The 142,496-nt window shown below is 53.2% G+C and overlaps 1 protein-coding gene across 1 annotated transcript; it reads right to left on the reverse strand.

The window, feature by feature from the left end:
• Window positions 1-19,535: 19,535 nt before the first annotated feature.
• On the reverse strand, window positions 19,536-104,789 carry NKD1 (NKD inhibitor of WNT signaling pathway 1). Its single transcript, XM_045989480.1, has 10 exons — window positions 104,575-104,789; window positions 104,414-104,446; window positions 103,562-103,695; window positions 48,061-48,127; window positions 34,019-34,125; window positions 31,016-31,111; window positions 25,760-25,907; window positions 25,217-25,301; window positions 23,718-23,845; window positions 19,536-22,978 (listed from the first exon to the last, which is right to left on the reverse strand). The coding sequence occupies exons 1-10, from the start codon at window positions 104,597-104,599 to the stop codon at window positions 22,389-22,391; spliced, it is 1,413 nt and encodes a 470-aa protein (XP_045845436.1). The 5' UTR covers window positions 104,600-104,789; the 3' UTR covers window positions 19,536-22,388.
• Between the last annotated feature and the right edge of the window lie 37,707 nt (window positions 104,790-142,496).

The raw sequence follows: 142,496 nt of genomic DNA on the forward strand, positions 1-142,496 counted from the left end.
CTCACTCCCTCTGCAGGGCACAGCCAGATGACCATGCTGCGCATGTGCGACCAGCAGTAGGCGGGGCCTCCCGCTCCTGGGTCCAGTTCATCCCAGACCCGGGTGCAGCCCACCCAGTGAGCTCATTCTTTAAACCACCTGAACCCCAGGCTGAGATGTCAGCCCTTTCCCCTCCTTCCAGACATGGCCAGGAGAAAGCCTCCTCCCGAAACCCACTTCCCTCTTGCCGATCCCGGATTTTTACGAAGGGAGCAGCTGTCTGTCTGTTCTCTCGGGGCGGCTTTCCAGTGGGCTAGGGTTTGATGACATGCTCTTTCCTTGGTTATTTTTCTTTGTGTGGACCAGATATTGTTTCATTCCCACCCCCCATTTATTTGGGTGACAGAAATATTCCTTATTCAATTAAAAGCATTACAGCAAAGGGAATCTTTGTAAATCATAGTAAGATGTGATGGATATGGGGGGCACTTGGGGGGATCCTGAGGGAAAGGGGGCATTTCTGAACTCTGGTCCCAGCCCTCATACACAGTGGACACTGGGGCTCAGAGCAGGGAGGGGACCGACTGGAGTCCCATACAGGGCCTGTGGTGATGCCAGTGCTCTCTTCCAGCTGACAATTCAGCCTTAACATCTGTGGTTCATGACGAATCAAAGCCTGCGCTGCCATTTTGCTTCCAGAAACCCACTTCCACCAAGTCCGACCCCCCTCCCTTGACTTCTGGGCTCTTTGGCCCATTTAAAAACCCAGGTGGCAGGCAAATCCTCTTTAGCAGTCTTCAGACAAGCAAGTCTAGAGACTGGAAATCATGTTCTGCTTTGAAAACTGCCACTGATTGCCTTTCCCACCTTCTGCTCAGCAAATCTTCACAGGCCGTGTTTTAAATACTCTTTCTCCTTTTGCTGTGATCAAAGGACTTGCTTGTTCCCCTGATAGGTGACAAAAGATGTCAGAAAGACTAATGAGAGAATGTGGTTGCCGCCACCCCCCGCCCTTCCTTTCTCCTGGAAGAAGGAGGATCAGAGGGCAGAGCTTCTTGGGCTGGGTGGCATTTAAGATTTAAGCATGGGAGAGATAAGGGTAGGGTTGGAGCAGGGATGGAGGAGGGGGCCTCAGGCAGGCTGATAATTTGGTGCCAGTGGCTGACATCAGTTGGTGGGCTTCCCAGCATGCATTTCTCTCTCTGGGCACAGCATCCCAATTTCTTTTTGGAATAAACCACCATGCCTCCAGCATCATTTGGTTCGGGAGGCATGGCCCCAGCCCCAGCTGTGGGCTGTGTATGTGACTGAGACTGGCCCCAGTGTAGGTATATGACCCAATCAGAACCATGGAGAAGGAATCTTGGGGCTCTAATTGGACCGAGTGCTAGGAGAGAGGACAGCACTTTCAACTGATCCTGGGGGGATGGGGATGCAAGCCTGGAGCTGTTGGGGAGCTTGCCCAAGAGGGACTAAGGAAATAGAGCCAAAAAAAAATGGAGGGAGAAATGGGCCACTGAGTCCTGATGATCTTAAGCACCTAGATCAAACCACACCTGCATACGGACGCAGAAAACACCCTTTTTTTGCTTCAATTCCTGAGGTTTTTCTTTCATTCTGACAAAAGATAGCCATTTCATGATCATCTTTTTTTTGTTTTATTTAATTAATTTATTTATTTGAGAGAGAGAGAGCACAAGCTGGGGGAGAGGCAGAGGGAGAGAGAACCAGGCTCCCATTGAGGAGGGAGCCCAATGTGGGGCTCAATCCCAGGATCCTAAGATCATGACTTGAGCTGAAGGCAGGTGCTTAACCAACTGAGCCACCCAGATGCCCCACTATCATCTTTTTAACACCTGAACATGTGATTTTAGGTGCCTCACTCCCTACTATGATCCCTCCTTAACCCCAAGGATTTGACAAATACAATTTCTTCCATCACATTTCTGGGCACAATTTCAGTTCCTTTCAGGCTCATCACACACCAATACTGCAAGAGTCTCTGTTGGATGGCACAAGTTCAGATGGGGAAACTGAGGCTCACTCAAGTGCATACCACATAGAGAGTTCCTAAGGTAAGTCACGCCTCTGGAGTTCTCTCTGCCTGGGTATCTTCCCACCCAAGAGACAGTCTAGAGGAATGGATCAAAAGTCCTCACAGCTCTATGACTCCCACAACCTCTATCACTTTCCCTGACTTAACTGTCCCATTTTATAGGTTCAGGGTCTGAGGCAGCAGCAACAAGGAATATGTGATACTCCAACTCTCATCTTCTTATCCTGACATGCACTCAGTACTTAATCTAGAAGCTAGGGGAGAGGGAGACTGAGCACTGACAACATTGATTGTGCTCCTGGATCCAGCCATGCCTAAAGGCCCTAGAACTATCTCTTGGATCTTTCAAGAGCTGATAATTCCTCCTTCAAGATTTATTTCAGGATTTTGTTACTTACAACCAAAAGTGTCCTGATTATATAGCTGCATTCAAATCTCTGACGGGCCGTATGTCTAGAACAAAGGGAAAAACTCTAGTCAGCCTGCCCCAGAGTTCAGGAAGAAGACCTGTCTTAGAAAGTTCAGGCATTCCATGGACTTCCCCAGTTATCTAGGTGGATTAGAGCCCCTGGAAGCAGTGGGAGGGGAGGCTGGCAATGTGGAGACTTGGTGGGAACAAGAGTTCATGGGATGGACAAAAATGCCAGGGCAAGGTGCCCCTGGGAGAGGGCCTGGTCTTCGCGAACCAGGGCCATAGATGCCCAGACCAGTGGTTCTCAAAGCGTGGTCTCTGGACCAGCATCAGGGTCACCTGGGAACTTATTAGAAATGTAACCTCTCAGGTTCAGCCTCAGACCTACTGGACCAAAAACTGGGTGTTGGGCCAGCATGTTGTGATTTTCACAAGCCTTCTGGGTGATTCTGATGCTGCATAAAGTTTAAACACTACTGGCTTAGACAGATAAATTATGCAGTGAGGAGAGGAAAGCAATGCTATTAAGAAGAGATGTAGGGACCCCAGAGCCCAGCGATTGATCTTTCCTGTTCACACGTGTCTCAGGGACCTTCAGCAGCTCCGGAAGGTGGTACAGCGACCTCTATGCCTCTCCCATGGGCCCGCACCAAGCCAGCTAGCAAGGCCAGGGACAGCCACCACCTCCACGTCCCTCCGGCTCATCTGTCTCAGCCCCCTTCTGGGCATCCCACGCAGCAGCCTACAGGGTGTGAGTGAGGGCAGACGTTGACCAGATGAACTTTAACCTGACACCCTAGGGTCATACGCCAATCAGCTCTCTGACTGCACCCCTGCCCTAACTCAAGTTCAGTAACTGTCTTGAGGTAGTAAGGATAAGGTTGCATTTTGCAGCAGTAACAAACTCATCTGACATCTCAGTGGCTTAACACATGACGTGTTACTTTCCTGTTCTCACAAACCCCAGAGCAAGTCGGGAGACTTTCTAGGACAACGCAATGTCTCTGCAGACCAGGCTGCTTGGCTGTCACGGCTCTGCTATCTCAGGGCAGAGAGAACTGCAAAGACATGCACAGACTCTTAGCATTTCCACCCATGTCACTCCCACTGGTAGTTCCCTGGCCAAAACTAGCCTTGTGACTCCAGCTAGCTTCAAGGGGGCTGGGACACTCCAGAAGCATGTGGAGAGTTGGCGATTGATAGAAATCTCCGCTACCTACCTGTGGAACACCCCAGCAGCTGACCATTCTGCCACTGCCCGTGGGATCCCTCGTTTCTTCAAAAACACCTACTAAGGATTGACAGAATCAGACACTGTAAGCAGCATGGATGTGGATAAACAGACACGGTTCCAGTCCTTCAGGAGCTGGTGGGTAGAGGGTGGCGTGCTGGAAAATCAAGCAGATCCTCCCAAACTTTCCCCATACCCATATTTCTATGCCCCCATCCTTCCTGACTTATCAACCAAGTTTAGTCAGGTTTCAACCCTTGATGGAGGCTCAGTTTTGCCATCTGTACAACGAGCATAATCAATGAACAGAAATCATCCAATAATAACGAGAAAAATGAGTCTCAGACTGATGATACCTCACAACCCTGGGCAGTGGGGCCGGGATTCAAATGCCATCTGTCTGATTCCCACCTTCAGTCCCCTGAGGGGTCCTTCCTCTTCCTCCCTGGGTGAGGGGCCCCTGCAGAGTGTCCCTTGAACTTTTTTCTTCTTTTTAAGTAGGCTCCAGGCCCAGTGTGGGGGCCCATCCTGGGGCCCAAACTCATAATCCTGAGATCAAGACCTGAGCTAAAATCAAGAGGCAAGCGCTTAACTGGCTGAGTCACCCAGGCGCCTCTAAACCTTTTAAGCTTTCTATAAGAATGAGGGGATCCCACAGCCCAGCCTCCCTGCCACAGCCAACATTAACCAGGCCTGGTCCCCTGAACATAACTTGAGCCAGCCCAGCCTGATCCCCGAGGCATCCTTGGAACTGGTTCCTGGCTCGGGTCATCCCAGGAGGACCAGAGTGGCCCGCCTGACACCCAGGATTCGGACAGGGCCCGCTCCAAGACCCTCATCCCCCACCCCCTCCAGACTTAGATGTCGTTCAAAAGCTTACCACGGGACCCAGCGAGGCCACCACTACCACCATTAGAAACCTGATCCCGAGTCGCTGATTAAAACCAGGAGGGGGTTTTAATCAGCTGGGGCCATATGCTATTTAACTGAAGATGAAAGTACCAATGATAAGCATCATCTCGGAAAGGATGTCGTTAAAGGAAGAGCAGAACAGCGAGTGGTATCTTTTATCATTACAGCAGCCCCGCACCAAGCTCTCGTTAGGGGCTTTGAGGACCATCTGGGTCCTGTCTTTATTATGCAGCGTACAGAGTCATTGTGTTTGAGACAGCTCCGGAGCCCACGCCACGCTCAACTTCTAAATATACAATTAATGCCTATTAATTATAGTTTTCAAACCAGCAAAATGATCCTTCATTAACTTAATCGCCTCTTCTATTTTATCAGGAAATTGTATTCTCGCTTTCCATCATCCTTGCATCTGAAGCACCCCGGGGGCGGGCGGTACGTGATGCTTGTCTGACTGGCGAGGGGAAGACCTGCCTGTCCTCCAGCCAGCTTGACACCCCTCCCTGCCCCATGCTACCATCCGCCATGAGATGGGAAGCCATGGAGCCTGGTCTGGCTGGATCCCAGGTCATCAAGAATCAGATTGCACTCAATGTGTGTGTGTGGCGGGGCAGGGCGAGGGGGGCGGGATACAGAGGCTCACCTTCCTCATCTGTAAAATGGGCATGATGGAAAGCCTACCGCGCAAAGTTGGCAGGAGGATCACATGTGCAGGACTTTGCCTACAAGGGGATTTTCACACCGTGGCTTTGCAGAGTGCCCAGAGCAACGAACAGGCTGCTTCCGCACCCCAGCTCTGTGAGTCCTCAAGCCTGTCTAGACTCTCCTAAAACCCAATTCCATACATTTGAAGCAGCTCCACGCTTCTCTCACTCTGTTGTGACTTCATATCCACAGCTTTAAGTCCTGTCACCTCATCTCATTTGTGCCTTAAAGTGGTTTAGAGCTAAGCAGAAAAGACAAGTAGTTGCACTCCGAGGGATGTGTAGGGAAGCCTGAGAGGGACATCTGCCCCAGGCTTGGGGGTCAGGGAGGACTTCCGGGAGGATCTGGTCTCGAAGGAGGCAGCATAGACCCACAGCCCCTGCTGTTTCGGCCTGCGGTCAGGGACAGCCCCTCAAGCACAGACTCGCCTTGCCCCCCTGCAGAATTGCTTCCCATGCTGTGCCCAGTCTTCCTGCAAGGACCTCGGGCCTTCTCCCCGCATGTAGGGGCCTGCTTGCAAGCACACAGCCTGCCAGTGGGCGGGGTTGGGGAGCATCAGCACCCATCTGATGGCTTCTCGGGGAGAAGCCCCCAAGACCCAGATCAGGAGGCTAGATCGTCCTGCAGGTGGACACTCTGAGAGTGCTGGGCTCTGTACACATCTGTAGAGTTCTGTGCCTCCTCGTGTCAGCTTGTCACCTTGCAGCTCACTCTCCTGTCCCCTCACTGCTCCTGCTGGCATCCCTCTGCCAAAACGTCATCTGCCCTCAAGTCCTTGTCTCAGGCTCCGAGGTGGGGAAGCCAGGCTAAGAGCAGGGGCAAAAGGCTCAGCAGGGAAAGGAGCAGCAGTTCCCAGGACAGAAGGGGAGCAGAGGCCTTGGTTGTTCGAGGACAAGGAGGTACAGTGGGGCAGGGCGGGGAAGGAAGTGAGGGTGTGAGGGAAGGTGAGGCCTGAAGCAGGCAGGAGCGCCTCACGGAGGCCTGGTCGGCTGAGGTGGGAGATAGCTGGCCCCTTGACATTTACTAAGCGTGAAACAATTTTGGGGGTAGGATGGCGAGTTTGTTTGGGGGCACACAGTTGGGATTCCTTGTTAACAGCCTAGAGATGGTCATCAAGGCCATGGCTGCGGATGAGATCCCGGGAAGTGAGGCCATGGAGAAGAAAGGGGGCCAGGATCAAGACTGCAACAATACCGCCATTTTAGAAACTTTTTATTTTGCCAATACTTACAGATTCTTCAGAGACAGTACAGGGAGGTCCCACATACCCAGTTTCAATGCAGCATTTTTAAAGGAGGATTCAGCAAAGCCTCCTGCTAAATGTGGTCTAGAGGGGGCTAGAGAATGTCCAATAGGGCTTGATGTCCAGAAAGTCATCTCACTGAGGACTCAGATTGGTTGCAAGAGAAAGTGGCTTAAACAAGTGAAAAGTTGATTTCTTCCTCACTGAATAGTCTAAATGTAGGTGTCCAGGTCTGCCGGAGAAGTCCTGTTCCTCGGGAACACAGGCTTCTTCCAGCCACTCCACCCTGTCTACGGCATTGTCCTTGTCCTCCTGGTCCAAAGTGTTGGCTTTCCAGGCAGCAGAATGGAAGAGGGGATGGAGGAGCAAAGGGACAATGGGAATAAACAAGCAGCTCTTCAGAAAGATTCCCAGGGCTGTCATATGACTCCTCCTTCTGACTAGAATTTAGTGGGGAAAAAATGAGTTGTTTAAGAGCCTGAGAACCATAACCTGTTTTCTTAGAACTCAAAACCAGAGGTTCTACTACCAAGAAGAAAGGGAGAATGTGTACAGGGGAGCAACAAGCAGCCGGTGCACAGAGTCCACGAGTGGAGGGAGAATATGAAAGGGAGAGAATGTGGTCACCATCATGAAACACAGCCAAGAAGTCAAGAAAGGTTTCTACTGAAATACCCATTGGGCTTAGGAATAGAAAAGTCAATGGCAACCTGGTGAGGATAATGACAGTTGTCCCTCTGACTCCAGAGCCTTGATCCTGAGTTCTCTACTTCTCCCAGAGTTGGCTCTCGTCAGGTGGGTGGGGCCGAAAGTCAGAGGTGATGGCGTTAAGGTCTTGTAGAGAGAGTGGTAGCAGTCCAGACCCAGGGGCTACTCTAGAGCAAGCAGGAAGTGGAGACAAAGGCCAGAAAAGACACTGGTGTATTGGGAAGAACCAAGAGGGACTGTGAGAGGGACAGGAGGGAGGACAGAGGGAGGTGGCTGTTTTTGTGGCTTCTGAGGTGGGGCACTTCTGAGCCCACAAGGAGGCCGGGGAGGGGGGTGGCTAAAGAAGGGAGGGGGAAGTCTTTGGGGAGAGGGCTGGAGGTTACAAAATGGAGGACGTGGGTGTCCACTTCAGTGCTGAAATCCCCCAACGATGCTGCAAGATGTCAGATGAAGGCAGACACTGAGTTTCCTTGGCGCAAACCCAGGCGCCTCCAAAGCCACCCCAACACTTTCACATATTTAGGGCCACTGTGGACACCTGCCCCGAACCTTGAAAGTTTGCCCGTGGATCCCTAGGAGAAGGTCCCAACCCCTCTCCTCTTCCTCAAAGGCCCTTTGTGACCACCCGGCACGGGCCAAACAACCCTGAGGAACAGACGATGCCAGCGCCCTCAGTGCCCTCATGCAAAGCATTTCTGTGTCTGCCAGTCCATTTCCCACCTGCGGCACCTCCCAGGCTTTGCAGAAGGTCGGTCTGCGCGCCGGAGCCTGCTCTGCCTGCCGGCGGGGGCGGCACACGAACTGCGGACAGCAGTGGGTGGATAAACACCCCAGCGCCTTTGCTGCGGGCGTGTGGAACTCTGGGGCGTGTTCTACGTGGGCTCCCGGGGTCCCCAGCAGGATTAAGCCCCCACCGTCCACACGGCTCGGCGTCCCTGCCTCACTTCCTCACTGCCCTACTGGCATTTTCCAGGATCACTTCGGAAGAAACGACATGATTTCAAATCTTCATATCAAGGAACTTCTCCTGAGAAAAGCCAAGTAGCTGGAGTGTCCATGCTGAGCAGCTGCCAGGTACTGTAGGAGTGATACTCAGTGACGTCCTCCGGGGCCGGGGCTCTCTGTCTCTGCTCTGTGGTCTTCAGTCACCTCGCAAGATGGCTGCCACCATGACATCTCGCAAGCCCGCCCACAGACTTCCCTTCAGATCCCATTGGCCAGAGTAGGGTCACATGACGTGTCGTGAGCCAATCACTGGCAAAGAGGATGGCTTTGCCAAGGTGGCTTGGACAAATAGGAAAATTAATACAGAAGTTCTCCTACTTCTGTGGAAGTGCTGAAGAAGGAGGAGAAGGAGGAAGAGAGGAGGAGAGGGAGAAGGAAAAGAGAGCAAGAAAGAACCAAAATTCGTAATGCCCAAAGAACAACTTTAGAAGCTCAGATATTCATATTTGGCTATGTTATAAATATTAAAATGTGAAATAGTGAACAGAGCTGGGTGATCCTTCATGCCCTCCTTCCCTCCCTCCCTCCCTTCTTTCCTTGCTTCCTTCTTTCCTTCCAGCATATATTGAGTGTTTACTATGCCCTTGGCCTCAAGGAGCTCACAGCCTACTTGCTGGGGTCGGGGTAGGCAGACAAGAAAAGCACAGAGTGTGCAAATGACAGGGTGACAGAGTCATAACCTACAGACCCCCTGATTCAGCTGTTTCATCACCTGGTACGCACCTGCCACCCTCTGAGCCATCCAGGATCATGCCTGCTCTACATAGCCACTCTCCTCCAGGAAGCCTCCCCCAATTTCTCCGGGGTGTCCAGGATCTACCCTGTCCCTGTGCCCCCTCGGAACTTGGATGGACCAGGTGCTGGGCTGACACTGCCTTGGCTGCCTCTGAAGTGTCCTTATGTCCATTTGTCCTGTCTTCCCCACTAAGGATGAGGGCTCCAAGACTGAGGAGGTTGTGTCCCCAGAGCTGACCCACAGCCTAGGCTGACCTGCCCTGCCTAGAACCCGCCCTCACACCTGCCTCTGGCCTCCTCCTCTCCCTGTCTCTCCCATCAATTTCTTATTTCATAAAAATCAATTTCTGTCCCGTTTTTGCCATGTACATAAAAGACTGTGGCATCAATTAGCCTTAGTTCTCTCTCTCTCCCCCTCTCTTTTTCCTCCTTGTCTTTTTTGGAAACCTCTTTGTAGGGAAAATCTCATATTTCAGCAATTTGCATTATCCACACACTCAGCTTTGAAGTTCTAAGTTATGGTAAGAAAAGGACCCACTTATCTGCCCATAAAAAATGTTCAAAGCTTATAAATTCCCTGAAACAGATGTACATTATCATTGGATTTGCCTTTCTTTTTGCTAGAGCATGCCTAATAGAGTTTCGGCCGCCCCCTGGCCCCCTTCCCCCGCCCCTGTTAGCATCTTGTCTCCACAGAAGCGCGCTCCCCACTGGGCCAGACTGACTTCAAAGGTCCCAGGCTGTCTGTTAGAAGCAAAGCACAAAGTGGGAACATAGGGGCCTTTTAAATCCCCCGCATTTAAGTCAATATCATGCCTCCCTTCTTTCCCCTCTTCTGGTGGAGGGACATAAGTCAGCCATTCTTTTTCTGCCTTCACGAGCACCAATTCAGCAATTACCCCAGAGAGAGGAAAATTGAGGCTTCTTTCTCTCTCAGCCTCCGTCTTTACCGTCTTGTTTTTCCCAACTTTACTTTCTGTTCCTTCACCCACTTAAGAAGATATTGTTCAAAAGCAAGGAAGGTATCGCTGATCCCCGGTGTAGACCAACAAGGGGATCCTTAGTACTTTTGTGGGTAAGAGTGTCACAAGCAGCTTCTGTCCGACAGGCTGCCAAAGTGTCCTATGATGAGAGCCCCCTCTCCAAGCGACTGTTTACAATCTCCACTAAGTGACCAAACAGTCACACCCTAACTGCCCTCCCTGCCCTTGATCTCCCAACTTTTTGATGGGTCCTCACAGTAATGAGCAAACTCTCCATGGTGACCCCCCCAGGCCCTGCCCTCCCTGGGCCTCCATCTTGCTGTCTGTGTTCAGCCTCGCTGGCTTCCATCCCTTCATCCAATGGCCCACACTCTCTCCCACCCCAGGACCTTTGCCCAAGGTGTTTCCTCTAGCTTTTCACCTGGCTATTTCCTCCTTATCCTTGAGGGTCTCCATTTGAACGTGGTTTCCTGGAGAGTCCCTCTCCAACCCTGATCTCAATTGTGTCTCCTCTGTTATTCCCTTATATGTCTCCCCCAGAAATTGATAACAATGTAATTTTTGTGTGACGGTTGTTCCCCTACTAGATTGAAAGCTCTGTGAAGGGAGTGAGGGAGGATGTCTATCCTATTTGGAGCTGAGCATGGCTTCTGGCACATAAGAGTTGATCAGTAAATATTTGAGAGTACAGATGAAAAGAGGAATCTAGAGATGAATTTGGGACAGGTGTGGTCCAGGAAAAGGCCAGCCTCATCTGACAGGAACCTCTCTCTGTGAGTACCAAGTCTGGGTCACCCTTTGCTCTGACCAGGCTCAATTTTGGAGTGGTCAGCTCCTAGAGACAGACCTGCAGTAATTAAGTCACATGGCAAGGCTGAGTGAGATACTTGAACACCAAATTCTCCACAATGAAGGAGGGAAGGAAGGAAAGAAGAAACAAGGGAGAGAGGGAGGAAATAAGGTCACGTGGACCGTACTAGACTATTCTGGTTAGGAATTTCTGAACAAATTACAATCAGACGTTGCTTTTTGAGGCTAAGTTCAGAGGAAATGAAATTAGGTGACCATGGCCATCTGGGGAGGATTTGGCCAGGGGACAGAGCCACCCTAAGTCACCCAGGTCCCATGTACCTGGACTATCCTGGGAGCCGACAGGCCAAGGCCAGAGGTGTTACCCCTCTCTCCCATGTTACCCAAAGCATTCCCAGTACATTACTGGTTTTGAGTCTATCCAAATGCCACTACCCATCTCCGAGGGCAGAGTTGACATGGTTTTTTGCTTTTTTGTTTTTAAAGATTTTATTTGACAGAGAGAGAGAGATCACAAAAGCAGAGAGGTGGGGGGGGGGGGGGTGGGAAGCAAGCTGCCCGCTGAGCAGAGAACCCGATGCAGGGCTCGATCCCAGGACCCTGAGATCATGACCTGAGCTGAAGGCAGAGGCTTAATCCACTGATCCACCCAGGTGCCCCAGAGTCAACATGTTAATGAACCTGAGCACAATGCTATGAGCGGGGAGGCTCCCTGCCCACTTGTCCTTTTGAATACCATCAGCAGAGAATCCTGGAGCACTAGAGAGGGCCCTATGTCAATCCTAGCCCAGGCCACGGGCCACGGGGGAGGCCAGGAGGCACTGTCCTTCAGTCGCTCTAACAAGTATCTATCTCTGCAGGGCCTTTGGGATTACAAAATAATCTTTGGTGAATAAGAGCGTGCTTTGGTGGCCATGGATGTTAACTAAATAATCAGAAGCACAAACAAGTATGTAGAGCCGATTCTGATTATTCACAGAGTCTTTATTTATGAGTTTGCCTACTGTCTAAAATGCAGAGATTCGTAACCCCCAAATTGATACTCACGGCACTTTCACAGTCAGTCGTATTTATGTGTGGAACAGGAAGAAATTTAAGCCACTTAGATGTGCGGGTTTCGGCTGAAGTCAAACAAGGCAATGTTCTGCCTTCTTGTTTCAGCTCTTGTGCTACGAACAAGTGTCCTTGCTGTAGTCTGTTTCATGCCCCACTTGTTGTATTTGCGTGCCCTGTGTTGGTGATTTCACCCTTTAAAATGCACCCAAATGTGATGCTGACATGCTGTCTAGCGTTCTGAGGCACCAGAAAGCTGTGATGTGTCTTACAGAGAAAATGCATGTTCGATCAGTGTCGTTTCAGGCAGCACGTTCAGAATCACACTGCTATTGGCCATGAGCTTGATGTTAACAAATCAACAATATATCATCAATCAAATGTCTTCAAACAGAAACGCACACACAAGGTGAGGTATTGACTGGTGGATGAAAATGTTGCAACCAGAGGCTCACAGGAACCTAACCCTTTACGTCCCCTAGGAGCGATGTTTCAGTATGTGCTAATTCAGTGTTAGCAATGACTTTACAGAACATAACACGACTCAACTGTAATTGTGAATGTGATCCGTGCCATGAGGAGGGGGACCAGCAGGGCACCATCTTGCTGCAGCTGGGGCCTCAGGCTTGGCCAGCAGGCCCACCTCCCAGAGCTTCCCCTTCACTCACATTTGCCCAGACTTGGCTGGGGTGATGGTAGAGGAGAGGGTAGGACTGGCCTTTGCTCATCTTTGCCAGTGTCCGAAGGCTCCTGGAAAGGGAGAGTCAGGTGGCTAACAGCTTACCCTCTCCTCAGGTGTCACTCTGTGTGTAACCCTACCACACATTAACTGTGACCTTGGTATAAGTCAGTTAGCAGAAGAATCACATGGTTGCTTCACAACGGTTTCCTAAGGTTGTCAGCAAATGCAGGCTGAGCATACAAGAGGGGCTCTATAAATGATAGGTGTGATGATTTAGACTCCTCAGTGATCCCTGGGCTCAAGGCCTGAGGACAAGGAGAGTCCCAGATGCAAAGCAGCTAAGAACGGTCCCAGAGACGCCCTGTGTCCCCCACAGGTGAGGGGGAAGGAACTGCTGGGCATGGCTCTTAGGGTACCAGTCCTACCGCTGCCACATCTGGTTAGGGTCCAGAGCTGCCATTCCAAGGGCCAGTTTGTCTGAACCACAGGAAGCCTCATTATGCAAATGAGATTTAAGGCCTGGTCGCTGGGGGGAGGGGGGGTCTTGCCCAAGTTCACTCTGCAGGTCAGGTCTGGAAGGAATGGAGTAACCCCACCGATTGTGGAAAGGAAAAGTAATAGGGCAGGTGGGACAGCCCTCAAGCGTGCAGCTGATCTGTGGGGGCTCTGCAGTGGACCTGGGGGCAGGGCAGTGCTCGAGACTACACCTCCTTCCCCGGGAGTCCCGGGGGGCCAGATTCTCATAACAGTGGCTGCCATTTCTTGAGGACCTACTGTGTGCCAGGCTCTGAGCCGAGCATTTTGTACCCACTGGATCATTTACTCTGATCCTTACAATGCCCCAGGGAAGTGGGTTCTCTGATCAACCCCATGTTACAGAGAAGGCAACTGAGGCACAGAGCAGTTGGGCCACTGGGCCCACAGTGGTCCCACTGGTCACACAGCTGGGAAGTGGCAGAACCAGGTCTCAGTTAGGGCCTGCCTGATGCCAAAGCCCATACCCTCAACCACCGGAGCTGAGCTCCTGAGCCTGCATTCGGGGGCCTGGCTGCTGGATCCCGTCACCTCCTCAAAGCTCATCCACCAAACCAGAGGTGCAGGATCCGGGATGTCCCACCGAGAGGCTCTGGAGCCACATCCTCCTGGGACTGCAGATGGGGAAGGGCCGAGCGCCTAATCTGAATGGTAAGATGCAGCCCAGAGAAGCAGGAGTCACGGCTGGTGCCAGGCCTGGACAGGGCAGTGCTGGGCTTCCCCAAGGCCCACCCTGAGAACCCATCACCAGTCAACAGCCTTTCTGCCGCCCCCTCCAAGAGAGCTGAGCCATGCGGGGATTTGCTCAGGGAATGTCATGTGTAAGAATCTCCCCTTGTATTTCTCCCCTTGCTTACACTTCCCAAGACCCTGAGCTACAGCGAAGCGGATCTAATTGGGCCCATTTTACAGAAAAGCAAACCGAGTCTCTGAGCAGTGAAATCACACGCCCATGGCCAACAGCTCAAAATAGCCCCGCCTGATGGAATCCAGACAGAGTCTTTTGAGTTGGGGTTCTTCCCACCCACTCTGCCTCTTCTCACAGTGACGGGCAGGGTCTCGCGCAGGCTGGCCCACTCTGCGGGGGGGCCCCAGCCAACCCTGCCCCAGCAAAAGGGGTTCGGAACGGGGCCACGTGCTCAGAGTGGATGTCTAGAACTGGCCCCAAAGATCTTCCCCATGAAAATTCCCCCGTGCCTGAAGCACCCCCATTAGCATCTAAAACTCTGCCTCGAACAGGCCCAGGTTTTCATGGGCATCGCTGGCCCCCAAAGGTGCTTGAGCATCTTTGGGGACATAAGCTGAGATGCTGCAGGGGCCAGCCGGGGAAGGAGCACGAGCCCCCGGCTGCCGGGGCTCCGGGACAGTGACGGGCATGCGCACCATGGAAGGGGCGTCACTGTAGCTCCCGGGGATCGCTGCCATGTTGGGAAGGTGGGCCTGGTGGAATGGCTTTTTTTTTTTTTTTAATCCTTATGAGAAAAGCTCAAAATCCAGATATTTAGATGACATCTTCAGATTTGGGAAATTAATTCAAAAATTTTGAAACCCCAGATGGGTCAAATCATGCCATGTTGAGGGGCGTGTGTCGGGTACAGCCCAGGGGATCAGAGGGTAGAGGAGGAAGCCCGGGGAGGCTCAGACTAGGCGGGGGATGGGAAGGATGGGAGAGTGACAAGCTCTCGGGGAGGGTGGCTCTGAGTCCCGTACCATGTCCCCCGAGGCACTGCAGATGGCTGACCATTGGACCTGCAGTGACAGGTCTCCATCAGTCTGGCTACAGCCAAGCCTTGTCTATGCAAGCAGGATCACCACAACGGCCCCTGCAGAGTCCCTAGCCCATGACTGAGGCCGCGGAAACCTTCTCCCCAGACATCACAGAGGTCAGTCCCATCCCCACGTCCCCCAGCAGGCAGCTGAGGCCACAGACTGGAAGGGGGGTCCGAGAGCTGGCCTGGGACTCAGCTGAAGGAAGGAGAGTCCGTATGGACTGCATCTGCCTTCTCCAGACTCAGTTCTCCCATCTTTAAAATGGGGACACTAACTCCTGCCCAACCACTGTGTTGTTAACCGGCTTTTCAGAAACAGTGAATATTCGGCCAAATGTTCACTGGTTTGCAGTGGTGGCGGAGGGGGGTGGGACACCAACACAGTGAGGGGAGGAGTCGTTCTTTTCCAATAAAGCTCAATTTTTTTCTTTAAACAGTGAAAGACTGCAGTTTTCTTTTCTTTTCTTTTCTTTTCCATTCTTACTTAACAAAATTAGAAGTCGCTGATGCTGTGTTGCTTTCCCGGACTCTTATCTGAACTGTGACTGCTTTGTCCAACTCCACAGTCAAGGATTCTGTGGCAGCAGAACACCTATAAACCCTCCAGCCACTAAAGGATGCGCAATTCCCTCCTTCCTGCCCTCCTTTCTCTGACATTCCTTCTTTTCCCTTTAGTGACCACCTACTGTGTGCATGCTCTGGGAAAGGGCAGTTACAGAAGTCCTTTCTCTGGGCACCGGCTAACTTGGTTCCAAGAAGAGAGGTCTCATTGTTCAAGAAAAAACTAGAGCCAGCTTTGATGAACTTATCCAGAATTTTGTGATGAGAACTATCTAGAAAAGAGTTATTTTAGTGGAGCCGGTGGGGGGAGGGGGTAGTCAAAGCTTGGGGTGAAGTAGAGAGTTGGGGGTGGTAATCCTATTGTAGTGCTCACAGTCCCTTAGGGCCGTCGTCGTCCCGCTCTGCCTCCCTGAGATCTGAGCGGTGGCCTGGGGGTTCTGGGACTGCTCACCTCCTCCAGGAACTCCTCAGACCCTGGCAGTTACTCTGTGGCTGGCTTCTCATACCCAGGTCCTTCTAAATCTCTAACGCCTCTCTCTGCATACTTCTTGTCCCCAGACATGGGGGATCAGGAAGGGCTCTCCAAAGGGTCAGCCCAGACATGGCCCCCAGTGCAGACCCTTGGAGGGGCTGGGCAGGGCACTGTAACCTTGACCATAACCAAGCCTGGGGCTACATGATGCAAAGAGGATCAGCTGATAGTTGCACCAAGTCCCCACTCCCGAAGGCTGGCCTTGACCAAGAACACCCGTGCCTCTCACAGGGAGCAAGGAAACCAAAAGGAAGTGGGAAGATGCAGAAGAGGCCCCTTGCGTCTCCCTGAAGAGCTAAGGGAGGAAGGTGTGTGGTCCACACACCAGGGGTCACTGTGGACTCATCCCCGCCAGAAGACACTCCTGGGACTCTCAGTAGAGCTGGCTGTCCTTGGGGGCCTGTGGTTTTACCAGGGGAGGGGCGGGCCGTTATTGATGTCTAGGTGGCAGGGCAATGAGGATAAGAACTTGGCCTGCACCAGGAGATCTGTTACTGGATTATCCGTTTTTGCCCTCTGGTGTGGCCATGGCCACTTGCTCCAACATCAGGAGGCTTTTTGGAGGCTGACGGCTCAGTGCACTCACTCCTGAAGGTAGGGGAGGCGAGGGTTCCACCCTGCTTGCTCCAAGGCATAGGCCACTGGGTTTCTCACACTGCGGTCCCTGGGTCCAAGTGCAACAGCACTCCCTGGATGGGAGGCAGTCAAGGGCACTCATGCCTGCTGCCATCACATTCCAGACCCATATGATCTCACTCTCTAGGTGGGGAGGGGGGGCTGGGTATGTGCATCTAACATGTTCCCTGGGAGAGGCTTATGGTGCATTGAGGTTAGGGATTTCCCTCGAATGAGGTCATCTGGGGAAAATGCAAGGCTCAGGGTTCTCAGTCTGGCTCACCGGAAGGACACTGGGAGCAGAAACCTATCCACCCCCCCAAGACCAGCATCATGGGAGGCAGGTGGGCCCTGGAACTGGGATTTTTAAAACTCTCCCCGGGTGACTGTGAAACATTCGGGATGAGAGTTAGAGGCTGTGAACATTCCGCTCTGCCTTCCCCACGGCCCCACTCCCCGCTGCATGGTCCATGCCCGAGTCATGTCTGGAGGGTCTCCTGTTGAGGTAGAGGCCCTTTTGTTCCCACCAGGCTCACAGGCTGAAAGCACCAGGATTCTTCCCCTTGGGGAGAGAAAGTGGAGGGGAAGAAAGCCCAGACGAGGGTCAGCAGGAGCTGGGGGAATCAAGGCCAGACTCTGAGTGTCATTTCCTCCCCGGGGTCAGCTTCTGCTACTAGAAATGGGTCTCACACTCATTCCCTGCCTCACTTTAAAGGAAGATGTTGAGGCCAGAAAATCTTTTGCGGAGACAAAAGATCTGTCTTGATCTGTAAAGTCATTCAAGGGCACAAATCTCCTGAGAAGAGGGTGAGGTTCAGCGGCCTGCGGGGTTGGGAGAAGGTGACAAGTCAAAAACCAGATCGGAGCCCCCAACAAGGCAGTGATGAAACTTTAATGAATGGGGAAGGGTGCCCTCCACACCGCTTTTAGGAGTTGCTAAAGCGATTAGCTCTGCAAAACAGCAGGTGCCTATGGGAAGCCTGGCCACGCCCACGGAATGGGGGTAGAGCCAAGGCAGGGCTGGGAGGGAGGATGGCTGGGCCTGGACTGGACAAGGGCAAGGCTGCTGTGGGGTCTTTTGGGGTATGCCACCCTAGCATGTCTGCTGGGTGCGGCCCTGTTTCAATGAGCAGTTGAAGGCATCAGAGGGTGTCATCATCCCCTGACACTGAGCACCTCTCAGGATTCCCCTTTCATTCCCGCGAGGGCTGACCGGCCTCACAGAAGCTGGGGTCATTAGTGGCTGCGATGGACAGAAACAGTATTTGATATTCAGGCAGCCTTCCCCTCCTCCTGCCACCTCCAAGGGTGCCTTCCCTCCGGCCCTATAATGATTTGACATCTAAACGCTGAGCACAAGGAAGGGGAAGCAAAAGAAACTGCTCCCGGCTGTTTCCTTTGCCAGAAAGTGTAATTGGCACAGCTGCGTGGGAAGTGCACGAGACCACCCCCCCAGGCTCCCCGACCCCCCAGTGCTCCCCAGGAGATGAGAGCAGGGCCTGGCAACTGCAAGCCTCACGTCTCAGCCCGGCAGGCTTCCTGACACCCCAGACATCCTTGGGACCCAGTGACAGATGAGCAGAAACAAGGCATCCTAGCCCCCACCTAGTGTTTGTGCTCCTGTGAGCCCACAAAGCTGCCCAAGCTGAGTCCTGTCCCCGCTACACCTTCTCCAGGCCCCAGAGGAGCTCAGAGCTCAGGATTCTGGAGAAGCAGCAGCGGTTTCTCTGGAAAGGATGTCAGGAGATTTGCAAACAAGACAAAACCCACCCATAGCAGCCCTCAGGAAAGTGTGCTTAAAGCCTCACCAAGAAGTTGGTTGACCCCTTCTAGTTTTCTTTTCCCTCCCTGCTTCTTTTTCTTCCTCCCTTCCTCCCTCCTTTCCTTCTCTCTTTCATCCCTCCCTCCGTCCCTTGCTCCTCTTCCTTTTTCTCTCTCTTCTTCCTTCAACTTCTATTTGATACGACTTTTAGAGGTCATTTATAATCTACCAACATTGAAATCACACATGCCCTTGAACTCGGCAGTTCCGTGCTGGCTCTGTCCTCTTGCTCCTGCTGGTGGGCACCGGGACAATTGTGCTCAAGGACCCTACATGCCACTGGGATGAGAGACCCACAGGCCTGGTAGGAGGGGATGGGGCAAGTCCATGACAGCACCTCCGAGCAAGAGAAGGCTGAGCAGCTGTTGGAGAAGGGGGCCAAGCTCTCCAAACACATGAGGTCACAGAGGAAAGGCCTGAGTATGAATACTATGTTACTCCTTGGGTAAAAATAAAAAAGTGGGGGTGGGAAAGGGATTAAGCGGCATGGCAGTGTTTTCTTTCTTAAAAATAGATCTGAAATAAATATTGTAAACTGTCAGCATGTGTCAAATCTGGGCGGTGAGTTCAGTTACTGTTACCGTTTTCTGTTTCAAACCTTGTTTGAAATATTTACTGAAATAACAAAACCAGGCGGGGTTGGGGGGGAGAGGGATGGGTGGGACACGGAGGATTTTTAGGGCAGTGAAAATACTCTGTATGATATTATAATGACGGATACATCATGCCCAACACCAAGAGTGAACCCCGAGGCAAACTATGAACTTTGGGTCATTACTGAGGGTCTACATAGGTTCATCCTTGGTTAAAAAAAAAAAAAAGTAGTGGGGCGCCTGGGTGGCTCAGTGGTTTAAGCCACTGCCTTCAGCTCAGGTCATGATCTCAGGGTCCTGGGATCGAGTCCCGCATCGGGCTCTCTGCTCGGCAGGGAGCCTGCTTCCTCCTCTCTCTCTGCCTGCCTCTCTGCCTACTTATGATCTCTGTCAAATAAATAAATAAAATCTTTAAAAAAAAAAAAGTAGCATTCTGGTGAGACGTGTTGATGATGTGGGAGGCTGTGCACACGTGGGAAATCTGTATCTTTCCCTTGATTTTCTCAGAAACCCAAAGCTCCTCTGAAACAAATAAAGGCTTTTCAAAGAATTAACAAAATTTAAACGGAGAGGTGTCTTACAGAAATGCATTTATTCTTGTAAGTAACGGCAGCTAACACGTTCGTGGTGCTCCTCCCAGCCAGGCCTATGTTCTCTCAGTGAATTTTCGCGACAACCCCGTGGGGTAGGTGTCTTACGATCCCCCTTGACAGAGGGGAAACAGAGGCTTGAGGAGTACCGTGTACCGCTTGAAGCACAGAGCACTAAGGACGTCAGAATTTGAAGCCAGGCAGCCCGGCCCCAGCATCTGGGCTCACAACCCCCAAGCCTCACTGAATGGCCCAGGAGGGGCCCGGGAAGGTTGGAGTCAGGGATTCTGGAAGGAAGTGTACTTTCTACCGCACACCCATTCTGTACTACTTGAATGTGTAACGTAGGCACAGGTCACAATTTTTCAAAAATGGTATTTTAAATAAATCCCAGTTCCTAAGGAATAACTGAATCCTGGCGGGCGTGCGGCTGCGAGAGATGGTGTCGAATCCCCTCTCAGTGGCTGAGGGAACGCTCTAAAGCCACAGCTGGGAGACTCCCCGTAGGGACCCAAACCCTGGTTTCTTTCCACTTGCAGCAATTCTAGCCCTGGGTCCCTGCTCGCGCTCTGCCTTCCCTTCCCGCAGACTCCGCCCCTTTGCCCTGGGTTGGACACGTGACTTCAGGTGGGCCCCAGGGTTGGCCCAGGAGTGGGTACCAGAATCCTGCCCTGGACTACCCCTCGCAGAAGATCCTTTTCCATCTGGTTTTCCATCTGGCTGTGGGGCTCAGAGGGCCCAGAGCCCCCACAGCGTGACAAAGCACTTCGAGGTAGACATATAAACCCAGAGAGGGAGGGGCAGGACCCAGCGCCTCTCGGCTTCATCCCACCCCGGCTCCAGGCCTCTCTTGAGGTCGGCTCCCTCCCTCCCATCGGTTTGAGCCGGATGCTACGGAGAGAAGCCCACATAGAAGCCCACAACTCAAAACACGGGAAGCCCTGACCCAGTGGTTAAGCCCTCCAGTGGTTAGGGGGTGCTGGGGAAGACTAGAAACCCAGCTCTGACACCTGCTGTGTGATCACTAGCGAATGCGTTAACCTCTTCGAGCCCGATGCACATCCTGAGCTCACTACCAAAAATAACTCCTTTCCAGCCACGTCAAACCCAAATCGGAGGCTCTGGGAGAGGAGATGCCAGCTGGCAGCCAACTAGCAAGGAGGGCAGCGGCTGGTCACTCCTTGTGTCCCTCCAATCGCTCCCTGCCTGGAAAGAGGTCCATGTGGACCTCAACCGGCACCCTGGCTCTGTGGCTCCCTCTGGCTCCCAGGGGCTTCGACAGGAAGGAGTGGCACCAAGAGATGGATTTCCCTGTAAGGTCCCTGCAGGCTGGCTGCATCCCTGAGGGAGGATGGACCCCCGTGGCTCCTAAGGGTGGCTCCCCCCGACCCCACGGCTCTGCCTGAAGATAACTGCCTCCCTCTCTGCTCCCCTGCAGGGGCAAGGGTGGCCACACACATCGCTGGCCCCGGATTCTGCACTCTTTCTGGAGGCTTTGCCTATGCTTTCTAAATATCCCCTCAGATTTCCCAGTTGGAGCGTGTGTCAAGTTTTCCATGGGACCCCGACTAGTTGACAGTGGTTCTTTTCCTAGTCTCCCCAGGCTCTTATCAGACCAAGTCATGCTCTGTGGAGGACACTGCTCTGGGGCCCCAACTCTTGCCACTGTCTCCACTGCCCTCCCAGCTTCTGGACTCCAGCAGGCCTCTCCAGATCTGTCAGACCCTGAGCCCAGAAAAAGGACCTGCCAAGGAGAGGCAAGCAACCATTTGCATCTGATGGACAGTGGCCCCAGCGAGAGGCACACAGGGTGACATCTGGGCTCAGAACATGTCTAGAGAAGCAAGCCACTGATTTCTGCACACCGGAAAATTTACCTGAGAGTGTATATTTATAGAAAGATACATGGAAACGGACAGAGAGTGCCCAGCTATCGATACAGGAAGCTCGGTTAGAGAAGCATGTAGGTAGGTATGTATATATTTGCCAACGGTAGAGAACGTGAGGTTTCCACATCTTCTGCCACGACCGACAACACACAAACGCCCGATCTGGGAAAACCACGCTTGTTTTTGTGGTTGGGTTCCCTCTCCAGAGGTTTCCAAAATGAGAAGGCTGGTTGCAGGGGCAGTCTTTAAATATGTGTGTGTGTGTATCTTTCTAAAAAAGAGAGAACAAGGGAAGGGAGGAGGAGAAGCGCGTTTCCACGTGGTACGCGGCAGAAAAGATGGGACTGGTTTGGGGCGAGGATGTGATCCCACTGGAGAGGCATGAAAGGGAACTCCAGAAAGGACAGCTAGGGTTTCTAGGTTGGGACATGAAAACACAACAGCCAGCAAGGTCGCGCGTCTGCGGTCCGCTGAAATCCCTTGTAGCACGTTACAATCAGTTAAGGGCCAAAGAAAATCAGAATAATACTAAGAGGTAGCAGCTGTTTATCTTCTCGGAGATTTCGAGGGTCTCTGGAAGCGGGCCAGGTAAGGGTGTTCTCCTGGAAGAGACTGGGGTAGGGCACAGTTCTGGCCGAGGGCTCCCCCAGAGCCGGGAAGGGTATGGGCCAGCCCTGCATGGAAGCGCCGCTCGGGAGCCCCCGAGAGCCTCCACCCCCAACAGGCCACTTGCAAACCCAGAGTCATTTTCTTGGATAAGTTATGCAGTCCTCCCAACATATAAATAAAAGTTTAGTTCTGTGTTTCCATATATCTTCTACATGGAGGCTAGCTGAATATTAGTGGAGTAACAATAATTATTAATAACAATAATCATCATAATAACAATAATTAATAGAATAATGCTGCCTTGAGGGGAGCCTGGGGAAGGGGGGGGTCCTTCATATGGCCGGGGGGGCTTCCGGGGAGGGTCTATGTCTGGTAAAAGTGGTGGTAATGGTGGTGGTGTTCGTGGTGGTGGTGATGTTCGTGTCTCTGGACCGCCTGGCCGGCCGGGCTCTCATACACCACCACGGCGGGCAGGTCCCTTGCGCGGTCCCGCCCCAAGACGCTGCCGCCCACGGCCAGGGGCGCCTGCAGACCCCGACAGGCCGGCTGGCTCTCCTTGGCTCGGTGCTTGTGCTTCTTGTGCCCGAGCGGTGCCAGCGTGGGGAGGAGGGACGGGCTGGCGGCCAGGTGGGCGGCTGGGGACACCGCAGGGATGGCGGGGCCCAGAGGGGGTTTGCTTCGCGCTCCTCTGGCCACATGGCCCACACCCACGCTCCTGCCCTGGGCCTTGGGGGACCTCACAAAGTGCTTGCTCCCGTCCTGGGCGCCCCGAAGCCGCTGCTGGACCTCCGAGGCCTTGGCGAATGGGGTGTCAAGGAAGTGGAAGGAGCCCGGGTCCGCGCCTTGGGGCTTTCGGTGTGGGACGTGGACAGCTTCTGGCTCATGGGAGCGAGACCGAGTGGGGTTGGAGGTGCGGGGGGGCAGCTCTGACTTCTGGGCCACTGATGGGGAGCCTAGGAACCAATTTAACAGATATTTCATGAGCACTTACTGTGTGCTGGGGCTGCTCTGTGCCCCAGAAACCCCCTGTGCCTCCCATGCCCCAGGACTGGTAACTGTTCTGAGAGCTCCCCTTCCCTGCCCTGACCGCTCCTCACTCTCTCTGGAATGGAACTTGGCTGTCTGCGAAGGGGGAAGCTCTGTTTCTTTGTTAGGTCCTTAAAAATAAGTAACTCCCCTTCCAAGAGAGAGAAGAGAAAGAGACACTAGTCGCTGTCTAAGGTCATGGGAACAGAAATCTACAGGCATATTCCTTAACTTAACGATGGTAACTAACACAGGAATTACAGTAGAAGGAGGAAAGGGAGGAGTTGGGGGGTGTGAAATTAAGTGAGCTACCTCTTCATTTATCTCAGCAGGGGGCGAACAGATGTCAACAGCTGATGAAGACAGAGTGGCATTTTGCTGATGGAACAGGGAAGCAGGGTTGGGGGTGGGAAGTGACTGGGGTGGGACACAGAGCAATGGTTTTCATTGCATGAGAGGCCCTGCGATACCATTTGATTTTGTTCAACTTGGGGCATATGCTCATTTTTAAAACGGTTTTAATGTCGTCTCCTCCAAGAAGACTCTTTAACCCATCCAGTAAAACCTGTACCTTCCCCCAGCCCAGGGGGGTATAATGAACAGCACCCCGCATGGACGGCCCAGCCCTCCCCTTGCCCGGTCTCCCAGGTGCACAAGCTCCCTTACCGGGCCCAAACTGGGATGTGTAGTTCTCTATCCCGGCAAGATCTAAGTAGTGGTTTCTCCTCTCAATGTTCTCATCCACGCAATGGTGGTAGCAGCCAGACTGCTCCAGACGGCTGTCACCCTGGAACCTAGGGCAAGAAGGCCAGGGAGGGGGTGGGCACCGGCCCTAGCTGGGGGATAGCCCCACAGTCTCCTGGGAAGCCACCAGCACAATTCCTTCTGGACCCTTCGTTCATCTCCTTCTGGGTCTTGGGAAGGGGTGGGGAGGGGAGGGAGTGGTCATCTCAGCCATAAGTGCCTCTAGTTTCTTCCCTGATAGCAGAGATGCAGACCTCTGCTGGCCACCCTGGGCCTTCTGGGAGGACGGGAGAGGTCCTTGAACAGGTCCAAAGTAACCGTCAGAGGTGCCTGGTCAAAACTTACGGAAGCCCCAAAGTCAGGCTTCAAACCATGTGTGCCCGTAGCAAACAGGAGACCTCACCCCTGGGCTCATTCCCAGCAAATGTGGACAGCAGAAGTTGCCCACTGGAGTTGAGGGTGGCAGGCTCTGTAAGCCGAGAATGGAGTGTGCGTCAGGAGGGGGTGGGGAGAGTGGTGCCCCCAGAGGCCACCTTTCTCCCTCTGTGGGAGTCCAGGCTCCCTGCCTCTCCCCTGCAAGGCTCTCTGAGCTGCCAGTCCCACCCCTCTTGTCCTCCCCATTCCCCAACACAGGTAGCCTGTGCACCCCTCCCCACACCAAGCTGTGGCCCCTGCAGGGACTGCCTTCTGTCCTTTCCCTATGGGGGGTGCCTGTCACAATCCGGTCCCTTCCGGGCACTTCCTTTCCGTTCCCTTGGCAGGTTCTGCCATCCCGCCCCTGACTTCCGGCCAAGGATGCTTCCTACAGCTTCACGCCTCCTACTTTATATCCTTCTTTACTCAAAGCCTTTCTTTAAACACACTCTCTTCCTCGCTTCCCTCCCTCCAGTTAAAGAAATAACAGGTGGGAGAGAATCACAGCCTACGATCCCTTAGCCACCATTCTGAAACCCAAAAAGCCCAAAGGTGAAGATTTTTCATAACCTTCTTGGCAGCCAGGCCTGCCCTAAACGGGTGTGACGGTAGCTGTAGCCTTGATAACACCTCGAGTGGACATTCACACGTGTCCGTCAGACATTTCAGTGTGCGAAACCCCGGGGTACTACCCGGATGCCAAACAGAAGAGAGGAGAGATGCGCTGGGAATCTCTCTTCTAAAACCCAGCGAATGCTGAATTCCGAAACATGTCTGGCCCGAAGCGTTCTGGACGAGAGAATGTGGGAACTACATTTAGTCCTTTTCTACAAACGGAGTTTGCTTTGTGAGCTTGTCTTCGGAAATCACCGCCCCCAGAAGCGAACACAGACTGGAGCCGCCTGCTCAAAATCCCTCGGTGGGGGGGTACACAGCCGGTGCTCAATATTTGCTCAAGGGCCCCGGGCTGTCATCCACCCCCACCCCCGCACACACACCCACTGTACCTGAGTGGGGCTCGCTGCTTCTTCTCCCAGCTGCGCAGCTCCTCGGCGGGCTTGGTCTCCGCTCTGGGCCTCGTGCTCTGCAGGTCTGAGTCCCGCCCGAGAAAGAGCCAGGTGAGCGGGGGACGCCTGTGCCCACCAGCTCCCTGGCTCTGCGGAGGTTTTCTAAGCTCCCCACCGCCATGCAGCCTTTGACAACTGGCCCACAGCCGCTCACCATGGCTCTGTGGGAAGGGTTCTCCAAGCCAAGACCACACAGAGGGGTCTCACAGCTACCTGGCCACTTACCTTCTCCCCCCAGACTCCTCATGGGCCATGTCCAAGTCCGGGCTCTGCCTACATAGGGCCTCCCACCTGTAATTCCTTTCTTATCCAGATCCTGCTCTTTCAGGGACCTGTTCAAATTCCACCTGTCCACAAAGTCTCTCCCAGGGAAAGCCCCCCCAGGACTCCCTTCCACTCCTCCCAGGTCAGTGGGGTGTGATCCTTTCTGGGAGCTGGAAGTGGACTGGCCCCTGTGGTCTGGGCGACCCTCCAGCTCCTCACCGGGGTGATTGAGAAGGATGCCCTTCTTGGCCTGGCTTCCGTCGGGGGCCACCGTGAGCTTCACCCGCAGCGTCTTGCTTGATGTCGGCGAATGGTTGACGGAGGAGTCGACCACCTCGTAGATCGTGTGCAGTAGGCTGGTGATGTCCTGCAGGGAGGGAAGCAGAAAGCCCCCCGGGGCTTTAGCCACGTACGCCCACAGCCATGGGACTCAGAGGGCCCGGTGACAGCTGAGGAAGGGAAAGCCGCTGGCTCCCCCAAAATCAAGTCTAAGGCAGAATTGTGCATGAGGGGTTCACTTGGGAAGGGATCCTGGGGCGCAGGGAGCAGGAGATGACATGAATGAGCAGGTCTGGCCACAGGCAACTGCGCTCAGTCACACTTGGGTCCTTAGAGGGACGGTGAGGAACCCACCTCAGGAAAGTCTCATCCCTCCTTGGTGGAGTTACCCTGGGGGCTGACGCTCCATGGCCGGGACTCCCAGTCTATCCTGCAAAGGCTGAGCCTGCTCCCACTGGGAAGGGCTTTCATGGTGGGCACTGCCCACTCTAGCAGTCAGTGTGAACTGAGGTGGGGAGGCTGCTGGGGAGAGGGACACCAAGAGAACCTGCTTGGGGTCTGATGAGCTCCTTCTGAATGAAAAATGGGAAAGGAGATGTGTTGCTGAAGATGAACTATTCTGTGAGAACTTGACCCAATCTCATCCTCTTTCTGGGCCTTAGTTAGCCCCTCAGCTGGATGGAGACGTCCAGACGCACGCTCCGTGAAGTGTTTCGGAGACTTCTGACTGAGGAACACAGAAATCATATAGCGTCTCCCTTTGTTCTGGGCATCTGCTAAGGTCGTTTTTCAGAAGGGGAGGTGTCCAGCTTTAAAGGATATAGGAAGCCTCTGGAAAGATATTTGCTCTCTGTAAGTTGGGCCCGCAAATGGCCAATTATCTGGCCTGTGGCTCTTCATAAACAGACAGTCTCAGCTGTCCCTCACCCAATCTCCCCATCCGGAAGCTGTCCAGACAGAGGTGGCAGAGGGGACTCCAGCATGGCCGTGGCCAGGCAGGTAGAAGGATGAGGGACCTGGAGTGGGGAACCCACAGAGGTGGCCCCACTCAGCACCGTGGCAGTGCAGGCTAAGGGACAGTCATCCCAGAAATCCAGAATCTTCCACCAAGTCTTCAGAATCTCTGATACGGGACACCCATTTAATTTTTGACAACTCCCCATTTCCTCATCTCCCCAGCCCCAGTGACCACCATGCTTCTGACTCTAGGAATCCAAATATTCCCGGTGCCTTATAGACGTGGAATCACATGGGACGGGCTTTTCTGTGGCTGGCTTGTTGCCCTTAGCGTGAGGTCCGGAGGGTCTTCCCTGTTGTGGCCCCTGGTAGGATTTCCTCTCTTTTTACAGCTAAATTATACTGCATTGTATGTATATAGGTATATGTTAATCCTCTCCTCTGCGGAGGGACCCTTGGGTGACTTCTGCCTTATGGCTCTTGTGAAAAACGCTGCTGCGGGCATGGGGGTTCAAACATCCCCCTGAGACCCTGCTTTGGGCTGTAGAGACTCAGAAGAGGAACTGCTCTGTCATGTGGCAATTCTGGGCTTAGCTTTCTGAGGACCCTCCATGCTGTCTCCCATGGCAGCCGGGACGCTGGACATTCCCACCCACAGAGCACAGGGCTTCTGAGGTCACCACTGCCTCGGGGGCACTCGTCATTGTCCGTCTATGTGGGGTTTTTTTTTTTATAACAGCCATCTTAACGCATATAAGGTGGGATCCCCCTGCAGTTTTGATTTGCATCTCCTGATGATGAGTGAAGCTGAGCCCATTTTCATGGGCTTCTTGGCCGTTAACTGGTGTATCTTCTTTGGCGAAATGATCTGGTTCTTTGCCCATTTTTTTTACTTGGGTCGTTGGTTTTCCCATCGCGGACGTGCAATTCTTTTTATATTCTGTATATTCATCTTTTTTTTTTTAAGATTTTATTTATTTATTTGACAGACAGAGATCACAAGCAGGCAGAGAGAGAGGGGGAAGCGGGCTCCCCGCTGAGCAGAGAGCCCGATGCAGGGTTCGATCCCAGGACCCCGGATCATGACCTGAGCTGAAGGCAGAGGCTTTAACCCACTGAGCCACCCAGGTGCCTCCTGTATATTCATCTTTGACCAGATATAGTGATTTGCAAATACTTTCTCCCATTCTGTAGGTTGCCTTCCGCTCTGCTGCTGTCCTTTGATGCACGTTGGTTTTGAATTTTGATGGAGTCACTTCATCTATTTTTACTTCAGTTGCCTGTGATAACTTAATTTTTAACAAAACCTTCTGAGGGGCGGTGGGGCTGGACCGGAACATCTCAGGGTTTACGCTTGGGTCGTGAAGGATGCCCATGTGAGACCCAGTTTGCGACCCAGATCTGTCACTCAGCAATCTCAGCTCCTCTGGCCAGGCCTGCAGAGGACAGCTCTCCTCCCCACTTCTTCCTTTGAGCTGCTCTGCACACCCACATTTGCTCCCTCCTCTTCCTATCTTGGGAAGCCCATGCATGATGCGCCAGTATCTCCATTTTACAGATGGGAAAAGTGAGGTCCATCAGCAACATCCCCCCAGCATCCTATCCCAAGCCAGGGCTGGGAGGCCAGTGAGGGTCTAGGAACAGGCACACTCTGGCAATCCCAGCTGAGAAATTGGCTCTTGCCTGCACAGGGCACAGCACACAGAAGTAGGTGCCTGCGAATATTTCTTGCACAAATGAACAGGTACTTTCTTCTGAGTTGGGAAGTGAGCCCAGGCGCCCACTCTGGGCTGTAGCTGCGGCGAGGTGGGAGCCTGTCTGCCCCAGCGCACGGAAACATGTCCGCAGACAACCAGGGAACATGCAGGGGACTGGTATTTATAGCCAGCTTTGAGGAGTGGCCTCGGGGCTAAAAATAGACCAAGGGGAAGCACGGGGCTGGGTTCTCCCTGGACTGGAAGCCAGCCCCCTTGCTCCTCCGCGGCAGGAAGACACGATCCAGGGATGGCCTTCTTGAGGCTGGGCTGGGTCACCCGCCTCAGGAACCCTCACTTCCCTGCTCTTCCTCTCATTACTGAGGGTAAAGAAAGGGCACAATGCAGAACCAGACGGCAGGGTGTGCCCATGGGTTTCTGCAAGGCCTGAGGTTGGGGGGGGGGGGCAGCCCTCTTACGATCAGCATTTCCGAAGCAGCGAGGAATGAAGGCAGTGGCTCACAGGGACAGTGGGGTCTTGGCCACCACGCAAGTCAGAAGAGAGGGCAATGCCACCCTCTGCACCCCAAGAAGCCCAGCCCAGCTGCCCATGTGACCTTGACCGACCGCCGCCACCGCCATTCAGCTCAGCTAACCAAGTTCCCAGACTGCAGCGTGTTTCCCTGGGAAGATAATTACACCGCAGCTGCCATTCCCAAACAGGGTGGGGAGGAGGGGCAGCAGCGCTCCCTCCAGAAAAACCATAGCCTCTCACACAAAGCATCACAGCTGGAGTGGGATAGGGGTTCCCCTAAACTACCTCCTGCCCTGGCCTCCCCAAGGTCTCCAAGCAAGAGGCATTTCCACTGCTTCCCAAATACCTAGGCCCCTCTCAGGGCTTTGCCTGCCCAGAACCCATTCCCCCGTCCCCTAAAAACAGTACCTTGATTTTATTTTGTGAGCTGATTACATGCCCCCTCTCATTTTCAGTCTTTGTGTCTCATGTATCTGGTAACATCTCCCCGCTCCTACGACCCAGAATAGGGCCATCCCAAGCATTGCAAACCCATGGCAAAAATGACAGGGGAGGTGGTCAGAGCTGGTGAGAGTCCATTATGGAACTTCTGAATTGGGAGGGTTGCTGAGAGTCCCGGACAGTGGGAAAATGTCAGCCGTCACCTTGCTACTGGCCAGGGGAAAGGCTGCTGGACAATGGAGGAACACAGAGGGAACAGAGCCTTGAAGAAAGCTAGGTTTGAGGGCACCGAGCTTCTGGATCCAGCCATGCCTGAAGTCAGTGTCCTGGATTACAATAGTTTCCTTTTTTTTGTAAACCGAGAGCATTTTTTGGGATTCTGTTACTTCCATCCTTAAGAGGCTTGAATGATTAAAAGTCACTCACAGCTTCCCCCACCCTGTTCAAACATTCCTTAAGTCCTGGCCTGAGGAAGAGTTGCCCTTTCCTCACCCAGGCGTCCCTTCCAGCAGTTTCTCCTGCACCAAGCCCCAGAAAAAAAAAATCTGAACCAGGCAGGGAGAGAAGACAGCAAAGCTTCTCTGGGGACACCCCTGACACCCTCATGAGTGGGACATGAGGCGGGCGTGCAGGCAGCCATGCTGCTCTCAGACCCCTACACCCATCTGAAAACAAGGGCCTCCTGGGGAGGGAGAGGATGTCCCAGAGAAAAGCAGCAAGAAGGCAGAAGGGGTGCCTGGCCCAGGCAAAATGGGAGGCAGAGCTCAGTAGCTCGGACCAGGACCTACCCCTGCTTCCACCAACCCACCAGTGGCTTCCCTGAGCCCCAGGAACTCAAGCCAGGGCCTGCCCCGCCCTAGCCAGGTCTCCTGGGGAGCAGCCACCACACCAGTCTCCTCCAGCGCCTCAAACACCCCGAGCGCTCCTGCCCTGTGCCTGCTGGGCCTCTCCCCCTCTCAGCTCTGCATGCCATGTTCGCTCGGCTCAGCTCCACAGAGGACAGAGGTGTGGCAGGAGGGCTGAGGGAAGAGACACCAGCGTTCCAGAGAAGGCTGGTGACAAACAGGCCTGTGACTGGGCGCAGAGCTCTTGGGGCTGGGGATGCTCCTTCCTGCCTCGGCAGAGGGCGGCCTGGCCTCCGGATGCCCGCCTGGCCCCAGCTCCTGGGCACACTGGCTGAGGTGGGAAGCAGCCTAACTAGGGTGGTCACAGCCCCTGCCCTAGCCAGAGCTCTCCGTCTCCAAAGAGGAGGCAGCAGGGAGGATTTTGTTGGGACTTGGGTCCTCCTCCGCGGGGGACCCTCAGGGCTAATCCCCTTCCCCGGGAAGCAGCGCCTCAGCTGAATGCAAGGGATCTTGGTCACCCCTTCCTCTGTCCCTGCTGCCCACTCACTGGGCAGCTCTGGGATACCCCTCCAGGTCTCCCTAAAGCCCCAGTGGCCTGGCTCCCCTCTCTACCTCACCCCTCCTGGCCTCCACCTGGTAGGCTGCCCTGGAGAAGGGGGAGGGGGAAGGGCAGGAGGGCCCAAGGGTGTGGCCAGGGGCAGCTGGCCCTGGCAGGTGCACTCACCTCACGGGTGACCTTGCCATTGTTGTCAAAGTCATAGAGGGTGAAGGTCCACTCCTGCCGGCTGTCGTCTTCCACCGACACGTCACATTGTAGCTCCTGGACACAGACAACCCACGGGTGTGGCTGGAGTACCCAGACCAGGTCACTGGGCAGCCGTCTCCCCACCGCTCTCCCCAGGCCTTATGCGAAGAACGATCATAATGAACAAGACCTGAGGGGCCAGGCAGGGAGGCCAGGCTGGGCAGGGCAGGGCAGGGCAGGTCTGGCCCAGGGAGAGATGCCTGCGGGCGTGCCAGACAGCCTCTGGGTCTTTGAAGGCAAAGGAAACACCAAGGGGCTGTGAGTTCAGACCCACGAGGGGGTCTGAGAGGAAGCTTCATGGCCTCAGGGAGATGGAAACTGGACCAAGGGGCAGAAGTTACTGGAAGACACGGGGACCAGTAATGGGACGCTATGGCCGGATGCCCAGGATGGCCACCTGAGGCAGGAGAGGGTGAGCAAGCATTAAAGGGTAAAACTCCAGCTCAGGCCCAGGAGACGCCGGTAGCGGCCCTCCATGGCTATGTGACCCTGGGTGTGACTTCTCTGTAAGTTTCATCTCACGTAAATTACAGGAAAGGTCACTACTGATCTCACGAGCCTGTTGGGAGTGTGGACGGCCCCACACCATGAATTCTCAGGCCAGTTCCTGACCTCCCACTTCCAGCAGCCAGTTTCTGTGTCCGAGGAAGCCCTGAAAACCGGGACCTGAATGCCTGGGGCAGCGTGAGGCATTCTGCATGGCTCTCGGGGAGTGGAGCGGGGTCCCAGCAAGACTGAGCCCCAGCTGCCTTGGCGCTGGTCCGCCCATTCACCCAGTGGTATTGGCTGCCCTCCTTTGCTGCTCCCTGGGATCACCTGCCAAGTCATTGCCTTGGGCTCTGCAATGGGGGACCTGGAAAAAGCATGGAACTGTTTGGCACCTAGAGAAGTGCAATTAACGATAATAGCTGCCATTGTCTTGGCTGTAATGGTAACAGGATGCATGTAATGTTCACAATGACTTCATGATCATCGCTCACGGGACCCAACGTGTCTAACCACAGGCACCTGAGCTGGGAAGTGATGAGCTCAGTCCCTGGCAGTGTGTATGCAGGAGCCCGTTGAACACCAGATAGAAAGTTCGAGAAATGCTGTCTGTTTGGGGAAAGAGGTTCACAAGATTCTGTAAAAACCAGCCAAGATGCTCCCAGGCCATTCTGCTCCACATCTTGCCACATCTCCTTTTGCAGGAAGGCAGGCTCAGTGCCCCAGAGGGGAGTGACACCCGGGCTCTGCACGCTGGCAGGGATGAGCCTGAGTGCGGCATCCCTGCCCCCAGCCTCTGCAGCTCGAAGCCAGTTCCCTCCAGCAGTCCTCGGGCGGCCCACGCAGAGTTCAAAGTCAGCCTTTCCTCAGTTGTGACATGCCCGTCTGATACCTGCCAAGTGCCCGCTCTGCTCTGCGAGGCACCGTTTCATGTAGCACAGCGCTCACCCTGCACACTTGCCCACACACACACTCACACACATACTCACACACATGCACACACAGCGTTTCTCTGATTCCTTCTCCCCGGCCCTTCTGCGCAGCTCCAAAGACAGCTCGGGGTTCAGTAACTATTCCCCCCTCCCCACTTCTGTCATCTGTGTCTTTAGTCCCCACCCTCCACCACCATCTGGGAGTCTCAGGTGTGTTGTCCTCAGGGACCGTGGATGAGTCCCAGACAGTCAGCTGGGCCCTTCCAGAAATCGGCCCCCTTGGGCCTCCAGGGAAGTGAGAGCTCTGAGTCTGAGCCTTCTCTCTGCTGCTGCACTCGGCCCTCAGCTCTGCCAAGCACCCCTAGAAGACACGCAGGGCCGAGTCATCTCCCCGCCACCACCTGCCATCACTACGCACTATGATGCTGCTTGTTCCCGCATAGCTCACAACACTGGCTGGCCTCAGGGCCTTTGCTCCTGCTGTTCACTCAGTCGGAAGTGCCCTCCTTATCCCAGAGGCTCCCTGTCCTCCTCACCCCTCCCAACTCCTACTCCGGCACTCAGAGGCTCAATGCAGACTGGCATCCGCCCCATCCTCTGCTTTCAGCCACCACAGTAAACAGCATTAAGAACTACCTACCTCCATCACCCAACCGGCCTCCAGCCTGGCTGTGGCACCCACCCTACCGTGTGCTCCCAGACCCCCCCATCACATCCTCGACTGTGCAGTCACTGGGTCTGGGTCTCTCTCCCGCCTTCCCCACCACACTGTGCTCTGGGAGGGCAGGGTCATGTGAACCCCAGCCTGCTAGAGCTCTGCCCCAGTGGTCTCAGGGAGGGAGGCAGAGAACGAAGAAGGGAGGAGAAGGGAGGGCAGAGGGAAGCCAGTAAGCTCTGTGTGGAGAGGCCCGGGTTCCACTCTCCTGCACCTGGCTCTGCCTGATACACAGAAGGAGCTTAACATACTGTTTGGGATAGGGCAAGATGGATGGACTGCAAGCTTGAGGAGGATGTGTTCCTTTTGTTGTTGACCGCACAGGGAAACTGAGTCCCAGATAGGGCCGGGGACCTGCCTGAGGCCTCCTGCCTCCTGGCATCCAGTCCACCCAAGAGCCCTGCCATGTTCCACAGAACAGCCCCAGGAGTCAGAATCAAAGGCTTCTTCCAGGCGAGGAAACCGAGGCCCAAAGGGGAAGGCAATCACCTCAGACAGTAACGGTAACGGCAGCACCAGGGCCAGCCATTCCCCAGGTCCCTGCTCAGGTCCTCCCCCAGACTGCCAGGCCACAGCCCAGTGGGATGGCGGTGCTGAGTCCCCAGGGCCCATGCGGAGCTGGGGCAGCCCGAGACGGGGAGGGACAGACCTCCCACAGAGGGCAGCGCGTCACACAGGAGGGGAAAGGCCTTTGCCTCTGCACGGGCCTCAGCTTCCCTCCTTGAAAAGCCCTGCCGAGGGGACAGAAACACTTCTCTCCAGAGCCCAGTGCCAGAAAAGGGTACTTACTTCAAATTTCAGCTGCTTCTTGGAGCCTGGGCAAGATTCGCTCACCTTCTCCCTCCTCTTCTCGTCTCCGCTGGCCAGCCCGTCTGTCTTCTCAGGAGGCAGGGCCACTGCGGGGAGGGCAAGTGAGACAGCATGAGGACGGTCCCCAGCTGGGCCTCGGGGCCTCCGCCCCCACTGGGGCTTTGTTCTGGGGACCGGGCCCCTTCCTGGCCTGCCCGTGCGCTAAGGTCAAAGTCACTTTGCTCTCTGGCCTTGGGGAATGTCCGGGGCTGCCGGAGGGGAGCCCCCGACCCCACCCAGGTGCACCCATGCCAGCCACTCAGATGACCCCAGGGCCCCTCAAGGCCGCCATTTCCTGCCCCAACTACACAGCCTACAAGTAGCCTGCGGTCGGCCAGGGCACTCAGACCAGAGGCAGGTGGACAGGAAGCTCGCAGACCGCGGCCACGTTCCACACAGTCTCAATGCCTTCCCTGCTGACATTTTGGCCTCCTTAAAGGGGCCGTGTGCCAGGGCCCAGCGAGCGGCATGCTGGGAGTTGGTCAGGAGGCCTGAGGGGAAACTGGGGCCTCCCTCAGGCGGCCTGAGAAGCACCCATGGGTTAGGAGGACCCTTGGGTCCTCCTAAAACTCTGTGTGACCCAGGGCAAGTCGTGTAACTTCTCCAGACATCTCAACTAGTTTGCCCAGCTGTACAACCCGGACCAGAGCAGCCCTCTCCCCAGAGGATCCTTGTGTGGGTTCAGTAAGCTAGGGCCAAGAGCCCAGGGCCAGCACTCAGGGTCCTAGCAGCTGTGAGTGGGCGCAGTCAGGGCAATGAGGTCCCTTCCCCACTCAGTCTCTAGGGAATCAGCACAGTTGCTGGCCAAGTTTTCTCAAAACGGAGGCTTTGGGAATGCAAAAGGACACAAATGCCTCAAATCAAACACGGGCAGCTTGGGCTGGGGAACAGGACAGGGAAGGAGACGCTGAAGATACGGATGCTTCGTTGGTCACCAGACCAGATGGGCGGGGACAGGAAGGCCACGGCGGTAACAGACTGACCTGACTCCAGCCTCAGCTCCCCTCTCGGGGGGACCTGAGTGCCCCCTTCTTTCTCTTCCTCCAGGTACACCCAGAGGGATGCAGGGGGCCCCCCCGCCCCGTCCCATGATGCCTCTACAGCATGGTGACAACTCCCTCGAGCCGTCAGATATCCAGCTGGAGACCCTGTCTCAGCCACGGACCCCAGCTCTGTCCCGGAGCTTTCACAGAATGAGGCTAATAAGGACAAACCTAAAAGGAGATCCAGCTCCTCAGAGGCCCCCAGAGCGGGGAAAGGTGACTGACGCTGACCACTTCTGCTCGAGGGGATAAAACCAGGTCCTGTCCTCCCTGCTCCTCCAAAGCAAACACCGCCAGAGCCAGGAGGCACGCCAGTCCAGTGCAACACTGAGTCCTGGGGCAGTCGGGTAGGCAATAAGCCAGTGACCCAAGGACAGCCGAGCACGCAGCCTGGGCCACCCTGTTTCCCCCACTCCAAATCTGCCGGAGTCCCACTGAGCCAGAGCAGCGCCATCGCGGGACCTGATGGGGTACCGGGCTCCAAAGCAGTAGGCACTACTACCACTCCCATTTAGAAGGCAAAAAGGTCTAGAAGCTCATCAGAGCAAGTCAGGGAGCCGGGTCTCTCCCCATGCCCGGCCCTCAGCTCTAGGGGCCCTGACCATCTCCGGTGGGTGCAGCTGAGCTCGGTGTGAGCATCCTGGTTGGGAGGACTGATACTCTGGACCCATATCATGACCTGCTCCTGCTGATGGGCTGGGCAATGTTGGGCAAGGCACTGGGCTTCTCTGGATCTCAGTCTCCTCGTGGGGAAAGTAGGGATGAGATGGTTTCTTCCTCACAGGGTTATTGGGGTGGCAGGAAGGCAATGAGGAGAGTGCCTCCTTAGCACAGTCGCCTGCATGCAACAGGTGCTCATTAAAAGCCGGGTTTGCCGAAGATGGAGAGAGCCATGGTCCCAGCTAAGAGCCCGGACCCAGATGGTCGCCCTCACCCCAACACCGCTCCATTGGAGAAACCGTGGTGCTCTCCTGGCTGGCACAGCCCCCCTGCAGGGGTGGTGGGGGGAAGAAGAAAGGAAAACAAAGCCCAGTTCCATCTTCAAAGCTGCAGCCTCCCTCCACAGAGGTCCTGGCTGGAGATGTAAGCCAGCCAGGCTTATCGAAACCAAACTTCAAGTTCAAAGAGAAGTTATCAGAAAACCACCTTCAGGTTCAACACTGCCTTTCAAGTTCCACTTGATAAAACCCAAAGAAAAGAAAGCTCTGTCCCTGCTCCCTCCTTCTCTGGAACACTCCTCCCTACGTGCAGGCCCTCCCCACCTCCCCTCCTTCCTCCTCACCCAACCAGGTAGAAAACACACACCCGCCCGGACCACTCACCCTCGTTCTGTGTCTTCTCTAAAGACCACCATGGTCTGGATTGCCTTCTCTTCACCAAGGGGGTCCCTCATCCCATCCCAGCTCAGAACGCCCACCCCCCGGACACCCATGGAGCCAGCCACAGATGGGTAGTAGGACCAGGAGCCATCCTTCCCCGGAGCCCCAGGGGCCAGGAACAAGGACAGTCAGTGCCCTCCACCTCCACCGAAAAAGGCCCTTCTCCCTGTTGCTGTTCCCCACCCAATGGCCAGAGGAGGTATCAGAGATGATGGGAAAGCCTAGCAGAGCCCAGGGCCACAGGGCTCAGCCCTTTTTCTAAACCCACATGTGAAGTCTCTCAAACAAACATCAACCAGCACCCAGGACTGCCATCCCTGTACAGCACAAACCACCCCCCATCCATCCATCCTCGGGCTCACAGGCAGGCACAGGAAGGGTAAACTGTATTCACTTCGGGCTGCCCAGGTCCCACCAACCGGCAAAGAGAATGGCATTTCTGTTGAGATGGGCTTTGGCGCCACATTCTGAGCCCATTTGCACCCTCCTACTCTGGCTCAGCCCAGAGATGATCTTCTGGGGGGGGCAAAATTTCAGAGGGACTCAGCATTCTTTAATCACTCACAGTAACAACAGGAGATGCTGCTAATTTGAAAGAGAAAGAATTCCTATTGGAGGAATAGGAGAAAAAGGAAGGGATGGAATGGAGTAAGGAGGCAAAAAAAGCCCTCAAGTTCAAAGACTCGTATTCTGATTTTATATCCTACGTTCACACCATTGCCTGGGACATACCCCTAGATGACTTAGAACAGAGGCTGGCAAGCTATGCCCTGTGAGCCAAACCCAGCCCACCGCACAGCCTGTTTCTGTAAATAAAGTTTTATTGAGACACAGTCACATTCATATGCACTGTGTATAGCTGCTTCACTCTACGATGGCAAAGTTTGGTAATCACAACAGAGACTATACGGCCCACAAAGCCTAAAAGTTGTACTCTCCTGGCCCTTTATAGAAAAGTTTATGAATTGCACTTAGGTACCCTTCCCACCAGGGTACCCTGATAAGCAGGGTACAGGCTGGATTTCACTAGCTGCTCACCTGCATACCTGGAAACTCTTGTGCAGTACACAACCTGCCCAACCATACACAGTAGGCATGGAAGAAAGAAAATGTCAACTCTGATTTCTTCAAACCAGTTCTCAGCTCAGATGAGTCTGGGGGCGGTGTGTGGAGCTCCTTCTCTTTGGAAACTGCTCCCTGTCCCTTCTCACACCACGGCTGCGAGGAGCCTGCTGGCTGTGTTTACCAGATGATGGCTCTCTCCCACATTAGCTCCCAACCTGGCATCTCTCCACCCCCAGCAACTGCCAGATTAAATGCATTACTTGACCATCTTCACCCGGCTCCCTTTGATGTTCCCTTCTCAAGCTTCAAAATACCTTTTGGAGGGAGATCAGACAGCATTAAACAGAATTACTAATTAATTAAGCAAAGTTAAATTTTAAACACTGTTTGTTGTGTTAGCCAAAAGCCTGAACAGAACAGACTTTTTTCCTCCACTGAGATCAAAGACAGTCTCTTCCCTGTCCCTCCCCCAGTTTAAAAAGAAGAGGGGGCTGGGGAGGAAGAGAGGGAAAGAAGAGAGTACAGAAGAGCCCCGAGGAGCCAGGAAAGACCTGAGTGAGGATGGTCGGGATGGTTGTTGGGGTGATCACGAGGTCTGGACTCCCAGCCCTCACCCCGCACCCACAGTCCCAATGGGAGGCATCAACAGCTCATTTGGGACCACATACTGGGAGAGCCCCAGTCACATCCTCCAGCCTGTTTAGCCTGGCAAATAGCAGTGACCCAGGGAGCAGGATGGCACAGCCCACCCAGCCCGAGCTGTCAACAGCCGAGAAGATGGCTATAAAGTAAAACGGATCTGCCTTCCCGCAGCCCCACCCTCCCTGGCACCCAGGCAGGACCAGCCCCTCAGGGCTCTTCCCAGGGGGGTGAGGGGGTGGGCTTCGGGTCATCTGAGAGGCAGGGTGTGCACTGTACAACCCTAGGGGCACCATTCACAGGCTGGACCTCATACGCTTGTATATTGCCATTTTGGGGGACAGATGGCAGAAAGGTGTCTTGAGGTGGGGGTTGGGGGATGAGGGGGGAGCTCCTTTCTCTAATTTGCATGAATCCATTTGTTGCAAGCTGAGTGCAGTCTCTTCCCATCCGGCCCAGCATTTCATTCTGCACAATCTCATCTGGGATCTTCCGTTCTTTCCCAGGAGGCTGCCTCATCCTTGGCGGCTAGACTACAAGTCTCCTGGGATCCGGGGTCCCGCCGGCTAGCATCCCTGGGATGCACACAGCACAAGCACAGGGCACCCAATCCACGCCAGCTGCATAACAAACACACCATAAATTCTGCCTTGATTGACATTGGGACCCGGCGCGAGAAAGGGGGTGGCTGGAACCGGCAGGTCTGTTCCTGAATCCCATACTTAGGCTAAAATTCAAACTCCGGATGAGAGGAGCAAACACCAGCACATTTTAACATGATCCAGAAAGGCCTGGTTGATCATAAACTTAGGAAGTAGGGACAAATCTGAAATCCCGTTATGACTATTATCAGTCCCCCCTCCCACCCCTTGAGACCAGAAATGACCAACACACAGACGGGCAATTCTCTCCGCTCGGTTACCTGCCACATTATTCTCAGTCGATACGACGTAAGATCTAACACAAGCCAGAGCCTCCTTGCTGGAGTCTGGACACCTGCCCTAATGTCTTTACAGGCCCTTCTCAATTGTCTGCATGCAGATTATCTGCTGCAAATATTTTAGTCTCGGGGTGGCTCGCCAGGATGTTTCTGACTCCCCAGCCCTCCATCAGCAGCTGTTAGAGGGAATGCAGATGAATTTTAATATTAGCCTCTGCCAAATATAATTAGGTGGGTAAATGGGCTGCCAGCAAAAAGAGAAAGATATCATATGTGCATTCCAGGCCCAATGGTTTCTCGCCTCATTTGTACAAGGCTCTCTTGCAGGAGCGAGGGTCCGAGAGACGTGCAAATCTGTTCATTCACAGGCACAGCAGGGGGCTGGTGAGGTTAGAGGGTACGTGCTTTATTCCATTAGAGCCTGTTAGGAAGACCAGGCCAGGTAAGTTCCTGTTTGTATCTTCCCAAAGAGGAAAGTCACCTTAAAAAACAAAATGGGGGGCGCCTGGGTGGCTCAGTGGGTTAAAGCCTCTGCCTTCGGCTCAGGTCATGATCCCAGAGTCCTGGGATCGAGCCCCGCATTGGGCTCTCTGCTCCGCGGGGAGCCTGCTTTTTCCTCTTTCTCTACCTAGTTGTGATTTCTCTCTCTCAAATAAATAAAACATTAAAAAAAAAATGGATAGGGACGCCTGGGTGGCTCAGTCAGTTGAGCCTCTGCCTTCTGCTCAGGTCATGATCCCAGGGTCCTGGGATCAAGTCCCACATCTGGCTCCTTGCTCAGCGGAGAGCCTGCTTCTCTCTCTGCCTCTGCCTGCCACTTTGCCTGCTTGTGTGCTTGCTCTCTCTCTCTGACAAATAAATAAAATCTTAAAAAACAAACAAACAAAAAAAAAACGGATCGAGCCATGTATTTGCCGCTAAAACTGACCTGCCTGCTGCTGTCTCTCGGCCCCATCTCTCCACTGATCCACTTTTTAGTTTCTGACCCAGCTGTGCTCTCGTGCTGCTATCCCTGCCAAGAACACTTATCCCAGCTCGCCAGCTCCTGCTTACCCTTCGGGTCCTCAACTTAGGCCCTCAGACTTCCAAGAAGCTGCCTGCAAGCACCCAGGGGCTAGGGTAGGGTTCCCTGCTCAGTGAGTCTGTCTTACTCCACATTATCATTTTTCTGTTAATTTGATCTTCCTCAAGTAGCCCCTAAGAGACAGCATAGTGCCTGTCACACCATATCTAGGCGCATCAACACTGCCCACATCCTCCTCCTCACCATCATCATCAAAATGAGACAATAGTCAGTAGCACAAGTAGGATTTGAACCCGGAAAGTGTAGAAACAGAACGAAAATCCCCGTTTCCTGACTCCCAGCCCCTGGTCTCTCCACTCCATCATCCGATAGTAGACACCTGCTCCTGCGTGTCCTGCCACCCTTGTCCCCTTTCTGAGAAGAGCATTTTGGGTTTCCTCTGGCAGGCCACCCCTCTCCCATCTCAATCCACATGGTTTATGGAGGGCTGACCCCACCCTGGCTTTGGGGATGCACCCAGCACCCAGACCCAACACCATGAATTTCATCCTGACAGCTACTTGGGCAGCTCCTACGTCAGTACCAGAGGGTGCCTCCTGAAGCCAGCGATGCAGAGCCCGTGGGCCCCTCACTTGCACAGGCCCTGGCCACCTGTTCCCATAGTCATTGGGTTCTCAGATACTTTCAAAATTAGGTATTTGAACCTCAACTGGTTACAACCACCGTCTCTTTCCATTCTGACTCCCAAACGTCCTAATGCATCACACAGTGTCGGGGTGAACAGGCGTTTCTGTAATTGAGCTAAGGGAAGGTTGAGTTGGGGATATATTTATTTAGGTTTACCGGATGGAGCTGTCATCTGGTTCAGAGTTATCAAAGAACTGTGTAAACCAATCAATAAATAAAAGACCCATGTATTCTTTTCTTAAAGACAGCCCCCAAACGGGATGAAGGTCAGGGGCCACACAACCTAGATCCACCTGGCAAGAAGCAAACTTTCGCAATAAGTACTGAGACTTGGGGGCCATCCTCCACCTGACGCAGCTGAGCTCAGACGACGGGAGTGCCCAGAGTTGGGTAGCTGCCCTTGGCCACCTTAGTGGGAGAGACAAAACACAGGGGCAGAAGGAGAGGTGAGAGAGGAAGGGAGGGAGTGGATATGTGTGTGGATGACATGGTTTGAGCTCCAGGATCCAGCTGGCCCTTTTTAGGCAAGATCTACGCTAGGATTTTTCAAGATCGCCAGCCAAAGCTTTGGCACATTTGAGTTGAGTGTCCAAAGAACCCCAAGAATCCCGACTTAACTCTGAGCCCCTGCTTATAGGACAAAAACCACCACTGCCCAAAGAGGAATTGACCTACTGCGGCAGGATTCCCCAAGGTAGTTTCTGGCACTTTCTACCGGTGGGTGTCTACCTCTTCCTGATTCCAGACATGCCAGCCTGGGTTTTCCTCCTCCACGGTCTTCCCTCCCAGGCTGCATTTTACTGTAGGGAGATCTTATTTAAGGACCAGCTATGACTGAGGGGAAAAAGAGAAAGAAAGAAAAAAAAAAACCCTTCCCAACAAATAGCATTCTGGCCTTTTCCCTCATCAGAGCCTAAGGTTGATGGCCACTCTGCTTTGAGGTTTGAATCGGGTTGAAACGGAACATCTGTTCAGGGAGGGAGGGGGGAACGCCGGCAGAGAGGGAGCAGGAAAGAGAAAAAAGCTTTTTTGGGCTAAAAATACCATGTCCCTTCTACTCCCCGCCCAAGTTAAAACATGTGATGAAATTCAACTTTTAAAATCTAACCCCGAGCTACTTGAAACTACTAAAGCCTCCTCAGTATCTGACACGAGTCAGAATTTCCACTGTTCCAGCTGAGCTTTTATGAAAAACAGACTCGAGAGAAGCCGCTGTCACCCGGGCCGCTGGGGGGACTGCCGCCGCCCAGTGGAGTCGGGCTCGCTGACACTCACAGGAGGACAGGCTCTGAACTGAGAGCGCACAGCCAGCAGGGCATGGGCTGCCTGCCCTCCACTGGGGGGCGAGGGCGGGGGGGGGGTCCTTGCTGTTCCTTGGTCACCTCCTCCTCCTCTCCGACTTCCAGGGAACCACCAGCCAGCCCCAGTGATTGACGGGACTTTGCGGGGGAGACGTCCTTAGAAGTCCCTCTCCTAGGCTCTCGCTGTCTCCCCTCTCCCGGCTGCTCCCTGACCTCCAGACTCAGTGTCCAGCCGTCTGTCTACTTGGCATCTCTCCTGGGATGTCCCACAGCTCCTGATGATCAGCCTTCACTGTAGCCGGCCCAAACCGCCACCTCCAAAGGGGCCCCCACCTTGCCGTTGGTCCTTAAGCCAGGAGTCCATGGTGGTGGGGAGGGGGGAGGGATGCCCAGGATCCCTTTCTTTCCCTCATCCACCCCCTCACCCCACCTCCCGTCTCCCACACCAACCCCCAGGCCCACCCACTTCTCTCAAGCCCTATGTCCCCCACGCTAGACCGATGCCATCACCCTGGCCCACACGGCTGGAATCTGGTCATTGCCATGGCCTCCTCCCTCCTCCCGCTGCAGGGCCCATGGTTCCAAGAAGTCACAAGTTCTCGGTTAAGCAGGGCTTACAATTACCCAACGCTTTCTCTTCAAGAGCAGCCTACAAGCAGGCGCGTGGTCCCGCCCTGGCTGACCGGCCCACCTTTGTCCCCAGTGTCCCCTTCTGCTGCATAGGCTTCCCTTTTGTGCTGCCCTAAACCCCAGGTTCTTTCTCCCTTGGGATTCTGCTTGCTTGTTCCTCCTGGCTGCTCTCCCTTCCCACCCTCCATGGCTGGCATCTTCCCGGCGCCTGCATCTCAGCCAACACATCACCTCCTCAGAGAGGACATGCCGCCCTCTGCCCTTCACCAGGTTTTACCTCTTGGCCGGGCGTCACTACCAGAAACCTGCACTGTCCCTCCCGTATCCCTTGTGTGACACCCTGCCAGCAGGGGCTCAGTGACTACTCTCCCCGAAGGAGGAGGAGTTAGAGGCCCGAGTTCTGTTCTCAGTCTGCTGTGTGACCTTAGGCAGGTCACATCCCCTCTCTGGGCCTCGGTTTTCCAGCTACAAATGAGGAGGACCGATGGCCTCCTGAGGGCTCCTCGGGTCTATGAGTGGTGGCTACATCACACCTGGGGGCCGGGACAAAGGGATGGGGGCTGAGGGGGAGTACGTGGGACCTGCCTGGGGGACCCGAAGGAGGCCTGACTTCAGTGACTTGGGGCTGTGGACTTCATTCTTCCAGGGAGTATGTACTCAGCACATAAAGCACGCCAGACTCTGTGTCACGCACTGGGAGGGGAAGGAGAGGTTCTAATAGGATTAGAGAAGCTTTGAAAATAGGTCTTCTTTGATCTGGACTAGTAAATAATTATAAACACCAGTTGGCTCCTCTTCAAGAAGGGACCCGTGGAACAACAAGACTCCTGCCAGCTCCCGTACGCTGGGCACTTACTCCGTACCGGGCTCCTCTCCGCGCTCCCGTAAACCACCTCGCCGTCCTCACGGACACCCCACACGAGGGCTCCGATGACCCCCAACAAGGAAAATGAAAACCAGAGACGTGAAGTGATTCACCCAAAGTCACCCAGAGAGTGGCGGTTAAGCCAGGCCGCATCCGGGTTCGGACTTGCAAATCCCCCAGAAGTCCGAACAAAGGTAGCAAGTGCCTCTGGCAGATTCAGAGGCGGTGGTGGTGAGACACACTTCGGGTCCCATGCAGAGTCAGATGGGTCCTGAGCTCAGAGTGGGGGCTACACAGACCCTCAGTGCCCCGGGCCCCCCAACACCACCACCCTGCTTGGCAGGACCCTCTATTCTAATGAATCCATCAAGGGCCGGGGAAGTGAGGACCCCCAGAGGCCCAGTCAAGCCAAACCCAGGCTGGGGGAAGGGCCTGCAAGCCCTCTGGAGTCAGCTTTCTAGAGATGCCTGGCAGACAGCAATGCACCTGCTTCCAGCCCCAAGGGGAGGTTGGAGGATAGGAAACAGACATGGTGTTGGGGGTCTGTGGCCAGAAACCAGAATCAAGCCACTGGGAGGGGTGGGAACATCCCTGAGTGGAAGGGAGAGAGGGGACCCAGAGAGGAGAGACTTGTGACCATGTATAGGTCTTTCCCTGCCCAAGGGCACAGAGCAAAAGCTGCCTCGAGTGTGGGGAGGACACCCCCAGGCACAGCGCTTCCAGGGTGGGGGGCATTCCGGGTAAGGAGGTCCTGCCCAACAATTTGCACCTCAGGCCACAAGCCACGGGCTGCCACCACCTGTCGTGAGGCCCAACCAACCAGGAGATAGGGAAGCCAGGTGGGGACCCAGTGAAGTGTGGGGTGGCCCTCCCCTGTGCTCAGACCCCTGCTGGGTCAGCAGAGGGAGGGTCCCCCCTCCCCTCCTCCCCTGCAAAGCCTACCGCGTGTCCCGCCCCTGCCACGCCCAGCCAGCTCTCCGAGCTTGGGACTTTTGATGTTTACTTTGTTCTCTCCACAGTTCAAAAGGAGCTCCGCAGCCCTCGCACCAAGCCCAGACTTAATCTGCCATCCCTCGAGCTCCCAGCTGGCCAGTTAAGGCGGTTAAGATGCTGGATTAGGGCCGGCTTTACATAACAACGCAGGAGCTAAAGCCGTCCTCTCCCGGGATGGCTAAAAGACTTCTTTTTATCTTCACGCCTCAGATGGCCTTTTTTCTCCCTTAAACAGCCCTCCAGCCCGCCAAGAGGCAATGAACTTGGCCAACAGGAAGACAAAGAAGAGATTCAGGATACGGAGTGCTCTCGCTAGGCCCGGACCACAGAGGGACATGCCCCGAGGCCAGGTGGATGCTTCTCCGTGGCCACGGCGGTGGCCATGGGTGACTACGGAACCACAGTCATGGGCCCAACATCCCTCCCAGGAGTGTTGGAGCCAGGCAGGTGCAAACCTGAGCAGCCTCTCTCTTCCCACTTCATCTACTCATCGTTTTCACTTTTTAAATCTGCCGTGAGTCTTTCAATTCATTCTTCTTGGGAAAGTTAAAACATTCATCCCCGTTAACTACAGTCCTCTTGGAGAGCTCTTTCCTCCTTCCAAGTCTGAGAGGAGCTCCTATCTTTGTCTGTCAAGCCCTCCAGCCACACAGTAACATGCATGTGGTCTCCACTCACACACGTAGGAAACACAGAGCATCGTCTCGTGCCCCTTTTTGCGTAAAACGTACCGGCCAGGACACATTGCATTTCTCCGCAGCCTGATGTTTTATGTTCTCTGCTTCGGTGTAAACTGTTGTTTGAAGAAAGAAGCCAAAAACCTAGACCACCAACAACTTAGTCCGACTCCCTAGTGGGAAAAATGAGGCAAGAAAGTGGCTCCCAATCCCCTCCTTCCTGAGTGGTGGCACGTGGACATCACCAGGGACTAGCAAGGTGCCTGGGAGGCCCTCTGAGCCTGGCATGCAGCTGGTGGGCCATGGGGTCAGACCCAGTGCCGTCAAGCTGACACCATTTCCCCGGCAGGAGCTGGAACACCTCGGGCACCCCACCTTCGCCGCCCATCCATCGGCCAATGTTTGTAAGCGCTGCCCTCCCCCCACCGCAGGGCTTCCCTCCCCCTGCCAGGAGCCCACGTCCTCTGCACACCCACAAAGCCCAGCTCCACATCCCCACTCATCATGTAACAGAAGGCGAGGAGGCCCAGAGCTGGGGGGACCTGGCCGCAATCCATAGCGGGCTGTGACCAGAGCTGAGGGAGCCCGGTCTAGGTGCTCCTCAGGCCAGCATTCCTTCTACGTCATTACAACAGGACCCACGCTCTGAATGCAGGCAGCGAACAGAGTAACCCTCCCCTCCAGAGGGAAGTAGACTCTGCGGGTAGGCCATTCTGCATCTGTTCGCAGGGAAAGACATCTCATTTGAAGTCAATGACACGGTTGTAAACGGAGCCATGATAGAGAAGTGCCTCGTTTGGGGCAGTAATGAGGGGCTCAGTATAAGAGGGACAGACAGGGGGCGCCTGAGTGGCTCAGTGGGTTAAAGCCTCTGCCTTCAGCTCGGGTCATGATCCCAGGGTCCTGGGATCGAGCCCCGCATCGGGCTCTCTGCTCAACAGGGAGCCTGCCTCCTCCTCTCTCTCTGCCTGCCTCTCTGCCTAGTTGTGATTTCTCTCTGTCAAATAAACAAAATATTAAAAAAAAAAAAAAGAGGGACAGACAGACGATGACTGGAGGATGGGTCAGTGGATGAATGGATGGAGTGATGAATGACGGGGGATGAACGCTCAGGAAGAGGAGGGAGTATGGATGACTCAGAACGGCTGCGCTGGGGGTCGGGGGACAGGAGAGTAGGGAGATCCATGGACGGATGGATGGGTGGGGCATGGCCAGCGGGTGGGTGGGTGGTGGGTCGGTGAGGGGTGAGGGATAGGTGAATGAAGGGACAGATGGACGGGTGGCTGATTGGATGGGTAGCGAGCGGGGGATGGACAGGGCAGGTGGAGGGATGGATGAACAAGAGAATGAACTTGGTAATGAGTCACTATTCGAATGAGCAGGAAATGAACACATAACTGGAATGAGAAACGAAGCACCTGGAATCAATGTCTGGGGTCACTTGAACCGCCAGGGCTTATATCCTGCCCAACTTTATCTGACCCCCCAGATCTCAAAGCACCAACTCCTGGCATCTCTCTATGGAGCCAAAGACGAGAGGGGAGGCTTGGCGGAGCCCAGGGGAATGACAGACGCAAAGCAGATGCTCTGAGTGCCATCGCCAGTGCTGCGGGTGGATGGCCCGCAGCCCGCACAAAGTCTGCCATCCACGGGACACCCGTGATTCAGGACGTGCTCGTATCTGAGCGAAGTACAACAGATCCCTGAGTCCCAGCCTGCCTCCGAGTCCTGGGCAACCGAATGAATCTCTTGAAACAGTCTCCTTCTTCTGCTTCTCAAAGTCTAACGTGCACATGAGCTGGGGGTCCTCTTTGAGGGCAGATGGCCGGGGGCTGACAGCTCGAAGGCTGCACGCGGCCAGTCCTCAGGCCTGGCCCAGGCTCCCCTCGAGAAACTCTCGGCACTGTCTGCTCTCCTCTCAAGGCCGTAGAGGGCCCCAAGGCCTAGATCCCCCTCCCCGCCAAGACCCTTGCCCTACCCCCCACCGCCACTCTCCTGCGAGCTGCCTGTCCTCACCTCCACTGCGAGGCGCCTACCAACCTAAGGCCTCCCCAGTTCAGTGATGCTCTTCCCTGAGTATAACATGGAAACGCCATCCCACTTAGCAAATGCTGCCGTCTGTGCTTCGTACCAGCGCAGGGAGTCAAGCAGGGAGAAGGCTCTCATTCCCACTCTCTAAATGTGGAAACCAAGGCTCGTCTAGGAAGGTGGTGCGCCCTGCCCGAAGTCAAGTGAGGGCGCCTGTGGCCGGCCGGCCCCCTGCTCCGGGATCCTCGTCTTTCTACAACAGAGGCCTCTCCTCGAACAAAGGTAGGAGCAAGAGCTACAGACGTGAGAGGGGAGGGGGCGGTGGGGGGCTGTTGGTAGGCAAGCTTGTAATCCAAGTGAGTGATGAGAACTGAGAATCGGGGAAATAGGACGGCTACTTTACGTAGTGCTTACATTATGGTCACTCCCCGCAGTGGGAAAGCTGAGCTAAAACAACGTATCCAAGGTTCCCTGGCCAATACAGTGTGGGGCCAGGACGTGAGCCTCAGGAGCCTGGCTCTACTCTGGGCTCAGACCCATGAAGGCCACACTCCCTTCTCGCTTGTCACCCTACCATCCACACTGACAGTTGGGGTCCCGTCCTCCCCCTGGTCTGCAGATTTTCCAGAGGGTGCCCAGGGCATGCAGTAGACTAGCTGGCCCCTTGCACATCTCACTGTGCCCTGGGAAGAGAGTGATGGACTTCAGTACCTTCTAGCCGAAAGTCTTCCTCTTCCTCCTCACTGAGCGTTTCTCTGAAAACGTCACCCACGAGCTCCTAGAGGAAGACAAAGCAGGGACGTTAAGTAAGTATCGACGGAGTCAAGGAGGAGCCCAGTATTGGGATGGTGTCCCCGAACGTGTGCCTGGCTGGTCACAAGGAAGCAGGGGTCCTGCCCTGATTCTTCTGATGGGAATTTAGGTCAACTCTGGTGGATCCTCTTGCATGGAAAGTGGATTGTCACCATGCTTTGTAAGAAGTAGCTTTTCTCAGCCTACAGGTCACTATGATACTGCACGCTTCTCTCTCAGAAAGGAAGTTCCACCAAAAAGACAGAGACAAGATGAGAAAAGTTCTTCCTCTACCCCTCAGAGTCAACTTTGCTGGACTCAGGACCAATAAGCCTCCTCTGTGGGCCCCAGGAAGGGATCTCAGTGTGACTCCTTCCCCCAGCAGAGGGAGGTCCCAGGCAGGCTGTCTCCATGGGTTTGCCAAGAGGGCCTGGTGTGGGGGCACCTGGGTGGCTCAGTCAGTTGGGTGTCTGCCTTCCGCTCAGGTCACAACCTCGGGATCCTGGGATCGAGTCCCGCCTTGGGCTCTCTGATCAGTGGGCAGTCTGCTTCTCCTTCTCCCTCTACTCCCAACTTGTGCTCACTTACACAAACACACTCTCTCAAATAAGTAAATAAAATCTGAAAAAAAAAAAAAAAAAAGGGCCTGGTGTGCATGGGAGTCGGTCTCTATTGCCCCTAACATTACTCCCCTGACTCTCCAGCATCACATTCAGCAAACTGCATGCTCAGCCTCCTGAGTGATTTTTGGACATGCCTGCCACCTCTCCCCGGGCACACACCTTCTAGAACCTACCCTGATCTCACACTGCCTTGCCCTGTGCCCCACATGTGAGTTCAGGACGCCCAGTGGCCGAGTCGCTCCCAACCAGCCTGGTCAGGCTGCCACTCAGGCGTTGTCAGGTTGACACGGGGAGTCTGGTTAGCCCACGGGCTGTGAAGTTTCTGGAATGTCCACAAAGGGGCTACCTATCTTGCCCTAACCCTGCAGGAGGACCCTAGATATGGAAGAAGCAAGATCAGCGCTTGTCAGACCGTCTTCTGCATTATTGGGATTCTGCCAATAAGAGTTCTGTGATCAAAAAAAAAGATTGTTTTCATGTCAGATACGATCCCTTACTGAAGTGTTTACTATGGTAACGAACACTGAATATCCACGCGGTTAACTTCTACTGCATTCCTCAAACCTACTGAGACCACGGAGTTTTGTGTCTCAAAAAGTGTCACGTGGGATTTGTATTCTGAGGAACCCACTTTGGGAAAGGCTCCTCTTCCGGCAGAGAGACAAAGTTTGGGAGGATTACTCTGCCTTATCTCCTTTGATGCCACAACAACGCTCTTGGCAGTGCTTCTCGGAAAAACAAAATGACAAGCAAAAAAAAAAAAAAAACAAAACCCAAACTCAGCAGCTGTCACCAACCTCTCTTTTTGGGAAAAAAAAAAAAAAGTGCAAAGAGAAAGAAAAAGAGAATGCACCTTTTCTTTGAAAAATCCAAGCTCAGATACTTAACAGAAATACCAGTGCTTATCTTGATGAAAGAAACCAGAATCAAGCTTGGTAGAGCAGATCTTATCAGCTGGACACAGCTGGAGAGAAGTCTCTTGTTTTGTTTTGTTTTGTTTTAAAAGGATCAACAGCTAACGTTTTATGGATTTGGGCTGGTGTTCTTCATTCTACCTCTTCTTCCAAATCACCTCCCCCCTCTGGCAGGTTGTGAAAATGTGGTCATTCATTCAGACCCCTGACGTCCCACTGACTTCAAAACCAGGCTCCTTGATTCCTGGAGGCCAGGCGGCTTCTCCCCCCTCCTCTGCCAATTATCATAATCACCGAACACTTCCTGGGCTTGTAAACTGGCTGTTTTTGTTAACGGCTCCAGAGTTGACAGGGAAGCTGGGAGCGGGTGACAGGGAAGGCACGCGCTGGGGCGGCATCATTAGATGGCTGGGACACTCCAGCAGCCAATTAGAGCCCATCTTTCATGCCAGAGGAAGACGGATGCCGCCTCCCCCAGACAGGCTGGCAGGCAGCACTCCCTCCCAGGCGACTGGCTTCAAGGGGATCACGCTGAGGTCTTCTGGAAAGCGGGGACTCGGCGCTGACCTCGGCCCGCCACCCTAATCACTCCCAGTGAGGCAGGCAGAACCTGTCAGGCACCCCCTTCGCGAGCGCGCGCATCTTCCTACCGACACGCTTGGAGGTGTTTAGAGACTCCAACGCCATCCCCAACAAAGCAGCCGTCTGGAACCCCGGTAACGATGCCTCGCGGTGTGTATCACACATTCTGAGGACTGTCTGCGGGGAGGACCAACATCCCTGACACAGTAAAGGCATGTCTCTGTGTAGGAAAGCAGATTTCTGGCAAGTTCGGGGGTTGGTCTCTTCGGGCTAAACCCTACCCTGCTCTGTAGAACCGTAAAAGCTCCTCAGCACCAGGATCCACTGACAAAAATCCATCTCCTCTGGGATGCCTGGGTGGGGCAGTCCGGTTGAGCGTCCAACTCTTGGTTTTGGCTCAGGTTGTGATCTCCTGGGTGGTGAGATTGAGTCTCGACATGGAGCTCTTGTGCTCAGGGGGGAGTCTGCTTGAGATGCTCCCCCTGCCCTTCCCACCACTTGCTTGAGCGCACGCATGTGCTCTCTCTCTTTCTCTAAAATAAGTCTTACAGGGGCCTGGGTGGCTCAGTCATTAAGCATCTGTCTTCGGCTCAGGTCATGATTCCAGAGTCCTGGGATCGAGTCCCGCATGGGGCTCATCGGGCTCCCTGCTTAGCAGGAAACCTGCTTCTCCCTTTCCCACTCCCCCTGCTTGTGTCCCCCCTGCCGTGTCTCTCTCTGTCAAATAAATAAATAAAATCTTTTAAAAATAAATAAATAAAGCAAATCTTTAAAAAAATTTTTCATTTCATCTGCTAAGCCAGATGATCCCGGGAGTGCCTTGTCTGCGGTCCTCAAGCTTTGAATCACTAAGCCAGAGGCAACGCGGTGTTGAGCCAGACACAGGAGCACATCCTGGTTCCATGGCCTCCCTCACCCTTGGACGTGGGGCCAGCCACTGCTTTCTAGGAACCTCAGTCTATCTCTCTGTAAAATGGGCCAATGATAAACCACAGCAACGACAGGGCAGCGGACCTTATCAGGCATCTCCTCAGTGCCAGGCACTGTGCGGGGCGCTTGTAAGTAAATTTATTATCTCCCTCAGTCTTCACCATTGCCCCGCGCTGTCCATCTCTCCGGGAATAAATGCTCATAAAAATGATCTGCAGTTCGTAAAGTGAGAGTTATAATTGTTACCCTTTATTTTTTTCTACAAAGAGTCGTCAGTCCTAAAGGGACAGAGGACACAGGAGATAATGGGACTGAGAGCCACTCGCCTCATTTATCAAGCACTCTTGGTGCATGAGGCACTGACCAAGGGAATCCTTCCAAGAACCTCCAGGGAACAATGTTCCCAAAAGCCCTGTATTTGGGCAAGGAGGAGGCTCCACGAGGCTGGGTGACCCACTCTGGATCCTCAGCAGAGCGAAGATTTGAGCCAGTTTTCTCAGACGCCTGGCCTGAGCTTGGACAGTGGAATCAGGGCTTCTGTGGTCCTGGGGACAGACGCAGCCAAGAGTCCTGGCACTTGCCGGGGACCAGGGACCACACTTATAGACATGAAAGGAGAACAGCCCGGGCTGCACCTCCGTGGGCGAGGGCCCGGCCTCCTGCTGCTGCTGCAGGACTCAAAGACCCACAGCTCCTCCTCACGAGGCTGGGGATTCAGCAGAGCCCTGGCCAGGGACAGGGGACCTGCAAACAAGGTGTGGGGCCAGGCCCTCGGGACCATCCTGCAGGAAGGCTCGTGACAGCCACGAGCCCCACATGGAGCCCCACTGCAGAAGGAGGCAGACCTCAGTTCAAGTCCCAGCTCGGCTTCATGCAAGCTGATGCATGCGGGTGAAGAAATGTTCTCAGCCTCCCATTTGTACAGAGACCACAGCGCTTGTGATGTCTCAGGGCGGGTGTGCGGGTTAAGTAAGTCATTGCCTAGGAAAGTGCTTAAAGTGACACCTGATACCATGACTGGGGCTCCGTAGACCGGTGGTTATTGTCTATTTCTTCTCCTACCCCAATTGTCGAATAGCTACCAGAACATTGCTCAGAGAATCTCAAAGACTCATTAGCCCCAAGAAGCCCTTAAAGACCCTGAGAAACTCTCTCCCATCCAGCACACTCTTTAATGCTTCGTGTTTAATCCTCATGGCAATCCTTTGCAGTGGTACCATTATTATCCCCACTTTGCAGATGAGCAAACAGAGGCACAGGGAGGTTAAATGACTCGCCTAAGGTCACACAGCTAGTAAGTGGCAGAGCAGGGCCGGGAGGCAGATGCCTGGTTCCCCCACTGCCTTGTAGGAAACCCAAGTATGGGGCGTGGGGTGAGTAACTTCCCTTCACTGTTCCTTTTCTCAGCCATCACTCCGGCCCCTGGTCCCCGCCCCTCCTCCTCTAGCCTTCAGGACAGTTGGCCTCAGACTAGGCTCTAAGTTGTTATCAAAGGCCTTCCTAGATCTCCAGACTTCCTGCTGCACCCAGCCTGATGCCAGGCTGCCCCTGCCCAGTGGCCAGGCTCCGTGGCTCTCAGGCCACAGGGCCCAGGCCTCCCTTCCTCCCCACCTCCCTCCCATGTCCCAGCACTGCAGTTCCCCTGCCCTACGCTGGGCCCCAGGAAGAGAGGCCAGCCCCTCCGGGTGCTGAGTGTGCAGCCAGCACCAACCCAGAGCCCGGAATTGCAGGCATAAGGCCTTATAAGGCCTCCGGGGACGGGAAACCACATCAAAGCAGGGCTTGGGAGCCGGCTGGAGTTCGGTTGGGGTTTTTCCTCTTTGTCTTTGAGACTCCTACTCCTGAGCTTAATATCTTTCCCCCACCGCCTGCCCAGCAGCTCTTTGTCAATGTTTCTGTTCTCTAAGAGCTAACAGATGTTGGTGCCATGGGGTTTCAAAGCGAACTCCTGGTGCCCATAGAACATAGCACAACTTCTAGATCCCAAGAAGGTACGGGACTGGACCGTGCTGGGGAAGAGAAGGGTGGGGACACAACCCAGCCACCCTGTAACCCTTCCACCCGAGCAGTCTGGCCTGGAGCTGCCCCAGGAAATTCCTGGCGAGCTCCGTCCTCCCGACGCGCGGTGCAGAGGCAGGCCAGCCGGGCGTGCCTGGGGGTCCGGCGCCGCTGTGGGCAGGCCTCGCCGGGAGCAGGCTCTGGCCCTCCAGGGCAGAGATGCTCCATTCCCAGAACCCGGCTGGACCCGGGAGTCAGGGCGCCAGCTGGCCTCAGCAGCGAGTGACAGCAGACGCCTTGGTGAACCACTCTGGGCCCTGTTCTGCTCTTCTGGAACAAGGCGATTTAGATGTCAAGGGTCAGTGAGAAAATGCAGACAAAACACACGTAGTGGGAAACACTAAGTGTGGGCTTCTCTGCACCTTTCAGAGCACCCTACTTCTGCCACACACTTGGAATGTTCTCTCATTTTATTCCCACAAAAACCTTAGCGTCCCCCCGCCCCCACCCCTCAGGACAATGTTCTCATGGGAGCAGCAGGGAGGCCTGCTCAAGTTCACCAAGAATCTAAGACATGCTGGAAACCATGCCAGAACCACACCACGAACGCCACATGTGGTTCGGAAGACACGGGCAGGTCCGTAAATTCCGGCATGCGGAGAGCCACGCCACATGGGGGACACACGAAGTAGAATGTGACTCAAATGTCTAAGAAAACACCAGACACACACGTACCACGAGGGCACCCAAATTACAGGCATCCCCGTGGTTACCGCCAGGGAGAGAAGGCACGAGAGATGGGGATGGAGTGAGAAACGTCAACGTTCTCAGAAGGGTTCTAGTACATTCCTGGGTCACTTGGGTCACTGACTCTGGTTTCATAAAACACCACACAATAAGCCCCTTGACAGGAGGGATCTGAGGCTCAGCGGAGTAAGAGACTGGCCCCAGGTCACTTAAGGAGAGAAAGTGGTAGAGCAGAGTTAGAACCACCCAGGCCCTGGGCTCCTTATCTCTAGCATGGGGGCACTGGGCCAGGATGATACTTGTGGTCCCCTTGAGAAGACGTTTTCAGGGGCTACAGCCTCCTGACCCAGCAGGAATTAAAGACCGAGAAAAATGCTGGGGCCGTCCACTTTCTGGGCCCCAATGTCCCCATCTCCACTGTGCACCTTAATCCGTGGACCTCTGTTACTTCAGTCCCAGTGAGCCCCTCTGCCCACGAGCATGGCAGGTCATAAAGGCAGGGAATTAACCCTTCTTTCCCCACCCATGCAACGTGCAAAGGCAGGGCTGAGAGATAACCACTGACAAAGGGCTGGGGAAGGGGAGGCTCCTGGGGGCCCTGAGCTCCAGTGACAGGCCAGGAGGGGCTGGGGGGTTCCCTCCTCCCTGGGGACTCCCAGATGTCAGCAGAAGCCAGACCTTGAGGCTGCTGCCAGAAAGAAATGGCACCTCTTCTCAAGCAAGTGACACCCTCCGAGGACACCGCAGTCCCCCAGGGCCATGCAGCCCCCAGTGAGGGCCACAGGTTCTCCCTGTCCAGCACCTGTACCCCAGCTCAGCAAACTGGAGTCCTCTCCCCAGATCCTTCTCACAGGAACTGGTGGGAAATAAGTCTTCTCTGGTGCCAAGGCTGTGTCCAAGGTCACCTCCAGCTGCTTGAGACGGTGCACCCCAGGTGAGAGTTCACAAAGGGACAGCCACAGGCCGGTGCCCGGGACAGTGCCATCATTCAAGACCGTAGGTCAGCTCGTTTCTAGAAGCCAGCTCCCCAGGTTCAGGGAACTGGGTCCGTGATGCTCTAGAGCGGGGCCTGATCTATACTCAACTCTCAACAGATCTGTCGGATGAGCCCTGGGGCCAGACCCGCTCTCACCTGCCTTCCTCGCTTACAGCAATGCGGGCTGGCCTTCTCCCACTTGCAACCAAAAGCTGTGACCCGCCCCCCACTCTGGCCCGCAGAACCTGCAGAACCAAGTCACAGTCCCCTGAAACTGCAGCCCAAGAGTCCAGGCAAGCTTGGAAGCCAGACGGAGGAGGCTGCCGCCACCAGCTGAGCTGTGGGCCCCTGCACAGGTGGAGAAGCGGGGTGGGCTGAGCAGAAGAGGGGAAGGCGGCTCTGAGGGTTTCAGGGTGCAGAGCTGGCCTGCGTGTCTGGCCTACAGGGACCGGGCCTTCGAACTCCAAAGATGTGCGGCAGTAATTAAAATTCCTTGGATTTCTCCCTGACTGTTTTTATCTGCTCAAGATGTAATCCCTCTACTCCCATCGGCACATCCCAGCGTCTGCCCCCCACATCTCGGGGCTCTAGGCTAAGCTGGCTTCCTGGACTTGAGGGAATGCTTCTCAGGAAGGTGGAGAGTGGGCAGGGAGTGGGTGGCATTGCCTAGTAGGAAGGGCTTCCAACCCTGGGGTCTGACTCCAGGGCCACCACACTCCCTTCCTCTGACCCTCAGGCCCTCTACCTTACAGAGTGCAAATGACCCCCAAGATGGCTCTGCCCAGTCCTGGAGACACAGCCAGCCAGAGGCAGTAATGGGCCAGCAGAGTCCACTTCCTGGTCTGTTGTCCCCCAACAAGCTGCCGGCATCCACATGCCGTCGTCCCAGCTACCCCCCAGAACTAGGTCTCACCTGGGCTCCTGTGAGTAATTCCCATTTCTCTTTAGATTGGCTCTCTTTCTCTTTTTCTCTCATTTTGAAACCTAGTCTCACCGATAAGATCAGTGAAATCGTGGGTGTGATGTCCTAGTTACCGCTGGGGCTCTCGAAAATATATTTCATATTAAACAAATGCGGAACCATTAAAGTACAAGCTGTCCACCACTTACCTCGAGCCCCATCCCCTCCTCAGAATGCAGATCACACTATGGGAATGACAAGGTTTAAAGGGCGGGGAGCTGAAGTCCTCTGCCCCCTCCCCAACCCTGAACAATGGGACAGGTGGGAAGGGGTGGGGGAAGGAAGGAGGGAGACCCCAGGTAGGCGGCCAGCCCGAGTGGACACTCCCCCCCCGTCCCTCCCCTATCTGTTCACAGGCCCTCCTCCAGGGCTTGTTCTTTGGGAACAGGAATCCTGGGCATGGAGGAAAAACAGCTAATGCCAAGAGGAAACAGCAAAGTTGGGCATCATCCAGAACCTGCCTTAATCTCCAGGCTTCAGGACTTGAGCGCTCTCAGGAGATGAACCGATGCGGGGCAGGCTGTCCAGGGCTGGGCGGGACGTGGGGCCTTAGGGCTTCTCTGCTGGCGTGATGGGAATTTTCCTACTAGATGGCAGTTCAAAGGAGTTTCTACAGTGGAAACCAGGATCCGATGGGCTTGTTGGGGCGTGGGAGGAACTGAGGTCACGAACATAAAGGACTCAGTGATAATAATTACCAGCATTTCTTTTGCAAGCGGCTGGCATGGGCCAAGTGCTCTGTTCAGCACGTTGTGGGTGCCTAGCTCAGCGCTCCGAACGGCCTGTGAGCTGGGGTGCCATTGTCATCCCTGTAGCCAGGGGGGAACCGAGGCTTAGGGGTGTGAAGCGACTCCCTTGAGGGTTCAAACCCGAGCCCTGGATCCTCTGCTTCATACTGTGAGACCTAGTACCAATGATTTCCCTGTCTGTGCCTCTTTTCACCTACCCCCCCACCCCACCTTCAGGGATGCCTCACAGCTGATCAAAGACAGACCCAGGAGGACCCTAGCCGGCTGCCAGCCCTCAGTGCTTCCCCCGCTCTGCCCTCTCGCCTGCCCCCTACCCCACACCTGGCCAGCAACACCACCAATCCCACTACACCACGGACCCGCCACGCCACTGACCTGCCACGCCGCAGGCCTGCGGGGCCACACAGCCAAGTGCGGGAGAACAGGAGCGGCCAAAGGGGCCGGGTGTGCCTCTGATCCCCGTGCAGCTGAGGCAGCCTCTGCCAGCAGCTCCTGGCCCGGGGACAGGCTATGGGTCTGCTGCCAGGGTCCCGCGGGTGTGCCCTGCCGAGCGGGGTGGCCGGGAGCCAGGCTGCTCATGCCTCACACCGCTGTCATCTGTCTACCAGAGAATGGTGCAGAGACCCGGGGCCACCTTGTCACAGGGAGAGCCTGAGCACCCTGCCCCGGGTCGAAGCTGGCACAACAGTTGGGGGCCGGGCACGGCCTGGGGACCCGGGGAAGCATGATGTCTCTCCCTCAGCCTTGGGAGTAAGGGACTTGGGCTCCCGGCGTGTCCTCACTTAAATAAATGGAGGGAATGAGGTCGTCTCATTTTATACATCTAAGGACACTTCATTTTCATCAGAGAACAAGAGAACAGTGGTTTGGGTCACACTCTGGGACCCTCCTGCTAGACACACACACACACACACACACACACACACGCGCGTGCGCGCACATACTCAGTCCACCCCATCTGGCCCTAAAGCACTTGCAAAAGTCATCTTCCTGGCCCTCTGATGCCCGTCCGTGCCAGACCTCCCTCTGTCCTGGCCTCCTTCCCCTGCCCCACAGCCCAGCTCCTAGGACTTCTCCCCAGCCCCCTCCACCCCCAACTGCTGACTGCCTGCTGGTGAAGTCTGGTCCCCTGCTCCCCAGCAGTGTGACCACCGACTCCCAGCATCCCCACCTCACAGCATCAAGAGCGGGACATCCAAACTCCAGAGGACTCCGTGCATTCGGAATCTTAGCTGTTTCTGTGCCACCAGATCCACAGCTGTAAGGCTCAGTGTCCACACCCATGAAATGGGCCCGTGACACAGGCATGCCTGGAGGGTCCCATAAGAAGGCGGACAGGGAAGAACAGAAGGGTTAGCAGCACTGCTCGGGAACGGAGACTCCCGGGCTCCCAGGCACGGGCAGTGGGGACAGCAGGTGAGGACAGCCTAGAGCCCAATCCCACTGGGCTCATAAATAAAAGAACGTTTCTGGAAGCACATGCTACCCATCAATAATAGAGGCTCCCTTGGGGGAGCAGGAATGGGCAGTGGGGAGCTGCCCCCTGCAGCCGCCAGCTTTCCGGACAATCTGGATTTGTGCTATCTCTCCTCCCCTCCCTTCTCTCTCTTTCTCTCAGTCTTTTTTAACCAAGAACATGCGATGCTTTTGTACTCAAAAGATACGAGGCTTCCTAAAGCACTGTTCCATTAAAGAGACGGCTGCGGCTCCCCGCCCACCGGCCATGTGCACGAAGCTGCTCAACGGGCCTCTGCGACTTCACGTCTCCAACATGACTCCCGACTGCCCCAAACCCTTCCTCCCAGATTGCCTCCTTGCACCCGACCAGGACCACTCCCCTCGTCCTGTTCCTCAGGCCAGCAACCCGGGAGTTGGTCTGCCACTGCCCTTCCAACCCTTCCAACAAATTCCCACTATATCCTGTTGGCTCTACTTCCAAAATGTACCTGGAACCCAGCACACCCTCACCTCCCCCACACCCATGGTGCACTCCAGGCCATGCAGAGAGGTCATCCTCTCTCACTGGGTGACGGCCACCATTGTACCCCCCTCAGTCATTCTCCAAAGTCCTACAAGTGCCCCACCAAGCCCCACCTGGCCTGTCTGCCCCATCGTCTACCGGCCTGCTGTTACTCCCCTGCATGCACTATGCCTTGGCCTCCCTCACCTCCCACTCTCCTCCCAGCTGCAAACACATTCCTACCTCAGGGCCTGTGTACATGCCATTCCACCTCGTCCCCTGGATGAGGCCTTCCAAACCCTCTATTTAAACTGCAGTGCTCTCCCCTTCACCCCTTCTCTGCCTCAGTTGCCTCTGGGGCATTCACCACCATCTGACATACCACATACTGCCTGACAGAGGACGCGCTCAACGGATGTGTGTTCCACGACTAAATGCGGCTCTGACTAAATTTACCGACTCAGAAAAACATTCCCCGCATTTTCTTCCAAGAGAAAAGCAGTCACCAAAGTGCAGAGAGGAGCGATGGCATCCGCTAAAATTATCGACACGTGTTTCCATGTGCCATGGTCAGAAAGGCCGATCTGGACTCCCAGAGGTGGTGCCTGGAGGCTGGGGTTGAGGCTGTCAGATGGCTTGCCGGGAACCTGCACAATTGCTTTGACCACCAGAAATCGCAGTGAAGCATTTGGAAGAAAACACGTTAAAACACGAGGCAACAGGCCACATTGTTTGAGAAGGACTCGCCCACAGAAGTCGGCTAGAAGGGTCCTGGGCTTAGCAGGGGGTGTGGTCTGCCACTTCCAAGTGAAATGGGGTGGTTTGGGGATCCCACCTGGGAGGGATGGGGGGCAAGGGGTCTCTCTGTACCCCAGACCCCACTGCTCCCTCCCACGCCATGCACATAGCCGATGAAGAGAACCCACCAGGAACCCACCTGCTCCCCATTGCACTCGGCTGTGGGTGCAGAGGAAGGTGGGTGGGGTCAGGCTGCTGGGGGGTGGGGCGGCGCTGGCAAGACCTTCTTTGTGGTCATGTAATGCAGACAGGCTTTGATTCCAGAAATGGCATGAGGCCAGCTGAGCACGTGAACCGGGGCTCTCACTGGGAGCGGGGGAGGGTGGCAGCTTTCTCTCCAGACCTCGCAAATTCTACTCTTTCCATTCTCAGGCAAGCTAAAACCTTTGGGGGTTTTTGTTTGTTTGTTTGTTTAGAGAGGGGGTGTAGGAATATGAAAGGCGGCTGCCCACGCCCACGCCCACGCCACAGGTCACCAAAGCGGTCCACTGTTGCCACAGTGGTCCCCCAGGCCAAGGAGTAGCTGTGTGGCCAGCATCCAAATCAGAGGATGCCCTTGAGTCCCGGGGCAATAAGGCACTCACAGCAGGGCCTGCACCCGTGACACCTTGTCCCACAAGGTGTCCCACAGCAGCCCCTGGGTTGTCGGACTCACCCACAACCCTAAGAGGTCAAGGAGCCCTCACCCCCTCTTACATGAGGAGACAGAGGTTCTGGATGGGGAAGCAGGAGCACACAGTGCAGGTGGGAGGGACCGATACCCCTCGAGGAGAAGGCCAGAGGCTCCTGAGCCACGAACCCTGGTGTGTTTCTGGATGTCAAGGAAGAAACACACAGACGTGCACGTGCAGTCCTTCAGACCACGGGCGTCAGGGCCAGACCAGCAGAGCTTCTCACCTGAGGAAAGGTCCAGACTCCCCTGAGAAGGTCCCCCCGGAATAACACCACACAAAAAAAAGTTCTGCGAACTCCAGGGTAAGACCCTCTCAGAGAACAGATGGGGAAACTGAGGCCCCAAAAGGAGACTGCCCTTTGCTCAAAGTCACAAAGCCAAAGAGTGGGACAGCCACAGTCAGAATCCAGAACAGTCAAAGCCGGCAGCCAGAGCTGGCCAAAATCAGTCCCCACAGAGGCTAGCAATAAAGACAAGAGCCCCTCAACTCCACCAGAATCCAGGGGGCAGGGGCCCCGGGTCAGCAAGCTCTGGCTTTCAGACTCATGTCCCTATAAGCAGGATGCTGTGGGCTGTGCAGTTTGGAGGTGATCCCAGGTTCTTCACTGTGGGGTTTCTCAGATCTTACAGACGATCTGCCCAAGGGGCCACTCACGTTCACAAACATGCAGGTTTCCCCGACTTCTCTAGGCCCTTTGCTGATGGCCCCCACTTGGATCCCCTGCCATTTCTATGTGGCCCCCACCCCCACCTTCAGTAAGCTCTCCCCACCAGCAGCCCACACCTGTGAAGCGTCTCTGGCCCTCGGCCAGCTGGCCCTGAGCCCAGCTTCCTCACCTCCAGTGGGGACCAACTCTGAAGCAGAAGTCATGCTCCAGAGCTTCCTGCAGCAGCTCCCTCCCTTCCTTCCCAGTCCGCCCTGGAGCTCGTTCTTCATGATAACTTGCGCATGACCCATGTTTCAGGCTCTGCTTCTATGGTACACCTGATGGCTTGCCACTGAACTACCCGCTTCGTTGGAGGAATCCGACACATCTGGTAAATTCACTTGGAGCAGACAGGGGACCAGCAAGCTGGTTAGTCTCAGACAAAGGTATGGGTCACCCCAAGGCCAGTCCTGAAAGGTGATGGGCTGGGAGCCCTGTACCAGGGCTCAGGCCAACGGGCAGAGAGAAATGGGCATTTTCTCCCACCCACCACTCACCCCACCTCCATTTCAACATATGCCTCTCCCCATCGCTGGGGCCTAGTTCAAGTACAGAGAATTCCTGAGCCACCTCCTCCTTCAGGGACTTCCTTCTCTGAATATCCATAGTTCTCAGGGCTGACTTCAGGAGGAATCCAAGGCTGAAGGAAAGCTTTTTATCCCTCTCTTTGCCTCTGTAGTGGGCACCTTCTGTGATTTGGACAAACAACTCCCCACCTCCCAGCATCCATTCCTCCTTCTTCTTGTAACACTTTGATTTTTCCCTAGAGAGCCACCCGTCCACAGGCTGGCCACACATCACAAATAAAAACACAGGCCACTCAATTAAACTTGAATCTTAGAGTCAGTCATTGTTTAATATAAGTATGTCCCATGTGGTATTTGGGATATACTTATATAAAAAAATGTTATTTACATAAGTAAAACTGGATGTCCTGTATAGTATCTAGAAATGCTAGCCCCCCACCGCTTTCATCCATAAGGCATAGACAGGGCTGATCTCTCCCCCTCATCACAAGGATGGGTACACGATCCAGGCCTGACCAATGAGAACTTTGTACATCCCTGGCCATAGGAATTGGTCAAGGCTGGGCACATGACCCAAGCTTGGGTCAAAGAGATTCAATACCAGGATATCTGCTCTTTTTCTGTGGACATTAGTGAAATGTGACAATGAAGAAAACATTGTACCTCTTTACAGGGAGACTCTTTCAAAGAAAAAAGGCAACATGAAGGAAAACAGTTGCAAGAGTTGAAACAATAGAAAACAGGTCCCAATAACACTGAGTGCCTGGATCAAACTATGCCTGAAGCCAGCCCTTCCCCTAGACTTTTCAACGACACAAACCAATAAGTCACTCCTTTTTACTTAGACCAGTTTGAGCGTATTTTCTGTCATGGGCCACTGAACCAGAGCTGTTCAATCCAGCCTCCCCTGACCCTATGCAACCCTGGTACAATGCTGTGCAGAGTCATGCTCAGGGAATAGTCAAGTTATATCTGTCTCTGACTTTACACTTTACTAGGGAAGGTGGTGCGGGATTATGGGAAAGCCTGAGCTTTCAAGTCAGACAGGCCTGGTTCCCATCCCAGGTCCATTCCCATCCTCTTTCCAGGGCCTGGCCTAACTGACTCGAGTCTCTGTGACCCTCAGTTTCCTCATTGGTAAAATGAGGACACTAGTATCTAGATTCTGGGGTGCCTGTATAATTTTACTGCCCAAACCAGGTCACTTTTGAGAATGGAAGAGGCCGCTATTAGGAGCTGGGCCAGGCCAACAGGAGTTGAGTGGCATGGTCATGGGTCAATGGGCCACTGGTAGCCCCACCTGCAACCAGACTCGCCCACCAACCCCCGCCCCCACGGTAGGTGCCTTCCACATTGTCCGCCCCCTTCTCTCCCCAACACTGCCCTCTGCCTAAGCCATTCCTAAGCCATTCCCACCCTTCTCTCCTAGCTGCCACCTGGCACGGCTGTCATGTTCCCTCCTGGAGAAGCCAGCTCAGGACCCCCCAGACTCAGCATGGCCGCTACTCTGTGCTCCCCCCAGCTCCGACGGCCTCCCTGTGGTCCTTCGTACCCTGCAGGACTACTCCTTGTGGATGGCAGTCTCCCCGCGAGGCTCCACAAACTCATCAAGGACAGGGACCGTACATTTCTTGCTCATTACCGAAGGCCCTGCAGACCTGGCACGGAGCCTAGAGCGCATAAAACAGCAGCCAAAAAAGTAAACAGCTAACCCTCCTCTGCCTCCACTCCACAGGTCTTGTGTTTGCTCGGTGTGTTGACAGATCCATCCTGGGGGAGATGTCAGGCGGGAACGAATGGGGCTATGAATCACGGAGCAGTGGGGCGGGGGTGGGACCCACCCTTGGTGGGCCAGGACGCGCTGATCGATGTTCTCTGAGCCAGGGACCCTGGGGACCCCCCCCCCACCGCTGCCCGGGGAGGCCCCACCCATCTCAGTGGCCCGCAGGCGGCAGCGGCAATGTGCTGGCCCTATGACAGTTTTCATTGATCAGGGGCCAACGGGGACTGGGCCTGGGCCCGTTGTCTATTCCAGAATCCAGCCCTGGCTCCTGCTCAAAACACAGGCCTGGCGTCTCCCTGCAGCCTCGGCCAGCTCTCTCCTCGGCGGCAGCCAAGTCACTGCCCAGAATGCAAACTGGGCAGGTGCAAAGGGCCTCTCCAACCCGAAACCAAGGCCATGACATCCCACACACAGCCCGGGCGGTTCCACCCGTGAGCAGACAGACTCCCCTTGGGTTGCCTGGCACCCCTCCCACATGGCTCCTCTGGCCCACCCTGGGGCAGCCTCACCCCCCTGATTTCTTAATTCATCCAGGCTCCTAGGCTGAGGTCAGCTACCTGGAAAATGCTTTGCCGAGCAGATCCTTGGCTCACACCCCAATCCAGATGACACACTACTCCTTTATTTCCACAGGCTCCCTCCCCTGCTCTGCAGCCCTAAAAGGCTCCCTATTTCCAACCAACTCAGATCCCTCTGGAGGCTTGTCCTACCTTCCCAGTCCTGCTCACCAGGAGAAAAATGGTTATGGCAGGGGGAAAAAAAAAAACAAACGCTGGCCTGGGAACCTCACATTCTGACTCAGTTTCCCCATTTGTATAAAGGGAGGAGGCAAGAGGCCTTGCTGCTCCGACAGGCCATGATTCCATGGGCTCGTGAGAGGGTTGATTCAGCCAGGCCCTGACTTCCACCTTTCCTCTGCTGTCTTCAGGCCACCTCACGGGGCCATCACCCATTCACAAAGCCACCCGTGTTAAATACCCCAGGAAGGAGCCGAGCTGCCTCAGCCTGACAACGCGCACCTCCGAAGATAACAATTATCAGGTTAATTTTACCACAGGTTGAGTCCTAACAGCCGTGAGCTCATGAGGGCACCACCAGGAGTTTGCAGTGTCGCCAAGTGGGGTGGGACCCAGATTCTGCCCCAGACCACCTGGGGTTTGGGTCTCCGCTCTGTCGCCTTCCAGCTTCGAGATATTAACTTCCCTGTGCCTCAGTTTCCCCCTTCATATCACGGGGAAATGATAGTATCTACCTCACCGAGTTGTGGTGATTAAAGTGATATTTGCAAAGCACATAACAGCCAGGCTTATCGGAAGCTCTACCTAAATGGTTGTTTCGTAAATAAAAACAAAGGTTCCTAGGAAGTGCATAAAGACATACTTAGAAAGGCAGGAGGAGAGGTCATCCTATAAAAGGGGTACTGTTCATGAAAGTCTTCTTGGGACCATCTGCTGGGTCTGACACTTGGGAGGGGATGGAGGCATGTGGGTGTTTCTTCTCAGTCTTCGATGAGGAATTGACGTGTTCCCGGATTCTCCGTGCAAGTACAGGAGGACCGATAAGGGCAGACGGAGTTGAGCCCAGCAGTGCTGGAAAGGACAGGGCCTCCTTCCAGGCTAGACTGGCAGGAGAGGTCAGTATAACGCCAAGGTCAAAAGAGCGCCTGATAGAGGGCGCCCACGTGATCTGTTTGCCTGACACCATCATAGGTGAGCAGGAACTGCTCAGTCGTGAGCCACGTCCTCTTCCAAGAAGGAACCACACTCCAGGGGCGTCCCTCTAATCATAGGACCATGAAGCGAGACACAGCCCTGTCTTAAAGCACCCCCAACCGGGCTGACTTTTCACAAGAGGCCAGGGGAGCGAGCTGGGAGCAGGGGCCACCCGGGGCTTCCACACGGAGCACGCTGGACCACAGAAACCCAAACTGAAACAAAACCTCCGAGTTTCTGGTACACAGCACATCAATGGGTTGCTGTTGTTGTTGTTGTTTTAAATCCATTTAGTCACTCTGTCTTTTGATGGGGGAGTTTCTTTACATTGAAAGGAGTTATCGACAGGGAAGGATTCACTATGACCATCTTTTTCATTCTTCCGTTAGTCTTTTAAGAGTTTTTTGGTCCACCTTTCCCTCTCTTGCTGTCCCTCTCTTCCTCTGCGTTCTGTTGATCCTTTGTAGAACTGATGCACTTTGATTCTTTTCTCTTTCTCTTTTGCATAATTTTACAGTTTTCCCTGTGGTTGCCATGGGGCTTATAAAAAACATCTCGAAATTCTGGGGCACCCGGGTGGCTCAGTCGGTCAAGCCTCCAATTCTTGATTTCAGCTCAGCTCATGATGTCAGGGTTTTGAGATGGAGCCCCCTGTTGGGCTCCATGCTGCGCATGGAGCCTGCTTGAGATTCTCTCTCTCCCTCTGCCCCTGCCCTTCCCCTGCTCTGTCAATGAATAGATAGATAGATAGATAAAAATATCTTAGTTCTAACATCATCCAGCATTTGAGGGGCATACAGAAACTCAACTTTTCCCCCTCCAGCCACACATTATGTGATTGCTGTCACAGTTTACATTTGTATTGTGTATCTATTAACACATTTTTCTAGTTGTTTTTCATATTTTTGTCTTGTAACTTTTATAGCAGAATTCAAAGGGATTTACCCACTGCTATTGCAGTATTCTGTATTTGTATATTTGGAGCTTTATGCTTTCTTATGCTATGGCATTGCTACTGAATGCGATTTGAAGAAGTCCCCTCAGTGTTCTTGCAAGGCGGGTCTGATGCTCCCCACCTTCGCTGTTGTTTGTCTGGGAAAGACCGCATCTCTCCTTCTTTTCTGAAGGATAGTCTTGCTCGGTATAGTAATCTCGGTTGGCAGTTTTCTTCTTGAAGCACTTTGACTGTAACAGGACCTTGGAGATATATTCCATGTTCTTCATGTTCACTGCAACACTGTGCCAATAGCCAAGTATGGAAACAACCTAAATTCCTATCAATAAATGATTGGAAAGGGGTGGGTCAGTTGGTTGGGCATCTGCCTTCAGCCCAGGTCATGATCTCAGGGTCCTGGGATTGAGTCCTACATCGGGCTCCCTGCTCAGCAGGGAGCCTGCTTCTCCCTCTGCCTGCTGCTCTCTCTCTCTGACAAATAAATAAATAAATTCGTTTAAAAAAAAAGAAAAGAGAAGAAAACGTGGTGTAGACATATAAGAGAATATTATTCAGCCTTAAAAAGGAGGGAAATTCTGCAGTATCCAGCAACAGGGATGACCCTTGAGGACATGGTGCTATGTCAGATAAGCCAGTCACAGAAGGACAAACACTGCATGGTTCCACTTATGTGAGGTAGCGAAAACAGGCAAATTCATGGAATCAAAGAGCAGAATGGTAGTTGCCAGGGGCTGGGGAAAGAAGTTATAGGAAGCTGATACTCAACCGCGCCAAGTGTTAGTCAAACCAGAGGAATGGACTTAAAGATCTGTTGTACAACACGGACCGATAATCAACGATATCGCATTGTACATATGAAAATTTGTTAAGAGGCCATCATCTCATATTCAGTGTTCTTACCACAATAAAATGAAAAGAAAAAGATTTTTCTAAGTCCAAGCAAATAAGTAAGAAAACCTGTGAGGATGACATAGTCTTAAAAAAAAAAAAAGCTCTACTATCCCAGAAATAAAGTTTAATACTTAAAAAAAAAAAAAAAAAAAAGTCAGTCAAGAAAAAAATAAATAAGTAGAAATCAAGAAAGCAGACTGGTGGTTGTGTCTGGGCAATTGCTTAAAGGGGATTCATTTCCATATTCTCTCTAGTTTTGGGTAGGACTGAAATTTTCTACAGTAAATATTTTTAAAGTGGTGGGGGTGGGGAGGTGTGCAAAAGGGGGAAGGAAGCTTAGCCAGAAGAAAAAGAGCTTGACTTTGAATCATCTCGGCAAAAGCAGCCAGGTCCAAGACGCACCAGGGATAAGCTGGTCAACAGCCAGGGTCTTGTGAGGCCTGGTCGTGGGAAGAGGCTCAATTGCTTTCGGCCACGGTGAGATCACAACGTAACAGGAAAGGGTCAAATCTCGTGTGGCACTGTGGGCCGGACACCCTCTCTGGCACCTAGCGTTCATGAACTCATTTCATGATGACGATGACCATGAGGTAGACATTCCTATTGCTCCTATTCTATAGATGAGTAAAGTGAGGCACAAGGCAGTTAAGAAATTTGACTGAGTGGCTCTGGGATTTAAGACAAGCTCCCTGGGGGTGCCTGGGTGGCTCAGTGGATTAAGGCCTCTTCCTTGAGCTCAGGTCATGATCCCAGCATCCTGGGAGAGAGATCGGGCTCTCTCCTCAGCAGGGAGCCTGCTTCCCTTCCTCTCTCTGCCTGCTTCTCTGCGTACTTGTGATTTCTGCCTGTCAAATAAATAAATAAAATCTTTAAAAAAAAAAAAAAAAAGAAAAGAAAAGAAAAAAGACAAGCTCCCTGGTCCCAGGGGTGGGAGGGGTGTCCGGTTCTGGACCACCATGCTGAGCGGCCACTCCCTTTCGGCCCAGAGCAGATGACAGCCCGGCAGAATCAGATAAGGAACAGAAATGCTGGTTAAGGCTACAGCATCGTGGCAGCGTTGGAACGGGTTGCATCTGAAGTGCACTGATAAGTCCATAATGATTGTGCTCTTGTCAGCGGGTTTGCTCTGTCCTTCTTAAGTTGCCCCCTCTGTCCCACTGGTTTCCAGAAATACAACTGGAACTGGCATTTAGGTCTTTAAGAAAAATCGGTTTTTCTATTATGTAAGTTGAACGAACCAAGCCATGAAAGGGCAAACAGGTGTCGGTGGTCTTCTCCACGCGCAGCAGTCCCCAGGACACGAGGGGCTCCCACTTGCAGCAGGGCACTGACCCACCGCCCACACCGGGCTGCTTCACTCACTAGCTGCCCGTGGCAGCCATGCCTGTCGTGAGGAACTCCGCTCCACGGGACCCAGAGGGACTCCCCTCACTGACTTAGCTTTGGCGAGTCACAGGAAACACCCGGGGCTCGGGAGCAGAGGGAATCCCAGAGGCAAGGCATGTCCCTCGGAGATCCGCACGTTCTTTCAGACCCATGAAGGCTATACGCAACCTATAGCATAATTTCTCCATCAATCCCTGGTTTAGACTCATAAGCCAGAGGACAGAAGTTACCCTGACACCCAAGATACTACTTCTCCCCCCTTCAAGTAATGCAATGTTAGCCTGTGTTATTACCAGTATTGTATCTTCTATCAGGCGACGTGATGATTCTACCATCACCAACAGGAGAGCCCCTCCCTGGCAAATGAAGTTTCCTTTGTAAAGAAAGACACGGGGGCGCCTGGGTGGCTCGGTGGGTTAAAGCCTCTGCCTTCGGCTCGGGTCATGGTCCCAGGGTCCTGGGATCGGGCCCCGCATCGGGCTCTCTGCTTGGCGGGGAGCCTGCTTCCTCCTCTCTCTCTCTCTCTGCCTGCCTCTCTCCCTACTTGTGATCTCTGTCTGTCAAATAAATAAATAAAAAATCTTTAAAAAAAAAAAAAAAAAAGAAAGACACGGCGACGCTAGCCTCACTATTCAAAATGTGGGCTGAGCGCCCCCCGTCTCCCCACAGCCTGGGAAGTCATTAGACCCGTAGAGTCTCGGGCCTCGCCCGCTCTACTAAACCAGAGTCAGCATACTTACATGAAATCCATGCAATTCATATATACATTCAAATCTGAAAAGCTGGGGGGCCTGGGTGGCTCAGTGGATTAAAGCCTCTGCCTTCAGCTCAGGTCATGATCTCAGGGTCCTGGGATCAAGCCCCACATCAGGCTCTCTTCTCAGCAGGGAGCCTGCTTCTCCCTCTCTCTGCCTGCCTCTCTGCCTACTTGTGATTTCTGTCTGTTAAGTAAATAAATAAATTCTTTAAAAAAAATTCTGAAGAGCCTTGGTCTGGGGATGACCAGAAAGATGACAACAGAGTTAAATGACATGTATTTACTTAGCAAGCCCCGTTTGAAGGACTTTATTGGCATTAATTCATCTAACCCTCCCTCGTAAGAAGTCTGAGCTAAGGACTGCAGCTATCTCCATTTTATAGTATAATGAAATGACTCAAACTAAGACATAGACTCAGATTCAGAGAGGTTAAGTAACTTACTCCAGGGCACACAGCTTCTGAGTGGTAGAACTGATAACACAGTGGGAAAGGTTGGGAACTTGGAGGCAGGAAGAGGCCGGCTTCCTGCCTTCATATGCTTCAGGAGATGAAGAAGGCCAATTCAGGGTGTCTCTTGAAGACACAGGACTCATGGCAGAAAGGGCCAATATTTTCTATTCTTCTGGAAGCTGAAGCCATCCAACAAAGGAAGAGGTCACTCAGGAGAGTGAGCTCCCTGTCACAGGAGGTATTCAAGCAGGGGCTGGGTGGCCTTCCATAGGGGATGTACTGGAGAGGATTCCTACTTGAAGGAGTCAGCCTTGATAGGTGGGACTCCTTCTTTAGTCTCAGGGTTCTGGGGAGACGAGGGAGTGAGAATGCCCCCCTTTCCCAACAAGGGCAGGCTGAGGATAACAATGGCCCACGGGATCCTAGGAAGTCTCTCTGGCCTTAAGAGTCTGAACAGAGAATGGGACCTCTTTTGAACCCTCCAGCCCAAACATCTTCATCCTGGATTGCCGGTGGTCCACAGACAGCCAGCAGAGCTGACTCCTGGCTGGGGATGGGTGGGGAGGTGGCCAGACACCCCTCCTCACTCCTTCTGAAGAAGCAAGGAGACACCTCTGCACCTCTGTGACCCAAGCTTTTGCAAGAAACCCCTTGAAGAAGGGGTTTCTCCTCATTCATTCATCCAACAGCCCACACCTTGACCAACCCTACATGCCGTCATCTTTAAGTAACTATAATTTCCACCCAGCTCTCAAAATAGGGTGCAGATGGAAAACTCTGATGGGGACCTGCCTTCTAAAATGTCAGACCATGGGGGCACCTGGGTGGCTCGGTCCATTATGCATCTGACTTTTGATTTCAGCTCAGGTCATGATATCAAGGTCCTGGGATCAAGCCCCACATCAGGCTGTACACTGGGCAGTGGAGAATCTCACTGCTTGAGACTCTCCCTCTCCCTCTGCTCCCCCTACGAGCCCCCTGCCCCCCGCTTCCCACTCACATGCTCTCTCTCTAAAACAAACAAACAAACATTTAAAAGAGAAAAGTCAGGCCACAGACATCTTTCAGAATGACCCAGCACATCTGAGGGTCAGAGCCTGCCCTCGAGAGTTGAAATCAGAGGTCCGCAAGGAATGGCGCCCGGTGTACCTACAACAGTGAGCCCAGGCACACGGTGGGCACACCTGAGGAACACACACAGTCCAAAGAAGGGCGAGCCCTACCGGTGAGATTCACTAAGCGGTACAAAGATGCCATGAAATAATGAGCGTGACACGCTCGGCCTGTCTGTGGCTCACGGACTCTCAGTAAATGGTCGTGGAAATCCCTGCCGATCCTGCTATCGTCGTTCTGGTTACTATGATCAGGTTCGAACCGGAGAGGAGAGGAAAATCAGCCCCCACCGCACCGTGCAGCCCGGGCAGGGGGGCTGCTGAGGCGCAGAGGAAGGCTGGGAAGGCTGAGAGGGCAGCGTGGGGAGGAGGGGAAGGCCCTGCCTGGGTAAACGCTTGGCGGCTGGATCTTGGAGGCAGCGAGGCCTCTGGGGAGCCAACTCCACAAGCCTCAGAAGTCAGGCCAGCTTTCAGTTCCCGGCATTCCGGCCCCAAGTCCCCCGTCGGGCCCGCTGCCCAGGGCACTCCGATTCTTCCAGGGCCTGGGATGTGCTTCCAAAGCGGCCTCATCTCCGACTCAGCCCCAGAATTCCTTGGCCAGCGGGGACCTTGTCTCCGCGAGGCTGACAGAGCCCAGCTGCCGGGGCGCTTTCTCCTCCACTCCCATGAAGGCCCCGTCCAGCTCCTGAGGGGACAAAACGGGAACTGCCAGTGTCCCCAGGCCCTGTGCCAGCCACAGTTTTGGTACACATGCCGGCGAGGGGCTGCGGCCACCCCCTTGGACGCTTGGTGCCTGAGCGGTGGCAGGTACCATGTGGTCAAACCACGAATCTAATGACAAGTTTCCCCTGGAACAAAATGCCACCACAAGCCAAATTTTAAAGAGAAAGAAACAAAAGAGGACCCTCTCCTCTCTCCCGGGCAGCACATCCTGGGTCTACCAGTGTCCCTGATGCTCCGGGCAGCCAGTTGGGGGTGGGGAGTGCCACTGCCTGGGTCCCCTAGTTCCTGGAATCCGGGACTTGGCACCATACAGGTGACAGGCTGGAGCCTCGGGGCCACAGGTGATATAGGATAGGTGCTGGGGTGTCACTGGGCCCTGCCGCCCCCAGTCAAGGGGAGATGGGCTCAGCAGGGGCCATCCTAGATGGAACAGACCCCTTGTTTTTCCACAGAGGCCAAAGAAGAGAAACCAACCAGCCCCGGAAGCTCCCAGTCGCCACGTGCCTGTGACGTGGGGTCGCTCATACATTGGCTGGTAATTCTAGTTGCTGATATTCACCAAGTGCTTACTCTGTGCCAGACACGGTACCGCCCACTTTACACTTCTCTTCCTTCAAAACTTTTGCACCAGTCCTTTTATTCTTATGCCCACTGTATAGATGGGAAAACCAAGGCACAGGCTGAATAAGGACTAAATCACCCATTTGGAAAGTCTCAACCCTGGGACCAAAGGGCAGGAAACGGACCCCTCAGCCCAGTTGTAACAAGCCAATTGTATCAGTGGCCCTGATTTGTCCCCACTTCCCTGTGCCCACGATGCTTTGCTGGTATCCTCCCACACAGACGGGGCCTTAGCCATGAGACTTGTTTTAGCCAACGGGACTGTAGCCAATGGGAGGCAAGTGGAGACTTGATACGGCACCTGGGATTTCCACTTCCTCTCTTGGACATCCACCTCTATGATGAGAGGCACCCGGGCTCACTCGCCGGAGGGAAGTGAAATTCACGTGAAGGAGACTCACCTTGTCCCGGCCAATTCTTCTCCAGACCAGGCAGTTGCCACCGGTTGAACCGCCTGCGGTCCTCGGAAGCACGGGTGGGCGCGCCCAACCCAGATCAGCCAAGCCTGGCCCGGGTCAGTAAAACTGCTCCCACCAAACCGTAGGTGTGTCACAAATAATGGTTAAGTCACTAAGTCCTAGGGTGGTTTGTTACACAGCACAAGCTAACTGTAGACACGTGGTTATACGGACATACACAGTTACAGCTCTACACAGTAGATATGTAGTTATGGGTACACATATAGTTTTATATCAAAAATGTATATATATATATAGATGCACTTTTGACATAGGAAATAAACCTCCTGAAATTAACAGGGTGAAGAGTGATACTATGTTGAATGAGAAACCCATTAAATCAAGGGCTTTGCTTTAAATGAGGGATTCTCGAAGCATTTCTGTATTTAAATTTTTTTTTAAATATTATTTATTTATTTGACAGAGAGAAAGAGGTCACAAGTAGGCAGAGAAACAGGCAGAGAGAGAGGGAGAAACAGGCTCCTCACTGAGCAGAGAGCCCGATGTGGGGCTCGATCCCAGGACCCTGAGATCATGACCCGAGCCAAAGGCAGAGGCTTAAACCACTGAGCCACCCAGATGCCCCGAAGCATTTCTGTATTTAGAGGAGGCTTTGAATCCCAGAATTCTTGACGACTCCCAGGAAGGGATAGAGCCGTATCTGTGGTCCTGACCTTGGTCCCTCCGCCATACCTGTGCCCTGTGTCCCACCAGGGAGAGTATTGGTCACGCTGCCCTTCTCTCTCTAATCCCTCGGAGGCAATGCTCCGCCATGTGCAAGGGGACACGTCATCTTTCTTCCATGCAAACTGACATCAAGCCACCCCTCTGTTTTGATTTTTTTGCTGTTGTGTAGCAAACCACCTCCGAACTCAGCAGCTTCACACTACCACCTTCTAAGCTCTCGTGATGCTGCAGATTGACTGGGCTCAGCCAGACAGCTCCGCTGCCTGTCCCCCGGGTCGCTCATGCAGCTGCTGGAAGCAGGGCCTGCAGTCACGGAGAGCGGGTCTGGGCCAGAACGCCCAAAACGGTTCAGCCCAGACGTGATTCTGAGACAAATACCAAGGTCAAAGCAGCAGCTTGGGGACCCCAGGATCCCTGCTGGGTCACCCGAAGACCCTGAGGCCCCTTCCAGAGTGAATGTGTGAAACGACTAGTGAGTGGCTCTATTGCTATTCCTGCACCTACACGGGGACATCTGGAAGGTGGGAGGTCATCACGCTCCTTGCAAAGAGCCCAGTGTGGAGATGAGCACCTGTGAGATCTAGCCTCCCTTGGGCCCTGGGAGGGAGGTTCTCTCCTGGGACAAAAGAGGATCTCATTTTGGCAAGAGCTCTAAGCAGAGGCCTGTGGGACTGCTAAAGGGAGGGCAGCCCTGGGAGAGCCCTTAATCGTTTAACTAAAATCACATTCAAGGCATAATTAGCAGACAGCTCCAAATTCATGATCTGAGGCCCATCGGCTCTAATGGACTAATTAGTTGAGACATCCTTGGGCAGGCAGCATACTCTCTGGCCTTCTCAGAAGCATCCCAGGGAGCTCAGCAGATCAAGGCTGGCATCTGGTCTAGGAGCTGCCTTACTATGCCCAGGCGAAGAGACCAAGGTATTACTGGGCAAGAAGTTACACCTTAAGGCACACGTAGTTCAGGGAGATCGACCAGGCAATCTCCTGCCTCATGATTCCACCCTCCTCAGATCCCACTCATCAAGCCCTTGTAGACTCACAGCAATTGGGAGCTGTTGCCAAAGAACCCAACATCATCCTGGATCAGGAAACAAGTCACCAGCTCTGTGGAAGCCCACAAAGTACCCAGAGCCACAAACTGACCACAGAGAGCGGGCACTGGCTGTTCAGCCAGCTGTCTCAATCCAAGTCGCTTCTAAGCAAGTGGCAGGGGCCCCACACAGCAAGAAGCACTCGAAATCTCCTTGGGGATTTGGCAGAAGACAGCTTCGCAGAAGCAAAGTTTGCATCTTTGGGAGGCCCTCAGGCATCTAGCATAAGAGCAGGTACACGCAGGGGACGCCGTATGCAGGCCGGGTGAGTGGGAGAGACAGCACTTGACAGTGTGAGAGCACTCAGACCCTACAGATCTGCTTCCCAAAGGGCTCCCTGGGGCAGAGAACATTGGCAAAAACGGGCCACCAAATTGAAAGAACGAGTTATACTAAAACCCCATTTTTGCGATTCATAGTGTACCTTGGCACAATAAGGGCACTGAGAATTCCTGCAGTAGGGAAACTTACTAATCTGATCATTAGATCTACTGTTTCCCAAACCTATTCTAGCATAGACTCTTGACTCCCCCCACCCACTCCTAGTGGGATCCTATATTTGGGAAATACTGTCCTATGGGAAGGAATACATCGGTGTAGGACAGAGGTGATGTGTTCCAAACCTATTGCAGCGAGGTTATTTAAATGAAGGAAGTGGGCCACGTTTAATATTCACATAAGAAACATACAGAACCTTTCAACCCCATGAAGAAATACGCTCTCATTTTTCTTAAAACAAAGAACCATCTTGGTGCATCTCCCCCCGCCTATCTTTGATAGCAATTTTTTTCTTCGCAAGAACTAGAAAAACTTACTAAAAAGAAACTTATCTCAGAGTGCCTACATGGCTCAGTCATCTGGGCCTCTGACTCTTGGTTTCGGCTCAGGTCATGATCTCATGGGTGGAGGGATGGAGCCACACTTCGGTCTGCAAGGAGTCTGCTTAAAGATTCTCTCATTCTGCCCCTCCCCCCATGCTCTCACCCTCAAAAATAAATAAATAGATCTTTAAAAAAGAGAGAGAGTAAGGAGACACACATCTCTATAGGAAAACATGTGCAAGAACAATGATGAAGCGAGAGAGAAACAGAGAAACTGGACTGGCGGGCGCCACGGGCCTCTGGGAGGCATACACCGTGTCCAAAGGCCCAGCCGCATTCAGCCCCCCCAAATGTTGCCGGCCTACAAAACTGATGCCAGAATTACCAGCTTTTCCAATGTTCAAAAAGGAGTCAGAAATCTGGACTTCTAAGTGAAATCCTCCATTTTTAAGCATCGATCCTTTTATTCTTCTTTTTGGCAATTAAATCCGTCAAATAAAACATGCGAACGCCTAGATTCCGTCCACCCATCTGCAATCTCTGCCAAAAGGAAGGGAGTCAAACACACTAACTAAACTGATGCTGTCAACTTTTCCGAATCTTCTCTGGCCAGGGACCCCTCGGGAAGCCGAGCTGCAGCGGGGTGAGCCCTCTGGCTGTGTTGGGGGCTGTCGCTTCCACCCACCCAAGCCCGCACACTGCCTTCCCTGCGGGCCCAGGCCCGATGCAGTGAGGGCCTCCCAAAGATGCAGGCTTTGCCTTGGCAAAGGCGCCCCCTCAAGCTCTAGGCTCCACCCTCCCCTTGGACTCGCCCTGGCACAAGGGGTGAGCTACCAGCCCACACACGAAGAGAGGTCAAGGCCATCAACCTGTCATGGGGTTGTAACACTCAAGTCTCTTTAAAAAAAAACAAAACGAGATTTGTTCTCAAGCTGAAAATAAAAGCAGAAAACCAACCTGGAGCGTCCTACAAAGGCAGGTGCAACCCATGGGACAGACAGAATGTGTGTGTGTCAGGTTAGACTGCACAGTGAGGGACGCCGGGGACCCTCAGGGTGGCCATGGCTTTACCGGAGCACATGTTTGACTTTTACAGATGGGGCCGATGGACAGAGAGTCACTTCTCCAGGGTGACACAGCGACACTGGCATTCCCAGAGACGAAAGCCACCTCTAATAGGATGAGGCATCATGAAAGCAATGAGCCAGCCCCAGCCCTGCCCTGCAGCCCAACCAGCTCCCAGGCTACCCAGGGGGACCACAGGCCCGCTAGAGGCCTGCTGGAGGGCTCCTGGGCATTTTCAGAACCCTGATGGATGGTTGTCGGAATCTGACAGCCAGCCACAGCAGTGGGAGAAGTCCATGCAGTATGGGCATCCAGTCAGAACCTGGGTGTGAATCTCCCCGCAAAGCACCAGCAGCCCCCCAGGGCTATGCCACTTCATATGGGAACAGAGGCATAAGCTTCTGGAATGTGGAGCTAGACATGGCCAGCTGAGAAAACCAGCAGGAAAGGAGCCTGGAACTACATTTCCCAGCACCCCTTGCATTGGGGTAGGGTCATGTGATCTCACAGTCAGAGATCTTAAGGAGTGAGTAGTTTTTTCTTTCTTTCATTCCCCTTTTGCCAGCTGGAGCCGAAGGTTTGGAGAACCTGAGCTACAAGATGGAAGGAGCCTGGGCCGCTGAATCACTGACTGGGCAAGTCATCTTCCAAACAAGATACCTGTTTCATACTGGCACATGAGCGATAAATAAAATTCTAGCATCATGAGTCACTCCAACATCAAGGTTTATGTGTTCCAACAACTATGGTCACCCCATCTAAAACAGGAGAAGAAAGAAAGCAAAATGCCGTGGGTCAGGGAAACAGATCCTCACCAGAGCAAGCAGCTCAAGGAAAAACCAAAACAGGAAAAACTCACCTTGCTAAGTCAGAGTACCTGCCACCTCCTACATGCAGCCTACCTGAATGGCCCCAAATAGAGGTGAACTTTAAGACCCCTAGACACTCAGTTATGCCTACTACCATGACCAAGAATGACTTACGAAAACTCATTTTTCAAAAAAAAAAAAAGTTTCCTGCCCACTCAACAACCTGCTGAAAGTTAGTCCCGCTATATCCATTGACAAGTGAGGGGAACACGGGATCAAGAAATTTGGTGACTTGTCCAAGGTCATGCAGGTGGGAGAGGCAGACTAGGTTTTGATTTAAGCTCCTGTCTGGCTCTGGAATATTTTACATCTTTTCCCATGAATCACTTTCCATACCTCCCACTACACTGGGTTCTTCCTGAAGAGGGTACAGACCCAGCCCCTCTGCAGCCCACGGAGCCCAGCTGCAGACCCTTAACTCAAACTGTAGGGACTTGTCAATATTTAGCCAAGAATCTCTACCACTGAGGGGTCTGCCTCTTTGCTGCCTGGGGAAAGGATGGACGGGGGAGGGGAAGGGAGGGGAGGGGAGGGAGAAGATGCGGGGCCAAATGCCTTCCTATAATATGGTGGGAGGGGAAGCTACTCTTATAAGGTCTTTTCTGGGGCACATCTAGCGGTCAGTGCACACAGTCCCAGCTTTGAACAAAAGGCGGGAATAAGCCCAGCACCTAGCAGCCAATCTTGGGAACTCAGAACCTTCTAGAAGCCAGGAGTGGACTTGGTGGGCTTGGCAGATGCTCCACCATAGCAGGGTCTGTGCACCTTGGTGCTGCTGGGGCCAGATAATTCTTTGTGGTGAGGCTGTCTGGTCCACGTAGGGTACCCAGCAGCATCCTGGTCTCTACCCACCAGATGCCCCCGGCACCGGCCCCCTGGCCAAATGTCTCTGCTCCCGTGAGAAGCCCTTGCTCTAAAGGGAACAACCAATGGTGACCACACCGACATTTAGGCCTGCTGTTTTGAGGGCACAACCCCCTTCCCATCACTGCAGCCCCCTGAGCTCCCTAAGAGCCAAACTCAGGCCCCACAGCCCTGGGCAGGTGCCCCTCAGACAAGAGATTCGGACCACTGAGGCAGAGCAGATCAGGAACCCGCCTTATTCCTTAGGGAATATTGTCAAGACACCGATGTCTTTCCAAACGCCCCCTCCCAGACATACAGGCCGGCAAACCCAATCCCAGAAGCTCAGACCAGACTCCCTTTGCAGGAACGCTGATCAACCCCAGCAACATCCCGCCCAGTACACTTCACCCCCTTCCCCCTGAAACACAATTACCCTCCTGCTGATGCTCCTAATGTCCAGGCCCTGAGCGGTTCCAGTCTGTGACGTGCCAGCCTGTGAACCCAGCCAGCCTCTGGGCACGGGAGGGATATTTCAGTGCCCGAGTTCCCCCAGAGGACTGGTCTCCCAGCCCCTAGTTAGAGAACTTGTTCTGAGCAAGTTTCCTTCACTTCTAGCAAAAATCTGGGTTACTAGGGGGAGGGCAGTGGAGAATCTAATAAATCTTAGAATATACTTCTTGGCTAGAGGGGGAAAAAAAAAAAAGCCCATGACTGGTGTCATGAAACACCTTTCCTGTTCTCTGAAGAGAGCCCCGTTCAGAAGTTACTATTGTATTCAAGCTGTATTAAATCAAGCTGTGAGCAGCACCAAGGTTATGCTTTTAAAGAATGCCCTGAGCCAATTCTGATGTTTAAAGGGAAAAGGAAAAGTTTCCAAGGCTTCCATAAATTCCAGCGAGAGGAAGTTTCAAACTTGGGTGTTCACAGTCCGTGCCCCCACGTGGAAACAGCTTGGTTTCATGTATTTGGTTTTACTGTTCAAACTTGAGGGTCTTTTAACTTTTTATTTTTACAGGGCTCAGAAGAAAAGGGAGAGGGAGCCATTTGCTCGATGTGCCAAAGAAAACCCCAGAGCCTCCCTCCAGAGGGCCTCTGCCTGGGGCGGCAGCAAGCAGGGGCGTGGGGCGGGGACCCCTGGCTCCTGGCACCCCCCACCCCCCAGCACGGCTCCTCCTGCCCGCTGGAGGCCAGGCCTGCAGGACCAGCTGCTAATTAACTCCGACAAGATCAATTCAGGCCAGAGCGTGAGTGGAGAGCAAGCGGGCAGGACAGTCGTTTGGCTGGGGCCAGGCTCCGGCCGCCCACAGGCTGCAGGAGGAACAAAATGGAGACTTTCCAAAAACAAGAGGAGGCCCAGCCAAGAGCCGAGGAATCCTAAATTTAGTCCCTGGGGGGAGACGGCTGTGTCTGCTCAGCCAGGGCACCAGTGAGGCCCAGCATCTCTCGGAAATGTCAACCAAACCAAACAGGCCCTCCCAGGCCACCTCAGCCCCAAGCCCTGACTCCAAGGAGCTCACCCCTCAGTCGGGTGGAGTGACTCTCTCTCTCTCTCTCTCTCTCTCTCTCACACACACACACATACTCGGGTTCCCAATCCTCAGTCCCACTCTCCAAGTGCTATCTACCCAGGAGTTGGCCAAGCAAGTGGAATGCGCCCATTTGACAGGCAGGAACACTGAGTCCTAAGAGAAGCTGTGGTGAGGCACGATGAGCACAACAGTCTTGAGTTTGGATCCTATATTGAGCTCCATTGCTCGATACTGACCTGGAAGAAGGGACCCTGTCACTTGGAACCTCAGTTTTACCATCTTGAAAATGGGAATGAGAATGCCTACTTCAAACAAAAATCTAGAAAGGTACGTGTATCAAGATGCATGTATTATACCCACACGCATATGTGTGTGTGTTTTAAAAATAAAAGACTCCTGGGCTGCCCCCCAGACATACAGTCAACAGCTGTCACTCATGCAGCCAGGCACCCCTCCCCCATCTGTGGTGACAGCACCCTGATACTCCTTGGGTCACCAAGGTCTCTGAGCCCCTGTGGCTGCTATAGGCCCGTTTCCACAAGGGTTCTCGTACCTACTGAGTCAGACTCGCTGGGAGTTGAACCCAAAGTTATTTACTTGCTTCATTACCCCAGGGCTCAGAGGTGACGCTCGGAGAGGGTGTTAATCCCCCCAGGAAGCAGCACATCTACAAGGGGTCTCAGATTCCAAGGGGCTATGAGGATGGGACCCTCTCCCAGACCGGAGCCAAGATGAACTTCCAAGACGGGCGGTCCCGTGGGACAGAGAGCGGGCAGCATGCCGATCTGACCCCAGATCTGACCCCATATACTGGCTATTCCTGCCGACCACCTTCACGCTACAAGGCAGGTCAAGGGGAGGATGGAGGCCCAGAGTCTCCAAACCTCACCGCCCCTTGTCCACTTGACCATCACCCTCAGGCCCTGGTCAGGGTTCCCAGGACTGTCCATCCAGGCACGGGGCAATTTCAGCATATGGGGGTCTCCATAGCAGCCCTCCAGCTGGAGTCATTAATGAGTTATCTGGTGACCAGACAGGGTACAGGGGGACAATGGAGGGACAGGGACAGGGTGAGGGTTTTCCGGCAAGGAAGGAAATAACAAAGACATTTCCATGGGGTAAAGAAAGTTCCAGAAAGATTTTTCCTTCTTCTGTTTCCTTCTCCCTGACAAGAAGCGATTTTTAAAGGGAGTATGTATTAGTCATAAGAAAAGCAGGTTTACTGAGCACCCGGCCTATACCAGGCCACAAAGGTTCAAGTGCAAGATCTTATGAACTCATACACCAACTCCACGGGGGAGGTTCAGCCAGTAGTTCCATCTTACAGATGAGGAGACTGAGGCGTCAGAAAAATCAGGAACGATGCCTGAGGCCACCTACCTGGTAGGAAACAGGCTCAGGATTCCAATGCCTCAGGTCCCAGAGCCCATTCTCCTACCCTCTTCCGAACAGTCCATCAGCACCCCTTCTAACCTCCTCATGCTCTGGGCCAGGCAGAGACTGGCTTTGGGTGCAGTTCTGCCTGACTCAGAGGTTCCCTCAAGCCCAAGGCCACGCTGCCTCCAGGCTGTTAAGAAGAACCACAGTGATGGTGGGGAGTACCCATTTTTACCAATGAGCTAGTTGGCACACAGAAGAGTACCCTTTTTCCCAGGGTCCCACAGTAGACCCCGTGAGCCCTGGCCTGGCTAGAGCACAAAGGAAGGAGGCGGGGCACGTGACCACACCCAGCCTTCCAGCCAGCCCCAACTACCTTACCGGGTGGAAGAAAGACCACTGGTAAATTCCAAAAACTATCCAAGATGGAAGTGACTTAGAAGCGGCTGAGTCCAGCTACCCCCACCCATTATTTACAGATGCCACGGCTGAAGCCCAGAGGGGAAGGAATGTGTCCAAAGCACACAGCAAAGCAATTCCATTCTGCAAGGTTGTTTTTTGGTTTTTTTGATTTGTTTTGTTTTTTAAGGTAGACCCCACACCCACCACGGGCTTAAACTCAGGACCCTGAGCTCAAGAGCTGAGCTGAGATCAAGAGTCAGATGCTAACTGACTGAGCCACCCAGGCACTCCCCATTCTTCACTGGGGCGGGCCTGGAGGTGCAGGGGTAAATAACAGGCATCTGCCCCAGACACCGCGCAGCTGGCGTTCCCTGGGAGGCGAGCAGTAACACAATCACCACGTGAATAAATTGCTAATCCCCAATCGTGACAAGCACCCCCAAGAAGTGGAAGGAGCTGGGTGTTAGGAGAAGGGACAGCAGCAAGGAAGGAAACTCATAGTGAGTGGGGCCTCGGGAAAGGCTGCTTTGAGGCAGTGATGTGGAAGTTGAGTCCTGAAGGGTGAGTAAAGAAGAACCAGGCAAAGAGTATCAGGAAGAAAATCTCAAGCAGAGGGGAGAGCATGTGCAAAGGCCCTGAGGTTGGAGCCAGATGCGTATGTTCAAAAAGGACAAGAGTGGCTGGGAATGAGGGAGTGAGGGGAAGGCCGTTGGAGACAAGAGGTGGGAAAGGGGCCGATCGTACTCAGTCTTGCAGACTACAGGAAGGATTCAACATTCTTCTAAAGGCAGCAGAAAGGCACAGTAGGGATTTAAAGAGGGGCATGATTCTGTAAAATCCCAGTGTGTCCTGTAAGGTCAGCCTTGCTGAACTACAGAAGGTAACATCAGAGGCTTTGGAATCCTCCAGGAGGGATGTGATGGTGGCCTTGACCAGACAGGGACAGCGAGGAGCAGCAGACAAATCTGAGAGGCGTTTAGTCACAGAATTAACAAAAGTTGTCCATCTGCCAGCTACGCAGTTGAGGGTTGAGAGGAAGAGTCGGGAATGCCCTCCAATGGAGCTATGGGTTTCCCAGGAAGACGGAGGGAGAGAGTCGTTTGGGAGAGGTTATGTTTGGGTGTATTTGGCTTCAAGAGCAGGGTGAAGCACTCGGCCCCCAAGGTCTCTGGGTTCCCTGAAACTCCCAAAGCCCCCACTCATGGGCCCCCCAAAGCCATCATGTATGGAGACTCTGGGGTGGGAGGGAGGGCCGTCCAGGGGGCCGAATCTAGGTGTGGGGCCCAGCAGCCTCACTCACCACCTCACACAGAAGGCACAGTCCCAGCATCTGTGCCTCTCAACCTGATCTCAGAAGAGGGAATTTGGTTTTGTTAGTAAAAGGCAGCAGTCCCCTGTCCCCAGGCCAGGGTCCCTGTCACTAACAATTTCCAAGGCCTTGAAAGAGACCTTTAATCCAATTGTCTGTGTCGGGCAGTCAGTGGGGCAGCCCCTCCTTCCCCCTCCATCTTCCTGCCGGCTCTCCCTTTGAAGGCAGCCCCAGGGAGGAGATACCCAGCACAGCCTCAGCCATGCCCTGACAGCTGGACGCCCGCCTGGCCAGGAGGGTCTGCCCTGAGCCTCTGCCACGAGCCTGGCCAAGACCACCGAGGGCCGACCCTCAGTGTGGAATCCCCCCACCCCCCACCCCAGTGCCCAGCATGCTGCTGGTAGGATTGGGGATGGGATGCCCAGTGCTCACATACCCTCCAGCCACCTCCCGTGATCAGTAGAAAGTGCCTTGCAGACGTTAAGGTCTTCTCAGCAACACCTTTCCAGATGGAAAATCAGGTGAACAGACATTCTGGTCACTGTGTAAATTCTGGAAGTGGAAGGCCCTCCTCTCGTGCCTCCAGAGGCCTCGCTGATCACATACGAATAAGAACGGTCAGTATCAACTGCCCTATTCATCTAAGCAAAGTGTTTCGCTTTTAAACTACACAACAGATCTGTAGGATAAGGACCATTTCTCCTCCCATTTTACAGATGAGGAAATAGGCACAGAGTGGTTAAGGAACTCGTCCGAGGTCACACAGCTAATATGAGGCAGAGCCAGCATGTGACTCAGGTCTGGCTATCCCTGGAGCAGCGTTTCTCAGGCCTTGTTATCTGGCCCCACACAGAGCTTTCTTAAACTTTTTTTTCCCAATCACTTGAAATTTTAATACCGCAAATATACTGCATAACCATTTATGTACATCGATACGTGTATTTGTGCTTTGTACCTAAAATGAATAAGAACTTTTTGCCCCTGTCCCCTCCTCCCCAACAGCCTCAATAACCAACTTTTGCCAACTTGGGGACAATATCACCATCGAGAATGGTCTAGAATCTAGACCAAACCTGCTCAGTAGAAACCAAATGGAACCCATATACGTAGTTTTCAATTTTCTAGCAGCCGCACTAAAGAAAAAGACACGGATGAAATTCATTTTAATCATGTAATGTAGTCAATGCATCTAAAATATTGCCCTTTCAAAGTATTATCGTTACACGTCAGCAATGGAAAAAATAATTCATGAGAAACTGTACATCCCGTGTTATCATGCGAAGCCTTTGAAATGTGCGCAGTAGTCACAACCCAGCCCAGCCGTATTTCAGATGCTCAGCAGCTGTGTGAAGCTTGTGGCAACCACAGTGGGCAGCGTTCTAACCACCCTGCTGAAGCAGTGTCGTTTCTCTTCCCAGAACCTTGAAAATCAAGCTCTGAGAGATTTTCTCCATCCAAGGAACCCTTGGGAGAGCCCCTACCCCTCCCAGCCAGTGGGTTCCACTTACTATGTTCTCAGGGGCTACTGTGGATGACACACAGGCCAAGACACTTTCAAGGAGCCACAGAGAGCGATAAGAACTGGCTTCTACTCGAGCAGCTTATAGTCTAACTTGGGGAGCGGAAGAGAGTGAAAAATGTGCCAGATCCTTCGGCACACCTGGCCTTGAGGCTTCCCAGCGGGGGGAGGGTGGATCTTATGATTTCCAACCCATTTTACGGATGAAGAAACTGAGGCGGGAAGGCATATGGATCTTGCCCAGGGCCCACCCGTGGGACTAGGCTAACCGGGGTTTGGACACAGGAGATGTCGGCAAAGCGACAGGAAGGCTTTTAGGGAGGAAGAGGGGCAGACTTGGAGAAGAGCTTTTGGGGGTGAATGAATGATGGAAGGTGCACGGGAAAGAAGAAGGACACGAGGGTGCCAAGGATAAGGAAGGACCGGCTTTGTTTGCAGGGAGTGAACAAGCAACAGGAAGATTCCCGGCACTCCCGGCAGAAGGCATGGCACCTCGGACCTCTAAGAGGCAGGGATTCTGGGCGCCGAGATGCCTCGGTACGGAGCCAGTGTGCATGGCATCATATGAGAAGGATCCAAGCCTGATCATCGAGCCATGCAAAAGCACCCAATGCCCCAAGCCCCCGGCCATAATGCCAGTGGAATCCAACTTCCCAAAATATTTACCAGAAGGCTCTGGGCACCAGACTCCATTCTGTAAACTTGGATGCCATTCCAAAGCTGAACCGATAGATCTCCTGGAGAACAAGATAAACTCTCCCTCGCATTCTAAATAATGCACAGGAGGCGAGGAAGAGAACGGCATTGATCAACCCTCTCCAACCAGCCAACTTGAAAGGGATGATGGTCAGCAGCAAGGAAGGGGCAAGAGTCCTTATCAGGCGCATGGCTGCTCCAGACCCAAACAAAGCTCTTGGCAGGCATTCTTCTTCCACCAAGGCGGGGGAAGGGAGGACAAGGTCTCCATCCACAAAGGTCAAACCTATCCTCCTTGAGGACGATCAAGCCAGTATCATTTGCCCTGATTTCCAGGTGGGAAGAGTCCCTTCCATGAACTGAAATACAGACCAGCTCAAGAAATGAGGCCCATAGATCTCCAACAGGCTGGGGTGGCCCAGATCTCAAATCCCTCACGATAGCACTATCAGACCAGAAGTCTCTGTTCGGGACTCGGGAAAAAGGCCCGCTGCTTTCAAGAGCACCAGCAAAGGAAGTGGCACAGAGAGATGCTTCTGGATGGTGGACTGAAGGGAGGCAGGTCTCCCCGCCTCCCATCCTCACCGCGGACACTATGGATCGAGTACACAAGGAAATGCTGAGCATTTACTCACTAGCCCGAGTTACTCGTAGGAAGGTGACCACCCCAACGGCTGTGGGCCCTGAGTCACACACCTGGCCAATGGCACACACGGCTCTAACCTGGGCCTGCTGTCTCTCCAACCAGGGGCCTCACACACCAGCAGGCCACCCCAGTGTCTCCCCCTCTCTGCCCCACATCCCCAAGCCCCAAACCCAGCTCGGACCACCGCCCTTCCTGGTTCTGTGACCTTAAGCTTCCTTCTGCCTATGTAACAAGCCCAGAATCCTTGGGGGAGGGAGGGTCCCTGCCCGGGAGCCCCCGGGGCCCCCGCACCATCTCTGTCACCCACTCCCAATTCCAGAAATGAGGCCCAGCCTCTCACACGGCCCGTCCGAGAAGCGGGCTTCCTAGCATAATATTTTCCTCCCACAGAACGTGAGAATAAAGGGCTCTTTGCTTGTCTCCTCAAATAACTGGCTCTCACCATAAAGCAATCTTCTGCCCAGTAAAAATATTTCTGTAAACCTGGGTAACTCTATCTGTGGTTCCTTTTCTGAAAGTCAAAAATCTTGGAGAGTGAAACATGGCAGAGGCAGACCGTAGGACAAGCTCATGAAGTCATGTCTACCCAGACAGTCCCTCCTTAATACTGTGATTAATTTGCTGTTAACCACAGGGACTTTGTGTCTTAATACTCTCAAAGCAGAGCACCAGTTCCCCTTTCTACAGCATAATACCTACCCCTCCCAAACCTGGGGTCCAGCCAGGCAGGCAGGGGAGCCCCTGGCTGGAGCTTTGCTGAGATCGGGGAACTCCTTCAACCCCCGAAATGCACAGGTGAGCCGTCACCTGGGGCTGGTCCTTGGCCAGGCAGGAGACACGGTTGTTAATATAAGTGAGGGGTGTCCTAAGATCAGAAGGTAAAGGTACCCACAATCACCCCCAAACTAACCCTGAGACACCTGGATAAATCACAGAAGCCTCCCTGGCTTTAGTTTTCCCAAATGAAAATAGAGATGAATGGAAATAGAATGGAAATAGACCTGAATCGCCCCCAACAACTTCTCAGCAAATGAAGATGGTCTCTCTGAACCCCTTCGTCCACCAGACAGCAACCAAGCCCCTTCTGGGTGCTGTGTTGGGCCCCTGGAGAGATGGAGTGGGTTTCCCAGGAATCTTCCAGAACCTACCAGCAGCTCTGGGGGTCTTGCTGAGCTACCAAGCATGTTTACTGAGTGCTCACTGCATGCTAAGCCGTAAGTCTCTCCATGCATTATTTCCTTTAATCCTCAAAACAACTCCAAGAGATGGGAACTTTTGTCTTCTCATTTTACAAGGGAGGAAATGAAGACCCAGTATCTATACAGTCAACACAGTTCCCTATAAATCCAGATCCAAAGGCCAGGTCCAAAGCTCTGTGGCCCGTGGAATTAGAAGATCCACATGAGAAATAATAATAATGATAATAATAATCATAAAGCTAAAAACAAAAAAGCCATAGAAAATAAGGCCGAGGTTCTTAACAAGGAGGCTATGGGTGCCCTAAAGTTGAAGTTAAAGGTGTGAGAGCCTTTATTTGAAGAGAATGACATCATCAGATTTAGCAGATTCCCAAAGGGGTCTTGTTATTGTCTCCTTGAAGGTTAAGATCATCATCACTAGAATCAAGGAGCTTTAAAGAAGGGCTGTGACCCACGTGGGCTCCCTGGAGGAGGTGACAAACTACCAGGGCTCTTCTGAGATCCAATGGCAGAGAATCAGCTAATTGCTCTGGCCCCACCCCCACCCTCCAGCTGCTGACAGAAGCAGCAGTCAGAGAGCTGTACTCCAGGGGCCAGACAGGACACAGAGGCTGGCCCCCTCCCTCCAGTGTGCCTTCTGCAGCTTTCTCCTTCCAGATGCTTCTTCTCTGGGGAGCCACCGACCCATCTCCCCTTCGGCCCTTGAGGCTTGGGACTGATCCCAGCAGCACTCCAGGATGACTATGTTGACCCAGGACCCTTGGAGATGGAGGGATTGGCTCAGTGATGGGCATGCCAGCCAAGTCAAAAACAACAGCAGCCCAGCCTGGGATCGGGCTAACCCACTCTCTTCCGGCCTGGAACAGCAGCCTGGACTGGGTGCCAAGCGGCCACCACCTGGGGAAAGCCTGTACCTGAAAATGAAGCCAACCGCAAAGACAGCAGAGCTGAAGGTACAGACCTGCAGCCTGGGGCAGAGTTGGAGCTGTGGGAGCCAGGGTCCCCGAATTCGATTTACCCTCCGAACTTCCCAGGCACACAGGCCAATAACACACCTTTCATCAAACAGCAGAGATGTCTGAACAAACCCAAGGGATCCTAACTGACCCACACCAAGGAAGGTCGCGCTCACGTAACCTGCAGCCCTCCTGAATTCTGAAGACACCAGGCCAGGGGAGAAGCTCTGGCTTTGCCAGAAAAGCAGAAGAGCCAGCCCTGGAGATCACATCAGGGAGTGCAGTGTGGGTGTCAGAGCAGGGGTGTGTGTGCAGGAGTAGAGTTATAGGAATCCATGCCATCCATCCAGGTGGACTACAGACATGAGCCCCGAAGTCACCTAGCTGCCCGATAGGGAATCAGTGCAATGAATTATGTCCATCCTTAGAATGGAAGACTTGAGAGCCACAAACAGCAAAAAGATTCAATGTACTGATAAGGTCTGATTTCCAAGATGCACTGTTAACAAAGCAAGGTGCAGAACCAGATTATGACTGGTCAACTGAAATGAACACAAAGTCTCTATCAATTTTTCATGATTCCCTACCTCAAATCCATTTTTCAATTAACCTACAAATACTAGTCTTATTGGCCAAGAGGGCTTCTGCTGTCTGGCAGGGCAGGGATAAGGGTGCACACAAGACACAGAAAGGTGGGAAGCACGCCGAGGAACTGGAAGAGGAACCGGAAACGGCAGGTGCCCGGAGAGAGGAGCGCTGGGAGGCCAGCAGCAGAGGTGGCAAGGAGGCTTCTTTTTCATTACATAAGCTTTAGTACTATTTTGAATATCTTTATTTTTGTTTTTTACCATGCGCATTCCTTCATTTAGGTGGGGAGGCGGAGGGACAGGACCTGACTTCCTGCTCCTCTGGGGTCACCAAGCTGCTGGCGCCTCCAAGCCTCAGCCACCCAGCAAGGGTTCCTTGAGCACCTGCCATGTGCCGAGCTGGGCAAAAGACCCCGAGGATGCAGCGGTGAGCCCCGCAGAACCAGCCCCTTGGACTCTGCTTTCCAGCTTCTGACCCCCTATTAGTGACGTCCTATTAGTGCTGACCCTGGCCAGCTTTCGTGTGAGTATTAAATGCCTGACCAATGGCTGGGAGGAGGGCTTTGCAGACCATAAAGCTCTAGCTCTTCCTCCTGGAGAAAAGCTGGCCCCTCTCCGCCCTGCCCCAGGAGCAGGTTGTGCCTCCCAGCTACACAAACCAGGACCAAAGGGACAGGTCCTCACCCAAGAAGCCCAGAAGCAAGACAGCAAGCAGCCGCACTCCCCCCGTCCGAGGTTAAGAAGGCAGGGAAGGCCTGATCTAGGAACCAGAAGAAGGTGCTCGAAGCCATCCACCTGGAAGGACATCACGATCCTTCCTCTCACTGACGTAGCAGTGGCCAATGGGGCTGCCGCCTCCAAGCTGGAGGGAAGCCAGGCCTCTGAGAAGTGGGGTCTGGATGGACCCCAAGAAGGGTTTTGCCAGGGCGATCTGGGGGCAGACCTTTCTGCCCACCAGCACCTGCCGCAGATAACTCCTTTGACCGCCCTCAGGATGGGGGTTAGCCTAATGCCCTACAGCCCTGGATCCTTCCCCATGATCCAGAGCTATGCACTCCATTAGAGAGCCGCTAGCCGCATGAGGCTATTGAAATGAATTCAAATACACTGTATTGGAAATGCAGCTCCTCAGTCCCAGAAGCCACATCCCAAGTGCTCAGGAGCCACGGGTAGTTAACGATACCCCTACTGGACGTGAGAACACAGAGCTTTGTCACCATCACGGAAGTTCTATCTGACGGCACTCATCTCGAGGTCCTTTTAACTCTCCTTCCTTCCTGTTATAAAATGAGGGTCCTGACAGGTCTGGAAAGAAAGGCCAGGTATCCACAGCTGTCTCTAAGATTGAAACACTTGTAGAAGCTGCGGCCACAGGGAAATGCACAGAAGGGAACAGGACCATTGACTGAGCTGGTCATGACTCAGGGATGGTGCCCCCAGCATCCCTAAAGCTCTACAGGTGGGCCGTGCCCTCCCGGCCGGCCTCCAGCCTCACCCCTCCTCCCCCTCCGGCCCTCCCCAATGCCTTTCCTACAGGGTCCACGCAGGACAGGTGTCACCCAATACAGAGAGGCTCCGATTCAGAGAGCATTCAGAGGGGGGAAACAAGGGCTCTGAATCCAAGACAGCACGCGGGAGGGTCGTCATGCACGTGATTCTCACTGTACCCTGCGCCCCTCCCCACCCCACATCTCTCTCCCGCCACTGTCTTCTTTCTCCACCCCCCGGCAAAGTCTCTCCATAAATCTGCACACGTGATCCCCTTCTCATGTCTCATTCTCTTCTAAAATCTACGGGCTTTTTGAAAAATACAAAAGTATCCACACTCCTTGGACAGGGGGGAAAAAAGTCAAACAATGTAGAAACATCTAATGTGAAAAGTGAAACTCCTTCTCTCCTCACTGCCTCCCACCATTCTAGTCCTCGGGGAAGCAGCCTTTGTCAGTGTATCCTTCCAGATCTTTCCCTGCACACCTGTAAGTATAGAGACACGGGCCTGAATAGACTTTTGTATCCTGCAAAAAAAAACGGGACCCCATCATGCTTCTGTTTTGCTCTCACTTTGCTCATTCAATGGCATTTCAGGGGCTCCTTCCCGTCAGCCCGCTGCCCACCCTCACTCGCCCTGGTTTCACAAGGCGCGGAAAGCTCCGTGACACAGCCGCCCCGTGTTTGTTAGCTGTCTCCTAGTGACCGATATTAGAGTTGTTGCACATTTTTCATCCTTCCAAATAATGAGCCATAGCTGTTCCTGTGCTCTGCTCACGTGCAAGGTTCCCTCAGCCCCCTCCTGACCCAGGCCCATCCTGCCTCTGCTGTCATCCCACCAAGACCACTCCTGCCACCCCCAGCTGCACGCACCAGGATCCCAGATCCATCGGAGGACACCTGGCAGCCCCTTTCCCAACCCAGCCTCTGGACAGGTTCTCTCCCAGGGGACCATGCGCTCTGCTAGACTCCCTGACGGCCCCCAGTAAATGCCATCTCCCAGTAATTACGCCCCCCGTGTAGTCCCTTCCCCTGAACCTGGCCTCGATCTGTGACCTGCTTTAACAAAGAGAATGCAGCATTGCCAATTCCAGGCCTGCGCCTTCGGGAGGCCTGGCAGTTTCCGCTTCGGCACCCCCGGGAAGGCAGCCACCAGGCAGGGAGTCAGCTTACCCTGAGACCACCACACCATGAGGAAGCCCACGCTAACCACATGGTGAGGCCACGTGGAAGAGGACCGAGGCCCCGGGCGTGGGACCCAAGGGGAACGGTTGGCCCCTGGCTGTTCGAGCCGCCCCATCTATACCACGTGGAGCCACAGAGAAGCTGCGCCTGCCAAGCCCGACCCAAATAGCATAATGTTAATCAACTCACGAAAGGATTAAGTCACTAAATTTTGGAGTAATTTGTTACACAGCAAAAGAGAACCCAAACACCCTCCCTTTCTTCAGCGCACTTGGAGATGCAGAGATAAAGGCCACCAGCGGTCACATTAGCTACCTAATAGCCAAACTGGAGCCAACCCCCCAGGCCTCCCCCACCAGGATTCCCAGCACAGTACTCTCCAGTCCCCAAAGATTTAGCCACGTGTTCTTTCAGGAGGCAGCTGCAGCTCAGAGGTTGGTTCCCGAGTGAGAGGACTTGGGGACCCACAAAAGACTCCCCATTCTCTTCATGCCTGGAGCAAAGGGAGTAGGTGGGCAAGAAATCACCTGCAGTGGGGGGACCAGGACCCTGGTGGGTTGTGACATAGAACAGACTTCCCCCCTCCCCTCCCAATTCCAGCATCCTGGGAGAATCTGTTGTGACCATATAGTCAACAGACCAAAAGGCCCTGATGTTAAGAAAGGAAACTTTGGCACAGAGAGGTTAGGGAACTTGCCCTAGGTCAAACAGCGAGTGAGAAGGAGAGCTAGGGCTCGAAAGCAAGCATTCGGGCTCAGAGCCAGCACCAGAGACCAAACATCAGTATTTTTCAACACTTCTACCTGCAGTAAGAATTACATTTTAGAATAGGCCTCTCTATATATGGATTCGGGTATAGATGTGTGGGTAGATATCCACAGATCTAGATGGATCTGTCTATCTATAGACATGAATATCCTTGCCTATAAATTTTTTAAAAAGTCACACAAAGCAATATTTCCTCTTGTTTTAGGCAATGTTCTCTCTCATTTCTATTCTTTTTTCTTTCTTTCTTTCTTTCTTTCTTTTAAATGCTGGTCGCTAAATGGATTTCATGAACCACGAATGGGATTGTAACATATGGTTGATGGTGGGGGGGAGATCTCATCTATGATGATGGAAGTTCTAAAATCAGATTAACCTGAACTGGAAGGTTGCTGGAAGATTCTTGCTGGAATATTCCACTCCCAAGTCAAGTGACTTTGGGCAAGGAGGTAGACTCCTTTAGTGCTCAGTTTCTCCAGTGGTAAAACGAAGACAGGAACAGGCTGTCTCTGACATTCTGGCCTCCCTTTTCACGGTGTTACGAGTGCTGAGTGGTACGGGCCACGTATGGCTCAGGGCTGGCGTGCTGTGGATGGCCCGGTGTGGGGCATGGGACAGAGTGGACCCTTAGTAGCCATATTGAGGCTGCAGCCAAAGAACACTGAAAAGTGATGCACGGACGAGACCCATCGAGGCACCAGGCTCCTTTGAATTTCCAGGCAGAGGGACAAGGGCGTCTCCCCAGGGGCCACTGAAAACACAGTTTTGTTCCTGGTCTGTAGCACTTTCTCCTCATCTTTTTGCTTTTGAAGTCTCTCTGATCACTGGGGGTAAGATGCGTAAAGTAACAGGGTCAAGGTCAAAAACTGCCCCGTGACAAGTCTCCCTTGGGAAGCCAGATCGGGCATGGCCATGGCACCATGAAGCAGCACCCCCAAACCCGCTCGCTGGAGCCACCACAAGCCCAGGCCTCTGTGTGAGGGGCCTGCCAGCCTGCGTGGCCTTCTGGAATGAGAAAAACACCCTTGGGCCTGAGCCCACTGGGTAGGCTCTGGTCTTCCCCAGCCCTCACCTGAGGCCCGAGGGTGGCCAGGCCAGCCCTGCTAACAGGGCCCCTTTATGCTGTGCCCCTGTCTCTCTGGGGCCCCAGAGCAGTACTCACAGCCAGAGGGCTCGGGCAGCACACGGCAGGCCAGCCAGTCAGCTCCGCGCCTTCTCCCCCTACCTCCCATCCAGCCAGAAAGGAGAGCAGCCAGAGTGGGCAGACATTAATAAAAAATCAAATCACCTGCAGTGGGGGGACCAGGACCCTGGTGGGTTGTGACATAGAACAGACTTCCCCTCTCCCCTCCCAATTCCAGGCAATGCCTACCCTCCTCTGCTGGAAAGAACATTTCTGTCCTAACATCTCAGAGCCTAGAGTCTGGTCCTGTGTCAGACAGGAGGGAGCTAAAGATTTCCTGCCCTCATCATGGCCTTTGCCCTTCCTTCTGTCTGAGATGCCTCTTTCCTCCCCCGGCTGTTTATTCTTTGGATCCACAGTTGGACCCCCACTTCCTGTCCCCCCACAGCCTGCTCTTTTCCTCATCATGTTCAGCACACACCTGGGTGATCATTAGCTGTAAGAGGAGAGACCTCCCTTTTACTCTCCCTCTTGGGCCAAGAGGAACTCGTGTCGCTCTTAGAACCACTCCATGAGCTAGGAACCAGGCTTCTACCCATTCCACAGATGTGGAATCTGAGGATCAGAGATGAGCACCCCCTCGAGAGATGTGCAACTGGGCATTGGGAGTCAGACCCAGGAAGTTGGATTCCGCCAGTCATGTCTCGGACACCTGCCCTGTGTGCACACCGGGAGCCTCGGCACAAGGTGGCCTGAACCCGAAGGCGGGTCTGATGGAAGTTAAGAGAACCAATGCAAGATGCTAGATGGAAGCTTGCAGTATGGACGCGCACTGTCCCCAAAGTGGCCCACGCCACATCTCTCCGTGCTGACCCCACCTGGCCCTCCCACAGTGCTCTGCCAAAGGGAAACAAGCTGTCCCCAGCTTCCCAGCCCCCAGCCTCCCCTGGGGCTCCACCCCCTGCTCAGCAGCAGCCTGAGTCCCACTCTCCCTAGCCGGGCCTGACACTTCCATCCACTGAGCCCGTCTCTCATCTGCACACCATGGGGGAACAAGATTGGAAAAACCACACATAAAGCATGAGGCGGCTTTCACACTCAAGCGTCTGCACTACTACCATGAACACACTTGTCCCCCACCAAAACCTCGTCTCCCAAGCCAGGGGACAACAGGCCAAATCCAGCTGCCTGGGTCCACCCAAAGAAACTATTTTCTAGAAACGTTATTTGGTTGATGGTCTTTTTTTTTTTTTTTAATTAGAATGATTTCACATGAAAATCCAGATGGCTGGATTCTCTTAATGACCCGATGTGGCAACACCAGGGCCGCATTCACACATGGCAACCACTGGCAGGGGCTAAGCGGTGCTGCACACTTGAGACAGGACGCGTGCCCCCGGGGGACCCCAGTCCCCACTCCTCCTATGTGTCTCCCACCCAGCCAGCTATGTCCTTGATACGACTTCTCTGGCCCTTTAAACTCTGACCATCCTTCAGAGCTCCTCACACGCCAACTCCTTCAAGAAGTCCTCCCCAAATCTCCATAGCCTGGTGTCTCTTGCGGCTTTATAACCCTAATAGCTCACTTGGACAGAGCACACAATTCTGTGCCTGGCAGTTACAACCCTTCTACCGTCGGAGTCCCCACAACCAGCTTGTGAAGCAGATTCCATTACCAGACCCACTTTACAGAGGAGGAAACTGAGGCCCAGACTTGATTCTTCTACTGGCCTCCCCACCCCCATCCATTCCCGGCCCTCTTCTATGCTGCTCTGTGCCCCCGGGAAGCTGACCTCCTTAGACCAATTTGCTGAAGCTTCCTGGTCCCTGGCTCCTGGCTTTGGACAATGGGAGGTCCTGGCAGGAAACCTGAGGACACAAGGGAGGTTGGGCTATTTCTCCCCACCCCTCCACCCCCTCTTGTCCCATGTCTCTATGGTTCATCTCCCACATGTAGAGCTCTTGCCTGGCTTTTCCACTTCCTCGGCTGCATTTCCTACAGGGATCCAAATCCAAAATATCCAACATTTCCTCCCCTGCCCTTTCTGCCCCGGGGACGGTGACACCTCCCTGCCTTTTGCCAGGGGCCAAGTGCTCCCTGGGTGCCTCAACACCCCATGAAGTTTCTGTTAACCCTTCCCACACCTTTAGAAGTTAGTATCCACTAGCACCCAGGATATCAGGCTCCAGAGTGCTCACTCTTTAACCATTACCAATACAGCCTCAAGCCCTACTCTCCTTCTGGTCCTTCCCCTGCTGGTGGCCTCAAGGGTCCCCTGGATGAGCTCCCAAGAGCCAAAGGCCATGCCCAGGTCAATGCAGACATTCCGGAATCTCTGCCTGAGCCAAGAAGATAGAGTCACTTGATTCCTCTTTATCCTCCAAATTATCTTTACAACCAAGAGCCCGTCCCCACATTCCTTCTTCCCAGGCACAAGAGCTCCCCCACTTCTGCCCTGCTGGACCCTCACACAGGGCCTGTCATTCATCTTTCCTCTAGAGAAAGACCAAGGTCCATAACACGCATGAGTAGGCCACCAGGCCCAGACTGTGGCCCCTCCTCAGCCAAATGAATTTCAATCAGCACCTCAAATGAACTGTCCCCTTCACTGGGGGCTTTCTCACACACTACTGGCCTATCGAGCAGACACTCATAGCACTATTACATGCCCCCCCCCCCAGCCTTGCTCCCCACCACCCCTTCCCTGATTCACCTTTGAGCTGAGAACAATGACTCCTCAAAGACCACCTGACACAAGGCCAATTGGCACCCCCTGCTCCAGATCCTCAGAGCCCCCAGAGTGTCCTCCAACATTCCCCTAACACTATCTTCATTGTTCAGTATCCACTACCCAAACCATGAGCCAATCTAATGGGACTATCGATGCAAAAATCCCAAGTGAAAGATAAGCAGATCAACACAGCCACATTTTAGAACAGCCATGTGTCATGAGGAAGAAGGATTACGTTTGGGAATACAAAGGAAGTTGAATGCTAGGAAATCTAGTGAGGTAAATCATGTACATAGCCATTTGTTATCATCGCAAAGGCTGACAACACCCCAACAGCACTGGACAAAATTCAATTAATTGTTCCTGGTTTCAAAAATATTAGCAAGCCAGGGGTTGAAGAAAGCTTTCTTAACTAGATAAGCAACAAACTGTTATTAGATAGTATTGGAGATTCTAACCAATGCAATACAATAAGAAAAACGGATGAGAGGCAAAGATAAACGTTTAGGTCCACTAAACTCTAAGTTCGGTGGGGTAGGAGCTATGCCGTATGGTTCATAGTTTCCATACTACCCTAAACACACCCAAATATCTGTGGAAGGCATAGTCACCCAGATGAGGGCTGAGCCCCATTCAATGTTCTCAAAGCACCCAGTACGCCTCCTCTGAGATACCCATCACAACTTAAATTATGTCGTTTGTTTTAAAAAATACTTCTCTTTTGTTGGAGAGGATGTGGAGAAAGGGGAACCCTCTTACACGGTCAGTGGGAATGCAAGTTGGTGCAGCCACTTTGGAAAACAGCATGAAGATGCCTCAAAAAATTAAAACTCGAGATACCCAATGACCCTGCAATTGCACTACTAGGTATTTACCCCAAAGATACAGATATAGTGAGAAGAAGGGTCATCTGTACCCCAATGTTCATAGCAGCAATGGCCACAGTTGCCAAACTATAGAAGGGGCCAAGATGCCCTTCCAACAGACAAATGGATAAAGAAGATGTGGTCCATGTATACAATAGGATATTACCCAGCCATGAGAAAGGATGAATACCCAACTTTTGTGACAACATGAACGGGTCTGGAGATTATGCTGAGTGAAATAAGCCAAGCAGAGAAAGTCAATTATCCTATGGTTTCACTTACTTGTGGAGCATACGGAATAACATGGAGAACATTGGGAGGAGAGGAGAAGTGAGTTGGGGGATATCAGAGGGGGAGACAAAGCCTGAGGACTGGACTCTGAGAAGCAAATGGAGGGTTTTGGAGGCAAGGGGGTTGGGGGGTTAGGTGAGCCAGGTGGTGGGTACTAAGGAGGGCACATGTTGCAAGGAGCACTGGGTGTGGTGCATAAACAATAAATCTTGGAACACTGAAAAAAAATTAAATTACAACTTAAAAAATACTTCTCTTTTCCTTCTAGAGTATAAACTCCATGAACACAAGTGCCGTGCTTCACTGGCAGAGCAAATGTTGACCAGGCCTAAAGTAGGTACACAATGGCCACTCCACGGAGAGGAAGGACTATCTGTGAACGAATAAAATGCGTTCGTAGTTGCTAAGTTATAATAAATGATTTTATCCTACTTCACAGCCGGAAAACCCCAGGCCCAGAGAAGGGACGTGACGCCATGCCACCGTGGCCTCCTCTGTGGGTCCTCTGAAAGGCATGAGCGCCCCACCAGGCCATGCACACAGGGCGCTGCCCACGTGGCTCAACGAGTACAGAAAGTGAAGCCCAGAACCGTCCCTCCAAATGAAGGCACAACCAGGGCACCCCCAAGTGGCCAGAACCGCCTCTCTGGGCCAGGGCTGACCCATAGTAGGACCCGAACTTTCCTCTCAAAGCCTCGTGACGGTCGTCCCCATGGACAAACAGCCCCCCTCTACTTCCCCATGAAGTTATCAAAGAATTACTTATGTCTCTGCAAGTGCTTGTTTGGAAAAGCTTCTCCGCCCCACCTGGGCTTGGCAGGAGGGGCAGCATCCTCGGGCCCGCCCTCCAGGGAGTGACCGGGCTTTTCCTCCAGCCCCTGAAGGCTCTCGGCCATTCTTCATGTGGAGAGTCTGAGGCCAGCCATAAAGAAGCAGGCAGCCTCCCAGGATAAACGGAGCACGGTGACATCAAAGACCGCCTTCCAGATTAAACAACTGAGGCCTTCAGCTCTCTCTGGCGTTTCTTCCAGGATATTCTGGGCTCCTGCCTCAGTTCTCCCTCAGATGGAATGGCAGACATTTTGTTTGTGAGAGTCTGAATTTTTTCCTTCCTCGGGGCGAGGGGGAGAGGGAGGGGGCACGGGGAAGGCAGGGTGGGGAGGGAGAGAGCGAGAGGAAGAGAAAGAATGTCTGTGAGAGACAAGAGCCACAAAAAAGAACATGTGTGAGCGAAAAAGAAAGGGAAGTCAGGGAGGCAGCCGGAAGCGCCTGCTTTGGAATCCAACAAGCAACCTAAAAATTCCAAAAGTTTCTGAACCAAAGCATACTGCGAACCCACAGCCAGGGAGGGAGGCTACAAGAGCCCCTAAGCTGGGATCTGTGGGTGCCTGGCTCCCCAGGGCTAGCAGGACCCTTCGTGGGCCGGGGCACTGGTCCCTTCACCAGAGGGTCCCTGGCACTCCTCTTCCTTAGACACATCAGGTAAACCAAGGCAAGGGACCCTCTTCCCTCAGGAACTGTCCCTGTGGTTCTCTGGGATTGGCTTGTTACCGCCTCTTATCCTCTCGCCCTTGGGGTGCCTCTCTCTACCTTGAGTACAATCCAATCCCACACCGCAGGCCCCCCCATATCCTACCACAGCTGGGCTTCTGGCCCTTCGGCCAACCCTCCTCTCCACACAGGGTAGCAAGGCCCACCGATGCATCCAAACACCTGGAGTAATGCCCCGGAGTTCCCAAGTCCATGACGCTCTCCATTCATCAGCTCCATGAGCATGCTGCTGGCTGGGACAGCAGGCTGACCACCCCCCACCCCTCCATGCCCCATACCTATCCCAGGGACAGGTAGCTCAAATATGCCGGGGGTCAGTAATGCACAGGACTTTTCAGAAAGCCTGAGCGCCAGGAGAGCTCTGTGGGCTCCACAGGCTGTAAGCCAGTTGAAGTCCGCCCTCCCAACACAAGCAGCACAGAGTTCCCAAGGACAATGTTGAGTCCTGGGCCTCCCACAGGTACTCTGTGCACGAATACCAACTTTCTCCTCCCACATCCTCCTCCTCACGGCCTCTCAGCTCTCTATTTAAATGCCACCTTCGCTCAGCTTCCAAGTACTCCTGTCTGTTGATGCACCTGTGTAAGTCCTGATTCCTTCGTCTCCTTTATCAGACTAGAAGCCATGGGAGGGCAGGGACCATAGCTCATTTATGTACCCTGTATCCTCGGTGCCTGGCCCAGCTAGGGATTTCATAATGAATAGCAATTCATTATTGATTGTAATTAATAGCTGAGTGCCTGACAACAAAGTCCCACTCTTCCTTCTGCCTGAGGAAGAGGATCTGGGAGAGAATGAGGCAGGGATGGTGGCCTAATCTATCTTCATTCATTCATTCATTCAGCAAACTCATCATGAGTGCCCACCACGTGCCCTCGGGCTAACACAAGGAAGATGTATTCCTGTGAAAGTGATTCTTTCCTTGCTGACTTTCCGTAGACTGTTTTAAGCCCTTATAGGGACATTCGGGTCCCTACGGGTGGTACCAGAGCTTCCCGGTGCGAGGAGAGCTCTCTGCCCATCCGGGGCCCACCCTCTCTCCTCACGCTGGCCATCCCCACTGGGTCAGGGGATGCACCCTTCCCCCGCCTTCTAGGACCCTGGGAGACATGCCAAGCCTGCTTCCTGGTTCAGCCTCTCCCTGGGTTTATTACAGTTTGCACGAAATGTGAAAGTGCAGGGGCTGTTCCTGAACTCAAGGGACTAGAACGCGCATGGGCCTGACGCGGGGGAACTTCTTTCCCAAAGACAAGTTCCAAAGGCAGGATGAGATGCTCCTCGAAGTCTCCCAGAGACCACATCACAGAGATTCATTAAAGCCTTACCCACCACCCGCCCTCCGGAGGGACCCAGCCTTATTGGAAGCCAGAAGCCCCAGCTGGCACTTTGCCCAGCTCGGGCCTCCCCAGTCTCTCCCCCAGCCCCCACCCCCGGGGTAAAGAAAGCTGTCAGGTGGGGCTACGGAGCTGGTCCGGGGTGCCACGGGCAGAGGAGACCCTCCTGGAGAACCCAAAGATGCCTCCACCAACCTCAAAGCAAATCATCTTTTAATTCTGAAAACACCAAATATTTAATTTATGCTTTACCTCAAATGTCAAGTCTACCTCCCGGCACATAGCTTTGAAACCACGTAAGGAGGCCTAACGCTTTCCATATGGTGAAGACATGGGGCCTTTTAATTGTGCCAACTGGTATCATTCAAGGGTGATTCCCCTGGAATCCGGCAACTGGGGCAGCAGCTGGGCCAACAGCCAGCCTCCAACCCTCTCACCCAGCCCTGTATGGCCTCGCGGGCTCCGACGCAGCCTATGCCCTCCCACTCTCCCCCAAATATCAAAATGCACTAGGTGCCCCGTAATCAAATTACCAGCCCGCCTGGCGGCCACCTTCAACCTCCAGGCACGTTTGCCAGGCCCACAGCTCTCCGCCCCATTCCTAAGGCAGCTCTGCTAAGAGCAAAAGGCCAAACCCGGGGTTGGGGGCAGGCGGGGGGTGGGGGAGGGCATGGCCGTATACCTGGTCTTACACATTCACATCAGTGCCCACAGGTACATAGCTCGGAGCACAGGGCCCCCAGGTTCTCCTTCTCCAGGCACGCTGCCATCAGCCTCTCCATGTCCCCTACGCAACTCCATCCCTCTACCAAGCTTTTCCATTTCACCCATTATATTCTAGGACATTTTCCAAACCTGGTATTCCCGACTGGTGTTCTCTTGTAACTGCCTGTTACAGCTTCGTGTTTACCTCTCCTTTTTCTCTTTGGGATTATTAGGCTTATTGAAACTGTCAAGTGTCTACTGCGTTGTTGTCTGGCATAGAAATCGTTCACTTCATTGTTCGCGGCTCAGAGTACTTGGACCAGTCACTGTCCCTCATTACTTTTCTCCTCTGAGCTCCAGAGTCCTTGAAGCCCCGCCCTACCTCCAGCCCCACCCTCAGTCCAGCTCCGCCCTCAGTCCATGCCCATCCAAGTGCATCTACAGTGGATGGTGGGGCAGGGGGAGGGGGGGAACCTCTGGATTCATCATCTGGGCTCCCATCTCTGCCCAACCTGTGCCTCAGAAAACCTCCTGGTACCTTTCTCCCTTTTGAACTCATTTTGAAGGGTCACTTGCCATAACCCCGCCAGGGCAGAGGATATTACTATACCCATTTAGCAGATGAGCTTAGATAAAATGGCTTATAGGAGGTGGCACGCTGTAGTGGCAGAGCCTGGCCTCATTTATTTTCATGCTCGGGATGGCAGGCTTAGGTTAGTGACAGCAAGGTCGCCCTCTCCCGTCCCAGGACCTTCCAAGCAACTGGGACCCACCCTAAACATTGACTAAGCTACTCAGACTGGGTCAGGAAGGAAGAGGGCAAGCAGGTGCCCCTCCTGCTCCTGCCGGCCCACCATCCGCCTCTTCCCAAAGTACTCGGCAGCTGGTCAGCATGCCGCTCTCTGGAAATGAGTAAGGGAGGAGCCCTCTGGGCATATGTTCTAGCATAGGCCTTTGCCACACATGGCCCCGGTTCTCTAGGAAGTGCTCCAGAAGGAGAGAGACAGAGTCCCCATCAGACGGCTTGCAACTTTATAGGGTTAGGAAGAGGAGTGAGACAATTAAGCAAAGTGCCTAACATCCACAGGCACTTAATAAATAGTGACGTTCATTGCAGTAATAATAATGCGAGTTGAATGAACCACTAATGTGCCTCCAGCCACTTCAGTGAAAGGCGGGCGGAGTGGAGACTGAGACCATCCCTACGCCAGGCCTGGGGCTGCTGGGGGGACCTCTGCCAGCCCCCAGCATCCAGCAGACCTTGGAGCCCACACCCTACCTCCTGACGATCTAATGGAAGAACCTACACAGCCACCCTTTTTGCCCCACTGGGGATCACGGAAATTAACCAAGGCAGGAGGCTGCCCACTGCTGTCTCATTTACCGTTTCTCCCAAACTTCAGGCATTCCGTTTCCACAGTCACAGTTTTGACCACTTGTACTTAATCGTGTGCTCAGAATCAACTTTCAACGCTGTCTTTCAATTTAGCTTCATCCTAAGTGATAATATCATGGGCTTGATGTCCTAGCTATTATCTTTTCCGGTAACAGAAATGCTTGACTATTAAGATAACAAACATTCCTCAGGTACCACCTGAAATAAGTGCACACGCCCCCACCGCCCCCACCATGCAGCCTCCCACCTTGGGCTTCCCCTGACCTCTCCCAGGGTGGGCTCGCCATCCCCACCCCAGCAGATCTGGTGGCTGGACCAGGACGGGTAGGAACCCCGGTGTCCAGGTCCCAGTCACCAAAGCAGAACTCCCCAGGAAGCAGAGGTTCCCGCCACTTAGTATCTTGGATGAGGCCCGCCCTCCACCACCCAACATATGTCACACGGATGGCTCTGCCTCTCACATCTTCAAACATGCTTTGAACAAACATTAATGACCCCTCAGTGTTTCTCTGAGAGAGGGGGTGGGGGGGGGCAAGCACCACCCCATGCTGTCCTCAGCTGGGGGAAGAAAACAGGCAACAAAATTCCATGACTTCACCAAAGCCACAGACTTCAGCTGGGGCCCCCTCCCCACCCTCCCTCATCTCCCCCAATGGCAACTTTTACTGGTTCACATTCCTCTTGCTGGGAATACTACTATTTAATTAAAAACGACAGACTTTTGTTTTCCTCTCCTTCCTTCCTCCTCCCTCCCATCCTCCAGGACTGGATGCCAAGGAGACCCACCAAAAACATGCGGGTAACATTTGTTATGGCTTTGAAGATAAAAGTCAATTGAAGTAAGCCCTCGCTGTATTTCAAGTTTCCCCTAAAGCATGGAGCAAGCTGCCTGGCAGTTGAGGAAAGGAAAAAAAAAGGGGGGGGACTGCAAATAAATGTCATTCTGCAGGAATACTTTGTAAAAATAAACAGGCTGAAAAAACCCAAAACTTGATTAATGGAAATCCACTCAGTTGGCCTCTGTCTTGAGCTGCAAATGCATTTGTTCGTATGGCTAAATCGGATCATTTTCACCAGGCTTTAAATAAGTAAGTAGATCAAAAACTATAAACGGTGGGGGAAGAAAGGGAAGTTTGTAGCTGTTTCTAAAGGGCCCCAACTGCGGTGCCCCCCACCCAGCCAGTTTTGACCTCTCCTGGGGGACAGCAGCTCCAGTTCCAGCCCAGCCAGAAGAGAAAGAAAAAGGGAGAAGAGAAAGCCCCCCAGCTAAGCGAGGCAATGGGAAGAGGTGTGATGGGGGCTTCTCCCAGATGCAGAAATTATTCCATACATGCACAAGAGTGGACTTTATCCCCAGGTTCACCTCCCAGCACCAGCCCCTGCAACTAAGCGACCAGCCCAGGTGCCACGGCCCCAGTACCCGAGCACGCGTGCACACACACACACACACACACACACACACACACACACACACATCTGAAGCCTCCACAGGCCCCTCCCCAGCCCATGGACAAGACCAAAGAACTAACCAGACCTGAGACTCAGTCTGTTCCCCTCTAAGTTAAAAAAAAAAAAAAATTAAATGTCACATCAAAAAGTTGATTCATCCTTTGATCCTTGGCTCGCTCAAGTTCCACGCAGACCATCTGAAAGCCCCGTGCAGAGTTCCCGAGCTCTGAGGACATCTGTGAGCACCAGTCCCAGGCCAAGAGCTGGGGCTGGACTCACTCACTCCCCTGTCCCATCCACTGCTCCCCCAGGAACAGCTCCAACCCCAGCAACCTACTGGGGGAAGGCTCAGGGTGGGCCCTGGCGACAGCAGCAGGATCGAGACCCACTCTCTCCCTGTGGTCCAAGTGAAGGGGTACCAGGTCTCAGTGCCCCCCAGGCTCTGTTACCCAGATCATGGCCTCTTCTACTGGGGTTCTTGACTGAGCAGATGGAGTGATGAATGCCACAGACACTTGGAACACATTTGGAGGCCAGCACAGTCCTGTCCTCCACCCAGACACCCCTATATGCCTTTCTTGTCTTCCTAGCAAGCACAGCCCCCCCCTCCAAATCCACCTTTAAATACTGGGTGCAGAAACAAGGTAGAGAGGTCAGTGCAGGCCCCCAAATCCCTCCAGCACACACAAGTTTCCCCACAGACCAGACCTGCAGCACCTCCTCACTTCGGACTTTTCCCTCCCCAGACAGCCCTCTACTGTGGCTGGATGGGAGACCAACACCCCAGCCACCTCTAAGGTTCCCCAAGACATGTTGGTGGGGCAGAGGCAGCGGCAAAGGGACTTCCGGACTTAGAAGCTGTGCCGAGAGGGTGCCAGAAGTTGGGGTGGGTGGGTAAGGAGACCCGTCTCCGGCTGAAATGTAGGTGAGGATCATACCCGGGTTCCTCTGCCAACCGTGCTGGCGGCCCGCAGCTGTCGGGGTCCAGAGATACCGCCGGGGCAGCGCTGCCTCCCGATCCACTCCTCGATGCCTTTCCGAGCCCAGGCGGCGCTCACGGCGAAGCTGTCACCTGGGGCGGGGAAGACACGAAGCCCCTGAGTCTGGCCCCTGGGCCGAAAGTTACCCGACACAGGAGGGAAAGAGTGGGCGCGGCAGAGGCAGCGGGGACAAGCAGGGGGGTTGAGCGCAGGGGCACCATCCGGGAAAGGGACGCAGGTAATCGGGAGAAAGGGGTTCAGCTAAGCCTCAGGGGGCAGAGACCCAGATGGGATCGTAAAGGGGGAGCAGCACCCTGGAGAAAGGGTCTGGGGATCCAGAAGAGCGAGCGATAGAGGCAGGAGGGCAGAGGAGCGGGGCGAGGGTCGGGTGCACTGAGCACGGGATGGGTGCAGTGAGGACGAGTGCACTGAGCACGAGATGAGGGGAAGAGGGAAACTGAGGGTGCAGTGGGCGCAAGAGCCCAGCTCCCGGGAGGAGGGGCTGAGGGCCCGAAGGAGAGGGGCAGGATCTTGGGGGAAGGGGCTTAGGAGTCTGAAGAGAGGGCTCAGAGAGCGCGGAGGGCGAGGACCGCAAAAGGAGGGGCTGGGGGTCTGAAGAGAGAGCACAGGACGGCGGTGGGGCAGAAAAGGGGGCGCGAGGACTGCTCCCGGAGCGGGTTTGTGGGAGCGGTGGCCAGAGCTGGGGGTGGGGGTGGCCCTGGTAATAAGATCCCGCCGGCTAGGCCATTCCGCCGCGGTCCGCGGTGCTTCCTTGTCCATCCCCCCGGTCCGTGCCCCGCGTGCCCCTACCTTCCGGACTCTCCCTGCGCTTGCACACGGCGGCTGTAGGCACATCGCGCGCGGCGGCGGCGGCGGCGGGAGCCGGAAAGAAAGGAGAGGCAGAGAGTTAGCGATTGCGGGGGCGAGGGCGGCCGGGGCCAGGGGGCCGGCGCGCGGGCGGGGACACTGACCCGGCTTGGAGTGAAGTTTCCCCATGCTGGGGGCGCGGCGGGCGGGGGCGTCCCTAAGCCATGCGCCCGGCCCGCGGGGCCGGCGGCTTGCCGCGCCGCGCCTCGCCTCGCTCTCCTCCTCCCGGAGCAACCCCGAGCCTAGCGGAGCCCGAGGCGGCGCCGGGACCCGCTCCTGCCGCCGTCGCCGCGGCCCGACTGACGCCGGGGCGCACCGAGCCCCCAGCCCGCCGCCGCGGCCCGCGCCTCCCCGCGCGCCCATTGGCCGGGCGCGGCTCATCAAAGGCGAGGCGGGCCGCGGAGAGGGCGGGCTGGGGGCGGGCCGGGGGCGGGCCGGGGGCGGGCCGGGAGGGGCGGGCCGGCGGGCGGGGGCGGGGCCAGGCGCCGCGGGGCCGACACAGCGCCCCCCTACAGGCTGAGGTCTTCAGCCCTGCGCAGGGGGCGGCGGGGCGGACAGGTCGGGAGACCTGCACCTGGAGACCCGGGAACCGGGGTGGGGGAAAGGCCTCTGTCCAATAGGCGTAAGCGTATTGGGACAAACACCCTCCCGAGTCCGGTCTTCTCTAGAACAACCGCTGCCCCTCGCTAACAGTACTGTGTCTGCCCTCCGCTCTATTTTTCCTCGAAGAGGGCCGGGCAGGACTCGGCGGCTCCAATTTACAGGTGATGTAACTGAGGTCGGGAAAGGAGATGCGGCTGCTGCGCTGCCCCTTCCCTTAGCACGACCTGATTTTTGCAGAAAGTGTTCGCGGATGACTCGCCCCATGCTCCCACTCCGCCCCTCTAAGTTTTGATTTGGGATCCAAGAGGAGCCCCCACTGCGCCTCGAGCCGGTTGTGGGCCCAGCCCACTCCTGGCAGCTGCAAGTGTCCAAAAGCCACGAGTTGCCAACCAATCGCTAGGATGCCTCATGCCGAGGCCCGTGGGTGCCCTCCTGGGGTCGAGGCGCGCTGCCAGCTGCGCGGCCCGGAAGGGGGTAACCGCTGGGTCTTTGATCCTCCTCGGTTTCCGCTCCCTGCTGCAGCTCGCCAGACCCAAGGGCTTGTTTGTTTTGTCTGGGAAGTCTCTGCGGAGGGGCGAGCGACATCAAGGGGTTCCACCCCACCTTTGTGGTTCTCAGGGAGAATGACTGCTCCGCTGGGGACACCGCAGGCCTGTTAAGTTCGGCCTGGTACCGGGCGGCCTGGGCGTGGGAAAAGAAAACCTGTGCTAAGTAGTGAGGAGCACGGCTCTGCCCCTGGGCCTGACTGCACTGCGTGAGCCTCAGTTTTCTGATCTGTAAAATGGAGGCTCAAGTCTGCCCTTTTTGCCAGCTCCTTGGAGCGGCCGTTTCCCAAGAAAGATAATGTAAGCAACATGTGTGAAGTTGAATTTTCTAGTAGCCACATTTTCTTTTTAAGTAAAAAGCAACAGGGATTAAAAGCAGCACTTACATCGATGAGCACTGAGTGAGGAATAGAATTGCTGAGTCACTGTACCGCACACCTGAAACTAATAGAGCACTGTATGTTAATTACACTTCAATAAAGAATTTAAAATAAAAGGAAAAATTTTTTAGAAGCTTGTTAAGAACACCGAAAGAAAAACATATAGGCTATCTCGCTCATCAACATAGAAGAAAAGTAAAAAGAAACAGATGAGGTTAACTTGAATAATACATGTTGTCTATCCCGATACCCCCAAAATATTATAATTGCAACATACAATGAGATATTTTACATTCTTTGTTTGGCTATTTGAAATCTGATGTATTTACACTTAGAGCACATCCCCACCCAGACTCACCACATCACAAGAGATCAATACCCACGTGTGGCTGTTGGCTGCTGTGTTGGGCATCACAGCTCCAGATGTCTCAAAAGGACATGGGGGGGGGGGGGCGCCTAGGTGGCTCAGTGGGTTAAAGCCTCTGCCTTGGGCTCAGGTCATGATCCCAGGGTCCTGGGATCGAGCCCCGCATCGGGCTCTCTACTCCGTGGGGAGCCTGCTTCCTCTTCTCTCTCTGCCTGCCTCTCTGCCTAGTTGTGATTTCTCTCTGTCAAATTAATAAAATATTTAAAAAAAAAAAGACATTGGGACCTGCGGGGGCTTCGGAGCCATAAATCTCTTAAAACGTCTCACCCCAAAATGTCTCAACAATGTCTTAACTTCCACCGTCCTAACTTCATGTTTCACACCCTCGTTGGTGAAAATGAAGGCTAATCTTATAAGCAGGTATATTAATGCTGTTAGCATTATTTGGGATTCCCCCAAAATAGTGTTCCTGTCCATTTTATAGCACGCTTCTTTACCCAGGACCTGCTACATGCCACCCATCATCCAAAGTCATGGCTAGCCCTCCCAACTACTCTCCGACATGGGCCTGGGCTTGTTTTTACAAAATAAGGAAACCACTAGGCACAGAGAGGTGAAGTCACTTGTCCAAGGTCACACAGTGATCCAGTGACTGTTTTCATGCCATGAGGCTGGCCCAACATAGTCTCAACCTTGCATCCCATAGTTAGAGAGTCCCTCATCTGGAAACATACTGAGGAAGTGTCAGGTCAGTGACAGACAATGTGAGGATACTTCAGGAAACATTCCAGGACATTCGACCATACCTGAGGGCACCTAGCAACTAGACAGTTGTCGCTAAATATCCCACAGGGCACAGAATAGCCCTCCAAAACAAAACACTATCTGACCCCAAATGTCAATATTGTCAACATGAGACCCCTCTACCCCCAAGCTGTAGGAAAACGAAAAAGCAGAGCAGGATAACGGGAGTCAGGAGTAAGAGGGAGGTGGGGGATTCGAGCGTTTGATTCAGAGAGCGGGAGCTCTCCTGCAAACCCCTCCAGAGGAAACCGCATTCTGCTGGGGTTGCCGTCAGACTCTCTCACCCCCACCACCCCCCACCCCCGTGCCAGGGTGCATCAAAATCAAAGCAGGAACCCTTGCGCGTTCTTTCTCACAGTGCTCAAAAAGTTGGTTACTTCCTTAAACCGGTCATGGCTTTCTTCTTTCATGAGAAAAAAGTATCCCCTCTCCCCCTTGGGAATTTCTTTTTACAGTTCAAAAAGAGATAAAAGCAAGAACTAAAACTCCGCAGTTACCAGTTTGAGTCTTGAGGGAAGTAAATCCCAAATGTCCAGCCCAGACACAAAGGCCCCCCCTCCACCTTCAGCCTGGCCCTTCCCAGCCCGGCAGGCGCCGGGGAATCGTGACACCAACCCCCCCACCGCCACCACCAAGCGGGCCCTGGGGCAAGAAACCAGAGAGGTGGGCCTCGTGGTGAAACCTTAGCCAGTCCAGGACTCCAGGGAGGGGCTCCCTGGAAGCCACCAGACCACTGTCCACCTGGGGCAGCATTTCGGCCTGCGCCGGCTCCCCGCCCCACAACTCACTGTCTTTTTATGTGTTTTAATAATTTATCTGGCCCACTTCTTGGGCTGAATACTTACAGTGACACATCTTTTTCTTTGAAGATTTCCTATCCTTTGGGGGAGGAGAATGAGAAAGGATGGGAAGGAAGAGATAAGAGGGAGAGATTATAACAGAAACGGGTTTCATGGGGCTTGAGATTTAGCAAGGCTGGTTTAGGTGAAATCTGTTAGACGTGGAGCCAGGAGGGTTGTTTTTTGTTTTTTTTGTTTTTTTGTTTTTTTTCCCTTTAAAAACCACATCACCCTGGTTGGCCACCCCCACGCCTGTCCCCAGGTTAAAGCCGCCGGCTTTGGCTCCCTTCAAAGGCCACCTCCTAGAGAAAGTCCTCCTGACCTTCCGGCCTGAAGAGCTCTGACCACTCTGATTAGCCCAGCTCCTCTCCCCTGCCTCTGGGCTTCGCACTCCTTATGTTATAATGAGGGCGCCCCGATGCTCCTGCTGGAGTCTGGGGTCCTTCAAAGACAGGGCCTTGTCTGACTGACATCTCAGGATGCAGTACCCAGTACTACCCATAGGAGGTGCTCTAGACAGAATGAGAGGAACCCATTCAGTCCCGGGGCGGGGGGGGGGGGGGGGGGGGGGGGGGGGGCGTTGTCCCTGAGAGGGTGGGGCGCTACTAAGAATATGCTCTGAGATGTACTGAAGAAGAAATTAATGTCCAACTCTGATGATTCCCCCTTGGTCCCTGGGATGCTTCATTCCACAACCCCCACTGAGACGTGGTGTTGTGGTGTTGCTAAGGAACCTGGAAACCAGTTTGGGGTGAGGAAGGGTGAGTTGAACTAGTCTGTATGAGAAAGTCACAGGAATTTGGGAGGTGGCAACCAGGAAAGGGAAGAAACGTGTGTCCAGGGGATGGGAGAGTATAGGAGAAGGACACTAAATCAGGGCTTTAAGAAGGGGCAATCCAGGGGCGCCTGGGTGACTCAGTGGGTTAAAGCCTCTGCCTTCAGCTCAGGTCATGATCTCCGTGTCCTGGGATTGAGTGCCGCATCGGGCTCTCTGCTCAGCAGGAGTCTGCTTCCCTCTCTCTCTGCCTCTCTGCCTACTTGTGATCTCTGTCAAATAAATAAATAAAATCTTAAAAGAAGAAGAAGAAGAGGCAATCCAGGAAGATCAATTGCTTTTCAGGACAGTGAGGTCTAATGTGCAATTGACAGTGGTCACCGGCTCGGCTCTAGGACGGGATCGTCCTTCGTTACTCCAAACTGTGAAATCCAAACCACATGTGTGGCTTTGTGGCACAGGCCAGAAATGAAGGGATGAGCCCAGCATAGATCATCAGAGGGCAACAGGCTACAGGGCATGGAAATGTTCACCGGGAGGGAAAGATGGGAGACGGATGCAGCCAGGAGGAACACCAGCCCCAGCATCAGTCCCCAGAGACGAGGCAGAAGAGGCTGGCCTTCCCCCAGAACAAGGCGTGAGGTCCCCAAGCCATTCTATTCAAGTCTTACAGGAGGCACAGTCCCCAAAGACGGCTACACTGCTTGAGCCTAAGTGTTGGTTGAACTGAATTGAATTCTTATGCCACCAGCTTCTCCCAGATCCGGGGTGTTTTATTTTTACTTTTACTTGTTTGGGGGGTGGGAGAGAGAGAGCACGAACAGGGTAAGGCACGGATGGAGAAGCAGATTGCCAGCTGAGCAGGGAGCCCGATGCAGGGCTCAACTCCAGGACTTCAGGATTACGACCTGAGCCAACAGCAGAGGACTGAGTCCCCCAGGCATCCTTGGGGTGTTTTAGCAAGTTCAGAGCACAGGCTTCCCCTGGAGGGAATGTGAGAGGGAGAGAGCCAGCCTGGCCCCACCATGCTACTCCTTGGTGAGACCCTGCTCTCTCTCCTGCGAACGCCTGCCTCTCAGCCTTCCACTTTGGACTGCCCCGGCTTAGCTGAAGGGCGACAAGCTCCTTTTCTGCAGGACTTGTCAGAAACTTCAGTGAGCATCTGAGCTTTGTGATTCTTCCAGAGGAAGGCATCCTAAGCAGTGGTTCTCAAACTCACCGACCTAGGGAACCCATTTTAGGAAGTTGGAGTGCAAACGAGTGTTCGTGGCACACCCTTTGGGAAATGTCAGACTAGACGGCTTCTAAGGTTCCTTCCAATCCAAGATTCCAAGTCCTGATCCAGGGAGCTGGCCTAAGATGGTGGCAGGAAGGGAAATCAGTGAGGACAGGGCCTGTGTGGGATGATACACGCACTCACATATGTCTGCGGTGTGCACTTAGCATGTCCCAGGATGTATGCGTCCATGACTAGGCCCCTGAGCCATTGGACACCCATTCCACGTGAGGCCCCACAGCCTCGGTTTGTGGCCAAAAGGAAGAGCGTCACTGTAGGAAAGCTCGTGGGCGGTTTGCCTGGCTCACTGGCCTTCTCTTCTAGCTAGTGTCTTCCCCCTCCTCCCCCTTGTCTCCCTCCTTCCCCCCACGCCTTCCCCCTCCATTGCCTTTGCCGCCACTGCCCCCTTCTCCTTCCATCCCACGGAGCACAGCTTCCGCGGAACCCTGCTGCCCCAGAAGTACCACACGACCCCTTCGCTCCTCGGCCACAGCTGGCTGGGTGCCCGACGCATAAGCCAGCTCAGTCAGGAGCCCTTTGTGGGATTTGAATAGAGAGGCCCAGGGTCTGGGGTCCTCTGGCTGGTGGTCTCCAAAACCCAAGGGCTCCATAGTTCCCGGGGCGGGAGCAGCTGCCTGGGGTCTATGTGGGCTAAGGAACAGGCAAAACGAAGCTGAACTCAGAGCAGAGAGAAGCAGAGAAGAGAGAGACCCATGGACAGACTGTCTCGGTCCCTCAGACGGCCCGTTCCCGGCTCCTAACCTTGTTGCTTCCGCCTGTGTGTTCTGACCTTGGGTCCCTGACAGACCCTTGGTCCCCGCCCGTTTCCTGCACGGGGGTCAAACAGTCTAGATGAAGGTTCCTTGGAATTTATCGTGCATATGATTTCCCTGAGATTGTGGGAAAACGCAGTCTGGGGTGGGACCCGAGAATCTGCATTTCTAACAAGCTCCCAGAGGAGCTGCTGCCGCTGGTCTATAGACCACATTTAAAGCTCAGGGAAGGGGGCGCCTGGGTGGCTCAGTGGGTTAAAGCCTCTGCCTTCGGCTCAGGTCCTGGGATCGAGCCCCGCGTCGGGTTCTCTGCTCAGCAGGGAGCCTGCTTCCTCCTCTCTCTCTCTGTCTGCCTCTCTGCCTACTTGTGATCTCTGTCTGTCAAAAAAAAAAAAAAAGAAATAAAAAAAAATAAAGCTCAGGGAAGTTACGCATTCTTAGCAACTGCCAAGGTTTATGACTTGCTTCGTCACTAAGTAGCTGTACTTAGAAGGAAAGAGGGGCAGAAGTCGGGGAGAAGGAACCTGAGAAATAAAGGTATTTCTCTTTTATGAATAAAATCATTCAACAAAGATCTGTTGAAGGTCTAATTTATACCAGGCTCTTATGTTAACCAAAGACGAAAATAAGTCCGTGAAATAATAGATGGTGTCTCTATGGGGAAAAAAATCAAGTGGGAAAGAGAGAGAGAAAGTACCAAGGGAGGGGTTACAATTTTAGGTAGAGGGATCAGAGGGTAGTCTTTGAATAAAGACTTGGAAGCAAAGAAGGGAGCCATAGAGATGCATAAGGAAGCCACAGAGTAAGCAGGTAGGTCCAGGTGGGGAAAGAGCAAGTGCCAAGGTCCTGAGAGGGACATGACATGAATGTTTCAGGAACAAGGTAGGCTGTGGCTCTGAAGCATGGGGGAATGGGAACGGGCTATGCAAGTGGGAGGAGAAGATGAGTTTGGAAGGTGACAAGGATCATCATGAGAACCTTGTGGGCTTTGCCAAGGGCTTCAGCCTTACCTGAAGGAAATGGGAGTCATTAGAGACCTGTGACCAGGAGGGCCCAGGCTGCTGCCTTGTGAGCAAAATGTGGATTAGGAGGTGGCAACAGGAGACCTGGCAGAAGGACGGAGACCAGTAACAAGGTGACTGCAGCCTCGTTGTTGTGACATGATGGAGGCTTACACCTGAGTGGTAGCAGCCAAGGAGGTGAGAAGTCAGCTGTCACCATATCTGGACGTCAGAGGCAAGGAGGTTAGCTAACACAGTGGACATGGGTTGGGAGAGAAAGAGGAGTTATGGAAGATGCCAGAGTTTTTGACTTGATCCACAGGAAGGAGGGAACCTGCAGAGGCAGCTGTGTGCAGAGCAGGGAAAGTCCCAGGCTCAGTCTGAGCATGTTGCTTTGAGAGGCCTGTTGTACAGCCAAGTGGCAAGGTCAAGTCGACAGGTGGATCCGTGAGCCTGGAGGTCAGAAGCAAGCTGCAGACTGCAGAGATACACCTGGGCCTCGTGAGCACATAGACAGAACGTAAAGCCTGACAGTATAAGGGATCCCCTGGGGAGTGAGTATAGGCAGAGAACAGAATTGAGTCCTGGGACCCTGCCAAGTTTAGGGGTCGGCAAGCGTCTCCTTAGAATCCAGCACCGACCTCTTAACCGCCATTCAGTCCTTGTGGGCTCCCTTCCCTTCTCTCAGTGTAATCCTTCTCATACCTGCTCACCACTGCCTGCGCGGCCCCCCAAGCTGGCAGATTCCTGGCTCAGCCCCTGAACTCTCAAAGCACTTCTTTGTTCAAACCAGCCCCGGAGATAAATGAGACAATGTGTGTGAACCGCTTAGGGCATCTGGCACGCACCCCACCCGGCAGATGCCGGCTCTCCCTGAGTGGCGGTCACCACCCAGCACCCCGCCCTCCACGCGGAGGCCTGGCCCTACGTCGGTCGTGTCTGGGCCAGCCTCACCACACCAAATCTGGCACACAGTAGGGGCTTTAGAAATGTTTGCTGTAGGCAGGAATGACAGCACAGGGACCCGTCTGACCAGAGGTGACACTGTCCTCCACGGCCTCTCCTGGCCCTTCTCCAAGCCCCTCCCACATCATTTTTGTTTCTTCTGACTCTGTGCCCAAGAGGTCACTCCCCCCCCACTCCCCCCACTCCCCCCACCTCCCATCGCTCCAAGCAGGTTCCATTCCCAGCCTGGGCAGGGGGACAGATGGAGTCTGCCACTGGGGCACCGGCCACCATGGTCCCTCCCCTCTGAAACCACAGAGATGAGGGCTTTCTCCTCCATTTGCATTTTCTCACAGCGGCTAGGGCTACATCCTCCACCTGGCGCCTCTTTTAACGTCATGATCTGCGGACTTCTCTGGGTGACAGGGGTCTTTGTGCTGGGCGCCCCTCCCCAGCCCCTCCCTCTGTCCCTGGGTTCCGACGCTGGCCGGCTTCCGTCTGCACAAAGGGACCATTGAGAGGCAGGCGGTGGGACGTCGCCTTTGATCTGGGGTTCTAATAACGCGTGTATGTTTGAGTCCCTAAACAATGCAGCAACCTCACAGGATGGACGGAGGCAGGGGAAGGACGAGAAGGTGACCCTGGAGGCTGGCTTGTGAGCCTTGGCCAGCACATTTGAGAACATCTCTGTAGATTGTCCCCAGTAAGGTACACCCATCACACAGAGGAAGGCCCTGGTACCCTTTCGTATGGCAAGCCAAGCTCCACGAGGTCACGGGCACAGCACAGGGGTGCCATAGAACCAGGACTCACAGGGTCACCAGGGGAAGGGCAGGAAATCTAAGGGTAGGGCTTGGGCCAGGGAGGCCTGGTGCCATCAGCCCAGCCTAAAGGAATGGCTACAGCTCAAACCCAACTCCTTCCCAAGGGCCCAGGATTGCTCGATCCTTGGATTTTTCAAGAGTAGCTGGAAAGCCAAGTTTCGAAACAAAATCTTCCCCCTCTTTTTAAGTTGGCAATAAACTTTTAAAAATTTTAAGTATGGCTGCAGGCCCTATGAAACAGGCCTGCCGGCTGGAACCCAACACTGGGGACAGAGAAGGTGTCTGGTGGGAAGGCAAGCACTCAGACCAGGCCCCAGGCTCTCTCCAAAAGGGAAAAATTGTAGGGAGGCCAGTCTGGCGCCTGCTGCTTCAGGGTCCCCCAAATACCCTCATGGTCCTTAATGTTAGTCCTCCAGTTCCCTGACAAATGAGTAGCAAGTTCCTCCAATGTGCCCGGACTGGGCTTGGCAGAAAGGATGGAGAAATTCATCAGAAAGGCCTCCTGCCTGCCCTCAAGTCCAGCCAGGAGACAAGTGTGAGAAGCAAAACTGTATTGAGGACCCATAGTTGCCAGGCCCTGTGTGAAGGACTCTATGCGTTTTGTTATCTCACATCTTCCTTACACACCCCCTGGAAATGAAGGGACTGTGATGATCATTTCACTTTATGGATGAAGAAGTGGGCTCAAGGAGAATAGCAGAGCTTCTTGACCAAGTTCAAGAGACTCGATCCCCCACTCCCTGCCAGCCAAGCCCTTACATGTGGCCACTACTGTACCCTGTCTCATGGGCTGCAAGATGGCTCCCCCAGGTTTATGCCACATACCACCTGGAGTTGTGCAGTGTACAAACTGTGCAACTGTACATGCCAACCTAGTAAGTATTCATCAAGGTATATGTAAAGCCCTGGGGCTCAGCCAAGGAAAGTTGAATCTGGGACACCCCCTCCCTTTTGAGATCAATTTCCTGGCACAAATCTAGCTTGGGTAAAGAGACAAGTTCCTCCTTTGCCCAGATTTTCTGCCTTCCAGGGGTGCCAGAGAGAAACAAAGACCAGGCAGAACATTAGTGCTTCCTGTCTCCCATATCCACCCTCACTTTTCTCATCTGTAAATGGGGCATGCAGCTAGGAAATGAACATGCCAGAAACAACTGGAGAGGGGTTCTAGGCTATCTGAGGTGGCTCTGCCTTCCTCAACTGCCAGTTGGGTGACTGGCCAGCTACTTGTCCTCACTTTCTCCCTCTGTAAAAGGGTACACAGTTCCTGGCTCAGGGTGGGCTCTCCATGGGCACTGGCCATCACTAAAGCTTGTCATCATGACCATCATCTCTATGACATCCTCCCCCCACCATGGAACCTTGCTCGGGGGAAGGGGGCCATTCTTCCCTCCTGCATAGGGACTTCCATGACGCCCCTTTCACTTGGCATCAGGCCAACTTCCAAGAACCCACGAGGCTGCACATCACAGCAGACGTTTCATGTTTGCAGCAGAGGGGCAAGGTGACCGAGCTCCCACACCGTGTGAAGAGAGGTGGAGCTGCGGCCGCCATCCTCAGACGCTGTGCCCCAGAGCAAGGGGCCAGGGGCAAGGGCCAAGCCTCCTCCATCCATCGCTGCCATGTCTCCAGGGAGGGCCCTGGCCATAACCTGTTACCCAAGGCTAGCAGTTCAGGCCCTGGGAGAATGGAGCGGACCCAGCAAGAAAAGTGGAGAGGAAGGAGGGGCTGAGAATGGGGCCGGGAGCCCCTGACCCCTCTTCTTCCTGCCCCTGACCTAAACATGAACCTGCCTTTGTAAGAGCCGGCTATCAAGCACCCAGATGGTCCAGGAGGACATATGGAGGACTAGCAAACTTGCAAAAAGTTCTTTGGCCTCACAGAAAACAATGGGAACAAAAGAGTAGTAAGTAAAGGTTTTACACGGAGGAGAGCTATGGGCCCTCTCAACACCAGAAAAAAAAAAAATTAATAATAATAAAAAAATAAAAACCAGCGCCCCTGCCACTCAAGTGCATGTTCTAATGCACATATAACATTCTGGATATCCCTAACTCCAGGCAAAAATAATCCCAATTTAGGGACTCCTGGGTGGCTCAGTCAGTTAAGTGTGTGCCTTCAGCTCAAGTCATGATCCCAGGCTCCTGGGGTCGAGTCCCGTAATGGGCTCCTTGATTAGCAGGGAGTCTGCTTCTCCCTCTGCCTCTGCTGCTCCCCTTGTTTGTGCTCTTGCTCTCTCTGTCTCTGACAAATAAATAAAATAAAATCTTCAAAAATAATAACAATTATAATTATTATTATTATTCCAATTTGAAAAAATTGTTAATGCCAATTAAAATGCCAGGTTTTCTGCTCCTAAAAATTAGCAACCTGGGCTGGCATATGGAGGGTCATTGTCGGGGTGTCCACTCTCTACCTCACCTCCCATCCAGACCCCCTTGAGCGCTACCATCGGGCCAGTTCCATGGGGGACTCTGGGGTCTCAGGGGGCCTCCGGAGGCTGTGATCTCTCTCTACTATTCTGCTCCCTACTGTCCCCACTCCAGGCTCCTGCTAAGCCTTTGATGCTGGCCTAGGTGTCACTTCCTCCTCCATAAGCCAGCTGCCAGCCTCCACGTTAACCCACAGCTGGAACCCTGGGGAGGCCTCACCTCTAGCCCCAGTGAAACTGATAGTTCTGAAGGAATTCTGGAACCAGCTGTCAACATACTAATAGGGAAAGAGGCAATGAGACTTGGGTTTTTGCACGATAAGCTGGAGTGGGGTCCTTCCCGCTTTCGGGCAGCCTCCACCCACAGATCAGTCCCCACAAAACTTCCTGGCCAGAGGACCAACCCCATGTGGCCAGGGGAATCTGTGTAGCAACAGACTGTCTACACTGACCGCCCCCTTCACCTCATGCTGAACGCTAAGTCCAAGGTGTCCCACTGCGGGGCTGGCATCAGACTGCCTTACGCCTCATGGGGGCCAGGCACCACCAGACAGACCCAGTGTCAAGGAGATGAGGTACATGGGAAGTGTCACCATGCACGCAAGCAACACAGACCAAGGTGAATCGTGAGCCAGCTTGTGGAAACACTTGGCCCAGAGCCTGGCAAAGAGACATGTGATAAAAGGGGCTCTTATTATTATTAATATTATGAAAGCACTAAAAAATAATGTTTTCTTTAGCACTTTTCAGTTGTAAATGGCAGTGACAAAGCCCACCTGAAACTAGCCCAAGCAGAAAGGAACTTTATGGGCTCCCGTAACCCAGGTACTGGGAGAACAGATCACAAGCATCTTCAGACTTGTGACCTAACAACCCTGTGTTGAGTGTGAAAACAGAATTGTTCTTCCCCAGCTCAGGAGAGAAAAATCCTGGGGAAGGACTCTGATTGGTCCAGAGTGGGTCATGTGCACCTTTTTGAACCAATCACTACAGGAGTTTGGTTGGTCCAACCCTGTGGCCCAACGGAGTTGATTGGCAGACCCACCCCCGACCACACCACAATATTGGATGGGAAGGAACAAGACCCCCAAAGGAAACGGGGCGACAGGGAGTCATTATCTCACTTGAGGAAGGCAGAATGTCCTTATAACTCCACCCTCCAATGTGCAAAACTCAGAGCCTGTCAGGAAAGTATTGCCCCCACTTTATGGATGGGAAAAGCGAGTCTCAAATCTGTACAGTGACTTGCCCTAGGTCATGTCATCTATAAGTAGTGGCCCTGGGACTCAGTCCAGGAGTGTCTGCCCCCATAATGTTCCTTCTATCTATTCCCTACGCAACTGACATAAGGAGGAGAAAGATCTTCGTGGCACAGGTGACATGGAGACCAGAAGCCACAGGTCTGAAGGAAAGCTGGCTTGGAGAGGGAGCCAGAGGATGAAAAAAGAAAAGAAAAATCTATAATATTCTCTGACCCAGGTTTCCCTCCAAGGCTTGGCCTCGATGTTCAGGAAGAGGATTTTTGGATTTTTCTACTGGTGAGGAGAACCATAAGACTTCCTTCTCCGCATGGCCCTGGGCCTCCAAGGACAGAGGGAAACCGTGATGGGGGCGCTGCCATCAGGACTGGCCCCCTGGAGCAGTGGGCACCGCTCGGAAGAGAGCAGTGCTGCCTTTGAGGGAAAATCATTCCATCTCTGACAACACCTGTAAGCTCTTCAATCCTCAGGATAATGACAGGCCTTCCGTCTCCTGGGCCTGCCCCTGCTACTCCTTGTCTGGCTTCCGAAGCTCTCCTCTTCCAGGAGCATCCAGTATTTCTCTTTTCTCCCCTTCTCTGCTACCCAAACTCACCTGTCCTTGTCCTCTTCATTTGGGGGCTCTGTGAGAAGTGCAGCTCATCAGACTGACGGATGCCTGCCGAGTGATTGGGGATGTCCCAAGCAAAGACACAAAACATCTTTGCCTCCCAGGGAACCCATTTAATGCATGATGGTGGGGCCACTCCACGTGATGACCCCAGAGCTGACTCCAGGGTTCACAGGGGCAAGCCTTCAGGGCAAGGCTTTCTGGGCACCTCAGTTCTTCCTTCCATGACCAAAAAGGTGCCGAGTCCTGACAATTCTTCCTAAATGTCTCTTCCATCTGTGTCCCCTCCCTCCACACTACCACTGCTCAGGTGCGATTGATTGAAGATGGACAGACTTGTCACTCTCCCTATGAAGCAGACTACTTATTTTCCCACTGAGTCTGGGCTGGCCTATGACCATTGAACTAACAGAGTCCAGTAGAAAGATTCTGTACAAGGTCTGGGCCTTAAAGAGGATGAGTAGTTTTTGTTTTCTCCCACTTAGAATGTCCCAGAACATTCCACTTCCAGAACATTCCTTCTCAGAACCCAGCTGCAATGCTGGAAGCCCATGCCACCGGAGTGGTCATGTGTGTGTGTCCATAGACAGCCCTCCCTGAGCTACTAGGGGAGAGCCAGGAACAACTGCCATTTTAGATGTCTAACATAAGAGAGTCCCCAGGCGACTGAGGTCCCTGTCTCCATCGCACAGAGCAGAACTACCCCACTGAGCCCAGTCAACCCCTTAAATCACAAGAGACCGTTTAAACGATGACTCTGTTGAGCCACTGAGTTTTATGGTGGCTTGTGACCCCACAGAGAGACCTGAACACCATCCTCAAGCTTTTCTGATCTCTTCTGGTTCAGTAGCAACCAGATGCTCCCTGACTGATCTCTTGGCCTCCATGTCCATCTGTCACTCAAAGCTGTTTTCCAAGTGCAGGACTGGTGATGTCCTGCTTCTGCTCAAAGCCTTCCATGGCCCCTCATTGTCCCGAGCAGGAAGACTTTCCCCTGGGAGTGCACACGAGAAGAACCAGCACAGCTTTTTCCAAATATTCCACACAAAGGCTTGGAATCAGGGCTTCAGACTGTGGAAACACTCCTGGTGTGGTAGATGAAATGATTTGTCCCCAGTTCTCCCCTGTCCACTTTCACATGATTGATGGTGAACAGACGAGGCTCTCCCATACCGAGGAAGTTGGACTTGGCTGCGTCATTCATTTTGCCCAATTGAATATGGGCTGGGCTGACACGGGGCCTGTTCCAAGCCAAGGCCTTCAGAAGCATTTCACATTTCCATTCCTCCTCCTCACACTTCTACGATCCACCATGAAAGAGTTTGCCCCAGAGAGCCTTTCAGCCTGGGTCCCAAAATGAGAGAGACATGCAGAACGGGTACGAACCCCATCCCCAGCCTGGCTCAGCCCATCCTAGTCAAATTCATCAGTGTTGCGCCAGCTGTAGGGAGAAAAATAAATCTTTGTTGTGTGATCTCGCGCAGCATACAGCTAATGAACACATCAGGTGATTCAGAAGCTCATCCCCGATTAAGAACCATGGGCCTAAAGGATAAAGTCACAAAGCCTGGCGTTCAAGACCTTCCTCAGTCTGTCTCCCATCTCCCCCTCTGGCCTCATCGCCTCACTTCCTCTTCCGGACCAGTGGAGACTCTTGAGTGTTAAAACAGAGTCTAACCATGACTAATCCTAACGGAAAAGGGACTCACAGGTAGCTATAAAATCAGACTGAGAAAATAGGCAGAAAGCAAGTAATGTCAGGCAGCTGGGACCAGAACCAGAAGATGCATCACTGGGGAACAGACCGCCACTGGCTCCCTGGACTCTGGGCACGGGATCCTCAGGCCACGGCTTTGCAGGGTGGGAAACTTTGGCTCCCCATGCTTCTTTGAAGAGGGAAGCATCCCATTGGATGCTATACACTAGCCATTAGAGGAGAAAGAACAGATAAATGAAGCTTAAAGAAGATAGGGTCAGATGCAAGACACCCCAAAGCCCCCACTATCCCTTAAATCTTCATACTCTTTACATACATGTAAACTCTTGAACTTGTTCTAGTACATAGGAAGTGCCATATGAATGTTTCTCAAGAAATATTAAAATATTCTAGAAGATTCTAGAATATTCCAAAACCTTCTTCTAGGCCATGAACTAACTCAGGCCCTTTTGATTTCCCTTCCCTGATATGGTAAGTTCAGATCCTTTCTAAGTTGGCTCAAAACCTACCCCTTCCCTGAGGCCTTCCCTGATCTCCAGGTGGAAGTGGCATCTCATTCCTCAGCACTCCAACACGCATGGTCTGCCCATCTTTTCTGACGCTGAGCAGCAGCTGGAGTCTACCTGTGAATCTGTGAGGCCTGAGGTCTTCCCAGTGCTGAAGTCGGTGCCTGGTGCCTGGTGGGTGCTTAGGAGGCACTTGGAAGACACCTGGGCAAGAGGCCTTTTGCCGCTTGTGTAACTCTACACCCGCAAAATGCGAGCAGTGGGAATACCGCTTGACCTTGGGCCAGTGGATCTGTGCAGCCTGGCCCAGCTCAGAGCCTCCTGGTGAACCGCCACAGGGCAAAGGGCCTCTGGGTCAAAATCCCTCATTCCTCAGGCTGGGATTTCAAATAACCACTCCCAGCTTCTGAGTTGAGCACACGGATTCTCCTATTCAGAAGCACTTTGCAAATTGGCAGCTCCAAGAGCAACATCCTGGAACCAGACTGGGTGAGCTCTGACCCAGAGAACAGAGGCTGCTGGGCCCACCCCTGTCCCTTCTCCAACCCACGCCACCCCCCCCCCCCATTAAAATCATCTCCAGCTTTAAGTCTCCTGTGCGAGTATGAAAAAGCCCGCTGAGGACGGGGGAGGGTGTCTGCCCGCATCCCTTCGGACCCCTGGCATGCTCTGACTCCGGATAGCCAGCACCTGTGTCTCATGGCTGGCGAGCTACCTTCCAGTGACTAGAGAATTCGGCCAATGCCCAGCAGAGTGAGGAAGTCACTCTCCCGGCTCTCTGGCTCCTCTGTAATTCTGAGGCATGACTCACGCATCTCCAGAGCACCCACGTGTTGGGGGTTGGGGGAGCCTGCATGAGCCTCTAGGGGTCTTTGCTTGGTAGCTCATCCTTGCTGGATGTCACATCCCTGATATCCTACCCTTTCTTGAGTATCTGTGCGCTGGCTGACGCTTCCCTTCCCAGCCCCACTGCCCCAGGTCCCACACATTCCCTCCTCTTTGGAGCTGCTTCTGGGAACCCAACCTGAGAGGGTAAAGTGGGAGGGAAGCTACAATGATGAATGTCGCCCCCATTGACCAAAGGCCATAATACCTCTCTCTGTCATCATCTCCACAGCGAGGAATTTGTATCCCCATTTGAAAGGCAAAGAAATGGAATCTCAGAGAAGGTAAATCACTTGCCCACGGGTACTCAGCGTTGGGCGGAGATTTTCTCACTACTGTGTGTACCGCCTCCCATTAGAAAGATGCCACCAGTAAGGTCTACACACATATCTGTAAGTTAAAACTTGCGAATAAAAGCCATGAACAACCCATTAAATAAACACGGGGAATGACAGCGTTCATCCATGGGGGAGGTTGAAGGGCAGCTAGTGAGGTTTTCGTCCTTCAGGCATAAGTCCCCCTCTTTGCCCCCTCTGTCTCTGGTATCAGACGGGGTTGGGCATGCAATCCAACTATCTTTCCCCAGACCTGGCCCTTGAACTTAGGAGGTGGAAGTTGGCTGCCACAAAAGTACCAGGTGACAGATATGTGTCTATCTGTGTAAGCCGGCTTGCGTGGGATTTTTGCCCCTACCGCCACAAGGATCTTAAGTGATACATAAACGAGAAGGGAGGGAATTACCCCTCCCCAGATGGGCTTCCTCCATCTGTCTCCTTCTGTTCGTTCTTCTCCCGGACTGTGCATTACAAGTTTGCTGAATTTCTTTCCTATGTCAAGTCCACCAGCACTTTCCCAGGTGATGCAGGAGGAGGAGCCGGGTGGTCAGCTGGGGTAGGGGTCCCCTGGCGTGTCCGGGGGCAAGCAGACAGGGCGCCGTGGGCTGGGGGAGGAGAGCCCCTTCTGGGCCCCCCCTGACTCCCTGTGTGCCCTTGGGTAAGAGTTTTCCCTCTCTGGGGCTCCGGTCCCCTCTCAGAGAATGAGGGGGCCTCTCTAAGGTCCCTTCCAGATCTAAGAGGTTCAGGTGTCTGGGGTAAACATGAGGGCCCGTGGCCCAGATCACGTGTACAGACGGACTAGCGGGGAAGAGGCAGCCATGCCGGAGTAATGAGGTAGCGTGAGCTTCTCTGGACTTTCTCCTCAGAATCTCCTGGAGGGTGGGAGCCCAGAGGTACCACATTTTCCTCTCCTGCTCCTGCATCACACCCACTGGCGAAGAAATGGTGACTGGTGCCCCAGCATCTCTGCCCATATTTGTTTAAGAAATAGAACAGCCACAGGGCTAGAGACTCGGTAGTCCGGCCTCCCTTGCCACTCAGGGTGGCCGTGTGTGACAGGGAGGCGAGCAGAGGAGACGTGGGCCTGCCCTTCACCATGTCCTCCCCGAGGGTGGAGGGCTGGGGCACAGACAAGGTGCCCAGATCCAGCTTCTACCATGGGGATGGGCAGAGAAACAGATGGAATTTGCTTGGGCTCCGGACCCACTTTTTTTTGTTTTTATAAGCATGTAAACATACATGTCCGTGTGCACGAGCCCACACACTCAGCGGCTGGCACTGAATTTTCAAAAGGGCATTTAAGTATCAAAAAGAAAAAGGACATCCTCTCAGCAGAAAGGAAAACCCATTACACGGGATGCATTTAGACTTACGAACAACCCACGGCATTGTCCTTACTTTTCGGGTCCTGCCAAGGCCCGGGGGCCGATGTTGGCAGGGAAGACTGATGTGTGGAAACAGCCTCCAGCCTGACACACCCCTTTCCTGTACAGATGAGAGCAATTCAGACCCAAAGGGCTGGACGCTAGCAGGGGGCACACGGCTAGAAATGATTCGAGGAAGCTGGGCCCTGGCTTCACCTTCAGACAGGACACCAATGGGCAGGAGCTTACCCCGGGTGAGCTCTCACAGCCATCGCCCCTCCCTGGAGAACTGGGAGCAGACAGAGCAGCCCCCGTGCCAGCCTCCCGGGGACATGGGCTTGGAAGTGGGCTGGGTCAGAAGCAGGTGCAGAGCTCAATCCCCTAATGAGGTTCCTGGGGAATCCGTTTTCTTCTTCGCTCGGCAACACTGCCTGGCCCCTGCCTAGCTCCCTTGTCCCCCCCCCACCCCCTACCCCCACTGCACCCTCCCGCGTCCACTGCCTGGGGTGCTTTGTAGAAGCCACGCCTACTCCCCTCCCTCTCGTGTGCGCAGCACACCAGTATCTGTCACACACCCACAACACACACTCACGCGATGGGTCTTTGACAAAGGCAAACATTTGAAGGCCACCCGTACCAGCAGCCCGGGTGGGCGGGGGCCGGTCAAGGGGTACAGGAAGCTGGGACCCAGGATAGGTTGTGACATTAAAAGAGGAAGTGTGGAAGGGGTCATGGGCCCGAGCGGGGTGTGTGGTTGTGCGGCTTCAGGGGTTGCAGGGCTCACCAGCCGGGATGGCGAGACTGGAGTGGAGTCAGTGTTACGCAGGAAAGCCCCTCCCATGGCCCAGAGAGTGGCATAGGACTTTCTATGGCACAGACCTTCCCCCCCAGGACGCCAAGCCGGGGAGCAGAGGAGCCAATCGCCACCTCTTCTGCAAGGACTTGGCTTCTGTGGGATGTGGTGATGGGGAATTTTATGTGTCTGTTTGATTCAGCCACAGACTGCCTAGACATTGGGTCCAACACTAGCCAGGGCGTGTCTATGAAGGTGTTTCTGGATGAAATTAGTATGAGTATCCCTCCCATCAGTAGACTGAATAAAGCAGATGGCCCTCTGTAAGGTGGGTGGGAAAGCCAGCGACCTCAGCAACCAAGGAGGAGCCTTAAGCCCCCCAGAATTCTAAAAAGGGCAGGAACCCTCTATGATGTGTTTCAGACCCCAGTGGGATTTGTTTTCGGCAACGTGGTCCACCCGTTCATGGGGCAGATGAATGACCTCGTGACTCAAACTCAAAAGTTTCAGAAGCTTGATGGATTTGAAGTCTGTGGCCAGTGAGGAGAAATATACACCTGGGGGGTTCTAAAGGGACCTCCAGAGTAGTATTCTGGATTTGTCTGTCCTTGCTCAGAGGGGAACTGGCCTGACCTTGCGGGCTTGGTGGCCTCCTCCAATTCAAGAGGTAACACTCCGCGCCACGGCATTAGAGCCCTGTCTTGGATCCCTCTTGCTTGGAACCACCAGGATGCTGGGAGGCTACTGCCTCCCTGGGCGCTTCCTTGTCTTCTTTAAAAGTCACTGCGTACCCAGGAACCAGGTTAATGTCCCCCTGACATCTACTAGCTGGTCATTCAGAAGCAACACCAAATGCGTTGAAACTACTAATTAGAAACAGAAAGAAATACAATAAAATAAAAGCTAAAGGGATTCCATGTCAAGGAAAGAACTGTTCTCTATTGTAGAGCTGGAAGACATATCCAGACAGTCCTCGGGCAGTTTCCCCGAGAAGCAGGATCCTGTTGCCTGGAGGAAGGGAGAGCGGAAGGGGGTGGTTGGGGTGGGCGGTCATTTCTGCTGCCTCAGCATGGAGCAGGGAGAGGTGGGCTGGACAATGTGGGTGCCAAGAAGGAAGAAGACCCCATTGCCCCAGAAAATTGCTGCTCAGGGAACCCTGCCACGTGCCAGGGACCAGTGTGGTCAGAGACAGAATTAATATTCTACCCCCAGGCTTTCTTGGATGAACAGAACCACCAATTTAGAAGGGAAGAGAAACCACAAGTGACCAGAAATGGGGCCATGGTGATGACAAGATAGCGCAGCAGGAGCACCCCGCTCCTTGATTTCAAATACCCACAACTCCGGGGCGCCTGGGCGGCTTAGTGGGTTAAGCGTCTGACTCTTGATTTTGGCTCAGATCATGATCTCAGGGTCATGAGATGGAGCTCCATGGCTTAGCACAGAGACTGCTTGGGATTCTCCCTCTCCCTCTGCTGCTCCCCTGCTCACTCATACTCTCTCTCTTTAAAATACACACACACACACACACACACACACACACACACACACACACACACACCAAATACCCATAACTCTGCTTACTAAATGTCTTTGGGCAAGCTACTTCCAGTCCACCCTCTGCCTCAGCTTCCTCATTTGTAGAGTGGAGATGATAATCACACTACCACTTTATCAGGATGCAGGATTCAGGGAGTTAATAAAGATATAGCCCTCAGAGAGTGCCTACTGAATACCTATCCCAGGCTGTCACCTTCAATGTCATATCCTGACATGGTAACACAGGGGCTTCATGGACCAGCAGGACCCACCTTCCCAGCTTACTTATCTTGCCTAGAGAATATCATGCAACCTCCTCAGCCTCAGTGTCCTCATCTGAGAACCAAAAAGACTGCTTTGGGTATTATCACTAAGAAAGAAAGAATTATGGAAATAGTTACTCCCTAAACTATAAAGGGCATCCCGTAGGGTTGTGCAGTGCACAATCTGAACAACCGTCCCTAGCAGTCCCAGTGGTGAACGTAAAGCAGTTGGCACATTGTAGATACCAACCCTGGGCTTCTGTCTGTATAAGCTCAAATATCAAACCACTGACATTAGCAGATTCTTTTCCATGCACCTTCCTCCATACTGGTGGCTGTCAATGCTAAGAACTTCCACCCCCGATTGACAGGTGCCTCTGCCCTCAAGGAACAAAAGTTGCTAGCAAGAAATAGTCTAAGCCAGGCTATATCTCTCAGGACCAAACTCCATGGATCAGGCTCCAGAGAGTGAAACAACCCACAGCATGGCAAGAGGAACAAAGGCCAAGACAGCAGGGGCTCCTTCCCGGTAGGAAGGTCACTGGGGAAGGTCCTGACTCACATGTCTTGAATGAAGGAGTGTAGCCACCCCTGGACAACAGTGGCAATGTCTGCAAAGGTGAAGAAGGGCATGCTTCTGAAAATAAGGTCATGCTGTCTCTCCTGGTGGCCCTTCGCTGTGTCCCCAGAGTGGGGATGAAGGCGAAGGCTGGTAGAGGCTTGCGGACGGGACCCCCCCCCACTCCCCCGACCTCCATCCCCAGACCAGTCAGTTAATCCACTTCAAATAGGACAGCTCAGAAGGAATCCTGAGTGACACCATTTTTCTATTATCCTTCATTACCACCACTTAGATCTTTTATTTTATTACAAACATTCTTTAGCCCAGGCACGGGCTGATCTCCTAATTGGAGCTGCTCCCTCCACCCCCAGCCAGATCAAAGCCGCCCTGTTTGTTTGTGGAGGACCGAGGATGAACTATCTTGCCGGCCTTTGAACATGAAGGCCCCTTTGTCTTCCAGCTGAAGTCATCCCTGGCCCCAGGCAGGGAGGAGGCTGGGGGGAGGCAGTGTCCATAGTCTGGCCAGAGGCTTGGACCCGAGCTTGAGTAGGGGAGAGTTTTCACAGGAAGCTCCCCCCCTCAAACCGCCCTGCCTGCCTCCAAGGAGAGGTCTCAAACAGGCAGCCCCACGGTGTGTCTTATTTGACCTCTGTGGCGATTCTTTATGTGAATACTAATTCAACTATTGAATGCTTTTTTAAATATATCAGACACTTAAGTACTTCTTAAAGAAATTGAGTATTTCTCTTCTAATTTCTCCTTAAAAATTAGATTATCTGACAATATTGGGATTCTGTAAAGGAAAGGAGATATCCAGTTTTCTGAAGGTTTTTCCTGATCCTTAGCGCATAGGAGTTCTCAATCTATTCAGATATCTTTAAAAAGAAAGAAAATCTGTTGCTGTAAACTATTGATTCCCCTGAAGTTCCTTCTTGTGTATCCCTGGGCCCACCAGAACCTCTGCCCCGGTGTTGGAGATTATAGGAGGTGGTGGGGAAATTATTGTGCCCATTTTGCAGGTGAGAAAGCTGAGGCTCTGTAGCATTCAAATAACCAGCCTGAGGTCACCCAGAGGTTAACGATTGACCCCAGAAGTAAGAATTGCAAGACAAAAGGAATCAGCAATTATCCGTCCTCTCCTATTTTGGTATTATGGTCAATATGGCTATTTTGGAAAAGAAAGAGGAACAAAGTTGCCTTCCTGTATACATAAGGATGCCTGATGTTAACATTAAAGGTCTACTCTGTGTAAGGAGCTAGACGTTATCTACTTTATCTACTCTTCATCACAATCCTACGAGATGAGTTACACTTTCTACATTTTACAATTGAGAAAATCCAGGCTTCCGGGGAGGGGGTTCAAGGGCGTGCCTGGATTTACACAGTGGGGCCAAGAGTTCCACCCAGGTCTCCCTGGCTTAAAACCCAGCTAAGCAGTGTCATGCCAGGTTCATCATGAGCTGGGTGATTGCTTCTCAGAGCCTTGGGTTTTCCTACATGACAAAGGGGCCACCTGCTCAGAGGACCACTGTTCTGACTTGGGCCGGACCTCCCAACCTTCTCCGCCCCATGCCCTTCCTTGAAACAGCCAGTTGGACCAGTGGGGGACACCTGCCCCAAGCTGGTCCCATCAGATCCTTCCTCCTGGGGAGTGGGATCCAGTCCGTTAAATTGTGTTGGGGAATGACCAGAACGGGACCGCAGGCAAGGCCGATGGTGAAGTGTTCCAAAGGAAAGAAGGATGAAACTGATGTGCAGAGAGAAATAGACCCACGGGCCAGATGGTCCCAGGGAGCCAGGGGAGAAGACTTCTGAGGTCTAGTCTGCCCTCAGCCTTTGCCCTCTGCTGTCATCTGTATCCTTCCTGTGGCTCACCATGTTAGTTTATGATGATTTGAGAGATTATCTGTTCTTACAGCCATATGATCCACAACGTAAATAGTAAAATAGATCTGGGTTCTAATCCTGACTTTGCCCCTGGCTATGTGCTTTCATCACCCCTGTAGCTATTATTATTGTTGTTGTTGTTGTTATTGTTATTGTTATTAAACAGCTTTAGTGACAGGGAGAGCAAGCAGTCATTTTAACCACCTCTTGACTTTTCCACTTGGCAGATTATTTACAAACTGATTTTCATCATCCACGGATTTTTCTCCACCGGTTTCTACATGTTTAGGAAGGACGGAATTATTTCATCTTTGGCTAAAACCCCTGCAACGTGAGGCGTTTACAACAAAAATCATGGATGAAGGTATGAATTTTACTCTGTGAACTAGAAGTGCAAAATAACCTCCTTATTTTATTTTTCTAAAATCAAATTAAACAAGACTCCAAGCACCCTCCCAGCAGCCTGGCTAAGAATGTGCTCCTGGCCACTGCTGATGGGTCTCCACCCCAAGGCAGAGCTGGACAATGCCACAGGAGCCCCTTTTCCCCCCGAGGCTGCAGCTCTGAGGCCTCCAGACTCACTTGGGCCTGGGACCTTTACAAAGGCCTGGGGTCTCCATCCAGCCACCCCAGGTGTAACCATTCCCCTTAGAAGGGCTATCATGCCCCACTCCCCAGTTCTGTCCCCTAGGGACCCGAGAATCCCACTCACCCCTTTCCTCTCAGGGAATTTCATTTTCTTTTCATTACCTCCTCTCCCTAAGTCAACCTCCCCCACTCAGAATCAATCTTCTCTCTTTTCTCTCTCTTCCCCTCTGGAATGATCTAGAACCTTGGTTCCCAAACCAGGTTCCTGGACCAGTGGCATCTGCATTACCTGGGAATTTGTTAGAAATGCAAATTCTTGAGCCCCTTGCCATAAGACCTAGTGATCAAATGCTCTGAGTGGAGCTTGGCAATCCATGTTTTAGCAAGCCTTCCTGATTCTAGTACATGCCAAATTTGGAAGACCTCTGTTCTCGTACAATCCTCAAGTGAATTTGTAAGTTTAAAAACAAAGGCCAAGAATGTGAGGTGTTGAGACAACTTCAGGTTCTGGTCTCTGCTGCATAGCATCCTCTCACCTAGTGAACAAACAATAAACACTTGAGCCCTGGGCTAGGGAGGAACAAAGGTCTCCCCTAGCGTGTATGGCTCTGTGGGTTGTGCACTGCACAACTCAGGGGGGCACCAACCACGTATACCACTGCATGAATGGCAGCACATGGTGGCCAGTGGGGGAACATCAAGGAACCAAGGAGCATACAGAGGGGTCTTGTGGTCTTTTGAAAAAGTGGGTTTTGGGGATTCGGTCCCAGACAAGGGGTCCCTGGGAAGATGGGAAGAAAAACAGTGCAAAACCTGAACTCAGCCCTAGGGGGCGCTGTCTATGTGGACAACTCACATCACAGGACAAACATTAAACATATTATTCAGAAGGTCTCAAACTCCAATGCCTGCAGGAGTGAGGCTGGTGCATAAACGGGCAAGGGGCTGGAGAAGGGGACCCACATAAAGAGGTAGGGGCTACCCAGATTCAGCCACTTTTGCCACGTGGGATACTAGGCTCAACCTTGTCAGATCTTCCTCCCAACCTTTTTTTTTTTTTTTTAACCAGAAAACCAAGTTGTACATGAAATCTCTTGGCATCTCTTTAAATATTATAAACAGATTCTGATTTTTTTAAACCACTTTATATTGTATCCAGAACACAGAAATGACCCTCGAAACCTAATTAGAAACAAACTAAACAAAAGATTTGGACACATCACCAAAGAAGGTATACAGATGGCAAATAAGCACATGAAAAGATGTTCAACATCATTAGTCATTAAGGAAATGCAAATTAAAACCACACTAAGATAACACTATGCACCTATTAGAATGACTAAATTCATTTTTTTAAAAACCTGATAATACCAAGTGCTGACAAATACGCAGAGCAACTAGAACGCTCTTGCACTGCCGGTGGGAATGCAAAATGGGACTGCTACACTGGGAACAGTCTGCTATAACTTTGTTATAAAGTGAAACATGCACTCCCTATCCAGCCCAGCAACCCCACTCCTTGGAATTATCCAGGAGAAGTAAGAATTTATGTTCACACCAAAGTCTGTAAGTGTATGTTTGTGACGGCTTCAAAGCTGGACATAATCCAAGTGTTCCTCAACTGGGTCATGGATAAACAAATTGTGGTATATCCACGTAATGGAACGCAGATCAGCACTAAAAGGCATGAACCACCTACACGTGCAACAAAATTGCCAAATCTCATAGGCATTCTGCTAAATTACAGAGCTCTGAATCAAAGGACACCTTAGTGTAGGGTTCCATTTCTATGACATTCTGGAAAAGGCAAAACCATAGGGACAGAAAACAGATCAGTGGTTGTGGGCAGTTGGGAATGCGGGCAGGCACAGACTAAGAAGGATGTTTGGGGTATTTTGGGGAATGATGGAGATCACCTGTATGTTGCTCGTGGTGATGGCTTGTCAAAATTCGTAGGACTGAATACCAAAAAAGGATGAGTTATATTATATGTCAGTTGTACAATAAAATTGTACCTTATAAAAAAGCATACCTTAATAACACATGAAAAATAGAATAAAAATCACTCTGCAGACCAGACAAAGCTGCAGTACGAGAGGAATCCACGAAACCCAGCCTCGAAGTTTGGAAGACCCAGCCTGGGCCCTCAGGGAACAGAGCTGTGAAGGGGAGACCTTACACCATTCCCCTCAGTGACAGGCTTCCTCACTGTCTTCTAGACCTGGGGTTATGTGTGAGATGCCAAAAAGGACTTTCTTGCCTAAAATTTTTGGGGAACTATCAGTGTCCTGAAAACAGAGGTGGATCTAAGTATAAAGACCCCAGCATGAGCTCACATCACAGACACCTCTGTCCCCTCGATGACCCAGAGTCCTCCCTGGGGCTTGCTGTCCTTGTGTGCAAAATAGGAAATGGGCCTCTCCTTGCTATCTGTCCCCCGAGGCCTCTGGTAGACACCATGAGATGGAATTATGAATGGACACCGGCTCTGTGAGGGGCGAGATGGGTGAGAGTTGGGAAAGGAAATCACAGGGTAATTGTCTTTCTCTGATTGACGTATTTTACTTAGCATAATACCCTCCAGTTCTAGCCACGTTGTTACAAATAGCAAGATTTCATCTTTGATGGCTGTGTAATATTCCATGATGTATGTATCACGGACTGCTGCTTTGTCTAGTCCACAGAGCGATATAGCTCTCATTTTCTTCTGTCGATGGACATCTGGGCTCTTTCCATAGTTGGGCTGTTGTGGACGTCGCTGCTATAAACATATGATTTCACTCACGTGTGGAATTTAAGAAACAAAACAGAGGAGCAGAGAGGAAGAGAGGAAAAAATAAAACAAGAGGAGATCAGAGAGGGAGACAAACCATAAGAGATTCTTCATCATAAAAAACAAACTGAAGGTTGCCGGAAGGAAGGAGTTTGGGATGGAGTAACTGGGTGATGGACGTTGAGAAGGGCACGTGATGGAATGAGCACTGGGTGTTACATAAGACTGATGAATCACTGACCTCTACCTCTGAGACCAATAATACACTAAATGTTAATTAATTGAATTTAAGTAAAAAATATAAATTTTTTAAAAAAGAGTATGGGGAAGGAATCATGGGGTACGGAGCACTGAGGGGCAATCAGCATTCCAAAGGAGGCCCACCCTCAAGGGTACCCAGGGAAAGGCCAGTGAAAACAGCAGGGAGGGACTGTCTCTCATTTCTCAGATGGGCAAAAACGAAGCTAATACTAAGAGCTGGCTGTGGGGTAAAGAGGCCCCAGGGAACTTTCTGTTCAGTCCTCAGCCCGAGGGAGCCGAGTGTCGGAATCTCCTGGGCTACTGTCGGTAATCCTGAAGCCCAGGTGAGACCCAACCAACTAAACGCAATCTCAGCTGTGGCCCCAGCATCAGAATTTTAAAAGGCTGTTAAAGCAGGTGCTTGAAAGTGGAACAAACGTAAGTGTATGTGTATATATACAAACAGGTATTTACGCAGAGAGATTAAGGGAGATGTGTCTGATGGCCTGTTCCCAGCATCTCCTCTGCCACCTCATTTATATTTTGCTCAGGTCCACGGTAGTAGGTTTTAGAGGGAGTCTGAACTCCATTCCCCGGATGAAACCTGAATCTGGTCAGAACTGGTCAAAACTAGTCTCACCAATCCCTGGAGAAGAACACGCGTAGTATCAGTTCTGGCCAGTGAGAGGCAAGGGGTGAGCTGGGGATGCTCCCAGAAGGGGGTCTGTTCCCCTTAAAGAGAGACACGTGAGAGAAAGCCAGCCATCTCCTCCCAAAGGGATGGTGCTGGCATGAGCATGCTATCCTGCAGCCATCTTGAGACCATGAGGATGGCCAAGCCAAGAGGTCACGCTGACACTAAGAACAGTGGAGGGAACAAAGGGACAGAAGTGAATGCCCAAGAGACTGTAGAATCAACAGGGAGCTGCCATGTCCCTGGGCTTCTTATGTGAGATAATATATGGCCTAGTGGTCGAAATCACTACTTGTTGGGATCTCTGTGCCTTAAATCTGACAGCATCTCCATGGCCCCCAGAGAGAGGTCCAAGAGAGCCAAGTGGCAGCCTGCAGCATATGACAGGCTGCTGTGGGTGCCAGGCTGAGCCGGACTTCAAGCCCTTTGTGGACTTGGCCTGGCCTGACAATTCCCCAGGGCCTGAGGCCTCTGGCTGCGTGCCCCTCCCTGTGTCTCACTCAGTTGGAAACTGTCCCTTTAGGGGGATGGATCAGTGTATGAATGAGCACTGGGTGTTACATAAGACTGATGAATCACTGACCTTTACCTCTGAAACCAATAATACACTAAATGTTAATTAGTTAAATTTAAGTAAAAAATATAAATTAAAAAAATTTTAATTTTTTAATTAAAATTAATTTAATTAACTCGGATGCAGACCATCCCAAGGAAAGCGGTTCCAGCACATTGGATCTCTGTGCCCTCCTCTGTGAGATGGTGATAAATAAAATAAACATCACAGGCCCTTTGTGGGCCTCAAATGACTACCCCGTATCGAGCACTTGGTTGGCACACAGAGACACTGGTCTCCTTGCAGTGATCACCCCCATTCTCTGTGGCCACTAACCCAGGTGACATGTCACCCGGAATCCTAGGAAGTTGTGCTCCATCTGTCCGCAGCCGATTGGCCAGGCCCAGACCAGGAAGAAAGGCCTCGTCCAAGCCCTCTGTCCTGAACGGAAAACCACAAGGAATGCAGGGGCTCATCCTCCCTTGGGAACCGGGGGACTGAGCATGGAGAACGGAGAAGGAGCGAGTGTCCCCCAAGTAGCTGAATGGAGAAGGCAGGAGGAGGGGAGGTCGGGAGGGGCCTTGAGGGTCCAGCAGGAGCACGGAAACTTGATTTCAGAAAGAGTCCATTGTAAATAGCGATTATGAAGTGTCCTTGCACACGTTAGCCCCTGCACCAGCTCCATGGGGGGTCTGTACTTATCTCCATTGTTCAGATGGAGAAGCTGAGGCCCCAGGACTCACACATGCACCCACAAAGCAGCCAATCTGGGGCTCAAACCCCGGTCCCCAAGGTCATCGGGATTAAGGTCACAGCTCTGCCACTAACTCATTCAGGGAACTCAGAAGAGTCCCTGCTCTTCTCTGGGACTTGGTTTCCCCACATTGTTGATGACTGGAAGGCCTTCCCCATCCTAATGCCCCAGACCCCAAAACAGCACGGGGGGCCAGCACCAGCTCTCCCTCCACTTTGGGACTGGCCGCCCCCACAGGGAATGCCCCCACCCCAAGCATACTTTGGCACTGATCCCCAGACTGCCCTGCCCTGGGCAAACAGTGGCCAGGACCCCCTGCCCCCAAGAGTTACCCCAGCTCTGAGTGCTCAGCTTTCTGGAAGAATGACCCCATTCTTCTCACTCATGGCTGTCCGCAGCTACCCCAGGCCACTTCCTCCTCCCTGCCCCTGCAGACAATGCCCCGGGCCCAAGCTAGACCCCTGCTCCCCGCCCAGCCCCCCACTCCACACCCGGGCGCACACACACACTCAATCTCCCCAGCGCCTTCGGCATCAGGCATCTGCTGTCCTTCTGGAATCCGTGTCAGGCAGAGCAGGGGTGGGCAGGCCTCCAGCCCCAGAGGCCCAGGGCCCCTGCATGCCCTCCGGACCCCCCAGGGTCTGCCCAGGTTGCTTGGGAAACCATTTCAGGTCATTTGAGATGATTAAGAGTCTTAACTCTGTTTTGAGCTAAACAACAAGAAGAAACAAACCCCTTTCTGTCAAAGTGCATCAGACGGAGCTCTCCCGGGGGCCAGGGAGTGGCGGTCCCCCTCTCAGGGGCTGGCTTTGCCCTGCTTGCTGCCTTTTCTTCAGCTCCACAAACGTCTATCAGGGGAGATCCTACTGGGCTGGAATCGGTATCTGGGGAGGTTCGAGAGGATGGGTAGGTTGGGTTGTGCGGAAGAGAGAGGAACCCCAAGAGGGAGCAGACTCAGTTTCTACCCTCCCAAAGGGTGTCCTCCCAACGCAAAGGCATTTGATATCTGTGCTCTAGGGCCTTCCCTAGAAGAGGCGACTGTGTCCTCCATTTCTCCGTGGCCCTAAGGTTGGAGAGGAAAGACCCCAGATGTTGGCCACCACTTTCTCAGGGGAGACAGACACTCTCATCATCCTTCCCCGCATGTTCCAACTTAGCGCCAAGAGCAATTACGACTTTTAACATTGGAGGACAAAGGTTTGCTGGCTTCTAATTTTTCATTGCAGGGATGATTTATTAGAGGAGACTATAAAAGTTACTCTGCTCACTGTAAAAACTCAGATAATAGCAAAAACAATAAGGAAAGTGAAACACGACCCGTAATCATGGATTGGCCAGGAGACACCTCATCTTGCTTTTTCTGAGCCACAGCAATGGAAGGCCTTAGGAACCAGTGTGGCGGGGCAGTGAGGGGGTCCTGACTGTGAATTCCCTCCCACAGTGGGGCTTAGGCCTGGGCCCGGGGGCGGGGGGTGGCTGTGAACCTTGACTTCTCTAAGCCTGTGCTCCTTGGAACCACATTCCAAGGGAGGTAGTGAGCTCCCCACCAGGAGAGGAGTTCAACAAATGCTGGTCTGTGCCTCCTTCTCAGTGTGCTAAAGGGCCCATGTTCCCAAACACTGGCTATCACACAACAGTCAAATCTCACTGAAACTTGGCTTATCAATTTGATATTGCCAATTTTAAAAACCATGTCTTATGCCAAACAAAGATCTTTAAAAAGGAAATCAGAGAAAAAAGTAAGTAAAAATAAATAAATGGCTCAAACAAAAATAAAAAGGAAATTGGTAATTAGGCATTGTCACCAACATTTTATTAAAAAATGGACGTTTAGGGGCGCCTGGATGGCTCAGGCAGCTAAGCGTCCGACTCTTGATCTCAACTCAGGTCTTGATCTCAGGGTCATGAGTTCAAGCCCCACATTGGGCTCCATGCTGGGCACAAAGCCTACTTAAAAGAAAAGGGAAAAAAAGGATGGACATTAAAACACCAAAAATAGGAAGGACTAACTCTCAGAAGAAAATGCTTTATGAAAAACTCACTAAACCACCTTTGCTTGCTTGATCTTGCAGTGGGGGATGTAAGCCCTAGATGAAGGGCTGTGGTCCAGAGCCCGGCTGGGAGACACAAGTACCATTCTCACTCTGGGCCCCTGTTTCCCCATTTGTCTAGCATTCTTTTTGCTTTAATTTCTTGGCTCCCCTTCACCTCCCTATTACTTCTTTCCTTATTTTTTTATTTTTTTATTTTTCAGTGTCCTGGTGATCACCTTCCAACATTCCATACCTAGCAGGTTGTTGGAGACCGGAAGTGACAACCCGACAGAAGTGGAGGGTAATGGATTCAGGCACAGAAAGGGGCAGGGAGGCAATGCCGCAGGGACAGGCAGGGCTGGAAGGGAGGGAGAGGGAAGGTGATAGGTAGAGGGAAAGGCAGAACCCACTGGGGGGAGGGTCTTGGTGCTGTTCCAGGAAAGGGTGTAAGGTGTAGAAGGAGCCATGAGAACATTCCCAGAGGTAGAGTCATTTTTTTAGATGGTCTTTCTGAGCACAGAAGCCATATTCTGTCAGCAGGATTAGTTCACAGGAGGGGTCCCACTAGGAACCCCCCACATGGAGGATGGATGGAGGGAGCAGACTCTCCAGCCTGCCCTGCCCTCCCCAGCACTGGTTGCCCCTCCGGGGACCCCGGAGGCCATGCTCTCCTCCTGGGGCTGAGGTCTCCTTAGGAATGCATGATGGGAACAAAGAAAATTCTAGTACCTACTGGTGCCTTCAGCACCCTCCTCTCCCTTAGGACCAATGCACCCTCTTCCTGGGGGCTCCTCATTTGAAAAATCTGGGCACACAGATCACAGGGTGGTGGTGGAGAGGGGATGGGCTGTGGAAGTCAGGGTCAAGGCGGGTTTGGATGGTCTCATTCATTCCTCACTGCACAGAGGGGAAACTGAGGCCAGAGAAGTAAAGCCAACGCCGCATCAACAAGCTACTGGCTGAACCAAGACAATTCTACCCATCGTAGTAATAACAATTTGAACGTTCATTGAGTTCCAGTGTCCCGTGTCTTACTCCAGCACCGAAACGGCAGGAACAGATGTGGGAGCGGAAAGACCTGCAGATCCTGTGGTCCGAAGGGAGCTGGTCCTGGGGACAGAGGAGCTTCCAGTGCCCCTCAGATCCCCCCACGTGGGTGCCGCTTACGTGCGAAGCCTGCCGGGTGTAGACAGCCGTGTGTCTCCTGGTGTGGACGTTTTGAAGCAGTCAGATCCTCTCTTCTTCCAGACCCTCGGCCCCACCCCCACCCCTCCCAGCAAACGGGTAACAGGAAACAGCCAAAGCTTCTTAACTTTTCTTTAATCTTCCCCTCTCTGGCAAACTGAAAAATCAAACGATAATTGTCTGGGTGATCTCATTATTGTCAACAAAATCCAAGCCTTGAAGTCAGAATCCACTGAAACGCTGACACATTAAACACAAAAGGAAACTGTGCTTGCATGTTGTTCGATAAATAAATAAGGCTGGCGGGAGCTCCGCACAGGCCTGGCACGCGGAGGGGCCGGGCTGTCGGAAAGGCTGGGGCAGCAGGACGACAGCAGGACCTGGGAGCGGCGGCCTCTGGGAAGGACCAGGTCCAAGGGGTCGGTGTCCCACCCTTTCTGTTTGTATCAGTCCGGTCTGGGCAGGAAACAGATGTCATCTTCCAAAGATGGGGTCGGGGGGTCTGATGGAGCCATCCACATGGGAAGGGGAAGAGTGAGGGGTGCCGAGGCAGCCTGAGATGAAGGAACGCTTACCCCCACTAGGACCTAAGAGGACTAGGACATGGAGCAGGTACCAGAACCCAGAACGGGGGCGCTGGTAGAAGCTGTGTGGCAGGGAGAGAAGCAGGGAATGAATGAGCAGCCTGACTGATGACCCGGTGGGAGGACCTCCCATTAGCCAAACACAAACCAAAGCCAAGGGGAGACACAGATGGAAAGACAAAGCACAGGATGGCATCTGGAGGGGCGTCCCAACCATGGGACACCCCCTGCAGCGTGTCACCCATGTGCAGACCTCCGCTGGGGCATGCCCAGAGCCTGGAAGCTCGCCCCGGCCGCCACCTCCAAGCAGCCTGCCCAGGTTTGAACATTCCAAACCTCAGTTCCTGGCCAAACCGAGCTGTGTGTTTGGGGGGCAGGTCACACACATAGGAGGGAGTAGGCTGTAGTGTCAGGTCAGGAGGGGGAGCTTGGGGAGAACCAGGACTCAGCAGGTTAGAAGACCTGTCTGATTGGTAAGCACAGAAAAAAAGGGGATCCCGCCATTTGATTGTCTTCTCCTTATGCCTTCTGGTCTTGATTTTTCTGCCGTCTTATCAGAATCCAAAAAATTGTCCTGACGACATATTGTGGATCCTGCTTATGGAGAATGGGATCCTCGAGGGGACTGAAGTGTGGTGGGGATGTCCCTTCCCTGCTCCCTTCCTGTCTGTGATGCTCTGGGGTTGCAGGGACGGACCAGGCCGGTAGGAGAGGGCCCATGTGTGAGCACTGCCTGCACACAGGGCTTGGTGCTGACATTGTGGCCTCCAGCCTCCATGTCCCTCTGCCCCAAGACAGCTGTAGGATGGGTGATGGGAGGGAGAGACATCAGGAAACCCCAGTCCTTCCCTGCCTCTGCCATGTCCTGGCTGTGTGACCCTGAACGAACTCTTCTCCTCTCTGGGTCTCAGTTTCCCCATCTTACAAGGGAAGGCCACCTTGATTCTGATCTCAGCCAGCCTGAGACCCCCACGTGGAAAAGAATGCCCTCCCTCCCTCGGCAGAATCCTCCTCCCTCCCCAAGTCCCTTCTATCCAAAAGGAGCAGCTGGCTGTTCCTGACTGACAAGTTCTATCTTATTTTTTATTTGTGAAAAACTCCCGTGAGCACCTTGGAATTTTGCCAAGAGCCTCTTTGTTTTCCCATTTATTTTGTATTTTGCAAACAACTCCTTCTGTCTCGCCTGTTCGGTCCCGGCGTGAGCAGAAGGAATGAGGGAAGATCCAGGCATCCCTGATCCCCTCCTCAAGTCGGAATGGTCCTAACCCCCGCCCCTCCTTCTTCATGCCATTGCTGCGTGCCTTTGGCAAGAGAGCTCGCCTTCCTGAGCCTCAGTTTTCTTATCTGTAAAATTGGGGTGCATCTTTTTGATGCCTAGTACATGGTCTATCCTTCTTTCTATCCACAAAGAATTACTGAGTTATAAGCCTTCTGTTCTGTCCTCCTGGGAGGCATGGTACAGTTGGATTTCCTGTACAAAGCCAGATGGTTCTGACACTCACCCATCCAGTTCCTGCATAGGTCCCCCACACTCCATTCCCCGTCTTCTTTCTCATACGCCGGCAGGAAAAATCCTCCCTGGGAGACTATGGAAATGAGGCTGAACCGCCTTCTACAAAATGCAAAGGATTGCATGCTTCTAAGGAACTAAGAAAATATGTTTATCTTTTCATCTAGCTATGCCTTGTCACCTTGAACAGGTTCTAACCTCTTTGAGGGTAGATAATAAAGGCAGGAAACTAATGTTTATTGGAGACTGCGGGAGACATTAAGTTCTCCCCAATACCTGGCTCATGTTTCTTCCCTGAACATATGGAAAACCACATATCCCAAGGCCCTTGCTGCTAGACAAATCCATGTGACTAGCTCTGTCCAATTAATTGAGAACAAAAGTGATCTTCCCAATTCTTTAGCGAACATTCCAAACCTCAGTTCAAACCGAGCTGTGTGTTTGGGGGGCAGGTCACACACATAGGAGGGAGTAGGCTGTAGTGTCAGGTCAGGAGGGGGAGCTTGGGGAGAACCAGGGCACAGCAGTTCCCAACTGTGCCTTCCTCTTCCTCTGCCATGGGGAACATAGGGACTTCTTGCTGAAATGGTGGAACCAGAATTTGATCTCCATCATGTAACACACACAGTGGAGCGGGGGTGGGGAGATGTTCTGGGGAGTGGCCTAGACCTACAGCAAACTTCATAAGAGTGAAAAATAGGGGCACGTTGGTGTCTCAGTTGGTTCAGCATCTGCCTTCTGTCACGATTCCAGGGTCCTGAGGGTCTGTTTCTCCCTCTACCCCTCCCACCACTTGTGCACAAGAACGCTCTCTCTCTCTCTCTAAAATAAATAAATAAAATATCTAAAAAAATAAAAGAGAGAGAAACTAACTTCTGTTGTGTAAAGCCTCTGAGCTTTGGGGGATGTTTGTTACTACAGCTTAACGTCACCTAGACTGACTGATACAAACACTATCCTGTGGGCATACATTCATATACATTGTTACCTCTCTTCATCCTCACCACTCTTAAAGTGGGATTATATTATCTTTATATTCCAGATGAGGAGACAGGCAAAATCAGACATGTTAGTTCATTGGCCTCAAATCAAGAAGAGGTAATCTGGGGGTAGAACCCAGGTTTATTTGCCTCCTGAGCTCTGGGTCTTAACAAGTGGCCTCTACCACCCAGAAGGGGGAAATTGGGGAGACAGGCATGTCAGTGGCCAACTTAATGTAGAAGTACCCCTGGTCGGTCTGGGGTCTTGGTTGAGTAAATCATGATCCTTCAAGCGTGGCCTTCTAAAGTCTGGGAAAAAATGTTCCCAGCTAAAAGTAGCTACAGCGGAGGGTCCCAGCCAAAGTCCAACGAAAGGCTGGCAGACTTCTCCAATGGCTTGGAATTCCTGCTGGCCAGGGTTCCGCTGGCATGGAAGTGTTTACGCTTGCCTCAAATTAGTTCTCCCATGCCTTCCAGGGCCCTAGCCCATATTTGGGATGGAAAAGGGAAAATGATTCCCAGTGGAGATTCAAAGGCATCAGAAAAATTCCATGGGGGCCGCAGCCTCTCTCCACGGGGACCAGGGCTGGGAGAAGTCACAACTCTGGGTGCCTCACACCTGGACCCTGTGCCTAGCAGGACAGAAACCCCCACCCCCATAAACACACAGTAGTTCAGAAGAAAGCCATCTCTGGAAGGACCCCTAGGAGGGCTAGTACACTTTCGTAGCCAAATTAAGTGCAAGAATCGAGAAAGAAGAAAAGATCTAACTTTTGTTTCTTGTCTGTCGAAAGTGGGCTTTTCTTTCTCCCTTTAGGTAGGTGTTTGGGGATTGGATTCCTTTGGCTGTGAGAAGAGAAACCCCAAATAAAAGTGTCTTTGTGGAAAGAAAAACTCCCAGAAGACCACGCAGCATGTACCCTTTTTATAATGCTCAAAAACAGGCAAAACAAAATAACATGTTGTTTGGGCATACATTTCTATCTGACAAAACTACACACACACACACACACACACACACACAGGCAGAGGAATACTAAACATAAAATTCAGGGCAGTATCCAGCTGGGGTCTCAGGAATGGGGTGATCAGAGACACATACCAGGGAATAACTACAATGGGTGATATTCTAGTTCTTGAGTTTTGGATTGAGTTCACAGGTGTCTGTAATATTTACAAGAACACCAGTGACATGTCACAAACCAAGGCTTGTGATTGATCCAATTCTGTCTACCTGTGAACTTAGATCCATCTTCAAAGGGGACCTCAGTAGCAGTCAACACTGATACACCATTTCCTGAGTGCCAGATCCTGTTCTAATCTCTTCACACATATAGACACATGTATACCTCACAGCAGCCTTATGAGGTGGGGGTCTTCTTACATGTCCATTTTATAGATGAAGAAACTGAGGAAAGAGAGGTTAAGCATCCTGCCCAGGGTCACACAGCTAATGAGTGGTAGGTAGTCAGGCTTCAGAGAGCTCGCTTTTGGCTGCTGCGTGAATAAGGATGCTAACACATCAGCCCAGAGTGGAGCCAGGTCAGTCCTGTGGCTCAACAATGCCATCAGAGAGGCGGCGCCTCACCACACCCACCATGTCTCCCCACCCCCCATGGCCACATCATACTTGCAATCAGGTGCGGTTTGGCAAAAAGAGGAATTTCCATTGATGAGGAAATCCTTTCCCAAATCTTACTTGGAGACTTCCCTTCAGACCCACTGGTCAAGCTGAGTCCCAGGCCCAGACTGAAACCAGCCATCACAGGCCACCATAATGGGGTTAGAACAGTCACCGTTCACCCCCTGAGATGGCAAGGGTAGGTGGGAATGGCTGACGGGGGCAGCCAAGGGCGTCTGCCTCCGCCTCTGTGGGGAGTTCCCCCTGCAAGAGCTCGGAGAGGAACAGACTGGTGACCCCACTTGGGACCTCGAGCTCCCTGGATGGAAACAATGTCTGTCACCTGCTCTGCCTGTGTCCTGCCTAGTCAAGGCCCCTTAAATAGTAGGTGCCTGGCTGTACTGGACGCATCAGTCCTGGGGACTGCCGAGCTCATGGTCCCCTGCTGAGGCAAGAGGGGATAGACTGTCCCTCGAGCCCAGCTGGCTGACGTCTGTGTCATCCTGCCTCTGACCAGAGACGATTGGTGGACAGTCGATCCCCTGCCCTAGGAAAGCTAAATCATAGACTAGCCGATCGTCTATGGTACCTCTCAATACAAGGAGTTCCCCAGAAGGAATGGTGGTGGCTTTGTGGGTGTCTTAACCCAGACTCTCCAGAAAGAAGAGCCTAGGTCAAAGCTCACCTGTTCATTCAGGTAATACAATCCCAGGGAAGCAAGAATAAGGGGAAAAGGGAAGTGAGGCAAGGGTGAAGAGGGGTGAGTGGATCCCCCTTCAGAAGTGGGGAATTTATACCCCCAGCTCCCAGAAGTACTGCTGTCAGGTGGCCCCCCACAGCCAGCCCTCTTTGGAATTGCTCTCCGAAGTCACCTGGCCCCCAGGTGACTGACCCTTCCCAGAAGAGCCCATCAATGACCAATAGCACAGGGGCAGAGGGCCCTATCCCTATCCCTCACTCACCCCAACTCAGGACCACACTGAAAACCCCATTGGCCTCAGGACTCCCACTGAGGACTCCATCAGAACCCGCTTCTCCCTCTGCCTCGTGCCGATTGCACCCTGCCTGTCCACACGCAGTGACCCCGAGAGCACTCCGGTGAACTTCGGGCGCGCTAAGCTCCATCTCGGTCACGGCTTCGCGGGGAATCGAGAGACACAGAAGGAAAGCCAAATTCAAATGTGAGCATGATCTAGCTAGTCCCGGCTTCTGGAGAAATCTAGTGGGGTGG

The sequence above is a fragment of the Meles meles genome, chromosome 19 (assembly GCF_922984935.1).
Source record: "Meles meles chromosome 19, mMelMel3.1 paternal haplotype, whole genome shotgun sequence".
In the NCBI taxonomy this organism is placed as follows: domain Eukaryota; kingdom Metazoa; phylum Chordata; class Mammalia; order Carnivora; family Mustelidae; genus Meles; species Meles meles.

Bases quoted from the DNA above. Each gene is read 5' to 3' on its own strand.
- NKD1 (XM_045989480.1), bottom strand. From the start codon at position 104,599: ATGGGGAAACTTCACTCCAAGCCGG. The intron at 31,112-34,018 runs GTAAGTACCCTT...GTCTGTGTCCAG, and splicing joins AGAAGCAGCTGAAATTTGAA to GAGCTACAATGTGACGTGTC. The intron at 22,979-23,717 runs GTAAGGGAGCTT...ATTGGTTCCTAG, and splicing joins CACATCCCAGTTTGGGCCCG to GCTCCCCATCAGTGGCCCAG.